At 37.9% G+C, this 144,179-nt stretch overlaps 1 pseudogene; it reads left to right on the plus strand.

Moving 5' to 3' along the window:
- The first annotated feature begins 72,441 nt into the window (after positions 1-72,441).
- Positions 72,442-75,538, plus strand: LOC150006277 (peptidyl-prolyl cis-trans isomerase D-like; annotated as a pseudogene).
- The last annotated feature ends 68,641 nt before the right edge of the window (positions 75,539-144,179 follow it).

Consider the following 144,179-nt stretch of genomic DNA (forward strand, 5'->3'; position numbering starts at 1 on the left):
TGCTCTAGAGAACTAGCTGTCACACACTTCTGTGATGGTACTTGTACTACTGCAGGGCAATGGACCATGATGTAAGGGACAGGGCATTGGATCCCTCACTTGGGTATTAGAAATGCTATAAATATGACATTTGAATCTAGCAAAAGAGTCAGTAGATCTGGCTTGAAAATAAGTTTTGTCACAGTGAAGATATTCTAGACTCTATTTGATGTCTCTTATAGTCAGTAATCATTGAATTTTCAAATATCTGAAGGCAGTTTTTACAATCAAACTCTTAGTTCCCTAAATGATATAGCTGTTATAGAAGTCCATTAGAAAGATAAACAGAAAAAAATAGGCCTAATTTCTGAGCAGAATCACAGAAGTAGTGATCTCAGTACCATTTACTCCCTTAGTAAAATAAATGAATAAATAAATAATAATGGGGTTTGAACTAACTAAGGGCTAAAAATGACTACAGAGCATTTTACTGGGCCAAAGTCATAATGTATGATAAGATGATACTGCATTTAATGAATCATGGTATGTTCTAGTTGAGGAGTTTAGAAACAAATAACACTTAGTACTACTATATTTACCTGCCCATGACACACATTGCTAATCTATTGTAATAGTATTACTTGCTAAGCTTAGAAACCTTAGCTTCAGAGACCTTTCAACATAGCAAGCTGAGCAGCCTGTATCAACCCATCAGAGCTGGTATTTGAGATGACATTCTTCTAATCTAGTTCAGCTCTCCTATTTTTCATTTAAGGTTACTGAATCTCAGAAGAGCAAAGTGAACTGAGAGGTCACATGACCATTTGGAAGAAGAACCAGGAATGTAACTGGGGTCTTTGATTCTTTAACCTAACAATCTAGTCTATCCTATTAGAATTCAAACTTGGGATGAATGCGTGGACTTTATAGTACAGAATTAATTTTGATGTGTATGTGTTACCCTATGACATAACTTTGATATGTATGTGTATATGTCACTGGGATAATTTTAAGGGTGTGTGCACACATGTATGCATGTTATCACTATGTGATATGCTGGTATGTGTGTGTTTGTATGTTATATCTATGGATCAGAAGTTCTCTCCCAGATGCCTAACCCCAGCCCCAGAAGATAAACTCCAATTTCTTCCATTTTGAAGTACGAATTGTGCTTTCATTCTAAAACAAACAACCAAAAACAAGAAAAAAAAACAAAAACAGGCTTGGAACACTCTTCTGAACCATGTCCTTATTGAGTCACTGTCTTGCTCCAACCTCCCTTCTCACCATGCTTCTTTGAACTGAATAAATTTACTTTCACTACTTTATTTTTCATTATTCTTTAATCTTCTGTAATTTGACTTTGGACCCCAATATTCTATTGATACAGCTATTGAACAGGTCACTGATGACCTTATAGCCTAAGCTAATGGACTTCTGCTATTTATATTTGGTTGGTCCCACATTTGATGATGTTAAGCACCCTTGGGTCTTGAAACCCTTCTTTCTTCCTTGTTGATGTTTTCTTAATTGTTCTTGTACCTCACCTTGTCCCTGGCACCTTTCTTCTCCTTCTCATCATTTAATTTTGGATCATAGCCTTCCTCTTCTGTGTACTATACTTGGGCAATATTATATACTCCCATGATTAAAATATCCATCTGTGTTGTGATGACTCTCAAATCCAGCATGACTTTTTTTCTCGACTTCTCTCATGTATCCAAGAATTTGCTGCATCATTGAACTTGGTTATTCTCTAGGCACTTGAAAACCATCATGTCCCAAAGTGAACTACTCCTCTTTCTCTCCAAGCCCAAGACCAAGAACACTAACTTTGGTGTGTGTCTGTGTGTTTGTGTGTGAGTGTGTGTACATCTCTTTTTATAGCATCATCGCCTATTTTATTTTACCTGAGAAAAAAAACAGAGAATCAGCCTGCATTGCTCTCCCTGTCCCTCTCCCTACTCTCAATCTCCAAGTCCTATTGACTTAATTTCTTAAAGGTTTTTTGAAGTTCTCCATGTTCAGATCTATATCATCTGTTGTCAGAGTGATGTAAGAAGTTGCTAACTGGTCCCGTCTTCAGTACTGCTGATCCTAAATCCTCTCCTCACTCCACTTCCTGGGTGGTCCCTGTCAAACCAATTCTTGCCTTGTTACTTTATGACATCAGCTCCCTTGGCCCTCAGAAAAAGTCCATGTACCTTAGTGTGACTTCTATGCCTTGGCATTACCTTTTTTCACTGTTCCCCACATCATTCTCTGCTTTCACTTTATATGCTTACTATACCACTAGCAGCCCATGTCCTGGCATGTGTACTTCCATTTTTCACATTAGTCTTCCTCCTATAGCCTTTCTCTCAAATGTAGTTCTTCGCCTATGATGCATTGAGTCCCAAATATGTTATATGTGATAACTTTAACATAAGTGCCTGCCTGGGACCCTGAGCGCTCTTTGTGGTGACAAGCCTACAGTCACCTAGGTTGCCTGGTGTTCCTTCACTGCAAGCTTCAGAACCCTCTTATTGATAGGAAAGCAGGTGAATTGCAAGATAACTATTTATATTGAGCCATTGGCTAACTAGACCCTGAGTGCCCCATTTTTTCCTCTCAGGGACCTTCAGAGTCAAGAGCGTGGGCCTGGAGGAAAGGGGGTAGGGTGTACTGAGAGGAGGCCCCGGACTTTGGGTGAAATTCTAGCTGTCCATGTCTCAGGCTCAATGTAATGGATCTCTGGGTAGCTACTTGGTAATGTCTTAGTAAATTATATGTCATGTGAATTCCCAAATCCACTTCCTCTGATTTGTTTCCTCCAGGCATCCATGGCAGGGCAGCAACTTTGGGGGGTAGGAAAATTTTAAAATGCAGTGTTAGTAGCTATGAAATGAGATCTTCCACAAGCACCTGGGAGATGGTGGAAGAGCCTTGGATGAGGCTTCTAATGGTCCAAATTCCTTCCCATTCTTCTTCACCTGGCCAACTATAGACAGATCTTTGAAATTTCTCTATTCAAATTGTAGTCTGCAAAGCCTTGAGATCTTGTAAGAAACACAGAATCTCAGGCACCATCCCAGACCCAAGTCACAATCAGCACATTAACAATATCCCCAGGTAATTGAGTATAATTGCTTTATAAACACAATACATCAGTTCCTCCAGCAGGCTTTGAACATCCAGGTTGCTGACACTGTCTATCATTTAACCTCCCTCTATCATCTTGTCCATAATTTTAAAATTATTATTTCTTAACTCATACTATTTGGAAATAGTTCATTTATAATCTTCCACTTTCCTTCAACAATCTCTGCTTAGTAGATATATAATGCAAGCCCCAAATGCAAATTAACTATGTAATTAAAATATTTTAACAGCCACATTTTAAAAAGTGAAAAGAAACAGATGAAACTAATTTTAATCATATATTTCACTTAACCCAATATATCCAAAATATTATGTCAAAATGTAGTCAATATAAAAAAATTATTGAGGCAATTTACATTCTTTTCTTATACTAAGTCTCCAAAATTTTGGGAGTATTTTACACTTACTGCACATCTTAGTTTTGACAGTCACTTTTGCAGGTGTTCAATAACCACATGTGAAAGTGTAGACAGTGTAGACCTAGATTCTAAGTCTTTTATCTGCAGAATTCTATTGTTGAACACAGTCCCTGGTATGTAACATGCACTCAATGAATTAATTCATTCAATCACATATTCATTAAACAAATACTGAGTGCTGACTATATGTCAGACTCAGTTCTAGGCACTGGGGATAAAACAATTCCTTTTCCTTGGGAACTTACTGTCCAGATTAAGAAAGGATATAGACACATACACAAATAAATACATTACATGTTGGGTAGCAGGCTACTTTGAGGAGGTAATGCTGGAACATGGATTTGGTTGCAACAAGGGGTGAGCATCAGGAACACCTGGGGAGGGGAAAGGAAGTATTCCTGGCAGAGTGCACAACCAAAGCAAAGGCCCTGGAAAAGGCACATGCTTGACAAATCTGAGGAAGACAAAAGAGGGTATTGGGCTGCAGTAAAATCAATAAGAGAGGATGGGCAGGAAATGAGGTAAACAAAGGACTCAGAATCCAGATTATGCTGGGATTTGCTGGCCATGGTGAGAATTTTGGGTTTTATACAATGTGCGATGGAAGCCACAGGGAGATTTTTGAGTATGGGTGTGACATAAATGGGTATTGGTTGCAAAAGAATCACTCTGGCTGCTAGGGGAGAATAGACTAACAGGACTGAAGCAAGAACACTTACTGAACCAAACCTGAGTCATCATGTATGAAGTCACTCTTTGTGCATGAAGCTTGTCTCTGGCTGCCCAGGGGAGTTGCTCTGGGTGGGTGAGGTGTATACCACTTCCTGGGACACCTTTCATATTACTCAACCCCACATCATGCCCTTTCATGGTACTGTGTCTGAGCTGTGTGCAGGCAGCCCTCGACAGGTGTTTACTTATTCCTCAAACTTCTTGTGCCCCATTGTTGTGCTTACTGACTGACATGCCACACTGTATAATTTATGTCTGGCTGAATCCTACTGCCATTCATTTTTCATCCTCTTAAAATTAAAAACAAGTGTATATACATACCCCCTATACTATTTTATGAGGCTTTCCTGCTCAGCAAAGTGTCTGTTTGACAGCCTCCACACTTTTCCCAGTACCAGAAACCTGCTTGGTGTTAGGAGGACCCCTTGGGGACTGATTAAAATCTCTACCTGGTGTCACCTGCCTGAAACAAAAGCCTAGTGCCTTCTGTAACCAGGCAAAGCACTTCCAGTGCTCAACATGAGGCACAGGGTTTCATTCTTTGGAATAAAATTTAAAACTGCATCAGGTGTAAGGTGTTTGAGATTTAGCTTAGTTGTCAAATTGGATCCAACTTCAGTTGTGGCAAAATTGTGAAGTCAGTAAAGTTAGTTTTTGGTGCCCTCAGATTACTTCTGCTATGACTGCTCCATACTCTATGATTACAATAATTACCATTGTTACCACCACCACAATAACAGTAGCTAATATTTACTTAGGCTAGGTGCTGTCTACACATGATCTCATTCAATCCTCTCAATTTTATGAGATGTACTGTTTTAATCCCCATTTTACAAAGGGAAAAATTGAGACTCAGAGAAATAATATGCCCAGGTAGCTGGAATACTTGAGATTCAAACTTAGGTTGGCTTTCCTGAGTCTCCATTTTCAACCACTATGCTATGTTGCATCCAAGACTTTTCCTGCTTTGCCCATTTACTCGCTTACTCATTCCACTATATCCTTAATTTTTTCATAGTCTTTCTGTTCTACAGGAAGTTATCCAAGGCCAAAAATGTTCTTACTGGTGATGATGCTAGAAGTCAGTGAAGAGTCTCTATTTATCAAGGGTCTACCCTGTTGTTTTCATAGAGCTTTTCTTGTATTATCCTTATAATTCTCATTTTGTAGATAAGGCAATTGAGGCTCCCTTAGAAGCAGATTCTGAGATGAAGATTCTGGTGGGAGGGATATTAGGAAATGTTCCTAGGTTGCGTGAGAAAATTGGGACAGAGAAGGGCAGGAGGTCAAATGAAGGTGCTCAGCTTGGTTCAAAAATACAGGAAGCTCTTAAATCCTGATTAGAATTCTCTGGGTCTTAATAAGAAGCTCAGGGTCTTAATTCGGAGATGTTTTCATGGAGGCAAAATAACTGTGATAGGCTGTTGAGAAGGAAGAACATTATAGGCCAGTCTGCAGGAAAATGGAAAGGGATCAGAGGGGAAATGGGTGGAGTCCTGACAGCATGTTTCAGAGGACTAATGAGAGGATGTGAGTTTCTCCAAAGTGTCAGAACTGCATTTAAAACCAGAGTCTAGCCCTGGCTGGGTTGGCTCAGTGAATTGTGTGCCAGCCTGTGAACCAAAGGTCACTGGTTCAATTCCCAGTCAGGGCACATGCCTGGGTTTTGGGCCGGGTTCCCAGTTGTGGATGTGGGAGAGGCAACCAATTGATGCTGTTTCTCTCCCGTTCTTTCTCCCTCCTTTTCTCCTCTTAAAAAAATAAAATAAAATAAAATCTTTTTAAAAATCTACTTAAAAAAGTCTCCTTAAAAAAATAAAAAATAAAACCAGGGTCTACTTCACTTCCAAACCTGGGTAATTCACTTCCAAATCTGGGTCTTTGACTTCTCATTACAGGTAATGCTCACTTGTCCTATGTGGGTGACATAGAGACTTTTCCAGGTCCCCCAAAGTCATAATCTCAGAAAGGTGATTTTATCTACTTGGAAAACCAGTTATGTCAATGAGACTGGGCAAAAATTCTGCTTTGGGGTTCCCAGGGGAGTTTATTAGTATTTTCTTTCCTTCTTCATTTTTTTTTTTTTAGTTTGTATATTTTGTTTTTAATGGCTTTATTGAAGTATAATTTATGTACCATGCAATTTAGCCACTTAAAGTATACAATTCAATGACTTTTAATATATTCACAGTTTTTAAAAACACAAACATTATTAAATTTTAGAATATTTTAATCATCCCTCAAAGAATCTTCCTACTTATTAGCAGTCACTCCCTATTTCTCTTCTCTCATCCCCTGGCAAACAATAATTTACTTTCTGTCAGTATATATGTGCCTATTCTGGACATTCCACATGAATGGAATATATAATAAGTGACTTTTTGTGTAAAGCTTGTTTTACTTAGCATAATATTTTTGAGGTTCATGCATATTTTAGCATGTATTACATTGTAAGGATATACTGAATTTTACTTATCCATTCATCAGTTGATGGACATTTGGGTCGTTCACACTTTCTGCTATTATGCTATGAACATTTGTGTGCAAGGTTTTGTGTGACATTGTTTTTATTTCTCTTGGACCTAGGGTGTAACTGCTGGGGCATATGCTAACCTTATATACAATTTCTGGAGAACTGCCAAACAGTTTCCAAAAGCAACTGCACCATTTTACATTCCAACCAGAAATATGTGAGGGTACTGATTTCTCTGCATCTTTGCTAACACTTGTTATTGTGTCTTTTGTATTATAGTGATACCTCGGCTAACGAGTGACCCTGCTAACAAACTTTTCAGCTAATGAAGATTTTTTTTGCTCTTTTTGGACTCAGCTAACGAATGTTTTAGTGGATGTGCGCGCTACCATAAAGTGGCAAACGTGAATGGTTGGGCCATTACTGGAGCTTATCTCTTCCATCTGTGTGTGTGTGACAAAGAAATGAGCTGACCACATCACATAGGGGAGACCCACAAAACCGACTGGGTTGTTTACGTTTGAGATAGTGAGAAATGAGACGCCTGATAACATAAACTACTTTGGATTTGGTGACGATGTACTGTAGTAGTGTAAAGATCGTCAGTTTTTCATTCTACTTTCCATTCTCCTTCATCCATTTGGGTAGCTGCTCATCTCAACCTTTGGTGCGGTGTTTGCTTTTTTATAGTGTGCTTTTTACTATTTTATAAAACTTATCTTTAAATAGTGGGCAGCATACAGAACTTATTAAATGATGTTCTTTAGAAACCTACAGGAAATCGCGTTTTGGCTAACGAAGATTTCGGCTAACGAATATGATCCCAGAGCAAATTATCTTCGTTAGCCGAGGTATCACGTATAGTTATCCTAGTAGGTGTGAAGTGGTAGCTCATTGTGGTTTTGATTTACATTTTCCATTAAGAATGGGATATTGAGCTTCTTTTCATGTGTTTATTGGACACTTTTGTAGTTTTTATATCTTTAGCCATTTTTAATTGGATTATTAGCTTTTGTGTCATTGAGTTGTAATAGTAATTCATTCTGGATACTAGAGCTTTATCAGATATATGATTGGCAAATGTTTTGTCCCATTGTGTGCATTGTCTTTTTGCTGTCTTGACTTTTTTCCTATGAAGCACAAAGTTTTTAATTTTCATGAAGTCCAATTAATCTACTTTTTTTTGTTTGCTTGTGCTTTGGATGTCATATCTAATAAACAAGTGCCTAATCCAGGGTCAAAAATTTATACTTAATGTTTTCTTCTAAGAGTTTTATAGGTTTAGTCCTACATCTAGGTGTTTGATACATTTAGTTTTTGCATATGGTGTAAGACAAGGGACCAGCATCATATTTTGCATGTGGATATCCAGTAGACAGTTCTACTTGCTTGTTCCAGGCACCGTTCCTCCCTTTCTCCTTCTTCCTGCCTGGATCACAGAGGTGATGACTGCTGATGCAGCAGCTGGCTTCTATGAGGGAGAAGCCCACAAAACTTTGGAAATTATGGCACTGAATGGTTGCCTGGACTTCTTATTATGCAAAAAATCCATCAGAACAAAAAACAGAGAACTCCCCCGCCACCCCGATCAAACCCCTACGCCATAATTATTTAAGGGTTTTCTGTTATTTTGTATCCTGAAGCACTACTCTCTGACTTATCACTTCTCCCTTCTCTTCTGAAGTGGGTATTTCATGTACTGGTTGATGTTCCTCCTCACAGTGACTTCACACTGACTGACAATTTTCTATTAACAGAAGAGGGTGCCATGTTCCTCATGGGTGGTTTGTAAGACCTGCTGCTGCTGGACAAATGTGAATGACCCAGGACTGGGCTCACCTAAGCTGGGCCAATTGGGTTCTTTCTCTTAGAAATACAGAAGGTTGAACTGAGACAACTTGTGAGAGAAGGTTTGTTGTTTTCTCTACCTCAGCTTTTGAAGCCATGGTGACTTCTGTCTTTCAAAGAGTCCTTACTTCCCTCCTTCCCTCCCTTCTTTCTTCCTTCCTTCCTTCTTTCTTTCCTTTCAGCCTCATGCTGTCATCTTCCTAAAGTATTTTATTTATTAAATCACTTAGAGTCCAGTGATTACCAGACATTGTATTAAGTGCTAGAGATATAACTAGAAATAAGAAAAACACTCTGTCTGCAAAGATTTCACTACTTCTACCTATCACGTAGTAGAGAACTTTCTGCTACACATTCTGCAGGAACTGTATCATCCAGTTATTCTTTTATTGGTCACTAATGCGTAGTTTTCTATATCTATGTATCTTTTCATGCATTGATGAAGTATGTAGTATTCATCCATCTATCATTTCATATCCATCCATCATCCACCCACCCACCCATTTATACAGTCGTCGTCGTCGTCGTCGGCAGCCGTCCGTCTCGAGAGACGATGGTGTAGCTTCTTAAGAGTCTATCTGCACCGCCGAGAATGGCTGTGCAGTCCGACTCGGGAGTGACATGGTATCTGTCTCCTCCCGTGTTGAATCGACATCTTGTGATGACGCTGAAGCTACAGAGCCTGGGCAGGGTAATATGGAGGGTCTGCTGTTGCCCATGCAGCAGACCCCCCCTCTCTTCGCAGCTGAAGGGTCCAAGGGAAAGACGGAGTCGATACAGCTTGGGTTCAGGTGCGCCGCAGGAGTTGCCGGTGTTGACTACAACGTCAAACCGCCTTAGGGACTCCGGCTCCGGATTTTCTGTCGGGGTTTACTCCCTTAGCCTTTCCCCTGAAGAGGTATGCCGCAAGGCAGCGGAGGTTTTTTGGAGTCAGAGTTTTCCTTCTCTGCATTTATACAGTAATGGCTAAGTTATGCCATTGTAACCAATAATTTTTACCATATCAATGACTTTGGCCAACAGAAATTAATTTTTTGATTAAAATAAACTGCAAAAGGGTTCCCCTTTCTTAACATCCTCACTAACACTCGTTGTTTGTTGATTTATTGATGCCAGCCGTTCTGACAGGTGTGAGATGACATCTCATTGTGGTTTTGTCATTTCTCTGATGATTAGTGACATTGAGCATCTTTAAATATGTCTCTGGGCCATCTGCATGTCCTCTTTGGAGAAGTGTTTATTCCGGTCCTTTGCCCATTTTTAAATTGTGTGGTTTGTTTTTTGGTGTTGAGTTTTGTAAGTTCTTTATAAATTTTGGATATTAACCCCTTATTAGACGTATTGGTGAATATGTTCTCCCATACTGTGGGTTGTCTTTGTATTTTGTTGATGTTTTCCTGTGTTGTACAAAAACATTTTATTTTGATGTAGTCCCATTTTTTAATTTTTAATTTTGTTTCCCTTGCCTGGGGAGATATATCTGATAAAATATTCCCAATACTAATCTGAAAGAACATAAGCACCCCTATGTTCATTGCACCATTATTTACAATTGCTGCAATATGGAAGCAGCCCAAGTGTCCATCAGTAGATGAGTAGATAAAACAACTATGAGGCATTTACATAATGGAATACTACTTGGCTGTAAAAAAAGAAGAAAAATTTCTCTTTGTGACAGTATGGATGTACCTGGAGAACATATGCTAAGTGAAACAAGACAGTCAGAGAAACATAAATACTGTATGATTTCACTCATATGTGGAATCTAATGAACAAATTGAACTGACAAGCAAAATAGAGGCAGACTCATAGATGGAGAGCAGGATGACAGCCAAGGCAGGGAGGGTAGGGGATGGCAGGGTTGAACAAAAAGGAAAGAGAACTCAGGAACATGGACAACAATGTGGTGACTGTGGGGAGTAGGGGTAGAGGGGGGGCATAAGAGGACTAAATGGTAATGGAAAACTACAATTAAAATATATATATATATGATGGCAGAAGGAGACTTTCGGCGGTGAACACACAATGTAAAATACAGATAATGTAGAACTGTAATAAAATAAAATAAAATATTTATATTAAAAAAAAATGTAGATTTTTGATGGAAGAGGGTTCTCTTTCATGTTGTTTTCAGCCAAAAATCTACCCAGATTGTTGGAGCCTCTGCAGCAGGTTGAAGGGCACAAGAATTTAAAAGCTCTGATATGGTTGTGATGCATGTCTCTTTTGCTTGCAAACCATTGCTAGACTATTCAAATCTAAATTTAAGGGGCAGGGAAGTACTTTCCTGTATACTGAAGGAGATAAACTTAACATTCTAGCAAACAGCACAAGTGCCTGTCATTCCACCTCTCTTTCTCTCAATCCCGTTTTTCTTTTCCTCTTCGTCCTCCTTGTCTCTCTTCTTTTTTCTTTTCCCTTATCTATCTTTGCTTATTTATCTTCTTAAACAGAATTTAATTTTCCATTTAATTTAATAAAGTTAAAAAATTATCTATTGTAAAATATCTGACAAGTAGATTGGAGATTTCTCCCTATTATTGTGTAGTTAAATATACAGGAAACCAAGTTCTTTTGTACTAACACCTTAAAGGTAAAGATAAAAACAGACAAGTGAAACCATATATCCCACCAGCAGTATAAAAACACAAAATTTGATAACAAGATGTATCAATTTTCTATGGCTATTGCAATGACTCAACTTGAATTTGGTGAATTATAACAGCTATTTATTCTCTTACAGTTTTGTAAATCAGAGTGAAATTAGCATCCAAGATGTGGAGGGACTTGGCTTTCTTGGAATGCTCAAGTGAAGAATCTATTTTTTTTTTGTCTTTCTCAGTTTTTTGAGCTGAATTCTTTGTGTTCTTTGATGCATGGACTTTTCCTCTGCTTCTAAAACCAGCAGTGTAGCATCTTCAGGTCTCTTTCTGCTTCTTTGTTACATCACTTACTCCTCCTCTGTCTGTTTAATCAAATCTCCCTTTGCTTCTTTGAAGGATACTTGTGATTACATTTAGCACCCACCTGGATGATCCAGGCTAATCTCCACATCAGAACCCTTAACTAAACTACATCTGCAATGTCACTTTTGCAATATAAGGTAACATTTACAAGTAACAGGTGTTTGGACCTGATATTAGTAGGGGTTATTACTCAGCTCATCATACTAGTTACATGAAAAATAGTGAAACTGCATCTCTAATGTTGGAGACAAAAATTAAGGATAATGTTTGTTGATTTATGTCTGTACCTAATATCCACAGTAGTTACCTGAGCAGAACTTACAAGAAAAGAAATGGGACCCAAAATAGTACAACAATTAATAATTGTAGATCATTTTCTAATGAAGCTGTTACATGTATTTTTAATGCTGCTTTGGAATTAGTTGCACCAGAGATTACATTTCATATTCAGAATCTAAATGCATTTTGTTTTATAGGTATAGTGACTAGATCTGTTTTATTTAGCAGAAAATTCTTTGCTTATATCTACAAAATGAAACCTGTTGAAAACATTTGTACATATGGGGCTATGAATTATGATTTTATTTTTACAAGGTATTTGCAAGTCAGAAAAGCAAAATCATTGCTTTCTCCCTTCCCCCATTCTTTTGGGAGGCGAGCAGTGAATCTCATTTTTTGGCAGGTCAGAAACTCTGTCTCATATTCAAGCAAACTGATGCAGACACCCAAAATTAAACTACATGCTCACAAATGTCACACACATCTAAAGAAGATGGAACCTAAATTGAATATTAATGAGTAATGTAAGTTGAAAACATAATTGCCTGTTGGAAATGTGCTCATGAGTTATGGGAACAACATCTAAGTCTTCTCTCCCACTTCATTTTGAAAAGAGTTCTCCTTGAGGTGGTTAAAAGAGCCCTGGGATCCTGATATATTTTCCCAGGATTATGGCAGACTCTCCAGCAAATAATTTGTTCCGTATAGCTGAATTCTTAAGAAATAAAGTTACTCACCTTAAAAGAAGCCTTTTCAGGGCTCCAGGGTAATTTCTGCCTGGTGGTTCAGTGCCTTTTACCCCCATCTCTTGGCTATTAGTGTCTTACAGGGCTAATGCAATAATTCCTTGACACTTTTCTCTTGCAGCTGCTGACAGGATGAACTTTTCTTGGGCCTGTGATGCCCTGCCATCAGGTGGCCTTAACTACTTTCACATTCATTACAGGAACCAACGCGAGGATACCTCAATGTCTCCTCTGGCTTCCACTGAATCTTTGAGATGATACGAACCTAATCTTATCAAAATTAATTACTTATAATCATTCATACTATTTAGTTTGCCTTTGTTTCAATTCCCTAGCTTCTGTTGTTGTTTCTTGTGATGCAGTTTTCATTTTAGATTTCATAGTTTTGATCCTCCTTTTTCTAAACCAGTCCCTTTAACATCTCATATAACAGTGGTTTGGATCTAATGAACTCTTTCAGTTTTATTTTGTCCTTGAAGCACTTTCTCTGCCCTTCTATTCTGAATGACAATTTTGCTAGATAGAGTATTTGTGGCTGTAGGTTTTTGATTTTCATTACTTTGAATATTTCTTGCCAGTCCCTTCTTGCCTGCAGGGTCTCCCTTGAAAAGTCAGCTGATAGTCTAATTGGGACCCCTTTGTACATGATTCTTTTCTTCTCTCTTGCTGCTTTTAAGATTCTCTCTTTATCTTTAATTTTTGACAATTTGATTATAATGTGTCTTGGAGTGGTTCTCCCTGGGTCCAGTTTTTCTGGAATTCTCTGTGCTTCCTGGACCTGTAAGTCTATTTCCTTCCCCAAGTTCGGAAAGTTCTGCTTTATTACTTTTTCACATAATTTTTCAATTTATATTTCTTCTTCTTCGCCCTCTGGCAGTCTTATAATCCGTGTGTTCGATCTCTTAGAGCTGTCCCAGAGGTGTCTGATCCTCTCCTCAATTTCCTTGCTTTCTGTTTCCTCTTTCCACACTGGTTGACTGTTTGTTTCTTCCCTTTGTTCTGGTTTGTTGATTTGATCTCTGGATTTCATTTCCTCACCACTTGTCTCATATGTGTTTTCGTTCTTTTCAGTATGAGTGGCTTTCAATCCTTTCTCATCTTGTTCCAAATCTTCTGTAAGCTACCGAATGACTATAGCTCTGAATTGACCCTCTGAAAGGTTTCTTATTTGTTCATCTGTCAAATTCTTTATCTGTTGTCTGGTGAGCTGCGTCACTGGGATTTCTATAGTTGTCGGCCACATTTCAACAGATTTGTGTTTTGCTCTGCTTCTTGGGCAGGCTATAGGGGGCGGATCCCGAGTACTCATCACAACCCAGTGACTGGCGGTGATCCGCAACCTTTTTCGAAGCGCTGTGGCACTTTGTGTGGAAGCGGGGGTCCTGCCGTTATTCTCTGCTGGAAGACCGGGATCCGTCCTCCTGCCCTCTGGGCCTCGCGGTCCGAGGCAATGCGGGGCTGCCTTTCCCAGCATTGGGATAGCGAGCTGCTGGGGCCCCACTGCAGCCGGGATTGCTCTCCCTGCCACTGTCTATGGTGCTATTGCAAACAGCACCACCCACTTTTGCTCTTCCTACCGGTCCTACAAGCACCGTTGGTTTATAACTTTGTATGTTGGGCTTCTGTGTAGTTTTATTTTCTGGAATTTCTAGTTATCTTTTGTTTTGAGGTAGTTGTATTCCTTTCTAGTTGTAGAGGGAGACCGAACGTGTCTCTCTTAGTCTCCATCTTGGCCGGAAGTCACTGTTTTCATTTTAATATTCATAGTTTTGATATCCTTTTTCTTCAATAAGTCCCTTTAACATTTCATATAATAATGGCTTGGTGATGATGAACTCCTTCAGCTTTACTTTGTCTGGGAAGCACTTTATCTGTCCTTCCATTCTGAATTATATGTTTACTGGATAGAGTAATCTTGGTTGTAGGGCCTTGCTTTTCATCACTTCGAATATTTCCTGCCAGTCCCTTCTTGCCTGCAAAGTAACTTTTGAGAAGTCAGCTGACAGTCTTATAGGTACTCCTTTGTAAGTAATTCTCCTCTTCTCTCTTGCTGCTTTTAAGATTCTCTCTTTATTCTTAACCTTTGGCATTTTGATTATGATGTGTCTTGGTGTGGTCCTCCCTGGGTATAGTTTGTTTGGGACTCTCTGTGCTTCCTGGACGCATATGATTATTTCCTTCCCAAAATTAGGGAAGTTTTTCTTCATTATTTTTTCACATAATTTTTCATTTTCTTGCTCACCCTCTTCTCCTTCTGGCAACACTATGATTTGTATTTTGGTGCATTTATAACTGCCCGAGATATTTCTAAGCCTCTCCCCATTTATTAAAATTCTCATTTCCTCCTTCTATATTGGTTGACTGTTTGTTTCATCATTATGTTCCAGTTTCTTGATTTGAACCCTGATTTCCTTTCCTTCACCACTTCTTTCATATGAATTTTCCTTCATTTCAGCCAGGATAGCCTTCATTCTTTCCCCGTCCTGCTTAATCTTTGTTGTTAGAGTTGTAAGCATCCTAATCACCACTGCCTTAAACTGTGCTTCTGTTATCTATCTCCTCATCTGTTAGCATGCTATCTGCTCATTGCTTAGTTATGCCACTGGGACCTTGACCTGCCCCACTTCTGGGTCATACTTCTCTGTCTCCTCAGCTTTCTGTGTTTGCTTCTGTGATTTGGGCAAGGGCTGTTGCACCTCTTACATGTTAGGGGGCAGAGCCTTAGGTATTCACCAGTACAGGGCGACCCGTTTCACCAAGTTGTGGTGCTGTATGTGGGGGACGGGACAGAGAGAAAACAATGCCGCTTGCTCAGCATTCGCCCCCTTTCCAGGCACTTCTCCCACTTCCCTATGGGACTGGTGCCTCTCTAGTTATTTCCCTGGCCATTGTTCCCAGAGTGGGTGGATCTGCGGATGTTCTAGGACCGTAGCGGCCCTTTAAACAAGCGGACTCTGCGGAGAAACTGGCAGTTTCTTCCTCAGCCCCAAACCCCCACTGGTTTGCACAGTCAGAAGCAATGAGGGTTGATTTTCCCTGGTGCTGGGACTGTGATTTGTGGGGTCTGGTCAGGAGCTGGGAACGGTCCCCAGGTGTCTCACCCAACTTACTAAAATGTGTAACTGCACTTTCCACTGGCCTGCCACTGCTGCCTCTGCTACCTTCACCACACTGCATCCTCTCTGCCATGGCTCTGCCCTTCCTACCTGTCTGAATGAGTATTTCTTCTTTATATCTTTGTTTGCTGGACTTCCATTCACCTTGATTTTCTGGAACTTCTGGTTGTCTCTAGTTTTAAGATAGTTGTATTCCTTTGTAGTTGTGAACAGAGACCCAGCGTGTCTGTCTAGGCCTCCATCTTGGCTGGAAGCTGCAAGACAGTCTTATTGGAAAGACATCCAGTTGCATGACATTTGACATTCTTCTTGCCTGTAAATTAAGCATCTTTGATGATGTCACAGACCTAGTTTAACTTTCAAATGAAAACAAACTTTAAATAAAAATAAATGGAAAAACAGTTAGCTGCACTAGTTTATAGTCTACCGCCAAGCATTGTGATTTTTCTTGAATCGCGATTTTTCTCCTTAAGATTACCCTTCTTGTCATTAAAGGGACCGCATTCAGTCCAGTTTTAATTTATCCTGTTCATTTGCATAAACACAGGAGCAGCAAATGATCACATATGATCTTTATGTCTGCTTTGCTGGAACTTAAACAAGTAATCTTTAGGGTGACCTTCAGTCTGCCCTTCAGGGCACAGGAGCTGAGCCACATATCTGGCATTCAGCCTTGCCTATAAACACCTGTCTTTTCCAAGTCCTTCTGATTTTCCATTGTGCCGTAAGGTCCCTTCTAGCCATCTTTCAGGAAAACAACCTTCATTCCTTCCCTGGAAAGACTGCAATGGACCGCACAACCAACCAAGGTACTAGGCCTTTTTTCTCATGGGCTTTTATTACCTTTGAAAGTCAATCCCAGTTTTTCAGGGCTTTTTCGTAACAACCAGAGACCAAGCATGTCTCCTTTAGGCATGACATTCCAGTCAAAGTCATAGTCAACTGGTCTTATTAGTTTTATGCAAAGAAACTTATGTCATTACTTACTTCTTCAGAATGCCAAATTCTGGAGGGATCAGGTAGGGGGAAAAATATACAGTGTGAAGAAAAATTCTTGTCCTTCTAATATTTACTAAAATTGCATTTCCATACTTTATATTTTCTTTTGTTTACTTTCCTATATGTAAGATTTTTTTGTGTGTGTGGGGGGAAGAGGATATGTGCTGGCTCATTTATTAATTTATTTTGCTTTCATTTTTTTTCCCCACTAAAAATTTTTGTTTGTTCGTTTTTCTATTACAGTTGTCCCACTTTTTCCCCTATTGCTTCCCCACACCCTGCCCACCCCTTCCTTCACAGTCAGTCCCCACCCAGTTATCCATGTCTGTGGGTCATTTATACATGTTCTTTGACTAGACCCTTCTCCTTCTTACCCCCTTCTCTCTGTGCCTCCTTCCCCATTCTCAATGTTAGTCTGCTCCTTGTTTACATACCTCTGGTTGAATTTTGCTCGTTTGTGTTGTTCATTAGTCTCCTGAATTAGGTGATATCATATGGTATTTTTCTTTCATTGCCTGGCTTATTTCACTAAGCATAATTATCTAGTTCCATCCATGTTGTTTCAAATGTTCCTTCTTTTTTTCTGCTACATAGTACTCCATTGTGTAAATGTACCACAGTTTTTTCATCTGCTCATCTACAGATGGGTACTTAGGTTGTTCCCAGCACTAGGCTATTGTAAATAGCGCTGCTATGAACATAGAGGTGCATAGGTTCTTTCGAACTGGTGTTTCAGAGTTCTTCAGATATAATCCTAGCAAAGGAATTGCTGGTTCAAAAAGACAGTTCCATTTTTAGTTTTTTGAGGAAATTTCATAATGTTTTCCACAGTGGCTACACCAGTCTGCATTCCCATCAGCAGTGCACTAGGGTTCCCTTTTCTCCACATTTTCGCCAGCACTTGTTGTTTGTTGATTTGTTGATGATGGCCATTCTGATTGATATGAGGTGGTATCTCATTGTGTCTTTTTTTTTTGCATCTCTCTGATGGCTAGTGATGTTGAGCATTTTTTCATATGCCTTTGGACCCTCTGTATGTCCTCTTTGGAGAAGTGTTAGTTCAGATCCTTTGCCATATTTTAATTGGGTTGTCTGTCTTCTTGGTGTTGAGTCATATAAGTATTTTATATATTTTGGAGATCAATCCCTTGTCTGAGGTATCATTGGGAAATATATTTCCCCATATGGTTGGTTCCCTTTTCATCTTGCCGATGTTTTCTTTTGCTGAGCAGACACTCTTCAGTTTGATGTAGTCCCATTTGTTCATTCTTTCCTTTATTTCCCTTACTTTAGGAGATGTATCAGTGAAAATATTGCTATATGGGATATCTGAAATTTTCCTACCTATGTTTTCCTCTAAGACTTTTATGGTGTCACAGCTTACCTTTAAGTCTTTGATTCATCTTGAGTTTATTCTGGTATATGGTGTAAGTTGGTGGTCTAGTTTCATTTTTTTTTGCACGTCCCTGTTCAGTTCTCCCAACATCATTTGTTGAAGAGGTTCTTCTCACTCCATTTTATGTTCCTTCCCCCTTTGTCAAATATTAGTTGGCCGTATAGACCTGGGTTTATTTCTGGGTTCTCTATTATGTTTCATTGATCTATATGTCTGTTTTTATGCCAGGACCAGATTTTTTTGATTTCTGTGGCCTTATAGTATAGTTTGATGTCAGGTATTCTGATTCTTCCTACTGTGTTCTTCTTCCTCAAGTTTGCTGTGGCTATTTGGGGTCTTTTTTGGTTCCATATAAATTTTTAGAGTATTTGTTCTAGGTCTGTGAAATATGTCATTGGTATTTTAATAGGGATTGCATTGAATCTATAAATTGCTTTGGGTAGTATGGATATTTTAATGATGTTGATTCTTCCCATACATGAGCATGGTATATGCTTCCATTTATTTGTATCTTCTTTAATTTCTTTCTTCAGTGTTATGTAGTTTTCTGAGTACAGGTCTTTTACCTCCTTGGTTAAGTTTATTCCTAGGTACTTAATTTTTCTTGTTGCTATGGTAAATGGGATTTTTCTTTCAGTTTCTATCTCTGAGATTTTATTGTTGGTGTACAGAAATGCCTTTTATTTTTGAATATTGACTTTGTACCCTGCTATTTTGCCGAATCACTTATTAGGTTGAATAGTTTTTTGGTGGAGTCTATAGGGTTTTCTACATACACTATCATGTCATCTGCAAATAGTGACAGTTTTACTTCCTCTTCTCCAATTTGGATGCCTTTTATTTCTCTTTCTTGTCTGATTGCTGCGGCTAGAACTTCCAAGACTATGTTGAATAGGAGTGGAAAGAGCGGAGATCCTTGTCTTGTTTCTGACCTCAGGAGGAATGCTCTCAGTTTTTGCCCATTTAATATGATGTTGGCTTCAAGGTTCTCGTATATGGCCTTTATTATGTTGAGGTATTCTCCCTCTATTCCCATTTTGCTGAGAGTTTTCATCATAAATGGGTGTTGTACTTCATCAAATGCTTTTTCTGCATCTATTGATATGATCATGTGATTTTTGCCTTTCATTTTATGTGGTGTATTACATTTCTTGATTTGCGAATATTAAGCCATTCTTGCATCCCTAAGATAAATCCCACTTGATCTTGGTGTATGATCTTTCTAATGTATTGCTGGATCTGGTTTGCCAATATTTTGTTGAGGATTTTAACATCTATGTTCATCAGCGATATTGGCCTGTAGTTTCCTTTTTTTATTGTGTCTTGACCTGGTTTTGGAATTAGGGTAATTCTGGCTTCATAGAAAGAGTCTTCCCTCTTCTTGGGTTTTTTGGAATAATCTGAGAGGGAGAAGACTTAGTTCTTTCCTAAATGCTTTGTAAAATTCACCTGTGAAGCTATTCGGTCCAGGCCTTTTGTGTGCTGGGATTTTTTTGATTACTGTTTCAATTTCACTAGTTGTTATTGGTCTGTTCAAGCTTTCTACTTCTTCTTGATTCAGTTTTGGAAGATTATACATTTTCAGAAATTTGTCAATTTCATCTAGGTTGTCAAATTTCTTGCCATACAGTTGTTCATAATCATTTCTTACATCCTTTGTATTTCTGTGGTATGGGTTGTGGTTTCTCCTCTTTATTTATTTGGGTCCTCTCTCTCTTTTTTCTTTTTTCTTTTTTTTGATGAATCTGATTAAAAGCTTATCATGTTTGTTTATCTTTTCAAAGAACCAGCTCCTACTTTTGATGATCTTTTGAATTGTTTCTTTAGTCTGTATGTCATTTAATTCTGCTCTGATATTGATCATTTCCTTTCTTCTACTCACTCTGGGCTTTGTTTGTTGTTGTTCCTATAGTTCTTGTAACTGTATTGTTAGATTTTTTATTAGATATTCTTCTATCCTTTTTATGTAGGCCTGTATTGCTACGAACTTTCCTCTCAGGACTGCTTTCACTGTATCCCATAGGTTTTGGGCTGTTGTGTGTTTATTATCATTAGTTTCCAGAAACTTTTTGATTTCTTCCTTGATGTCATTGTTAATCTATTTATTTTTTAATAGCATGTTATTCATTCTTCATGAGTTTGAATGTTTTTGAGTTTTTTCCTTTAGGTTGATTTCCAGTTTCAAGCCATTATGATTTGAGAAGATGCTTAATACAATTTCAATTTTCTTGAATTTGTTGAATTTTGTTCTGTGACCTACCATGTGGTCTATCTTTGAAAATGTTCCATATGCATTTGAAAAGAATGTATATTTTGCTTCTTTGGCTGAAAAGTTCCATATATATCAACTAGGTCCATTTGATCTAGAGTGTTGTTCAATGTCTGAATATCCTTGGTGTTTCTTTGCTTTGAAGATTTATCCATTGTTGACAATGGGGTGTTACCGTCCCGTACTATGAGTGTGTTGCTGTCTATATCCTTCCTAAAATCTTTAAAAATTTTTCTTACATTTTGGGTGCTCCAATGTTGGGCGCATATATGTTTACAAGGGTTATATCTTCTTGATGGATTTTTTTCATAAGTATTATGAAACGTCCTTCTTTGTCTCTTTTTATGGCCTTTTCTGTGAAATCTATTTTGTCTGATATGAGTATTGCTACCCCAGATTTTTTTTTTTTATGTCTATTTGCTTGAAAAATTTTTTCCATCCCTTCACTTTCAGTCTGTATAGATCTTTTGTTCTACGGTGTGTCTCTTGTAGACAGAATATATGTGGACCATGCTTTCTAATCTACCCAGCTACCCTGTGTCTTTTGATTGGTGCATTTAATTGATAGGTACTTATTCATTGTCATTTCCCCCTTTGCAACTGTGTTCCTCTTTGTCTCTTGCTGTTTTTTCATCTTCTTAAAGCAGACCCTTTAGCATCTCTTGCAATGCTGGTTTGGTGGAGATGTATTCTTTTAGCCTTCTTTTGTCTGGGAAACTCCTTATTTCATCTTCTATTTTGATTGAGAGGCTTGCTGGATAGAGTATTCTTGGTTGTAGGCCTCTGTTTTTCATTGCTTGGAATATTTTTTGCCATTCCCTTCTGGCTTGTAGTGTTTCTGTTGAGAAAGCTGATGGTAGCCTTATTGGAGCTTCCTTGTATATTATTAGCTGTTTCTCTCTTGCTACTTTTAGCATTTTCTTTGTCTTTCAATGTTACCAGTTTAATTGTGATGTGTCTTAAAGTGGGGTTGTTGGGGGTTCATCTTAATTGGGACCCTCTGCGCCTCCTGGACCTGCACTTTTTCTCTTATCAAGTTATGGAAGTTTTCTGTCATTAGTTTTTCAAACAGATTTTCTATCCCTTGCTCCTCTTCTTCTCCATCTGGTATTCCTATTATACAGATATTATTACACTTCATGTGTTCTTGCAGCTCTCTTAAAATCTCTTCATTCTTTTTCAGTCTTTTTCATTTTGTTGCACTGTTTGGGCATTTTTTCTATGTTGTCCTCCAGCTCGCTGATCCGATCTTCTGCTTCCTCTACACTTCTTTTAAATTCTTTCTACTGTGTTCTTCAATTCAGAGATCGTATTCTTCATTTTCTCCTGGCTCTTATTGATAGCTCCTATGTCTTTTTCATGTTGGTGTAATTCTCAGTAAGTTCCTTGTAGTTTCCCTGGAGTTCTTTGTAGTTTTCTTTGAGCTTGCTGAGCTCATTGAGCTTCTCTATAATCCATGTTTCAAATTCCATGTCTGATAGTTTGCTTCCCTCTATTTCATTTAGCACTCTTTATGGGGATTTCTCTTTTCTTTTTGATGGGGGGTTGTTTCTTTGTCTCCCAATTTTTGTGACTCTTCTTTTTGTTGCTGCTTCTTAGATTGATCTGAACTTCCTGGATCTGCCCCTGGTGGCATCAGATTGTGTACCAGTATGGGCCTAGGAAGCCTGTAGGATACTACCAGAGATCTACTGCCTTTGTATGTCTTCTTTACTTGTTAATCTATTCAATCTGTGATTTTCTGTCAGGCTTAAGGATTGAGGGTAGGGCATATTAATTCCTGCAGGTGGGGCTTTTGCCTCCCTTCAGTCTGATGCCACTTGAAGGGAAATGGTCTGCCTGCAGTGTGGAGAATAAGTCAGCACTCGGACCCGGTCAGTTGCTCCCTCAGTTCTCTCCTCAAAGCCACTGCCCCAAACTCTCCCCAAGCATCTCCAGTCCTCTCTGTCGTCCCTATGCTTGAGTGCAGGGTAAGTGGGTGCCAAGATATTTTCATATGTGCTTAAGAGCTCTTCCTCTCCAGCTGTTTCTTTCAGGTCAGCAAAAAACCCTGTGGCTTTTTACTTTTCATAGCTGGATGCTATTTTACTTTCCACTCTGTTGCTGTAGGCTGGGAAACTCAGCTGGGGGTTTAGACCCTGCCCTTCTCAGGGGGAACCCCTGGGTGCTGAGCTGTTTCTCAGTCCCTTTAGCTGCCACCCATTGGAGCCCAGCCAGCCCTTTTGCATCTCCACATTTCCTCAGTCACGTTGTGATGAAGCAGCCTTTTTTGTCTCTCTGTGGTTATAAGACTTCTTTCCAGCTAGTGTTCAGTTGGTTATTCTGGATGATTTGTCTACAATTAAGTTGTAAGTCCAGATTGGTCCTGGGAGGAGGTTAGTGTTGCTCCCTGCAAGAGGCTTCCAGCAAACTGATGCTGGCGATCTCGTGAGATGACTCCCTCCATCCTCGCCACTCTGCTCCACTGTGTGCATGACTTGGTGTGGGCTGGATTTGGCACTTTCAGGGGCGGGGGTAGTCAGGCTTCTGTGCATATTTCTCAACACTGCCTCTAAGGTTAAACCTAGAAGCTTTTTTGTTTTTGATTTATTTAGATGGAGTGGTGTTGGAGGGTCATTCTGAGGAATGAGGTAAGTGGTAAGGTTAAGAGTGAAAAAAGCCAGGGGAGACTCCTGTGAATGAAATAGCATGTGAAAGTAAAAAATGGCTTATTATGCCCAAGGAAGGTCATGAGAGTTCCTTGATCTGTAATCTGCAAGCCTGAGAATAGGAAAGCCAGTGGTATAATTCAGTCTGAGTCCAGGGGTTTGAGAATTGGGGGGCTGTTTGTGTAAATCATAAACTGAGTCTGAATGCCAGAGAATTAGGAGCTCCGATGTCTGAGGGCAGAAGTTGGGTGTCTCAGCTTACGTGTAGAGAGAGCTTACCTTTCCTCCATATTTTAATTCTATTTGGGCCTTCACTGGATTGTGGAGTGCCATCTACTTTATTCTGTTCACCAATTCAAATGCTGAGCTCTCCCAGAAGCACCCTCATAGACATATGCACAAATAATGTTTTACCAGCTATCTGGGTGTTCCTTAGTCCAGTCAAAGTAATACATAAAATTAATCATTACAGTTGCCAAATATTTAGTTGGACAAATGAGTCTGGAGCTCAGAGGAAAGGTTTGGAATGGAGAATAAATTTGGGAGTGGTTAACACATAGATGAAATTTGAAGCAGGAGATAGGAGAGAGGGTGTTGGGAGAAAAGTGCGGTAAAGGAGAAGGTATAGCAAGCAAGATGATAAGGAAGTTGCTCGAACAGTAGGAAGGAAATGAGAGCAAAGTGCCATGGAAGCTGAGAGGAAAGTATAAGCAAGGAAAATTGAGGGGTCAACTTCGTTGAGTGTGTTTAGATGTCAAATAAGGTAAGACCTTAAAGTGTCTAGTGGGTTTTACAATAGCAGTTCACCAGTGAGTTTGAAAAAATGTTTCAGCGAAATAGTGGGTGTGAAAGCCAGATTGGATTGAGCCCGGTGAGAAATGAGAGATTAAAAGGAGGAAACAGCATATGTGAACAGCTTTTTTCAAGAAGTTGTCCTGAAAGAAAGCAGAAAGTTTTGTATTAGCTGAAGGGAAACATTGCAAAGAGGTTCTTATAAAGATAATTTGAATGCTGATGGGATAATTCTTGTGGGACAACGTTTGGGAATATTCATTTTGAATTCCACAGATTGCATGGTAGGCTGTATAGCACAGAGTTGAGAAGCTTGGGCTGTGGAGCAGGCTTCCTGGGTTCAAATCCTGGCTCTTCCCCTCAGTGGCTATGTGAGAACATTGGGTTAGTTATTTAACCAGGCTGTGCCTTACTTTCCTTGCCCACAATATGGGGATAATGATGATAGTACCTGCCTCATGTGGTTAAATAGGTCAATATTTGCTAAGTCCTTGGAAAAGAACCTGGCAGATGGTACACGCTACATAAATGTTTGCTAAATATAGAAACATAACATGCTACCAAAAATCGTAAGTAGAATTTCTACTTAGCAGTACCAAATTGCTTTTCACAAACATAACCAGCTTGTATGTTCATGAGCACTGAATAAGAAGGCTAGTTCTAGATGTCTTTACCAACATTTTAAATTCATTGCATTTTTTGCAAGGCAAAAACACAAAGTTTTATTTTTTTAAAGTATATTTTATTCATTATGTTGTTACAGTAGTCCCAATTTTTTTCCATTTGCTTTCCTCCATCCAGCAACCCCCTTCCCTTCAGCAATCCCACCCCCCCTTAGTTTATGTCCATGGGCTGTGCATATAAGTTCTTTGGCTTCACCCTTTCCTATATTATTCTTAACTTCCCCCTGTCTATTTTGTACCAACCAATTATGCTTCTTAGTCCCTGTACAATCTCCCCATTTCTCTCCCTTCCCCCTCCCAGCTGATAACCCCCAAGTGATCCCCATACCTATGATTCTGTTCCTATTCTGGTTTGCTTAGTTGGATTTTGTTTTTATTTTTGAGATTCAGTTGTTGATAGTTGTGTTTGTTGTCATTTTAATGTTCATAATTTTGATCTTTTTCTTAAGTAAGTCCCTTTGGCATTTCATATAATAATGGCTTGGCGATGATGAACTTCTTTAGCTTTACCTTGTCTTGGAAGCACTTCATCTGCCCTTCCATTCTAAATGATAGCTTTGCTGAATAGACTAATCTTGGTTGTGGTCCTTGCTTTTCATCACATGGAATACTTCTTGCCAGTCCCTTCTTATCTGCAGAATTTCTTTTGAGAAATCAGCTGATAGTCTTATTGTTACAGAACCCCTGGGCTGTTCCACTTGAAAACAAACCCATGGGCTCTTTAGTTAGGGGTCCAATTGCCTGCCGCCAGAATTACAACTCTGAATATTATAGTTGAGTGGAAAAAATTGTTTATTTAACAGTTACACATATCCTTGCCTCCCCTCTACCAAACCTAGCCAGTTTCAGGGAGGTCAGAAACACTGTTTCCCTACTTCCTAGGCACAGTTCAGCTTTACCAGCAGCTTCCAATCACTCAATCTGATTGGGGAGGTCCTTTCTGTGCTGTGGTGCCCTCCAGCTCTCAATGCAGGACCACCTGGATTCTCTGCCTCCTTGCAAACCGACTTCTTTCTGTAAACCAAGTGGATCTCCTCTCCTCCTCCAGAGCACCTCTGCGAATACCCACCAGTGAGGGAGACAGCTCCAGAGCGTGCCCCCCCCTAAAGTGTTCGCAGCTGTCTATATATCCCTGACTGCGCCCTCTGACGCAGTGGGTGTTGCCAATAGTTCTGACCATTCACAGAACCCCACGTAGGCTCTGTGCGCTTTCCATACCATCACCTGGTTCAAGACTCCTCCCATCCACCTGGGGCCTTGGAAGCATCCAAGCAATTTTACATAATGAAAGACACCAGCCATCAGCCTCAGGCATGTGGAGGCATTCTGAAAGCTGCTTCCTTCTCCCCATCCCCCAGCCTCAAACTCCAGGGATTTTTGGACTCCTCTGTTTCTGTAACAGTTTAGGCATCCCTTTGTAGGCAACTCTCTGCTTTTCTCTAGCTGCTCTTAAGATTCTTTCTTTATCTTGAACCTTTGGCATTTTAATTATGATGTGTCCTGGTGTGGTCCTCCTTGAGTGTAGCTTGTTTGGGACTTTCTGTGTTTCATGGACCTGTATGTTCATTTCTTTTGCTGAATTTGGAAAGTTTTTCCTTATTATTTTTTTATATAGCTTTTGATTTCTTGCTCTTCTTCTCCTTCTGGCAGCCCTATGGTTCAGATGTGGGCATGTTTAAAATTGTCCCAGAGGTTCCTATGCTTCTCCTCATTTTTTTCAATTCTTGTTTCCCCATTCTGTACTGGTTGATTGGTTTTTTTCTTCCTTATGTCCCAAATCATTGATTTAAACCCTGGTTTCCTTCCCTTCACCATCAGTTTTGTGTGGATTTTTCTTCATTTCATTTAGCATAACCTTCACTTCTTCCCTTATGCGTTTGCCATACTTAAGCGTATCTGTCAAGTCTGTGAGCATCTTTATCACCAGTGTTTTGAACTCTGCATCTGTTAGGTTGGCTATCTCCTTGTCATGTAGTTCTCCCACTAGAACCTTGATCCCTTCCCTCTTTTGGGCCATACTTCTGTGTCTCCTCCTCTTGACAGGCCCCTGTGTTCATTTGCTCCTGTGTCTTAGGTAGAGCTGTCACACTTGTTATGTTATAAGTGGCGGAGCCTGAGGTATTTGTCAGTATAGGATGACCCATTTCACCACATTATGGAACTTTATGTGGGGGAGGGGTCTGAGAGGGAACAATGATGCTTGCTCAGCTTTCAGCCCTTTTCCAGCACTTCTCCCACTTCTGTATGGGACTGGTGCTTCTCTAGCTGTTGCCATGGCTGTCGTTCCCAGAGTGGGTGGGTCTGCAGATGTTCGGCAGATGTTCTAGGACTGTGGCGACCCTTTAGACAAGCAGACACTACTGAGACACTGGCAGTTCTTCCTCTGCCCCAACCCTCACTGGTTTGCTCAGTCAGAAGCAATGGGGCTTTATTTTCCTAGGTGCTGGAGCCATGAGCTGTGCACTCTGGTCTGGTGCTGGAGCACTCCCCAGGTGTCCCTTTCTAGTTTTGAAAATGTGAGACTGCACTTTATGCTGGCCTGCCGCTGCTGCCACTGCTGCCACCATCACACCACATTCCCTCCACCCCTGCTCCGCCCCTCCTACCTGTCTGGATGAGTATTTCTTCTTTATTTCTTTGTTTATTGGACTTCCATGCAGCTTGATTTTCTGGAACTTCTGGTTGTCTCTAGTTTTGGGGTGGTTGCATTTCTCCTTAGTTGTGGAGGGAGACACAGCATGTCTGTCTAGGCCCCCATCTTGTCCAGAAGTGTCAGGTTTATTGTTATTTAACTACATTAGATTGATTAGACTGAACATTTTTCAAAACATTGTTGGCAATTTTAGTTTTCTTTAAGATAAATTGCCTTCTTTTGTTAATTGTTTTTATTTAAAGAACTGTTAAAGCATCTCATAAAACTTACAGCCTTTTGTTGTTTGCCTGCAAAGTGGTAGTTTGGGGACCTAGGAGATCTTTATTTGTCATTAGACATTCATACTTTTCTGTATTTTTTCTCTTTTTCACTCAGAAATGAGATATTAATCTATTTTCTCTCTTGTATTTTTATAGTATGATTTTTCTGAATTATATTTATAATCTAGCTAGACTTTATTTTAGTGTGTAGTATAAAGTAGGCATACAATTTTATTTTTACGCAGATATTTAAACAGTTTTACCAACATCATTTAATGAATAATCCATTCTTCTCTTATGGATTAGGCATAAGTCCTGAATCATATGCAACCATTTATAAATATTTGGGTCTATTTCAACTCTTTCTAGTCTTTCCATTTTTTTTATGTTGTTTCACTGACCTGTTTTATTTAATCCTGTTTTTGTGTCACCCTCTCAGTTATAATGACTTTGAAATGGAAAATTTCACATCAATACAAACATAATATAATTTTGTATCAGATCTATTAAATCCATTAATTTTTTAAAATTGCATGTTTCTGACTTCTATGTGTTTTTTTAATTTGAAAATTAGTATCTTTTAAAGTTATACGTAACCATTTTGGTAGGATTGTGATAAAATTTGCATTATCCTAATGAAGTAATTTAGGGTTATTAAGGCTCCCATGGCATGATATCTCTGTTGGGCAGGGCTTTACATGTGAGCAGGACCAGGGAATGTTAAAAGATACTATTCTCATGATTAGGTTACTAACCAGTTGACTTTTGAGTTAATCAAAAGGGAGATTTTCCAGGTGGGCTGGACCTAACCTGATGAGCTCTTAATAGGGCTTGGGCCCTTTCTGAAAAAGATTTAAAGTTCAAGGGGTGGGGACAGTATTCCATATGAGGAAGATTCTCCATTGCTGACTTTGAAGACAGAAAGGGGTCATGTGGTAGGAATCAGGGAGTAGCCTCTTGGAGCTGACAGCACCCCCTGACCAATAACCAGCAAAGAATTACATTTTGCCATCAATCTAAATGAGCCTGGAAGAGGACTCTGAGAAGCAGATGAGAATACATCGCTCTGACATCTTGATTTTGGCCTTGTGAGATCTGGAATTGAGAATCCAGCCATGTTGCATCTGGACTTCTGACCTACAGAGGTCATTGAGCCAGTCAATGGGTATTAATTTAAACTGCTAACTTTGTGGTGACTTGTTACATAGCCAAGAGAAATCTCATGCAGTTTCCATTTATGAATGTTTTCATTTAAAAAAAACTCAGTAAAGTTTTATAGTATGGATTCTGTGGTAACTGTATTCCTGAGTGTATTGTTCAAGACTCTTACTTACAGACAACATAATCCTCCAGTAAGTGTCAGCAGAAAGAGGGTTGTTTATTTTAAAAAAGGCTGAATCATTTACAGAACCTCTGGAAAAGTTGGAGAAATAGGCTTAGATGCCAGATATGCAGGAACAAAGCAGCCAAGTGCATCCTGCTTGACCACAGCATGGAGCCATGCTAGCAGACGCATGCTGCTGATGTGCCAATGCCATCAGCACCTATGGCATATTCTGGATGCCTCAAACCCTGCCACAGATGCTCTGGAGGAATAAAATCCCTTAGTCATCAAGATTTCTAGATGATCTGATTTTCCTACCTGCAGCTGCTGCCTCATGTTGTTTACTTTCTCCCCTAGGTTTCACTTTGTGCTTCTGGTTAGTGGAAATCAGGCCATGTATCAAAGTTTATCTATAACGGAGGCTGGAACATGTAGTTTTAAGGATTCTAGCCTCAATAATACAAGGAAGGGTGTAGAAATGGGTGCTAACTAAGCAGGTTTATAATATCAGTCATTCTACACATTTCACGTTTTGCAGCTATTGTGAAATTGGTCATTTACTCTTAAATTTTAAAAGTAGTTTTTACAATATAAAATTTTATAACATTATCTTGTGACCTTGCATCTTGCTGAATTTCTAATAGCTGTAAATTTTCAATTTACTCTCATGATTTCAAATCATAGTATTAGCCAGTTACCAGTCCCCAAATAACACAGATCAAATTTCAGTGACCATGAAATATTAACTATAATTGCATCAAGTACAAATTTTCTGCTAGCTCTTTAGTCCACCAACTGCTACCTAATAATGGGTATACCTCATGACCAGTGGCCAATCACATCACTTCTTTCACAGTCTGTTGGTGATTTGTCACTGTACATATGTTAAGTCACGCAGAGACAGCAGAGTGTATAGTTATGCTGCTTCCTTGTCGTCCTGTGAAACACTCACGTGTCATTTTACAAGAATGAATAATTGAAAGAGGGAAGTGGTTCTCTTTCATTAACAAAGATGAAAGTGCAGCAAAGAAACAAAAAGTAATAACACTGGAAGTAAAACTTGAATTGAACATAAATGAAATTAGAGAAGAAATAACTGACCATGGAAATGTAGGCACTGCTGCTGTTCCAGCAATTCTGTCTGTGCAGCCAGACCAACTTAGGCCAACTTACTGACATAAACGAGGCAAGTGGTTGTCATGGGAAGGATGAAGATGTCCTGGAGGGGATGACACAGAAAAAAAACTTTACATTAAAAGAACCCTCAGAGATTTTTCATGACATTGAAAAAACAAAAGACAAAATGTTTGAAGATGGTTCTAATTCAGAAAAGAACATAATTTATCAAAAGAGAGAAGATGCTTGCTCTGTGCAGTAAATTATATCATGAGAAGGCACTGTTGAAACTTGATAAGTTTTTTACAAAGAAATAAGATATTTTAATTCTCAATGCTTCTAATGTTTTAAATTATAATTTATTAAATAAATATTAGTTTTTATTATTTTCTATTCCCATACAAATTTATAAATGACAGTAAGTGAGATTTTACTGTCTTGACAAAAAATTTTAAAGGTCATGGAACAAAGATTACTTTGTACAGTTTCATCTTGTATGGTTACTTTTATGGTTCTGCCTATATCAAATAAAACCTTATTTTATCAAATAAAACCTTCAGAACAAGGATAAATAATATTTGTGAGAGGGGGCCTCACTTAAAGATTGGATAGACTAGATATAGAATTTTGGGACAAACTAATGTATTCTAAAAAATTTGTACTGTTATATTCTGGAATTTAGTGTTGGTGAGGAGATATTCAAAGCTGTTCTTATGTTATTTCTTTTTATGGATTTTAATTCTTTAAGTCTATATTTAGATATGTTTGGTAGGAGTGTTTGTGAGTTTCAAGAGAATTGTTGTTAATTTTTGTTATAGCCTGTCCTTACCTTCAAGTTATTTTAACATATATTTAATTGATTGTGCTGTGACAGTCGTGCCAATTTTCCCCCTTTGCCTCCCTCTGCCCAGAAACTCTTTCCCCTCCAGCATTCCCCTCTTAGTTCATGTCCATGGGTCATGCGTGTAAGTTCTTTGGCTTCTCCCTTTCCTACACTATTCTTAACATCTCCCTGTCTATTTTGTTCTTACCAATCATGCTTCTTAATCCCTGTACCATTTCCCCATTTCTCCCCCTTCCCCCTCCAAGCTGATAACCTTCCAAATGATCTCCATACTTGTGATTCTATTCCTGTTCTTGTTTGTTTGTTTTTGTTTTTATTTTTTAGATTCAGTTGTTGATAGTTGTGTCTTTTTTTGTCATTTTAATGCTGATAGTTTTGATCTTTTTCTTTTTCTTAAATAAGTCCCTTTAACATTTTATATAATGATGGCTTGGGAATGATGAATTCCTTTAGCTTTATCTTGTATGGGAAGCACTTTATCTGCCCTTCCATTCTAAATGATAGCTTTGCTGGGTAGAGTAGTCTTGGCTGTAGGTCCTTGCTTTTCATCACTTGGACTACTTCTTGACAGCCCCTTTTTGCCTACAAAGTGTCTTTTGAGAAATTAGCTGAGAGTCTTATGGGAACTCCCTTGTAGGCAACTGTCTTCTTTTCTCTTGCTGCTTTTAAGATTCTCTCTTTATCTTGAAACTTTGGCATTTTAATTATGATGTGTCTTGGTGTGGTCTTCTTTGGGTCCAGCCTGTTTGTGACTCTGTGCTTCCTGGACTCTAATGTCTGTTTCCTTTGTCAAATTAAGAAACTTTTCTTTCATTATTTTTTCAAAGAAGTTTTCAATTTCTTGCTCTTCCTCTTCTCCTTTTAACATTCCTATGTTTCAGGTGTTGGCACTTTTGGAGATGTCCCAGAGTCTTATACTATCCTCACTTTGAAAAATTCTTGTTTACTTATTCTGTTTTAGTTGAATGTTTATCTCTTCCTTATGTTCTAAATTCTTGGTTTGAACCCCAGCTTTCTTCTCTTCTCTGTTGGTTTCCTGTGGATTGCTCTTTATTTCACATAGTGTAACCTTCATTTCTTCCTTTATTTTTTTTGCCATACCCAAGGAGTTCTCTGAGCATCCTTATCACCAGTGTTTTGAACTCTGCATCTGATTGGTTGACTAGCTCTATTTTGCTTGGTTCTTTTCGTGGGATTTTGTTCTGTTCTTTGATTTGGGCCATATTGCTTTGTCTCTTCAATTTGGCAGCCTCCCTGTGTTTGTTTCTGTGTATTAGGTAGAGCTGCTTTTAATCCCTGTCTTAGTAGTATGGCCTATGTAGTAACAGCACATGTAAGTTTTGTGGGGCAAAGCCTTAAGAAATTGCCAGGGTGGGACCACCTGCTTCACTGCTTTGTGCCTTTGTTTGTGGTGGGCGGTTCATAGAGGGGACAGTGCCACTGCCTGGCTTCTGGCAATTTGTCCAGCATTTGCCCCATTTCCAGCCACTTTACCCACTTTCTGTATGCGATTGACACCTTTCCAGTTGCTGCCCTGGGATCTGTGTACATTCTAAGACTATGTAGGCTCTTTAAGTAGCAACAATTCAGCAGTTTCTTCTGCCACTTCAACATTCACTGGTTTTTGTAGCCAGAGGTAATGGGGTTTCTCTTCCTGGCCTTGGAACCTTGGGCTGTGCAGTTTGGCCTAGGGCTAAGATTGCCCACCCCCAGGATATCCCTTTTGATTTTTATCCATCATACGTGAATGTGGAACCGTCCATTCTGCTGCCACTGCCATCACCTGTCAGAGCCACACCACCTCTCCTCCTTGTTTTTGCAACTCTCTTTCTCCTACCCATCTGGACAAATGTGGCTTCTTTAAATCCTTGGTTGTAGGACTTCCTTATAGCTTGATTTCTGATGGTTTTTGTTGTTATTTGTTTTTGAGATCTGGTTGTAATTCTTTCTATGGTTGTGCGAGGAGGCAAAGCATGTCTACACATACCTCCGTTTTGACTGGAAGTTCACCTCCAAGTTTTTGATCATTCAAGTTAAAGATGTTTGTGGTTGTGTGCTGCTAGAATTTTTTTCTGTCTTCCTGTGAAACATGGATGCTGAATAAGAAAGGACTGCATGAGTTTTTCTCAACTTAGATTGAGTCCAGTATAACAACACTGACTTAAAAATGTTTCAATAAAATATATATATTGTCCAGTTCAGTAAGCTTCTTAGAAGGAATCAGGGAAAAATTACTATGATTAAACTACCATTTTCTCCAGAAGTTCACAACTCATTCTTAAAATTTTTCTTTGTTCTACTGAAATGTTGAATCTTTAAAGCAAATATAGAAGGAGTCTTTTGTTTATAACATTTTAATTTAATATTATAGTGCATAATTTTACCATAGAAAGAAAGGGTTGAAATTAAAAAATTAATCATGTGATAGTATATGTAGGGGGATGAGTTATCTGTATAATTTCCTCAGTGGTGGACTTTGGTCTAGATTGTATCAGTATTGTCAAAAACAAACAGGAAAAAAATTGAAACAAAAGTGTGAGAAATTATATTTCATTTCAGTTGACTGTTTTTATTTAGCCTAGTATTTAAATTATTGTCATAAGTTATAGAAATCCCATAACCAGAGCATTCAAACATGATAAAAAATGGCTCATCAGTGCAATAATGGCTACTGAAAAATTAATAGTGCTGGCTTTGACTGGGAAAAAATAATTCCCTCTCAGCATAGATCACTGGATTCTTGCATTATTGAAACTGGCTAAACTAGCATACAGATCCTTAAAGTGTCTGATAAAGAGAGGGACTATGAATTGATTTGGACTTCTAACCCAGAGCAATACTTTACATAATTTGTATCCTGTTAAAAGATACTGAGTTTTATCAAATAATATTGACTTTTGGGTAAAGATCAAGTGAAAACCCACACTTTTTTACTTTAGTCTCCTTCTTCCTTGTTTCTCTCTACTGCTTGGTGCAATTTTTTATATTTATCTTCTTTCTGCCATTGTTTTATTTTAATATATTTTTCTCTCCAAAATGATTTGGATAAATTGCCTTTATGAAAATACAATTAAAACTACACTGTGATTTTTTTCTTGAGGAAACAATTTTAATTTGTGATATGAAGGTATTGGGTAGAAAATGCAACTCAGATAATTTCCACAATTGCTACCATAATTATATTCATCATGGGAACAGAATGGGCTACTTTGTCTCTTTCTTCATTTGGTCATGTCACTCAACATGGATTTATAGACATTTCAGTTCTATGGAGAAAGGATATCAAGAGACAAACTGTTAAAGAGATAGTACTCCAATATTTGAAATAATTTATGGCAGTCTCTTTTACTTTAAAAGCACATATTTTCCCTAGGAAATAAAGTCTTACAGGTAAACTGAATCTATATGAAAAGAGAAAAAGTCTCAATATATGAGGTATCCAGACAATATCCAGCCACATACTATGAAAAATAGAGACATTTATTGAAGAAGATGCAAGATACAAGAAACAGTGTACATAAGACAATGATGCCTCAGTCCCCTTCAAACTGGGCACCCCAGAAGCTCACACAGTTCTCCAAGCATCTCTTCCACTGTTCAAAACACTGCAAAATCCTTTGTTGAAATCACCATCAGCTGCCCCATCATATTTTCCTGAATCTCATTGATGATCTGAAATGTCTTCCCTTTCAAAGGTGATTTTTTGTTTTGGAAAATCCAGAACTTGCAGGGCACCAAAACCTGTGCTGTAAAGGGGCTGAATCATCTGGGTTATTTGATGTTTCACTAAAAATCTCTGCATGAGATATGATGCTTGAGCAGGCACATTGTTGTGATGAAGCTGCCAATCACCAGTTGTCCATAGCTGCGGCTGTTTTCATTTTATTGCATCTCTCAACCAATGAAGAACATTGAGGTAGTACTCTTTATGAATTGCTTGGCCTGCAGGAGTGTACTTGTGATGAACAACACCTTCCCAATCAAAAGACACATTTAACATGGTCCTGATCTTGCTGCGACTTTGCGGCTCCTTCTTCAGGCATGGAGAACCAGGCAACTTCCATTGGGACAACTAACTGGGCCTTTGTTTCCAGATCATAGCTGTAGACTCAAGATTCATCTCTGGTTATGACCTTATTGAGGAAATCTGGTTCGTTGGTAGTGGTTTGAATCAAGTAATTAGCAACTGCAGCATATATTTCCTTTTGCTCTAGTAGCAGAAACCACAGAAGGAATTTTGCCATGGCATGTTTCATGCCAAGGTCCTGAGTCAAAATCTTGGACATAGCATTTTTTAGAATCCCCAGACAATTTCTAGTTCTTTCATTGTTAGTCATTGATTTTTGTTGATTGCAGTGCATAAACATTCAACATTCTCAAGAGTTCTGCTTGTTGCAGGCCTTCCAGAATATGGATCACTTTCAACAGATACTTGACTATCTTTGAAGCATTTGTGACACACTTATTTACACTGAATTTATCACATCATTCCCAAAAGCCTTCTGAATCATCCAAATAATTTCTGCAGAGAAATGTTCAAGCTTAATGCAAAATTTGATGCAGATTTGTTGCTCTACTTGTTCAGTCATTTTGAATGCAATGGCCACACTGTACACATGTTCCCTGAATTGCGTCTACTGCCCCCATTGCCTAGTACAGTGAAGTCATTATTGTTCATGCATGTGCATTCCAGTCCATGCTCCTTGGCAGCCAGATTATATCAATGTCACACAAACTCTTCTTGTTATATTAACAATGGCTGAAATTTTCCAGACAGACCTTGGTATGCTAATTATGAAAAGTGTAACTCACTATGACATTAATTTTTATTTTTTAATTACATAAATAATGTAGTTAACTTTAGAAAAGTAAGAACATACAAAATAAAACAAACAAAAGCTTCTCATTCCTACATTATGTAACTATTTTTACTTTTTTGGAATCTACCAGATAAAGATGTTTCCTTTTCCTTACCAAAAGGGGTGAACATTAACTTTTATCTTTGTAAACTGCTTTTTTTGCTACACAATACAATAGAGACATCTATCCACAATAGTATATCTACTTTGCTACATTTTAATGATTTTATAACAATCTCATGAATAGATATATCATTTATATATTCATTCTGTTTTTGTTAGATGTGCATGTGGTTTCTTAATTTTGTATTATAATGAATCTGTGCTAAATATTATTATGTCTAAAACATTTTTACAGATCTGTATTCATTTCTTTAGTTTAAATAACTAAATGTAGCTTTTTATAGTTAAAGGATATAGAAAATTGCCATCTGTGCACTAGAGGAGCTGTACTCATTTGCCTTCCACTAGTAGAAATGAGAGTGTCAATGTCTCCAAATATTTGCCACAGAATTGTGTAATTTTATTTTAATACTTGGTAACTTGCTAGGCAAAAGAATGTTAAGTGGTTTTAATTTTTATTTTCTGTGCTTACCTGCAAAAGTGAACATTTTCCCATATGTTTTTATGTACTTCCTTTTGTATTTCTTATTTAGAAAATGTTCTGCTTGTGACCTTTTTGCCTTTATCTACCAGAAAAAAAGCATATTAGTAAAAAGAGACTTAAAAAATTGGGTGGATTAGATATCAAATACTACTCAAAACACTGAAAACAATCGAATTACATCCAGAGTATGGAGGGCATGGGGAAGGTTGTAAATTAAAGAATTATTACTGAATCAGGGTGACCTTTAAGTGGAAAGACTATAAGAAAGTCATTTCCAAATGGGGAGCAATGGGGGAAAATATTGGGAAAACTGTAATAGAACAACAGTTAAAAAAGAAAAAAGATAAAAAAGTCATTTTCATACACCAAAAAGGCCCAAAAAGGCTTAAAAATAGAATATCAATACTTCAAAAAATTAATCAAAATTTTAATTCCACTGAAAGATGGAGGAAAATGCATGGCTAACACTTAGTGTCTGGTATGTTTGAGCTATTAATTGTTTTACACATATTAACTCTTTAAGAGTCACAACCTCCTGGTAGGATTCATAAATAATTAATTAAAAGGAAACAATAAATTTATGCTCACAGAAGTATAGTAATAAGGGTTACCATAACAGTGTTTTATTTAATAAAAATGATATAAACAAACTAAATATTCAACAATAAGGGTCTTGGTATTATACAGATAATATAACAGGCATTATAAGTAATGACACCTGCCAGACAGTGTACTAATTATTTTACATGCATGAGGTAGGTACATTTATTACACAGATAGTGTAACTGAGGCTTAGAGAAGTTAATTTTTCAAGACCATGTAGCTAGGGCTCAAACTGAGGTCTGTCTGACTCTAGTGTCCTTATTCATATCCACTATGACCTACTCTAGATGCAAAGATACACAGATGGCTACATGGTTCTGTCATTATGGAAAGATTTTCTTCAATTAACACTTATCACTTTTGAATTTAGAAAAAATAATGAAAAATGAAGTAATTTTAAGAAAAATAAGTTTTTGAAATAAAGGAGTGAAGGTCCAGAAGAAGGACGTCTTGTCACAGTTGAAATAGACAATACTACTTTCTCACAGGTAAAGACCTGGAAGGTAAATAGCTTAAAGATCCTCTGGCACTTTCCACAATCTGAAACTCAAAACCCAAGAAAGATCAGATTGCCTGTGGAAAATAGGATGTGTAACTGTTAAAGTTATACGAAGAGGGCTGACAGGTTTCCAGAAGGTACAGTGGTGTCATAAAGTTTAATCAGGGCAACAGAAGCCTCTCTAGGTCTCTCAAAGACAGGGAATTTAATATAGAGAATTTATGTACATGGATTGGAGTAAATGGAAGAACAAAACAGAGGAAGAAAGGAACTGGAGCAGAAAACACAAATCAAGATGATATCCAGAGATCAAGAAGCTCCTAGCATTACTGACTGGAATCAATATGTCTGTATATACTACTTTAGTGTTAGAGACCCTGTAGCCATTGATTCCAAATTTGCTGTGAGTTTCTGGAAATCCTCTTTTCTTCTTAATCAGGGCTTAAACCTCCATCAATTCTGTCATCATTGCTGTAGATACTACTCCTGCTGCCAAAGACGTTGTTAATAATTGTAGACAAATTCACTTCTCCCCTCTTTCTCCTTTCATTGACATAATCTAATTGGAGTGCAGTTGACAAATGAGACAAGGATATGTAGTTTTCAAGCTTCCACAATTCCTATTATATGTAGCAGAGCAAAGAAGGGCTGGCATAGAGGCTGACAGCAAAGACACAAGTTACTAACACTGTCCACTTTCTGGTTATTCAGCATCCATTCTCACCCTACTACACATATTTAATTTCCATACAAGGTTCTGCTTCTATCTGATTTAAGGAACATTTATAATAGTGATGCAACTTCTTTCAATTAATTGAATAATTCTTCCAAAATGTTTCATATATTACAAGTTAAATTATAAAGTTACCTATCACAAATCCTCTTTGAATAAAGAAATAGGGGTGGAAGGAGAGAGTAAAATTGGTCAATATACTTAAGTACATAAGTATATGTACTTAAAAACAAGGAAGAAAAATAAAATATTTCTAGTTGCTATAGTTCTCATTTCTGTAACTTGTCACAGGGCGATGTTTGTTGACTTATAAATTTCTTCTTCCACTAACATTTCATTTTTTTTCTTTGCTGAGAGTCAGCCACTCTTTTGGTCAAAAGTCTAAACTTTTATTCTTCAAGTATCTGAATCACTAATAATTTTCTTTCCTGGGTTGCTATTGTCTTATTTCAGCCTTTATTGTTGAGATGTAAATCATAAGAGAAAGATTAGGAAATCTCAAACAGTCCAAAAACAGTCTTTCTTGTCCTAATCATGTGATGGCAGCACAATTTCCTCTTGATAACTAACTACTCTTTTTGCCATTTGATTTTGTGACATGAGAAGACTAAACTGTATGGATGGTAGTCTCAACTTTTCATTCAATTGAAATGTTTGTTGTAGCCCTCAGTGGAACTATTGCTCTCCTGGGAATGAATGCCTTTAAAATATCAGAGACCAATATTATGGGGGGATGACAAAAATTATGTAAGTGGGTTATTAGGGTTAACAGAGGAGCCACTAACAATTCCACCATTTGGTTCCATGATTCGTCTTTTATGGTCATGTCAAAGATAGCCAGCATCATATACAGGGTGGGGCAAATTTAGGTTTACTGTTGTTTGTAAGGAAAATAATACAATCATTAATAAATAATATAAGAATAAACTGTGTTTCACATACTCACAACTGTAAACTTACTTTGCCCTACCCTGTATTGGTGATCAGTTCAAAGCATATGCCACACCTTGAAGAACAATACCTTTCCCCAGCAAGTCATATAATTGAGTCATGAGAAGGCCAGTTTATGAGTTTTTAACACCAGCTGCTTCTGGATGCAGGGACACCATGGTAACAATAGGGGATTTTCTGGATGTGAGTCCATTGTTGCACTATTTTGATGTAAAATGAACTCCTTGGTGAGAAGCTATGTTGTGTGAGATATCGTGATGATAAGTAAGGTACTGTATTAATTTTATAAGACTGTTATAACAAAACCACACATGGGATGTTTTTAAACAACAAAAACTTATTCTCTTACAGTTCTGGAGGCTACAGGTGCCATCAGGGCCATGCTTTTTCCAAAGGCTCTAGGGAAAAATCCTCCTTTGCCTCTTCCAGCTTCTTATGGCCCTTGGCTTGTGGCAGCATAACTCTAATCTTCAAACTCAAATAAATCTTATCTTTACATTTCCATCTTTTTCCTATATCTATTTCCTCTTATAAGGACACCAGCTATTTAATTTAGGGCCTGCCCTAAATCCTGGATAATTTCATGGAGAGATTCTTAACTAATTTCAACTGTAAAGATCCTATGTCCAAATGAAGTAATATTATGAGTTTTCAGGTAAATATGAATTTTGGGGGATATTTTCAAACCATACACTATATAACCCCTTGTGAATGAGCCCTGATAAAGAGGATCTATTGTTATTAATCTGTCACTAGGTGTTTGGCTGATCCTATATTGAAGGATCCACATTGTTTTGTGCTGTTTTTTTAAATGTGAGTACACACATTTTAATTATTCTTAACAATATATTTATATTTAAAAAAACAGGACACATATACACATGAGTAAACAGCAGAGCTCACACTTGCAGACCTAGCCACACTGGGAAGTTTCTGAGAACCATTGAATGTTCTAACAGCAGTACTGCAGAGGTGGAGTAGGAATAAATAGTGCTTTTGAGAGAATCATAGTGATCAATAGAGTAGATAAATAAGGGGCCTCACTGTGTACACTACAGTGAAAACAAATCCCCAAGACTGACATGTACAAAGTTCTATATCTCCCCAACAACTTCCAAACCTGGCTGCTAGCTGCAGGGGGTAGAAAAACTCAGGCATAGTGGGCATAGGTATTGAGTGGGCTGGATACAGAAAAACTGAAGAACTAGAGTTTAGACAAGCATGTGTATTCATATCATGTGACATAACTATAGGTAGAGCATTCGTCAGTGGTAGTAACTTAAATAGCCTTGAGGGGAAGTCCATATCATTGAGCTTTCCTAGCTTATTACGGTGTTTATTTTGTGTATTGAATAAGCACTGTGATGGCTGGAAAAAGGGCTTGTTTCATCTAAAGACTGTATAATCTTGTCTTTCTGATTATTGAGAGCCTCCTCTGTAGTGGATGCCCTTTAGTGAGTATTAACATGAGACCTCGATTTTTCTTTCATTTTTACTTATTCTGAGTCATACATTTACATGTATGTTCCTAAGACCTTCTTATCACCAGTCAGGTTACCTTGCATCTTCCAAAACTCTGACAACCTGGTTAAATCAGAAGCGCTCATTATAAATAAGTGAAGATCTGAACATCAGACTTTTTCTCTGTCCATGTACAGTGGACAACGAGATAGAATTCTTGAAGCTCTAATCACTAAGATGACTTGCCTTTCACACTGACTTTCATGCTATAGCAGCCCATTTTCAGAATGTGCCAACATGTCATGTCACTCCACCTGTAAACAAGACCCAAGGTATTTCTTTATTAGTCAATTGGTTATATGGAACATCTATAAGGCAGTATCTGTGTGTTGAGAGAGAAGCAAAAATGAAGCAAGAGAAAGTCTTGAGAGAATTTTATTCTTGTTTCAGGACTTGTTCAGTTTCAGTTTAATTTCTGTTTGATAATGAAATATTGCTGTGCATGACCACTTCATGAATTTGTGGATAAGACAGCAATATATTTATTATGTATAGATTTGATACCAGATCATGTAGTATCTTTTGGTCAGACATTCATCTGTAACAGGGCTCACTAAAAGCTAGGAGCTGTTCTTTCAATGGGCAGTTATATACATAAAAAAACATGGCTTTACTCAAACCCTAGGGATTTATGCTCTAATTCTCCAACTGGGGACTTCCAGAGTCTTCATAGAGCATTCCTAATTTGCCACAGAACTTCAAGCATTGTTGAATCTGGTGGGTCATAAGGTCCTAGTGCAGGCAGAATAATTGTCTTCCAAAGATGTTTATATCCTAATCCCAAGGACCTGTGAAGATGTTGCCTTCCATGGCAAAAGGGAATTAAGGTAGCAGGTAGAATAAAGGTTACTAATTAGTTGATCTTAAGGGATTATGCTGGATCATCTGGGTAAGCCCAGTGTAATCATAAAGGTCTAAAAACGTATTAGAGAGAAGCAGGAAAGTCAGTATCAGAGAGATGTGAAAGAACCAACCATTGCTGGTATCTGTGGTGTTTTGTGGGATATCAAACTAAGTGTTGGATGATAGAAAGCTGTAAAATTAACACAACCTAGAAGTTCCTGTCATATACACCAAACTACTTATAATGGCCTTTGATAACTGATATAAATAATAAAGTATTACTGTATTGATTGGCTCTAGAAAATGAGAGCAAAAATTGACATCATCACTTTATTACATTTATGTCATTATCTAAGAGTCAACTAAGGAGTGAAGTAAGGTGATGATGGCAACTGTAAAACATAACCATTCAAATCTTTGATTGCACTTATTCCTGCAATTCCTCCATGGATATAGAATTCTTTTGGTTTACTATTCTGATAGGTATGCATAGATGCAAGGTTTACATTGGTTCTTCTTATAGCCATCATTATATTGACCAGGAAGCCAGAGGAGAAATTTTGTCATCTTTTCAATATGACTGTTGCAATTACACAACCAAGAACTAGGAAAATAAACTTAGGATGGTTTATAGACCAAATGAGCCCACAGTGAGTCCATCTTTTTATCACGTGACCTCTATAAACAGCTATTAGGTCAGGAAGACAATAGAAGGGTTTTGGGTATCCAGAAATCAATATCAACTCAGAGTCAGTATCTAGTTCCAGATGATCAGATGATTACCCTTTCTCCTCTGTACAGTCACCATAGTAAATAGCTAAAAAACTCTTCTGGTGAAATAACTTAGAAAAAAAGTTACTTATTTTGTAACATTGTAGCAGGGCAATTCCTCACCATGACCTTCCCTCAACTTTATTCAGGGAACTCTGGGTCTCTTCAGTTGGCTTAAGAGGCCATGACTCAAGGTTTTTACTCATCAGATCTAGGCTATATATGAGGGGGGAACAAAAAAACTCAGAATTTATTTATAAAAAATTGTGTGTTTATTCTTGTATATTTAAACTTCAGTCATCATCAACATACTCTCCATTTGCTGCATTACACCTGCTGAGACTTTTATTTCCACTGCTCAAAACAGTTTTAAACTTGTCAATTTTGATGACTTTAGTGCTTCTGCCATTTTTTGTTTCACTACCTCCACACTGGCAAAAAGATTTCCCTTCTTTCCAACTGGGGAGAAAAAAATCCACTTGGGGTGAGATCAGGTGAATAGGGATGGTGGGGCATGAGGATCATTGCCTTTTTTGGTCAAAAACTGCTGAACACGCAGCATAGTGTGGGCAAGTGTGCTTGTTAATCACCCATAATGAAATGGGCAAATGCATTAACAGAATCTTCAAAAAATATTCACTGACACCAAATGCAGCCTCTTACAACACCAGATAATACACTGAGACAGATGGGTTCCCAGAACACTCACCTAGTGGGGGGAAGCTTGTACTACAAGGGACCCACCCTCCAGAAGATAATTCCAGTTTCTTGGGGGGATTCCCCCTCATATTATATATATAATATTTAAATAGATTTGTTAATCTACTTTATTCCTGAAAATACAATTATCAATTAGCCATCCACAAAGATCCTTGTGTGATAAAGCACTCTGATCACCATTCTGTCCTTATTACTCATTAGGGTAATTATACCTGCCTTAGTTATATGCCAGTTAAGCACTCCTACCTTGCTCCATTGAAATCATGGTGTCCAGTATAATAACAGCATTATCCACTGTCATTCTACATATATCAATGATAGTTTTCACAGAAATTTTTTAAGATACTAGAGCTCCCCTCAAAAATGTAGAACTGTAGGTTACTAATGCATTGCTCATTGTCCTAGAGAAGGGAGTACCCTATTGACTTTGTTGGGTGACACAATGTGGAATCCTTTCTGTAAATTATGCCAGGAAAGATACAGCATTTCCAAAATATCAAATTTAGGTCATTGTTGAGGTCAGATTTTGGTCAATTTTCCAAGAAAATTTTTGGAACCACTACTGATACTACAAACAAGTTGTTGGATATACAGGTATTGGATGTATTGGAGGAACAGAAGGTCAATGACTGAGAGTAGAAAGAAGGAATAAAGAAAATCAGAGCAGCTACTATCACTGGGTAGAAGCTCAAGCTCCTGCTCCTGCTGCTGCCCTGCTTGAGACTCTGGCAGTTGGTTCAGAATCCACCTAAGAAGTGACTCATTGTCCAGGATGAAGTATGCCGCTAATATGATCACTGCTACTGCTAGATCATGCATAGATTGTGCCTTGGACAATCAGGGAAACCCTCACAAAGAGGTGATACTTGGGCTGGTTTGGGATGATGAATAAGTCCTTTCGGGTAATTTTTCAGGTAGTAGAACATTTGCAAGAGCCAATTTCCCTCCAGAGGTTATAAATAGCCTTAGGAAATGAGGGCAAAATGTTGAGGAGAATGTTTATCACATTATGGTCCACAGATCACTTGTTTCAGTGTTGCAGTATCCCAAAAGAGATAAAGTAAATTAGAATTTTCCCAATGGGACCTGGGAATCTTATCTGTTTTAACAAGTATGCTAGGTTATTCTTATATAAAATAAAGTTTGCATCAACTAAGATTTTAGGAACTTTAGCAATTATTCAGTCAACTAATTATGACTCAAGAGGAGTAGGAAACTCTTAGAAACTTTTCCCACCCACACATGCATTTGGCTTTGGCTTAATATATCTGTATATGTGTGTACATAATATGGCATTCAGCTGTAGAGGATACACAGTGAGCTTATTGTGTGTATTTGTTACTTGAGCATGCTTATGCATATGCAAGTATGTGGGCCATTTTCTGTTGAATTTTAAAAATAATGACAATGAAATGCTCTCTACGATTTCAGAATATAAAATCATCAAGGAGTTCTGTGAAATACAGAAATGGAGCTTCTTTAAAAACACCTCCACAGTTTTTTCTTTTTACTTTATTCTGTGTGTGAAGGGAAAATGTCCAGAATAAGAAACAAATGGTTCATCATTAAAGGGAAAGTACATCTAATTATATCATCTTCTGGAGCTTCTAAACCTCATTTCTGAGTTGAAGTAAAGAGAAATATGAATTGCTTGGTATTCTCATCAGAAGTTAGAAAATTTTTCTTTGAGGTTTCAGGACAAAAAGAAATGTAATTTCAGTAACATTATTATGTTTAAGATATTCAAAAAGAAATTGCAGAGAAAGAGAAACTTTGTACACAGGTGGTTTTAATCGACTAACAAAATTTAATACTGAATGAGAAAGCCCTAATGACAATCTGAAAATAGTAAAAAGGTGACACAAATCTAAAGTGTGTTTTCATTGGACTGAGTAAAATTAATTTATAATATATCTTAATCTTCCACATGACTCAGATAGAGGAATAAATTCTGCCTTTAAAAGGTCAAGCCTTCAGAAAGCAAAAGTTTGTACAATATTTTCATCTTATTTAGAGTGGTATTATTTTTTCTTTGACTATTTACTTAAATTTTTATTAAGCAGATGATTTTATCTATTTACTTATTAATATATTTTTATTGATTATGCTGTTACAGTTGTCCCATTTTTTCCCTTTGCTCCCCTCTGCCCAGTACTTCCCTTCCCTCCAGCAATCCAACCCACATTAGTTCATGTCCATGGGTTGTGCATGTAAGTTCTTTGACTTCACCCTTTCCTATATTATTCTTAACATCCCCCTGTCTATTTTTATATACCAATTATGCTTCTTAATCCCTGCAACCTTTCCCCATTTCTTCCCCTTCCCAAGCACACAATTTTAAGTGAATAATTTGTAGAAGGGTTTTTGGTTTAAGTATTAGTTCAAAGAATTTCCATTAGAGTGAAATATTTATCTTTAGGCCAGATATACTGAGTGTCTTGAATTAAGGCTTGGTGTTTAAGAGGAGGAGGGATTAAGTTGCCAAAAAAATTACTCAATTTGTTCCACCTGTTAAGTGCACTGATTTACTTAATCTCACTCTGTCGGTTTTAAAAGCATGATTATAAATTGCAAATTCTAGACCATTAGTTGGTCAAATGATGATATCATCATTAAAGATGAAAGGAGAGAAAACCTAAGACATTAAAAAAATAATCTATTTATTGTTCTGCCTCATTTTGCTTTCTTCAGAGATACTGGGAACTTGTGTACAGATCAAAGGAAATTAAAATACCTGCTGATAATATCAGAGAATGGAAAGTTTCAGAAAGAAAAAATATTGTAAATTACCCAAACAAGAGAATAAATTGAATTAAATTCAATATACCTGTTAAAAAGAGAAAGAGAGCAAAAGGTAACCTAGGAGATTTCACTTTTGATGGGAACCACCTAAGATGGATTTGCTAAGGTCAACCTTATTGATGAGGCACTAATTTAGCTGCTGGTTCTTAGGAGGCGTAACACCTTGACACTTTGAGGGCCTGGAGTTGGCTTCTTATGTTATATAAGAACATACCTTTTGTGTGGTGCTGGGTAAATTACTGAGAAGCATATCAAAATATGTACTTGGGGCTGACATTTTTGTTGAATTCATCAGTCAGATTTCTGTTATGCACCACAGAAAGAATCTTTTCACCTGTGACACCTTCTTTGTGGGAAGAAAAAATAAGGCTTTTTGACACATAGTTCCTGGTCAAATCTAGAAACTTTTTGGACTTTCTTAGATTTTGAGAAGGAGATCCCTTCTACTCTAAACCAGTTTATGGTAGAAGACTGGGGATTCAGTGAGAATTTTAAATATTTAAAAGAGCATTGGTCTCTTCCAATTTGTTGCCAACTGAGACAAAATAGTTAAAAAATTGACAAATATTATATATATATGTTGCCATGAGAATTAAATGACTTAATGCACATAAAGACACTAGACCCAAGCCTGGCAAATAGTAAGCACTTGTGATTATTGTTCAAATATACAATTAGGTAGATAGATTTGTATGGGTCTGAGAACCCAATCATGATGCATAATGTCAGTGAAGAAAATCTGAACAAATGGTTGTCAATATAGAACTTTGGTGTATTTAGGGCCACTGAATTAACTTTGAGGTATTATCATTTTTTATAATTCCTGGAGAAAAGCCTTCAGCATAGCATGCTTTGCCCTGTCTTTGGTATTAGATAGATATGAGTTAAAAAATCTCAGTTCTGCATGACTCTAAGTACACAGTAGGTGTTTAACCATGTGCATGTTCTCTGCTTCTCATTCTCTTGAAAAAATCTATTACTTAAGATATTTAGGGTTTGTGAAGGAAAACTTGCTTATTAGTTTATATATCAATGTAGATTAACCTGATGCTAAGGAGATAATTACTTTTCCAAGTACAGTTTCTTTTATATCCCCTGTTATCAATTCTCTTTTTGAGATCAGCCTTAACTGTTATTATGCTTTAGAATTCCTTAAAATCAGTCTTTGTTTAACAGTCATGGATTTGGGGTTTTGTCTGGTATAATTGGTTTTCAAAATGGAATTTTCTGTCACAGATAATAAATGATCAAATATAAAAACAATAAAACATTTTTGCCTTTGATTAAAAAGTTGAAAGAAAGACTAATTATTTTGTTTTAGTAAGGAAAGCAACGTATGTGTTTCTATGTTTCTGAATTTAGTAGACCTTCTGCTGAAAAAAATTCTTCTGATTCTCTATGATTTGAAAACTGCAGAGAGTGGTCTAGAGAGAAGTTGGCTCTCTTTCAACACTTTGAGAAATTTGGACAAGGATGCCATTAGACTGAGGTGGTTCTGATGTCTTTTTAAAAAAATATTTTATTTATTTTTAGAGAGAGGGGAAGGGAAGGAGAAGAGACGAAGAGAAAAATAAATGGTGGTCTCTCATGTGCCCCAAACTGGGGACCTGGCCTGCAAATCAGGCATGTACCCTGACTGGGAATCAAACCAGTGACCCTTTGGTTTTCAGGCTGGTGCTCAATCTACTGAGCCGCACCAGCCAGTGCTCTATTGTCTTTATAGATTATTTATGCAAACTAAAACCCAAGGCTATAAATGCCTTAAGGTTAAGAAATGAAAACCAACTTTCAGCCAAGATGGAGGCCTAGGCAGACACACTGTATCTCCCTCAACAACTAAGAAGGAATACAACTACCTCAAAACTAGAGACAACCAGAAGTTCCCCAAAATTGAGCTGCATGGAAGCCGAACAAAGATATAAAGAAGAAATACTCATCCAGACAGTTAAGAGGGGTGGAGTCAGGGTAGAGGGGACCCATTGTAGTGGTGGCAGCAGTGGCGGCAATGGCAGGCCAGCAGAAAGCGCAGTCACAAGTTTTATAAAGTCAGGAGGGACATCTGGGGAGTGTTCCCAACACCAGACCAGACCACACAGCTCACGGTTCCAGAACCGGAGAAAACAAAGCCTCATTGCTTCTGACTATGCAGGCCAGTGGGGGTTGGGACAGAGGAAAAAACTGCTGGTCTCTCAATAGAATCCGCTTGTTTGAAGGGCCCCCATGGTCCTGGAATGTCTGCAGACAGACCCTCTTTGGGAATGATGGCAAGGGCAATAGCTACAGAGGCTCCAGTTCCATATGGAAGTGGGAGAAGTGCCTGGAAAAGGGATGAGTGCTGAGCAGGTGGCATTGTTTTTTCTCAGACCCCTCCCCCACATACAGTGGCAGAACGTGGTGAAAAAGGTCACCTATACTGATGAATACCTAAGGCTCTGCCCCTTACAACATAACAGGTGCAATAGCTCTACCTAGGACACAGAGGCAAACAAACACAGGAGCCTGTCAAGATGAGGAGACACAGAAGTATGGCCCAAAAGAGGAAACACATCAAAGTTTCAGTGAGAGAACAAAGTGATGAGGAGATAGTCAATCTGACAGATGAGGAGATAGCCAACCTAACACTTGCAGAGTTCAAAATATTGGTGGTAAAGATGCTCACAGGAACCCTGGCTGCTGTGGCTCAGTGGATTGAGCGTCGGCCTGCGAGCCAAGTGTGGCTGGTTCGATTCCCAGTCAGGGCACATGACTAGGCTGCACATCAGGTCCCCAGTTAGGGGCGCGAGTGAGAGGCAACCACACAGTGATGTTTATCTCCCTCTCTTTCTCCTTTCCCCTCTCCTTTCCTCTCTAAAAATAAGTAAATAAACAAATAAATAAATTATTTTTAAAAAAGATGCTCACAGGTTTGACAGATATGCTTCGTCGTTGTCGTCGTCGTCGGCAGCCGTCCGTCTCGAGGGACGATGGCGTAGCTTCCTGAGAGTCTATCTGCACCGCCGAGAATGGCTGTGCAGTCCGATTCGGGAGTGACAATCCCTGCCGCACTTGGTACAGGTGAAGGCAGATGGCCGTTGTTGCTGCTGTTGACGCTGCTTCTGCCTCGATCTTTTCTGGACCGCCTCCTCGTTGCGCGCAGCCTCTGCCCGTGACATACCTTGCCTGACCGCGAGCCTCCAGGCTAGGCGGTCGTCTGCTTGAACTTCCCATGTGTTGAGATTGATGGAGCATTGTGTCATGTCCTTTTTGCAGATGTCTTTGAACCGCAGTTTTGGGCGCCCTGTCATCCTCTTGCCTTCTGCTAGCTCGCCGTAGAGGAGGTCTTTGGGGATACGGCCTGCATCCATTCTTTTGACATGGCCGAGCCACCTGAGGCGTCTCTCACTAAGAACTGCATGCAAACTGCTCATATTGGCTCGCTTCAGCACCTCGGTGTTGGGAACCTTATCCTGCCAGGCGACATGCAGGACGCGTCGCAGGCACCTCATGTGGAAGCTGTTGAGTTTCCTTTCGTGCCTTGCGTAGGTGGTCCACGTCTCGCTGCCATAGAGGAGAGTGCTGAGTACGCAGGCTTGGTAGATGCGCAGTCTGGTTTTCTCAGTGAGGCTGGAACTGTTCCACGCTCTCCGGTTCAGTCTGGCCATAACTCTGGCTGCCCTGGCAATTCTCCGGTTGATCTCCAAGTCGACTGACAGAGAGCTCGAGATGGTGGACCCGAGGTAAGTGAAGTCGTTGACAACCTCCAGGGTGTATCCGTCGATGGTGATGCATGGGGGAGTCCCCGTGCCTTGAGCCATAACATTCGTCTTCGTCAGGCTGATGGCTAGTCCGAACTCCTTGCATGCGTGGGAAAGGCAAGTGACTAGCTGCTGGAGTCCCTCTTCGGAGTGTGATGTCAAAGCTGCGTCGTCGGCGAAGAGCATCTCACGGATGAGCACCTCTTTGACTTTGGTCTTGGCTCGTAGACGGGCCAGGTTGTAGAGCTTGCCATCGGATCTGGTGTGAATGAAGACACCCTCGCTGCAGTCCTTAAAGGCGTATTGGAGGAGCATGGAGAAGAAGATTCCGAACAGCGTAGGCGCGAGGACGCAGCCCTGCTTTACTCCGCTGCTGACTGGGAAGGCCTCAGAGGTTGCGCCGTTGTAGGACACCGTGCTGTGCATGTTGTCGTGAAAGGACATGACCACAGCAAGCAGATGTGGTGGACAGCCAATCTTCCATAGCAAGCTGAAGAGTCCGCTTCGACTGACCAGATCAAACGCCATTGTGAGGTCAATAAAGGCGAGGTAGAGTGGTTTATGCTGCTCGTGACACTTCTTCTGCAGCTGGCGTAGGGAGAAGATCATGTCCACTGTTGATCGGCCAGCTCTGAAGCCACACTGGGACTCTGGGTAGACGCGGGAAGCAAGGGTCTGCAGGCGGGCAAGAGCGACCCGGGCGAATACTTTGCCGACGGCGCTGAGGAGAGAGATGCCCCGGTAGTTGTTGCAGTCGCTGCAGTCTCCTTTGTTCTTGTACATGGTGATAATGTTGGCGTCTCTCATATCCTGGGGGATGTAACCCTCCTTCCAGCAGAGACAGAGTAGATGGTGGAGCGGCTGTAGCAGGACTGGTTTCCCGCTCTTTAGGATTTCTGGAGGGATTCCGTCGCTTCCTGGTGCTTTCCCGCAAGCAAGGCGGTCGATGGCTTTGCCGAGCTCTGCCGCAGTAGGTGGGGTGTCTAGCTCCTCCATGACTGGTAGGTCTGGGATGGCTTTAAGAGCAGTGTCTGTTACGGTGTTCTTCGTTGCGTACAGCTCAAGGTAGTGCTCGGTCCACCGCCGCATTTGCTGTTCCTGGTCAGTGATGTCCTCACCTGTCTTGGACTTAAGGGGGGCGATCTTGGAGGGGATTGGGCCTGTTGCCTTCTTGATACCCTCATACATTCCTCGTGCGTTGCCTATATCGGCGGCTTCCTGAATGCTTCTGCACAGGTTTAGCCAATAGGTGTTGGCACAGTGGCGGGCGGTCTTCTGGACTTTGTTCCTGGCAGCCCGTAGAGCTTGAAGTGTACTGGGAGTGGGCGTGACCTTGTAAGCCAGTAGGGCCTTCCTCTTAGCCTCGATCACGGGTTCCATTTCTTCCCAGTGAGCCTCGTACCAGTCAGCGTTCTTCCGCTCTTTCTTCCCGTAAGCAATAATGGCGGAGTTGTATATGGCGTCGCGGAGACGTGGCCAATTGGATTCGATAATGTCATCTGCCGCCACTCCCTCGCCGAGTGCATCTTCCATCTTGTTGATGAATTGCTGGGTCTTAACTGGGTTGCTGGCACAACTGGTGTTGATGCGTGGGCGACCCTTCATCTTGGAGTGGTGCAACCTCTTCGGCGTTATGCGCACCTTGCTTACCACAAGGGCATGGTCTGTGTCGCAGTCTGCACTGTGGTAGCTGCGGGTGAGGAGGGTGCTGCCAATATCCGTTCTTCTGGTGATGACGAGGTCAAGCTGGTGCCAATGGCGGGAGCGGGGGTTCCTCCATGACACCTGGTGGATCTCTTTGCACTTGAAGAATGTGTTTGTCACGCACAGGCCATGGTGACACGAAAGCTCAAGCAGTCGCTGACCATTCTCATTGATCTTTCCTCTCCCAAAGTTTCCAAGGCAGGTGGGCCAGGCCATGTGGTCGGCTCCTACTCTTGCGTTGAAGTCTCCAAGGAGATAGAGAGCGTTACTTCTGGGGATCTTGGATAACGCTTCGTCCAGTGCATGGTAGAACTGTTCTTTCTCTTCGGTGGTGGCGCAGAGGGTTGGGGCATACGCGCTAAGAATGCTGACTGGGCCGAAAGTTGTTGACAATCGGAGGGTAAGTAATCTCTCTGTGCCTCCTGTGGGTGGCTCTATGGAGTTAACAAGCGTGTTCTTCACAGCGAACCCAACACCATGCTGTCTTGGTTGGTCCGGAGACTTCCCTTGCCAGTAGAAGGTGTAGTTGGTTTCTCTGATAGTTCCGTTGTCGGCCAACCGGGTCTCCTGTAGAGCCGCAATGTTGATGTTTAGTCATGCCAGTTCCCTATCGATGACAGCGGTTTTCCTGGCACCCTTGATCCACGGAAGGTCTGCAGTAAGTCCGGGGCACATGGTCCTGATGTTCCAGCTAGCGAGGCGAAGAGCCGGAGGCTTCTTTCTTGTTGTTTGCTTGGAATTAACTGGTGCAGGTGTTTTGTGGCCCACTTTTCGAGAGGCGCCTCTCTGATCCCCACGCACCCAGTGGGGCAGGCGAGCCATGGCGAGACGGTAGCTGTCCAGTGAGGTGCGATGACCTCTCCCACCGTCAGAGGAGACCCCTGGCGCTCGTTTCCTTCGCCAATCGGATGAGCTGATAACCGGTATCTGTCTCCTCCCGTGTTGAGTCGACATCTTGCGATGACGCTGGAGTGTCCTCTCAAGTGAAACTGAAGCTACAGAGCCTGGGCAGGGTGATATGGAGGGTCTGCTGTTGCCCATGCAGCAGACCCCCCCTCTCTTCGCAGCTGAAGGGTCCAAGGGAAAGACAAAGTCAATACAGCTTGGCTTCAGGTGCGCCGCAGGAGTTGCCGGTGTTGACTACAATGTCAAACCGCCTTAGGGACTCCGGCTCCGGATTTTCTGTCGGGGTTTACTCCCTTAGCCTTTCCCCTGAAGAGGTATGCCGCAAGGCAGCGGAGGTTTTTTGGAGTCAGAGTTTTCCTTCTCTGATTTTAGAGATGTCCTTTCTCTTTCCTCCTTTACAGTCTTGAGGGCAGCATTTACAGGCTAAAATAGAAAACTGGCAGTGTAACCTTCTAAGCAGATACTACCAATACCCTGCTTGGGTATACTCACCCAACAATAAACATCTCTTAAATGTCCTCCAAGTGCCATGCCTCGAATTAGTAAATGGCAGTGCAATGGCAGCCAAACATTTGGATCAGTTTCACTAAGTAAACCACCAACACAAGTAGGTTTTTAAAACAATAGAATAGTGTCTCATTTTATTAAAAATAATATCTATTTTTAAGCAACTTACCAGCAACACTGAATAAAAACCTGGCTGTGTTTCCCACTGTTTCAACTGCTCCTCAGCTGGCTTTAACACAGCAGTATCCTGACTGGTGGCCTGAGTTAAGACTTGAAGAACAACAGTGCTGGCACTATTGAGATCCATGGAAACCAATTGGCTCAGTCCGAATAGCCCGGCTCTCCAGCTTCCACTGTCCAACACGAAGTGGCGTCGGTTGGTCCCGCGCCCCACGCTTGCAAGTCCACGCGCCGCCGCCCACTGATGCCGAAAGCGGCTTCTAGGAACGCGCCATGTTCTGAGTCGCAGCTCTAAACGATGCGGACGCTAGAATATCGCGTCACAGACATCCACAGCAATAAAAAAGATCAAAATACTGATACACAAAACAACACAAATGAATCTCAAAAAGCATTATGCTAAGTGAAAGAAGCAAAGCATAAAAGTCTACATGAAGTTATAGAAAATGCAAAATTATAGAGACAGAAAGTAGATCACTGGTTGCCTTGGGCTATGGGGCTAGAGGAAAGGATGATACAACAAGACACAGGATAATTTTTAGGGAGATGGAAATGCTTTAATCTTGATTCAATAGTAGTTATGCTACCGAAAAGCAATTTGGGGTCCTGCTGCCTGCCGCCACCCTCTAGGCAAATATGACAGATATGCTTAAGCATGGCAAATGCATAAAGGAAGAAGTGAAGGCTATACTAAATTAAGTGAAGGAAAATCCACCCAAAATCAATGGTGAAGAGAAAGAAACCAGGGTTTAAATTAATGATTTGGAACATAAGGAAGAAAAAAACCAGTCAACCAGTACAGAATGAGGAAACAAGAATTGAAAAAAATGAGGAGAGTCTTAGGAACCTCTGGGACAACTTTAAATGTGCCAACATCCGAACCATAGGGGTGCCAGAAGGAGAAAAGGAAGAGCAAGAAATTGAAAGCTTATGTGAAAAAATAATGAAGTAAAACTTCCCATATTTGGTGAAAGAAATAGATATACAAGTCCAGGAAGCACAGAGTTTCAAACAAGCTAGACCCAAAGAGGACCACACCAGGACACATCATAATTAAAATGCCATAGTTTAAAGATAAAGAGAGAATCTTGAAAGCAGCAAGGGAAAAGCTGAGAGTTACCTACAAAGGGGTGCCTATAAGACTATCAGCTGATTTCTTTTTTTTTAAGTATATTTTATTGATTATATTGTTACAATAGTTCCAATTTTTACCCCTTTGCTCCCCTCCGCCCAGCACCCCCCTCCCCCAACAATACACCCCAAGTCCATGCCCATGGGTCGTACATACAAGCTCTCCTGCCTCACCCTTTCATATATTCTTCTTCTTTTTCCTAATTAATTAATTAATTAATTAACAATAAAAAATAACAATCCCTCCCTCTCAGACTTAAGACCCTTTATAATCTTATAAAAGACAATGGGCGAAGGTCTGGAGCTCCTCTAGCTGCTTCAAGCTGGACATGGTCGTCGTCCTACCTACCCTTGGGTCCAGAAATCCCTAATAAGAGTGGGGATGTGGATGGGAGGGGCCTTCCCACATAGGGAAGGATTGTGCAGACTCCAGGTTGGTTGGCTGTCCCCAGACAACGGCATGCTTGATTCAACAGGATGGCATCCTTGTTGTATTCTGGAGGCAACAGATTTGGCAATAGGGTTAAAGGACATCATTCAATCCATAACCACTAAATGACAAAAGACAGGTATTAATTTTTCAATGTCCCACATTAGGGAAAAGAAGGGCTTCTTTGGAGGAAGGTGTGCCAGGTACATCTCACCTGTCCAAAACCCTTTTGCCCATTATACTTAGTTTGGGCCGAGGAAAATATTTTAGGTTTCCCCCCTCTCAGGCCTCTGAGCTCTTTCTGTCCAAGCCTTTAGAACAGAAAAGAGAAACCAGTTTTAAAGTGAAGCCCACAGACCACCCCATTCTTCACCAACCCAGCCACTTAGTTCAACCAAACCGTTGAGTCTCAGGAGGCAGCAATGCAGACAGGATTAAGTGAGGCCTATATGTACAGACAATCACTCAGGTAATGAAATCGTAGGCTTATGCCCTTTGAAAACAGAAAACACATGTTAATTTATGTAACATAACCCACAAACAAGTCTCTAAATCTGTAGGAATGTCTTATTGGAAAGACATCCAGTTGCAAGGCATTTGAATTCTTCTTGCCTGTAAATTAAACATCTTTGATAATGCCACAGACATAGTTTAACTTTCAAATGAAAACAAATTTTAAATGAAAAGAAACTTTAAAGACAGTTAGCTGCACTACTTTATAGTCTATCACTGATCATTGTGATTTTCCTTGAATCATGATTTTTCTCCCTAAGATTACCCTCCTTGTCATTAAAGGGACTGCATTCAGTCCATTTTTAATTTATCCTGTTCATTTGCATAAACACAACAAGAGCAGCAAATGATCACTTATGATCTTTAGTTCTGCTTTGATGGAACTTATGCAAGGAAGATTTAGGGTGACCTTCAGTCTGCCCTTCAAGGCACAAAAGCAGAACCACATGCCTGGCATTCAGCCTTGCCTGTAAACACCTGTCTTTCCCAAGTCCTTCTGGTTTTCCATTGTGCCTTAAGGTCCCATCTAGCCATTTTTTAGGAAAACAACCTTCATTCCTTCTCTGGAAAGATTGCCATGGACCGCACATCCATCCAAGGTACCAGGCCTTTTATCTCATAGACTTTTATTACCTTTGAAAGTCAATCCCAGTTCCTCCAGGCTTTTTGGTAACAGCCAAAGCCCAAGCATGTCACCTTTAGGCATGACATTCCAGTCAAAGTCTTAGTTAAAAAAAAAAAAAAAAAAAAAAACCTCTATTAACAACTGGTCTTATTAGTTTTATGCAAAGAATCTTATGTCATTACTTACTTGTTTAGAATGCCAAACTCCGGAGGGATCAGATAGGGAGAAAAATATACAGTGTGAAGGAAAATCCTTATCCTTCCAATATTCAGTGAACTTGCATTTCCATTCTTTATATTTTTATATTTTCCCCCACTAAAAATTTTGTTTGTTTTTCCATTATAGTTGTCCCACTTTTTTCCCCCTCTTGCTTCCCTGCACCCTGCCCCCCCTTCTCCCACATTCAGTCCCCACCCAGTTGTCCATGTCCATGGGTCATTTATACATGTTCTTTGACTAGACCCTTCCCCTTCTTACCACTTTCTCTCCCTCCCATCTCCCCCTTTGTTACTGTTAGTTTATTCCTTGTTTACATACCTCTGGTTCAATTTTGCTCATTTGTTTGTGTTGTTCATTAGTTTCCCATAATAGGTGATAGCATAAGGTATTTTTCTTTTGTTGCCTGGCTTATTTCACTAAGCATAATTCTCTCTAGTTCCAACCATGTTGTTGCAAATGGTAGAAGTTTCTTCTTTCTTTCAGTACTTATTCATTGTCATTTTCCCCCTTTGTACTCATGTTCCTCTCTGTCCCTCTCTGTTTCTTCATCTTCTTAAAGCAGACCCTTTAGCATTTCTTACAATGCTGGTTTGGTGGAGATGTATTCTTTTAGCCTTCTTTTATCTTGGAAACTTTTTATTTCACCTTCCATTTTGAATGAGAGTCTTGCTGGGTAGAGTATTCTTGGTTGTAGTCCTTTGTTTTTCATTGCTTGGAATATTTTTTGCCATTTCCTTCTGGCTTTTAGTGTTTCTGCTGAGAAATCTGATGAAAGCCTTATTAGAGTTCCCTTGTATGTTATTAGTTGTTTCTCTCTTGCTGCCTTTAGGATTCTCTCTTTGTCTTTGAATGTTGCCATTTTAATTATGATGTGTCTTGAAGTGGGCCTGTTGGGGTTCATCTTCATTGGGACCCTCTGTGCTTCCTGGACTTGCGTGACTCTTTCTCTCCTCATGTTAGGGAAGTTTTCTGTCATTAGTTTTTCAAAGAGGTTTTCTATCCCTTGCTCTTCTCCTCCTTCTGGAATTCCTGTGATACGGATATTATTATATTTCATGTTGTCCTGCAGCTGTCTTAGAGCCTCTTCAGTCTTGTTCAATCTTTTTTCATTTTGTTGCACTGTCTGGGAGTTTTTGTCTACATTATCCTCCAGCTCACTGATCCAATCTTCTGCTTCCTCTAGCCTGCTTTTAATTCCTTCTACTGTGTTCTTCAATTCAGAGATCATATTCTTCATTTCCTCCTGGCCCTTGTTGATAGCTTCTATGTCCTTTTTCATGCTGGTGTAATTCTCAGTAAGTTCCTTGTAGTTTTTCTGGAGTTCCTTGTAGTTTCCACTGAGCTCATTGAGCTTCTCCATAATACATGCTTTCAATTCCATATCTGATAGTTGGCCCCTCTCTATTTCATTTAGCACTCTCTCTGGGGATTCTACCTTTCCTTTTGATGGGGGGTTATTTCTCTGTCTCTCCATTTTTGTGACTTCTATTGTTTGTTGCTGCTTCTTAGATTGATCTGCACTTCCTGGATCTGCCCCTGGTGGCATCAGATCCTGTACCAGTCTGGGACTAGGCAGCCTGTTGGAGACTTCCAGGGATCTACTGCCTTTGTTTGTCTTCTTTAGTTGTTAATCTATTCAATCTGTGATTAGCCATCAGGCTTAAGGACCGTGAGTGTGGGGGCTTAATTCCTGTAGGCAGGGCTTTTGCTTCCCCTCAGGCTGATGGCACTTGGAGGGGAATGGTCTGCCTGCAGTACTGGGGATGAGTCAGCACTGGGACCCTGTCGGCTGCTTCCCCAGCTCTCCCCTCAAAGCCACCACGCCAAACTCTCCCCAAGCGTCTCCAGTCCTCTCTGTCTTCCCTCTGCTTGAGCCCAGGGTAAGTGGGGGAAAAATATTTTCATATGTGATCTGCTTAAGAGCTCTTTTTCTCCAGCTGTTTCTCTCCAGCTAGCAAGAAACCCTGTGGCTTTTCACTTTTCTCGGCTGGGTACTATTTTACTTTCCACTCTGTTGCTGTAGGCTGGGAAGCTCAGCTGGGGGTCTAGACCCTGCCCTTCTCAGGGGGAACCCCCCACTGCTGAGCTGTTTCTCAGTCCCTTTAGTTGCCACCTGTGTGAGCCCAGCCAGCCCTTCTGTGTCTCCACATTCCCTACTGGTCACGTTGTAATGTAGCGGCCTTTTCTGTCTCTCCATGGTTATAAGACTTCTCTCCAGCTAGTGTTTGGTTGGTTATTCCAGATGATTTCTCCAAAATTAAGTTGTAAATCCAGACTAGTTCTGGGAGGAGGTTAGTGTAGCTTTCACTTACTCCTCCGCCATCTTGTTTCAGGACCCAGCTGATTTCTCAAAAGAAACTTGGCAGGCAAGAAAGGACTGGCAAGAAGTATTCAATGTGATGAAAAGCAAGGACCTACAACCAAGATTAGTCTATCCAGCAAAGCTATCATTTAGAATGGGAGTGCAGATAAAGTATTTCTCAGACAACGTAAAGCAAAGGAGTTCACCATCACCAAGCCATTATTATATGAAATGTTAAAGGGACTTACTTAAGAAAAAGAAGGTCAAAACTATGAACATTAAAATGACAACAAACTCATAACTATTAACAACTAAATCTCAAAAATAAAAACAAAATCCAACTAAGCAAACCAGAATAGAGACAGAATCATAAGTATGGGAATCATTTGGAGGGTTATCAGCTGGGAGTGGGAAGGAGGTGAAATGGGGAGATTGTGCAGGGACTAAGAAGCATAACTGGTTGGTACAAAATAGACAGGGGGATGTTAAGAATAATATAGGAAAGGATGAAGCTAAAGAACTTATATGCATGAACCATGGACATGAACTAAGGGGAGTGGGATTGCTGTTGGGAAGGGGGATAGTGGGCAGAAGGGAGCAAAAAGAAAAAATGGGACTAGTGTAACAATAAATAAAATATACTTAAAAATAAAATATAATCAATAAAATAAACTTAAAAAAAAAAAGAAATGAAAACCTAAGGACAACTAACCTCAAACAGCCAACCAGTCTTTCCCAAATAAGGCAACCACTTAAGCGATAGCCAATCAAATAATTTCCATGTCTTTTCTGTAATAGTCTTCCCTGTAGCTGCTGTGGGTAGAGTATTCCTAATCACTTTTGGTTTAAGGGTTGCCTGATTAGAATTGACTTTTTGCTCAAATAAACTTATAAATTTTAAGATGCCTCAGTTATTATTTAATACTTTTACATTCTATAGTGATAGTACGAACACTTTCAGGTTATATACCTTAGTAAAAAATTATGATCCTTAACCCTTTCGTGTATGCTTGTTTATACATTCTGTGTGGATATTAGCATGCATTCTACTACATATGATAAAATATGCCCTAAATAGCTATAAAAAAGTTTGAGATAAAAGTTAAGTAAATTAGGCTTTAAAGATATGTTGGTAAGCATAATAGTTTCAGGTTACTATAATTTTCTCATTTTACTGCACAATCTGCATATAGAGTGACTTTTATCAGAAGTGAATGAGGATGTAAATTTGTACTTCAGTCTTCTTGTGACTGTTGACTGATCTGAGCTACATGTTGTCAAACTTGTTTCGATTGCCATTGTTTTAGTTAGTATTGTACTTGAAGAAGGAGGTATAAGTTCTGTTATTTACTTGTTAGCCACTTGAGCTTGCATCTTTAGAATGCAGTTTGGTTTCTTTGCAGGAATCTTTTAATTAAAGTGACCTGTTTACTTTGTATGGGTTGATTTGGATAAATCATATGATTTTAAACACAATTATGTCACCATGGACTGGAAGTGAACGTGTAAGAAAGGATACTGAACTTATCCTCCCATGTATGAAACCTTAGGACACTTCATTCATCTTACATAAAAGCAACCAAGTGACCCATGGACAAGCAGGAGATAGCATGATCTTATTCGTGCATCAAATAATTATAAAATATAATTTCTTACTTGCTGGGAGAGAAAAGAAACATTTTATTTCACATTGTGATCAATCAGCTGGACTGGATTTGAGAGATCTGTCAACAGCAAAAATCACTAACCTTTTTTTGCGAAGCATCAGATAGCAAATATTTTCATCTTTTTATTGCAACTATTTAACTTTGTTATGGTAGTGTGAAAGCAGCAATATATAATACATAAATAAATGGGTACAGCTGTGTTCCAACAAAAGTTTATTTACAACATTCACAATGCATTTATAAATATTGGCATTTTGTCAGATTTGGCGAGACCATATTTTGCCACTCATGAGCTAGAGAATTGTGAGCATGCTCTACACCAATAAATCAATAAGTCCATGTTTATGAGGGAATTAAGTGGATGGCTTAGTTCAACTCCAGGGTCCTTTACAAATTACAGTGGACTATCAAATATTCATGTTGGTAATTGATGAGCTGATGTAACCTGTGTCTTTGATTTATTCTCTCTCACACATGTACCCCACACCCCCACACACAGTAATGAGGTAGCCACCATGGTTTGAAATTAATGAGAAGAAAGAAGATTCATGCCCTGACAGGTGTAGCTCAGTAGGTTGGGTATCATCCTGCAAAGCAAAAGGTCATAGGTTCAATTCCCAGTGGGGGCACATGGCTGAGTTGTGTGTTCAGTCCCTGCTGGGTTAGAGCATGTACAGGAGGCAACCAATTGATGTTTCTTTCTCTCACTGATGTTTCTTTCTCTCTCTGTCCCTCCCTTTCCTTCTCTTTAAAAATAAGTATGTCTTTTAAAAAAGATGTAAAATGAGACTCAGATGTGTTCTGATTGGTACAGTTATAGCTTTGGGGCATGTAGAATAAAAGAACTTTATCAAATTGTCAGGGCATCCTTTTCTTTTAGCAAATATCAAATACTTAAACACATTATGAGAGCTTCTAGGAAATATCAAGAATTGAACAAGTATAGTAAACACCTCTAGTAACAAATTTAAGAGTGTTTACAGAATTTTTTTTTTCACACAGTGATGTGGGGGTGATCTTTGTCCAATAGACTCTCCAGCATTTTGTTGACGCTCTCCATGTTTTTATCTCCACTCTGTAATGTCTCCTTTTACCCTTTGGGTGACTTTCTGACCCCCTTTATTAATTCCCTAGAGTCTTCAAGACATCCTGAACTCCCTACAAAGGGACACCACTTTGGCCAGTTTTGCCTCCAAATTGTCTCTTCTAACTGTCTTTTACCCATAATACAATAGTAATACAATAGATGACAGCAGCCATTTTCATTAGGGAGCTCCCATAATTTTAGCATGAAAGATGCAAGACTCAGCTAAAAAAAATATCAAGAGAAACCAGAGCTACAGAGATTTTAAATATATAAAGCAGAAGTTATTGCTTGCATAGTCTGTAACGTTCAATCAACTTTCCAATAGGGTTAGGTAAGCATGATAAAATGGGCAAAATCACCTCATCCTTTGGAATTCAGGCTCAATTGCAACTTTATATAAGTCTTTCTACTAACACCAAGAATACCTGTTCATTATAATAGAATAAGTTGTTTCATAGGAATGCACTTCCAGACAACTAAAGCTGACCCTTTTAAGGGAAATGAAGAATACTGCCTGCTAGGCATGGTGTTAGATGTATAATAAAATGATTTATTTATTCCAATAACCATAAAGTAAATATTAATATGCAAATTTAAAATTTTACAGAGAAGAAACTAGAGCTCTAAGAAGTTAAGTAACTTGTCTAAGAGCACAGGGGAGGAAGGGGTTGAATCTTCACCAGACCTAAGCCTGTCTCCATTGATGCAATACTTCCTAGTTTTTGTAATGTTTCATGTTCCTATTCATAAGCTCTTTTAATAAAGGATATTAAATGTTTTTCAAGCTGTTCTTAATAACCCAGTGATGTCAAATGAATCGCAGACCCTCAGGGACTTCTGATGTATAAAGGATATTTGTCCTGCAGCCCCATCTGTAGTGTTTTTTAAGCTCTTGTGTCTAATTTTTATCAGTTTTCCATTTCCACGATCATCAAGAGGCTTCCAGCAGTCACTTATTCTCTCTGTGACTGCCTCTCTCAAGCTAGCGACTGCTACCCATTTCCAATTTTCAAAGTCTAGTATCCTGATGACTAGGAAACTAGGCAACCAAACTTCCTAGAATCATGTCTAAAATAATTGTTTTTAGGATCAGTGTGAGAGCCCAAGGAGTATGTACAGTGAGGCAATTATTTCAGCCAGTCATGGACAGTTTTGCTTCTCATTTTCTTAATTATGTCCTTTAAAATTGAGGTCCATCAGTAAGTGAATTGCAGAAAACTGAGACCTTATCATGTTTATCTTAGTATATTTTTAGAAAAAAATATCTGAACTTTAATTTCTCCTTAATATTTTCTTTCATTCCAGTTTGCTAAACTTGTCTCCCTTTCTACTATTTTTGTTCATCTATTTTATAAACAAAGACTAAGGAGTTGAAAAAGTGGTATTTCTCAATCACCAAGAAATACAGAAAAATATAAGATGACTAAAGTGTTGACCTATATATGTATTAGAAATTATATATAATAATATATATAATGTTTACTGTATGCATGGTGTGATTTAGAAACATCACAGAAGGTCAAGAGAATGGTAAAATTTTATATGGAGAATGAAACTCTCTGTTATTGAGTGATTTCAAAGTTACTCCTATTATTTTCTCTGCTTTTTTCTTGAAGCCTTGCAAAGTTTTCAGATAGTATCTTTTTTATTAGATAACAAAAAAAAAGTCTTAGAACTTTCACAAACTCTATTGGATTAGACAAGTATAGCAGACATCACTAGTGTTCATTTTATTTCTTTTACTTTATTGCTAAAGCATCCCTAATATTATTTAAGGTAAAAATTGTTGCATTAAACATTCACTTTCCCTGCCCTTATACTAAGGATCCATTTTAACAGTTCTTAGCAATAAGACCAAGTAGAATTCTGCTGACTGTTCCTGGGTAAGCTTGTGCCTCTCTGACTGTTAAGGGCTTAATGTTTATGCCCCCTCCCCAAATTTATAATTATTGAGGTCCTAGTGTGATAGTATTTGGAGTAGGGACCTTTGGAAGATAATTAGGTTTAAATTGTGTCACAAGGGTGGGACCCTTATGGTAGAATTAGTGCCCTTATAAGAAGAGGGAGAGAGAAACCTTTCTCTTTTTCTTTCTCTCTTTTCTCCCAATGAGAACTCACCAAGGGGAGGCCATATGAACACACAGCAAGAAGGTGGCTGTCTACAGGTCAGGAAGAAAGCTCTCACCAGCCACCAAATCTGCTGGCATTTTGATCTTGGACTTTCCAGCCTCCAGAATTGTGAGAAATACATTCATTTGTTTAAGCCACTCTGTCTATTATATTTGGTCATGGCAACCTGAGCAGATTAAGGCACCAACAAGAGGATACATGAGGCTGTTGCCTCCCTCTTGCCTCCCGCCTCTTCTTTTCTGCTTTGATTGCATATGTGATGTCCAAAGCTAAAGCAGACATCTTGTAGTCATAGACTACACATGTAGAATAAAAGCCAAGATACTAAGGACAGAGGAGCAGAAGGACAGCAAGAACTTGGTTTCTTGATGACACCTTTGAGCAACTAATATATTGTAATTATCTAGTTTCAGATTTCTTGATACCTGCAGAAAGAAAACCTTTATTTATTTAAACTACTACAAGGTGAGTTTGCTGCCAGAAACATCTTAAAGCATTCATAGAAGTGAAAAATGGCTATGGTTCATTAATATTCAACATTCTGTATACACATAGATTATTTATTCTTGTTTCTTTGTAATTTCGCAAGGCAGCTGAATAAAATATCAAACAGGGTGTCTTCATTAAGTCAAACTTATCAACAAATATATTTTTAAAGGTGTAACTAGGTAGACTGTCTCTAAGGAGAAATTATTTAAACATCAAGTGTTCTTTAATAAATTTTCTAAGGAACTTGTATTATCTGGAGAAATCACTGAATTTGGTAACAACTTTTGCAGTAGCATTTACTTAGGTTTTTTGTTTCTCTGGCTACTCACTTGAAGATGATACCAGCATGAAAAATCTGCTTTGCTAAGCACCTGGGAGATATTATTTTCAGACAATCTTTAACTGCTATGAAGAGTCAGTCTCTGTAATGAACCAATAGGATTGGGTTGATTTTATTAGTTGCTTTGAAGGATCAGACTGTAAGCTTTCTGAAAATGTAATTCTAATACATAGATTTACTTTCAAATTATTTGCAGTAGTCATTGCAGGACACTGCAGGACTGCATTTAACCAACTTCTTGCCTGTGCCTTCACCAGTCTGTGCATTAATGACACTGATTGCCATCCTAAAGGTGACATTTGCATGACTGTCCTTTCATTTTCATAAACTGAAATGTTCTTGATAAATATTGTTCATTTTAAATATCACCAGAGTGTTTCCTCTGGTTTATCTCTAATCATCTCACCATCTAGTCCTGGGTGCACTGGGGCAAAGATTGGAGTAACTAAACTTGGAGCTAAGGAACAACTGTGCTCTTTGAGAATCAAGCTTTTCTCTCTTTTTACATTACACTGGAGGTAATTTTTTAAAGTCATGACTACTCAGATTCTTGAGCTATTTTATTTTATTTTATTTTTCATTCTCATGTGAGAATATGTTTATTGATTTTAGAAGGAGAGGAAAGGAGAGAGAGAGAAGAGAAGAGAAGAGAAGAGAAGAGAAGAGAAGAGAAGAGAAGAGAAGAGAAGAGAGGCATCAATATGAGAGAGAAACATCCATTGGTTGTCTCCTGTATGCGCCTGACCGGGGATCGAACCCACAACCTAGGTATGTGTCCTGACTGGGAATCAAACCCTTAACGTTTTGGTGCATGGGATGATGCTCCAACCAATTGAGCCACCTGGCCGAGATAAATTCTTCTTGAGCTTTTAGATCAGACATGCCAAATGCTATACTTAGTATAGAAGTATGGGCTGTAGAGAACCAACTAAGTAACAAATGCCAACCAAACAAACAAGTAAATAAAACTCTAGTTTACACAGAGAATTAGTCTAAGACTAATAATTTATAGCTATTGGGAGTACTAATGTACAGTATTAATAGACTTTCATACCTAGTGAAAGTACTTGGCAAATGAAGTACATTCTTGTTTCCTCACATATGTTTGTAAATGGATTTTCTTCTATCTCACCTAAAAAATGGTTGAATTTTCCTTAATGATTTCACACACCTCCTGACCACTGGGAGAAATAAAATTATTAAAACTATTTTTAAAGATGATATATTGAACCATAGACAGGTTAATTTACTCTCCTCATTTTTTTTCTATGTCACACAATGACTTTTTGGTATTGATAGAACTGAATTAACCTCATTTTCAATTTAACATGTTCCCTGTAAATTACTACAGATGTCATGGTTCTGTTTCTTTGCCATGACTAATATTTACTGTAAAAGAGTCAAGGTCAGATTTTCAATTCTATCAGTGAGCAATTGCATGGAAACCAGATGGACTAGCTAAAAAATGGACAATCAGATTCATCCCCAAAAAACCAGATTGACCAAGCAATGATTTCCTCTTAAAATGTGGTTAATCCATAGCATAACTTCTGATAAATGTAAATCAGCATTATTAAATAGTATCTGGAAAGAACACTGCTCCACCTTCTAAAAACCTCTTTTATTAGATTGATACCTAAACAACCATATGCCCTGACTAGTAAGACCACAAGAGAATTTGCTATAGATTTTGGTGTATAAATAGTGACCATTTAAATTCACATAACATACATACTTAAAAAATAAACAAACCTTTTTAAAGACTAAATTCCAGATAAAAATAAAATATAGTAGTTCCCCCTTACCTGCAGGGGATGCATTCCAAGACCCCCTGTGAATGCCTAAAACTGCAGATAGTACTGAACCCTATGTATACTATGTATTTTTCCTGTACTTACAAGCTATAATAAAGGTTAACTTATAAATTAGTCACCGTAAGAGATTAACAACAATAACTACTAATAAAATGGAACAATTATAACAGTATACATACCATAAACAAAGTTAAATGAATGTGGTCTCTTTTCTCACTCAAAATACCTATTTTATTGTACTCACCCTTCTGGTGATAAAGCAAGATAAATTATAACACAAAGTGAGGTAAATGAGACCTTATTAAATAAAATAGGCTTAAACACAAGCACAGTGATACCCTGATAGTCAATCTGATAACTGAGATGGCTACTAAGTGACTAATAGTGGAAAGTGTACATTGTGTGGATTTGGTGGACAAAGGGATGATTCATGTCCCAGGCAGGGTGGAGTGGGATGGTGTGAGACTTCATCACAATACACAGAATGTCATGTATTTTAAAACTTAAGAATTGCTTATTTCTAGACTTTTCCATTTAGTATTTTCATACCTTGGTTAACTATGGGTAACTGAAGCTGCAGAAATTGAAACTGTGAGTAAGAGGGGACTACAGTAATTCTAAATTATAGTCTCAGGAGAGCAGCAGGAGACTGGATGGGATGAGTAGGAGAGCCTTGTGAAATTGAGTAGGTGGCCCGATTCTAATGCTCTGATACAGATATTTCAACTTCTGTTGCACTAAAGAAGAAGAACAAATGTGACTATTTGTCATCACCTGGAGAAAACATTAAAGAAGTAATTGTGCAACATATAAAAGAATTTTCTAAGCGCCAGTCTGTCGAGGAAAAATTTCTCAATTTAAGAAAGACGAACATTAAGTGGACATGCAGAATTGCTTAGAAGGTTTTGAAAGATCCAATTGGTTAAACTTTTGCAATATATGAAACTTCATAGTTCCTCTTTTCAGAATGGTTTTCTTTTTGAGCTGGATTTATTAGGAAAATCAAGGCTATTATTAACAGTAGTATAATAAAATGCCTTAGAATGGCTGAATTATTCAATCGCAGAAGAAAACATCTGAGGATCTATATATTTAACTTTTACTCCCTACAACTGAGTAAATGGAGAAAACGTGTGTCCAAATTAGCACCATGCTGATCTCTGCTCTTTTCTGGTTAGAAGGTCCTGTAAAGGATCCATTTTAATCTTTGTTAAGGAGCAAGTGGTCTTTATCTTCTCTTCTTATTGCTGTAAAAAGTAGAAGATACTTTGATGAACATTTTAACTAAGCAGGATTTTTTCCTGTATTCTGGGTGCTGTTTGTCTTACACAATTGGGTTTGAGTATGTTATGTGTTTCCTGATTAGTACTTCTAATTAGGATATAGATTATAATCTGGAGTAAATGCTGCTGGATATTTTTGGACTTCACATAAATATACATGAATGTGGATGGCAGAAAAATAGTAAATATCAATGCAACACTGAGTGATTAGAGTCTAATATGCTATGTTGTCAGGGAAGAAATGTGAGTTTAATTTCCAGTTGTAGCCTCATATAACTCACCCAGTTCTTAGTGCAATAGGGACTGACCCTGTATAAATGTGTGTTTGGTATTTTGCTCCCAAAACAGAAAGAGTCAGATTTCTAATTCTGGAATTATTCTTCCCTTTCAAAGTTCATTTGTTTTTTGAAGTATGTGATGAATTACAGTGATGCATTTCTGTACAGTTGGATGTTTTTAAGTGTCTTTATAAGAAGAAAGGAAGGAAGATAGGAAAATAATACACAAATAAATGAAAGTATATTGTGTTCACCAGACTGAGACATTCATCATGTTGAACCTTTGAGAATGAGCAAACATTAAAAATTTTTCACTCCTTTTTTTCAGTCCATCTATATGCCAGGTAGAAACCACCTCCTGTGTACTCCTGACTGTTATTCTGTATGCTGGTGTTGCCTTTGCTGGCCTAACTGTTCATGTTAATGCACAGACTGCCCCTTGCACTCTCCGTCCATAGCCATTTCCCTGCAGGTGGCATCAGGGACTGGACTGTGCATTTCTCTGTTTACTTTATAAATGGTGAAACTCAGATCTAGAAATGAGGACATTGGGATTGAATAATGGCCTGACTCAATACCAAAGACAAGAACTCAGAACTTTCTAACTCCCAGTCCTGTGAAATACCAGCTTGTATTTTCTCTTCATCTCAGCTTCCTAGTCTATTCTCTAAATCAAGCCCAGCGGCCTTACCACAGCACTGGCTGCCAAGTGATTTCACCTAATACTGTAAATGGGGCTGTCAGGACTCGCAGGACAGGAGTCTAAAATAAATGATCTGAAGCCTGCTTCAAGAAGACACACTGATTCCATGATTTCAATTCCTGTTTCCCTCCCAGGTTCTACTGATATGGCAACAGGAATACAAAAACAAAACATGAAAGAATCTGTATGGGATAAAGTCAGAAAGAGTGCCCTCCACATGCCAGAGGAATCTGGTAAGATACACTGCAAGTGACAGCAGTGGGCTCTGACTAGACTGCGAGCCACTGTGCGGAAGGTAAAGCTGGCTTGTGGGGTAAGAAGATGCAGTCCTCAGTAGGGTACTGCAGTGAGGGCTGTGTAGGGTGAAGGCAGGAACCAGCCTTTGAGAAGTAATGGTGGTGAGCAAATCTCAGTTCTTCCAGAACCCATGAGGATGGGCAACTGCCAACAAAGAGTCGAGTCACCTGCATGCATTTTCAGCTAACATTTGATGCAGAAGGGAGGAGCTTTAGGGACCGCTAGCAGTGGGAATGTTTCCCTCTCAGGGCTAGATCAGGCACCTGAACCTTTAGCAGAATTGAGAGTGCAAGTTCTGGGTTTCAAAGTCAGAGCCTGTCTAACACATGTCACATACACTTGTATTTCTAACCAACTGCAATGCCTACACAATAGTAGGTCTTCTCCTTTTAGTCCTTAGCTTAAAGGTGGAGTCTTGACTGGCCTGAAGGTTCTTTGCCCCAGAGCTGCATGCTCCCGCAGTACTGGAAAGGAGATGAGAGTAATAACAGTAAAAAGAGTCCCAGTGGGCTGGCTGGGCTTCTCTTTCAACATTGTTCTGACTTTAAACTCTTTTCTTCAGGTCACAGAGGGAAGAGGTTTTGGCTGATGTTGAAATCTATTCATAGTCTTCCAGTGTTTAATACCAAAAGGCCTCTTTGCAAGTAAAGATCTACTTACCTGCCTGGTTGGATTCCATTTGATTTCAACAAACTTCAGCTTCCCTCTTGGTTCATAAAGAAGTCTTCAACATCTACAAACTTTCTAATCAAAGATATAGCATGCATGAGATTTACATATGCGATTTATTCTTTATTAGTACACCCACGCAGTTCTCTTACAGGAACTTTATTATATCTAGGAACAATAATTTTTTATGAAACATAAAACACATTACATAAAATAATTAAAAAATATTTTCTCATAAAGTATAAAAATTATTCCATGGATGGAGTCAAGGAGAATTTGTGCCTCCTTTTGGTATTTTCCTGATGATGTGTAATAAAGACTGAGCTATGTATAAGATGGTCCTGCCCATGTCTTGGATCTAATAGGAGAATTCATGTCTGTTAGAAAAAGAAAGCAATATTCTTGCTCATTTAGAGACTCAAGGACAAACTGAAAAGGAACTCTTTACCACAGCTGTAGAGATCCTGATCTGAGGCGACCTCTGCCCATACATACCTTCTGCCTTCACACAGACAATCCATGTCTGATCTGCAGAAACAGACACAGCAAAGCTGAAGGCTGCCTTCTTTCCCTTAGATGGATCACCAAGAATTTACAAAGAGAACAAGACAACCTTTTAAAGTCTTCTTTCCTAATTCTGGACAATAGACTATTCTTACCTCCTACCCAACCACCAACAGTCACCCACACTTTATGGACAAAAAAAGTAGAGAAAAATCAACAGCCATACAAAAAAAGTCTCAGCCCTTTGTCAGAAAAGGATTTAAAGAATCAGAACAAAAATCGCCCTGTGAAGCAAACTTACTACATGGAACTGGAGATGACTTCAGAAACTTAAAAAAAATAAAAGGCTGAAAAGAGTATTGCATCTATGAAAAGGGAGCACTTTAATAGATGATTAAAAAAACCAGCCTCATGCTTTATAGTATAAAAATACCACAATGACTTTTTCTACGCTTGTGAATTTTATCAAAATAAATAATGTCTCCTCACCAGCATGCAATACTGAACAGATAGAGCAGTTGTATGCTATAGCAGAAAGGTAAATGTGAACACTAGAACACAGAATGCATTAACAATAATATAGTGATAATTACCATGGATTAAAAGAGAATTATGATGAAGTTATTCAGGAGATTGAATATAATAGGAATTCCAGAAGGAGAAAGAGAGATGATACTTAAGAAACAATAAAGAAAAGAATTACAAAATTTCCTGAGGCTCAGGAGAGACTTGAATCTTTAGATTGTGAAAAATTAATTAAAATGACCCATATGCAGACTATCTTACTGAAATTTCTGTATCCAGGCAGAAAATTCTGGTGGCTGCCAATCAAACTTTTCCTTGGAAACACTCAATTTTGGAAGACAATGAAACAGCACGGTCAGATGTTTGTAGCAAAATTCATTGTGACCCAGGTATTATGTATTCAATCCAAAGATTATTCATGTGCAAGAGCAATAGAAAGGCATTCTGAGAGCTGGAAGGAATCAGAAAGAAAATTACCAATGTGCTGTTCCTGAAAACATAAATCAATATAAAATATTTGTAACTAAATGGGAAATGCAATGAAATGAAGAACTTATAAATGAGAAAGGAGAAAAACATAAATGGCAGTGAGAAAACCAATAAAACAGAGGCAAATCTAAGCAATTATTCTTACTATGATTGTAGGGTTTTGAAAAACAGAATTAGAATGAAATAGTAAATATTATATTTATTCCACATATTCCTACAAAAGCTAGGAGGTGAGGGTTGTATTGTAGAGATTGCTCATTGTCCACTGAAATTCATTCAGTTCTTTTGCAGAAATGGTGTTGAGGCTGGGTGTGTAATGATCTCCATGGCAGGCTATACATTCTTCACTGTTGTGAATGTGTGTGTCTGTTGATTATCTTCTTGTAAAAGAAAAGGAGCAGAAATGATGGATTTCACTCCCAGGTCTGGAACTTAAGACATTAGGCATGCTGTTTCAGATATGGAAGTGGCTCAGTTTTAACCATGAAGGTGGCAGCAATACCCAAGTGCAAGGGGGAAAATGAGGAACACGGCTCTTCTACTGACCTGGAGCATTCACATATAAACTGTTATGTAAGTGAGAATAAGCTTCTTCCTTAAGCCACTGTGTTATGGAGTCTTTTTGTTACAAAATATTAGCTTTATCCTGATTTTTATAAATATGTGAAAGGAAGAAAAAGTATGCATAAAGCAACGGAGAAAGCCACCCATGTGGATAAAAACTACAATCTAAACATATAATGTTTTACAGCAATCTGACCAATTGATAGATATTGTTATGCAATCTGATTTTTATGATAAACAATATTTTTGGGGTATTATTCTATACCAATATGTAAAGAGTTACACATTATTTGTAACTTTCAAATAGTATTCTATAGTATGGTAGTTCCATAATGTATATAATTCTACTTTTCTCTATTTGGGCATTGTATTTTGTCCTAATATTTGGCTATTACAAATAATTCTATAGTGAAATGTCTTATGCCCATGTGCAAAAATTTCTGTAGAACAGGTACTCTAGTAGTGGATTTTCTGGTTTAAGAGTATTCACACGAGATTGCAAAATTGAACTCTGGAGATAAGAGTCAGAGACAAGTGTTCTAAATACTCCTTTCTGAAGCCACTTGCTCTACTGATATTTATGGAGAGTTGGAGTTTATAGCTGGCATAACTCAAGATTTTTCTCTTGGCCTGGTTGGAGCCCAGCAGAGTTGCTGGTTGACTCAGCCCTAACTTCAGATCTCATTGGCTGGGTGAATGCTGAACCTTGCATCAGTCTGAGTAGATTGCCCCTCCACCTCTGTGGCATGCCAACTTAATTTTGCTATGGTGGCTTCCATGACAAGCCTGGTGATTATTAATGTCCACACCACCTGAGACCTGAGAATCAATGGAGAAAGCTAAGCCTGCTGCACCACCAGATTTTGTGCATGACATTTTGGGGAGGGATAGGCAGTAGCCAGGGAGGTTCTCTCTGGATTTCAGTGAAAGGTAATAGCTCATTAAACTTCATTATTACCCAAAATAAGATAACATACCTTCCCATGTATAAGTTAAAACCCAAAAGTGGCAAAGCAGGCCATTCATCTTTCCTTTTTTTAACCCACAACTTTCCCTCTCTCTCTCGTCCCAAAATGTTCTTGAATGGAGGGAACAAGTTTCCTTTCATTTTTTCTGGGTAACATTTCCCCCTCCCTGACTCCTGCTAAGCATTACCAGAGGTCAGGTACATGTCCTTTAGATTAGAAATGAAGTTTATTAACAAAGGTTTTCAATTTTGGTTGTTACTATACTAGAAGGAATCAGGGAAATAGTATGTAAAGAAGTATCTTGACTTGTCAATTTTCTGTTATATCCAGGTGTGGACAAAAGTAGGTTTACAGTTGTGAGTACTTGAAACACAGATTTTATTTTTGTATATTAATTGTTAATTATTGCATTGTTTTCCATATAAACAATGGTAAACCTACTTTTTCCCACCCCTGTTTTTATATTTTGACAAGCTTTACATTTTCTTAGTCTGTGTTTTTAACCAAGCAGAGTAGAGGGGAACAAAGGGGGAAAACTTGAGATGACTTTAATAGCATAAACAATAAAATATTAAAAAAATAAACAAATAAAATAAATAAATAAACATGAATGTTCTTCCAGGCAGATAGATGCTTAGGGAAGAAAAGGTAAGAGTCTTCTATTTTGGAAAGGCAAAGAGAAAAGCACATTAAAAATTATATGCATAAAGAAAAGAGCTGCTCTCAGGTCTCAGATACCAGGTGGCCACGCAGTGCTCCAAACCTGCTTCCAAATGTGTCTGCAAGTCAAAATGTTGTTCCCATCACCCCAAGGTAAGCCCTCCAGCCCCAGTAACCCTCGAATCTTTTTTGACATGGACATCTTAGAATTGTTTGCATATATTGTACTCAAAACTGCAGAGATTTTTTGTGCATTGTGTCCAGGAGAAAAAGGCATTGGACTCAGCATTGGGAAACCTCTCCATTTCAAAGGGTGCCCATTCCATAGAATTATTAAGAAATTTCTGATTCAGGGTGGAGATTTCTCAAATCAGAATGGGACAGGTGGAGAAAGTATTTATCGTGAAAAGTTTAAAGATAAAAACTTCTACTATAAGCAGGACTGGAAGGTTTATTGAGCATGGCAAATGCAGGCAGCAATACAAATGGTTCTCAGTTCTTTATCACAACAGTTCTGACTCCTCATTTGGATGGGAAACATATGGTATCTGGCCAAATAATGAAAGGAATGGGTGTGGCAAGAATTCTGGAGAATGTAGAAGTGAAAGGTGAAAAACCTGCCAAATTGTGCATTATTGCAGAATGTGGAGAATTGAAGGAAGGGGATTATTGGGGAATATTCCCAGAAGATGGTTTTGGTGACAGGCATCCAGTTTCCCCAAGGATGTAAATATAGATTTAAAAGACGTAGATAAAATATTATTATTATTATTATTTTAAAAGTATATTTTATTGATTATGTTGTTACAGTAGTTCTAATTTTTTTCCCTTGCTCCCCTCTTCCAAGTACCCCCCTTCCCTCCAGCAATCTCACCGCCCTTAGTTCATGTCCATGGGTCCTGCATGTAAGTTCTTTGGCTTCACCCTCTCCTACACTATTCTTAATTTCCCCCTGTCTATTTTGTACCAACCAATTATGCTTCTTAGTCCCTGCACCATTTCCCCATTTCTGCCCCTCCTGCCTCCCAGCTGATAACCCTCCAAGTGATCCCCATACCTATGATTCTGTTCCTATTCTGGTTTGCTTAGTTGGATTTTGTTTTTATTTTTTAGCTTCAGTTGTTGATAGTTGTGAGTTTGTTGTCATTTTAGTGTTCATAATTTTGATCTTCTTTTTCTTAAATAAGTCCCTTTGACATTTCATATCATAACAGCTCGGTGATGAAGAACTCCTTTAGCTTTACCTTGTCTGGAAAGCACTTCATCTGCCCTTCCATTCTAAATGATAGCTTTGCTGAATAGAGTAATCTTGGTTGTAGGTTGCTTTTCATCACATTGAATACTGCTTGCCAGTCCCTTCCTGCCTGCAAAGTGTCCTCTGAGAACTCAGCTGATAGTCCTATAGGCACCACTTTGTAGGCAACTCTCCAGCTCTCTCTTGCTGTCCTCAGAACTCTGTCTTTATCTTTCACCTTTGGCATCTCAATCATGATGCGTCCTGGTGTGGTTCCCTCTTGGTCCAGCTTGTATGAGACTCTCCGTGCTTCCCGGACCTGTATATCCATCTCCTTCACAAAATTTTGGAAGTTTTTCTCGTTTTTTTCAGTTCTTGCTTCCTCATTCTGCACTGGTTGACTGTTTTTTTTTTCTCTTATATTCCAAATCATTAATTTGAACCCCAGTTTTCCTCCCTGCACCACTGGTTTTGTGTGGACTTTCCTTCATTTTATTTAGCATAGCCTTCACTTCTTCTTTGATGCATTTTCTATACTCAAGCATATCTGTCAAGCCTATGAGCATCTTTATCACCAGTGTTTTGAATTCTGTGTCTGTTAGGTTGTCTATCTCCTAATCTGTGAGGTTGGCTATCTCCTTGTCACTTAATTCTCCCACTGGAACCTTGATCCATTTCCCCTTTTGGGCCATACTTCTCTGTCTCCTCATTCTGATAGGCTCCTGTGTTTGTTTGCCTCCACGCTCCAGGTAGAGCTGTCATTCCTCTTATGTTGTAAGGGGCAGAGCCTTAGGGATTCGTCAGTACAGGGTGACCTGTTTCACCACATTGTGGCGCTGTATGTGGGAGACAGGTTCGAGAGAGAACAATGACACCTGTCCAGCACTTGCCCCTCTTCCAGGCACCTCTCTCACTTCTGCATTGGACTGGCGCCCCTCTAGCTGCTGCCCTGGCCATCGTTCCCAGAGTGGATTGGTCAGCGGACATTTTAGGACCATGGGGGCCCTTTAAACAAGCGAAGTCTGCTGAGACCGGAAGTTATTGCCTTCACCCCATCCCCACTGGTCTGCATAGTCAGAGGCAATGAGGCTTGATTTTCCCTGGTGCTGGGACCATGGGCTTCAAGGTCCAACAAGGAGCTGGGAATGTTCCCTAGGTGTCCCTCCTGACTTTTTAAAATATGTGACTGCACTTTCCACCAGCCTGCTGCTGCTGCAGCTGCTCCCGCTGCCCCTGCTGCTGCAGCTGCTCCCACTGCCCCTGCTGCTGCCACCACACCGCATCCTCTCAGCCCCGGGTCCACCCCTCCTACCTGTCTGGATGAGTATTTATTTCTTCTTTATAGCTTTTTTTGCTGGACTTCCATGCAGTTAGGTTTTCTGGAACTTCTGGTTATTTCTACTTTTGAGGTAGTTGTATTCCTTCTTAGTTGTGGGGGGAGATGCAACATGTCCTCCATCTTGGCTGGAAGTCTCCTGGAAATAGATAAAATATTATTAATAACAGAAGACTTAAAAAACATTGGAAATACTTTTTTTTTAAATCCCAGAACTGGGAGATGCCATTAAAAAAATACTCAAAGGTTTTGAGATACATGGAAGGTTCAAAGGCTGTAACTGAGGAAGCAGATAGATTGAAGCTGCAACCTGTAGCTTTAAGCTGCATGCTAAATACTGGTGCTTGTAAACTGAAGATGTCAAATTGGCAGGGAGAAATTGACAGTTGTTTGGAGGCTCTTGAAATAGACCCATCAAATATCAAAGCATTGTACAAGTAGAGCTCAAGGATGGCAAGGGTTAAAAGAATACAACCAAGCATTGGCTGATCTTAAAAAGGCCCAGGAGATAACACCAGAAGATAAAGCTGTAGAGGCAGAACAGCTGAAAGTCAAATAAAAGACAAAGGCACAGAAATAAAAAGAGAAGGCAGTGTATGCAAAAATGTTTGCTTAATAAGGAATTCATTTATACTTAAATATCACACATTGATGTATAAAGGCAGTAAGAAAATTAAGGATTTTTGTCTATTACACATGATCCTTAATATTTCTCCCTTGATAATTCAGTTCCCCATTGTTTACATTTTAGGAATACTGATGTCTGTTCACGCAATAAAAATGTTATAAACTAAAAAGAAATTATGCTTATGTATGTGTGTGTATGTATGATTTCATTTGATAGGTCCTACCAGCATGCCCTAAATATGTTTTCCTACTTTAGACTCCCTTTAAGAGTATGTAAGTCTCCATGATATTGTCAGATCATAGATATTACTTTTTAAGAAAACCTTTTGTCATTCAAAGAAAACTAATTTGTTTTAGTTTTCCTATCACTAGAAAGATTGATATATTTTTATGTTTATTTGCCATTTATATTTTCTTCTTCTCTAAGTTGTATGTGAATATCCATCCTTAATTTCCTAGTAGGTTGTTTGATTCTTCTTTTTTTTTTTCAAACAATTTTTTATTTTAAGCCTGGGTAACTCTTCTTTTTTTCAAATTATTTATTTATTTGTTTGTTGTTTTGTTTATTTATTTTTAGAGAGAGGGGAAAGGAGAAAGGGAGAGAAACATCATTGTGTGGTTGCCTCTCACCTGCGCCCCCAACTGGGGACCTGATGTGCAACCAAGTCATGTGCCCTGACTGGGAATCGAACCAGCAACACTTGGCTCGCAGGCCGACACTCAATCCACTGAGCCACAGCAGCCAGGGTTGTGGGTAACTCTTCTTATTGATTTAAATTTCTTATTGATTATATGAAGATGTTAAACATGTTAAATACTCAGAGCAGTACTTAATACGTAGCAAGCACTCAGTATGGGTTGTGTTGGGAAAATATAATTACAAACAAAATCTCCTAAGTCAGGAAACTTCTCCACAACAGTAGGAGAGGAAAAAAAACGTTTTAATCCTGAGAAAGCATTAAACCTAAATGCGATGCATATCACAGACAATCCTTTAAGAGGTTGCAAAGACAGAAAGCAATCTCACCCTTTCACATAGCCAAGCGGATACAACGCATTCCATCCATGTTTTCAAGATAAACAATAACTAGTCCTTAAATAAGAGGAACAGACAACACCATATGCCACACATAATTTATTCTAGATTCACCTGGTAATTGTGGTGACTATCAGTGTTAGCTAACATATTTCATCCAGAGGAAAAACAAACATCAAATTCTTAAAACAAGAAGTAGTTTTGCAACTTGGAGCAAGGTGTCCATCAAAGTTAGGCTCTTGGCTTCCCAATAAAATTGGGAGGTTGGGGTGCTATCTCCCTTGATGATTATGCTTAAGAAAGGTGGCTCCCAGTTCCTGAAAAAAGTCCTGAATCAGAGGCCCTCTCTAGTTTTAAAAGTATTTATATACATTTCAAATATATAAAAAATACCTTACAATTATAAATATTTTAAAATAAATGCTCTAAGAAAAAGGAGTGAAGGAAAATCTCTTCCCTAATTTCCAACAGGGAGAGTTAATCTTTTTAGTTTTAATTTGTATTTTGTCCTTAAAGTTGTTAAAAATATTATTTGTGTGTGCTTTATATATTAGGAATATTACATTTTGGTTTGCTATATACTCATTAAAAACAAAGTAAAACAAAACTGAAACCAAATAAAAAAGTATTAACACTGACCTTGTAGACCTTTCTGAATATGGCCCCTGTTATCTCTCAGACAGCAGCAGGGATGACACTCCACATCCTCCCTTTCAGCTACAGTGGAACATGTGCCAGGACTCGGTTCTGGCTCTTGTCTCTGCCTGGACCACTATGCCACAGATGTGTGCACAGTTTTCTTCCTGACCTCTCACTGAAGGTTAGCTTGGCCACTCTGTTTAAAATGTTATACTACCACTGGCTCCACCACTCCCACATTGAACTCCCATTCCCTTCTTGTTTAATTTTATCTAAAGCAGTTAACACCTCTTAATAGATTCCATTCTGTACTATGTATTTTGTCTATCTCTTCTCTCATTAGAAGGCAGTGTCATGGATACATAAGAGTTTGTGTATTTTGTTCACTGCTATGTCTCCAGGGCTGAGTAAGGTCTCAATAGTATTTTTTGAATGAATGAATATATTAATAAATGTACATTGACATTTTAATTAGCTTTTCATTATGTGCACAACATTTTTAATACAGAAACTTTAAAATTATTATGTATCCAAATCCATTCATCTTTTCTTTATAATGTCTGAGTTTCATTTCTTCCTTAGAAAAGTTTTCCAACATCATAAGATTTCCCGTCCTGTGTAAGAAGAAGGTGAGTAGTGGAAAACCTTATAAAATCTGAATGAAGTTTGATAATTAGTTAATAGTAATGAATCGAGATTTTGATAATTAGATTTGACAAATGTTCCTTGGTAATAGGAGATATTAACAATAAGGGAAATTGAGTGAGAGGTGTACAGAAGTCTTCTGTATTATGTTTGCTACTTTTCTGTAATGTTAAAATTACTCTAAAATAAAACTTGTATTTAAACATTTATTTTTCTCTGATCATGTTTACATATTTGAATTTAGTTTTAGATATTAATGTCAAACCAGAATGACTCTATTGTTGTTATTGTATTACTTAAAGTAGAACACCCTTTTCTTTTTTCCTTAGGAACAGTTAGCTGTTCCAGTATGAAATGCGGCTCTATAATATAGTATATTCAGTAGGGGAAGTGAACTCTTTTTTTGCAAAGTGTTTCAACTCTTCTCATATATCCTTACAAATTAATATAATATCGGGTCAACAAGTTCCATAGAAATTCCTGTTGTGATTTTGATTGAGATCACATGTGTAAAGAATATATATTTTTGTAAAATTAAAAAAAAATAATTTATTGTTGTTCTATTACAGTTGTCCCACTTTTCCACCCTTGCTCTCCCCCACCCCACCTGCCCCTGCTCCCACAGTCTATCCCTACCCTGTTGTCCTTGTCCATGAGTCATTCATACTAGTTCCTTGATTAGACCCTTCTCCTTCTTTCCCACATCTCCCTCTCTGGTCACTGTCAGTCTGTTCCCTGTTTCCATGCCTCTGGTTCTATTTTGCTTGTTTGTTTGTTTTGTTCCTGTATTAGGTGAGATCATATGGTGTTTGTCTTTGCTGCTGGCTTATTTCATTAAACATAATACTTTCCAGTTCCATCTATGTTGTCACAAAAAATAGGAGTTCCTTCTTCCTTTCTGCAGTGTAGTATTCCATTGTGTTAATATACCACAGGTTTTTGATCCACTCATCTACAGATGGGCACTTTGGATGTTCCCAGCACTTGGCTATTGTAAATAGTGCTGCTCTGGACATAGGGGTGCATAGGTTCTTTTGAACGGATGGTTGTTTTTTTTGTTTTTTTTTTTAATATGCTTTATTGTTTATGCTATTATAGTTGTCCCAATTTCTTTTCCCTTTGTTCCTCTCCACCCAGTGACCCCCTCCCTCAGGTTGTCCCCTACCTTAGTCCATGTCCATTGGTTGTGCATATAGTTCTTCTCAACATCTTCCTAGCTACTCCACTTCCTCCTACTATGCTTCTTAATTCCTGTACCATCTCCCTCCCTTTCCCCCCTTCCCCCTACCCACTGGCCTCCCCCCCAAATGTTCTCCATACCTATAATTCTTTTCCCACTCTTGTTGCCTACTTAGCCTGCCTTTGTTTCAGTTCCCTAGCTTCTGTTGTTGGTTGTGATATAGGTTTCATTTTAATGTTCATAGTTTTGATCCTCCTTCTCCTAAACAAGTCCATTTAACATTTCATATAACAGAGGTTTGGATCTGACGAACTCCTTCAGTTTTACTTTGTCCTGGAAGCACTTTCTCTGCCCTTCTATTCTGAATGACATCCTCACTGGATAGAGTAATCGTGGTTGTAGGTTTTTGCTTTTCATTACTTTGAATATTTCTTGCCAGTCCCTTCTTGCCTGCAGAGTTTCTTTTGAGAAATCAGCTGACAGTCTTATTGGGACCCCTTTGTATGTAATTCTCTTCTCTTTTGCTACTTTTAAGATTCTCTGTTTAGCCTAATTTTTGACATTTTGATTATAATCTGTCTTGGTGTGGTTCTTCCTGGGTCCAGTTTTTTTGAACTCTGTGATTCCTGGACCTGTAAGTGTATTTCCTTCCCCAAGTTAGGGAAGTTCTGCTTCATTATCTTTTCACATAATATTTCAGTTTCTAGTTCTTCTTCTTTATCTTCTGGCAGCCCTATAATTCTTGGATATTGGCTCCCTTATAGTTGTCTGATAACTTTCTGAGCCTCTCCTCACTTTCTTGCTTTCTGTTTCCTCTTTCTGCACTGGTTGACTGTTTGTTCCTTCCCTATGTTCTGATTTATTGATGTGATTCCTGGTTTGCTTGCCCTCACCACTAGTTTCACATGTGTTTTTGTTCATTTCAGCAGGACTAGCCTTCATTCCTTCCCCATCTTGTTTAAGATCTGCTGTTAGGTCTGTATGCATTTTTATAAGCAAAGCTCTGAACTGAGACTCAGAAAGATTTCCTATCTGTTGCTTTGTTAGATTAGATATTTGCTGTCTGGTCAGCTGCATCACTGGGATCTCTAACATGATCTGTGCCATTCTGACCATTTTGTGCTTACCTTTGCTTCCTAGGTGGGGCTTTCATACCTCCTATGCTATAGTGGGCAGAGCCCCATGCACTCATCACAGCCAGGTGACCTGTCTCACCACTCTGTGGTGTTTTCTGCAGGGGTGGGGGTCCAAGATGTTTTCCTGCCATTCACTCTCTGCTGAGAGAGCGGGAGCCTCCTCCTCCATTCCCACCCACTTCAGGCCTCACAGTCCAAGGCAATGGAGGTCTGTGTTCCCCAGCTTTGAAATCGCAAGCTCACAGGTCTGGTCTGCAGTCAGGGCTGCTCCCCAGGCACTTCTTGCCTCCCCCTAAATATGGGTGTCTGTGTTTACCACTGTCCTGCCTCCATTCCTGCTGCTGCCATGGACAGCACAGTTGAACTCTTCTCCCCAGCTTTACCCCTCCTACCTCTCCAGATGAGTACCACTTCTTTATAACTTCATATGTTGAACTTCCATTTATTTTCTGTAACTTCTTGTTATTTTTGGTTTTGCAGTAGTTGTATTCCTTCTTAGTTGTGGAGGGAGATGGAGCTTGTCAGTGTAGGCCTCCATCTTGGCTGGAAGGCTCTTGTGTTTTTTTGCTTCCATGTCCCAGGGAGAGCTGATGCTCCTACTACATTGTAGGGGTAGAGCCTTACGTATTCATCAGTAACGGGCGACCTGTTTCACAACATTGTGGCACTGTATGCGGGGGTGGGGTCTGAAGAGGAACAATGCCTCTTGCCCAACACATGCCCCTTTTCCAGGCACTTCTTCCACTTCCGCACTGAACTGGCGCCCCTCTAACTGCTGCCCTGGCCGTTGTTCCCAGAGTGGGTGCATCTGCAGATGTTCTAGGTCCGCGGGGGCCCTTTAAACATGTGGACTCTGCTGAGAGTCAGTTTCTGCTTCCATCCCAATCCCCACTGGTTTTCACAGTCAAAAGCAATGAGGCTTGATTTTCTCTGGTGCTGGGACAGTGAGCTGTGCGGTCTGGTGAGGGGCTGGGAATGCTCCCCAGGTGTCCCTCCTGATTTCTAAAAATGTGTAACTGTGCTTTCCACTGGCCTGCTGCTGTTTCCACTGCTGCCACCACCACACCGAGTCCTTTCTGCCCCAGCTCCGCCCCTCCTACCTGTCTGGATGAGTATTTCTTCTTTATATCTTTGTTTGCTGTACTTCCATGTAGTTTATTTTATGGAACTTCTGATTGTATCTAGTTTTGAGGTGGTTGTATTCCTTCTTATTTGTGGAGGGAGATGCAGTATGTCTGTCTACACCTCCATCTTGGCTGGAAGTCCCTGAATGGGTGTTTCAGGAATCTTTGGGTTTAATACTGGGGAATGCAACTTTTGTTGATTTAGATCTGACACTTGTTTTTGACTGGCTTTTGGCATCTAAATAAAAAAGTGATGCCAGTTTTTCTCTATTACGTCAACTTTTTAAGGTACAAGATACCATCCCTTTGTCCCAAAATTCATACAAAATGTACATACAAAGAAAAATAAAGAAAAAAATTACCTAAATATATTGTTTATTTAGAGTTATTTTATTCATATAAAAGCTGTATATTGTTACTGTAAGTCAAATTGTGTACATGTAGTAAAGTTCTGCTATTAAACATACATATTAAGGTATTTTATCTTTTCAAACGACAGGCTAGGAAATGCCAAAATGAGATATTCGAAATAGTTCTTCTTCAGTTGGCAAAGCTTTAACAAACTGCTTCATGAGATCCAGTTGTATGTGCAGAGGTGGGAATATAATGTTCTTTCTGTCAACAAGTGGCTCATGTAGAATGTTTGAATCACCAGGTTTGAGGTCAGATCTTGGAGGCCAATTTGGCTCCACCCAATGCTTCTCACAAGCTCTGCCATCTCACATACACAGAAAACAGGGATACTTGGTGTATCCATACTGCTGACCAAGAAGGAAGCAGACCATTTTAAGGTCAACACAGATGATCCAATTGTGCTTGTGATATTGCAACAGATCAGTGACTCTTTATGTCTTCATAATCTTCACAAAAACAAGCTGAATGGCCAATTGGAAACTACACCAAATAAATTGCCATTGTGGAAGAGGACACACTCAAGCTCTGCTTTGAGCTACTGATGAACAGTCACCATTCAGTTGCATTCTAGATTGAAATTCCCAATTCCGCCATTAAACCAGGTATGTTATGGCAATACACAAAGCCACCATCACTTAAAAAGTACTGCAGAAATGCACTTTCTCTTGATCAAAAGTAGGATACCTTTGCTCCTTTTTCAAGCAAGTTTTTCTCATGCTGTATTGATCCTAGGAGTTGTTAAGATTTTTTGGATAGTCCCAGATCTCATGCCAAAGCATTCAACTCATGTTGATCAAATCCCTTATAAACTGAGTCATCTTCAATTTCAAAATATTCATAATTGCTGTCACTTAGTTCTTCACCATACTCCTGGTTTTTGAAAGAGGGTAGTTCAATGAAAACCGGCATTGGGATTTCAGCTGGATGAAGCACTGGGTGTACAGCTGATGGTAGACTAGGATACTCTATTTTACATTTATTTTTCTTGTTATATCCTGACGTTTTCACTATGTAAAAGTAACAGTCACTTGAATGGTCTCTGGGCTCTTGCCAAACCATAAGTATACCAAGTGGCAATTTATCACGTGTTCCCTTCATCCACATCGGTAAACTCTCAGCACACTGCTTGCACACCTTGTGAGGGGCCCAAGACTTATCTTGATCACCAAGTTCATTTTAAAATATGTAAAATAGTCTTGCCTGACAAATGCACTGATGTTTGTTCTTTGACTGGGAATGGTGAAACTGCTACAGATATAACAAACAAAGCAGGGTTGTTTAGGCACTTATGATGAGAGATAGCAGAGGAAGACATGATCTGAAGGAAAGAAAATAAGTTTATATGTAAATAAAAAAATAAATTCTGATAATTCGGACAAGAACTCGGACTACACTTTCGAATATGATTCACCATATAGAGGCACACAACCTTCTGACTACGCTGTCTCATGTGTAATTGAATAGCCTTGGACAAGTATGAACCTGTCACTGGTCTCCAAGGTCATCCCCCACCCCTCCCCACTCGAGAGAGGTTTGTTCTCAACCAGTAGGAGAGCACTAGTGCTTCTCTTGATCCAGGTTCAATGCAGCCTAGAATGGTCACATTAAGATAAGCTGTACTGAAAAAACTTGATGTGATAAAACAAAACTAACTACAGTTTTGAAATCAGCATGCCTATTTAAGTCTAAAACAGCTGAAAAATTGAACTCAACAGGAATGTGTTAAAAATTGTTCCCCTGTGTAATCTTAGCAGTGGGATCACTGGATCAAAAGGCAGTTTCATTTTCAGTTTTTTGAGGAAATTCCATATTGTTTTCCATGATGGCTGCATCGGTCTGAATTCCCACCAACAGTACACTAGTATTCCCTTTTCTCCACATCCTTGCCAACACTTGTTGTTTGTTGATTTGTTAATGATGGTCTTTCTGACTGGTGTGAGATGGTATATCATTGTGGTCTTGATCTGCATCTACTGATGGCTGGTGATGTTGAGTATTCTTTCATATGCTATGGGCCCTCTCTATGATCTCCTTGGAGAAGTGTCTGTTCAGGTGCTTTGTCCATTTTCTAATTGGATTTTTTGTCTTCCTGGTGTTGAATTATATGAATTCCTTATATATTTTGGAGATCAAACCCTTGTCCAAAGTATCATTGGCAAGTATTTTCCAATATGGTTGCTTTCCTTTTCATCTTGTAAATGTTTTCTTTTGCTGAGCAGAATCTCTTTAGTTTGATGTAGTCCCATTTGTTTATTCTTTCCTTTATTTCCCTTGCTTTAGAGGATATATCACTGAAAACACTGCTGTGTGGGATATCTGAAATTTTCCTACCTATGTTTTCCTCTAGGACTTTTATGGTGTCACAGCTCACATTTAAGTTTTTTATCCATATTGACTTTATTCTGGTGTATGATGTAGTTGGCGGTCTAGTTTCATTTGTTTAAATGTTCCTGTTGTTTTCCCAGCACTATTTGTTGAAGAGGCTATTTTTACTCCATTTTATGCTCTTGCCCCCTTTGTCAAATATTAGTTGACCATAGATATCTGGGTTTATTTCTAGGCTTTCTTCTTTTCCATTAATCCATGTTTCTGTTCTCATGCCAGTACCAGACTGTTTTGATTTCAGTGGCCTTCTAATATACTGTAGTTTTATATCTGGTATTGTGATCTTTGTTTTTTTTTCCCCTCAAGATTGCCAAGGCTATTTGGGGGTGTTTTTGGTTCCATATAAACTTTTGAAGTATTTCTTCTAGGTCTGTGAAATATGCCATTGGTATTTTAATAAGAATTGCATTGAATCTATAGATTGCTTTGAGTAGTACAGACATTTTAATAATGTTAATTCTTCCAATCCATGAACATGGTATATGCTTCCATTTATTTGTGTCTTCTTCAATTTCTTTCTTCAGTGTTCTGTAGTTTTCTGAGTACAGATCTTTTATGTCCTTATTTAACTTTATTCCTAGATACTTTATTTTCATATTGCTATAGTAAGTGGGATTTTTTTCTGGTTTCTCTTTCAGATATTTCATTGCTGGTGTACAAAAATTCGTTTGCTTTTTGAATGTTAACTTTGTATTCCACTATTTTGCCAAAGTCACTTATTAGGTCAAGTAGTTTTTTGGTGGAGCCTATAGGGTTTCTATGTACACTATCATGTTGTTTGCAAACAATGACAGTTTTACTTTCTTCTTTCCATTTTGGATGCTTTATATTTCTTTTTCTTTTCTGATTGCTGTGGCTATAACTTTTAATACTATGTTGAATAAAAGTGGTGAAAGTGAACACACTTGTCTTGTTCCTCATTTTAGGGGAAACAGTTTTTAGTTTTTGCCTATTGAGTATGATGTTCGCTGTAGGTTTCTCATATATGGCCTTTATTATGTTGAAGTACGCTCCCTCTATTTCTACTTTGCTGAGCATTTGTGTCAAAAATGGGTGCTATACTTTATGAAATGCTTTTTCAGCATCTATTGATAGACCATTTGATTTTTGTCTTTCATTTTGTTTATGTGGTGTATTACATGTATTGATTTGTGAATATTATACCATCCTTGCATCTCTGAGGTCAATCCCATTGATCATAGTGTATGATCTTTTTAATGTGTTGCTGGATCCAGTTTGCCAATATTTTGTTGAGGATTTTAGTATGTGTGTTCATCAGCAATATTCGTCTGTAGTTTTCTTTCTTTGTTGTGTCTTTGCCTTGTTTTGGAATTAGGATAATACTAACCTTATAGAAAGTGTTTGGGAGTCTTCCCTCTTCTTGTATTTTTGGAATAGTTTGAGAAGGATAGAAATTAGCTCTTCCCTAAATGTTTGGTAAAATTAGCCTGTGTAACCGTCTTGTCTGGGACTTTTGTGTGCCTGGAGTGTTTTGATTTCTGCTTCAATTTCACTAGTTCTTATCAGTTTATTCAGGATTTCTACTTATTCTTCGTTCTGTTATGGTAGATTATATGTTTCCAGAAATTTGTCCATTTCACCCAGGTTGTCAAATTTCTTGGCATATAGTTTCTTGTTGTAATTTCTTACAATTCTTTTTATTTCTGTGGTATCAATTGTGACTTCTCCTCTTTCATTTCTGATTTTATTTATTTGGGTTCTCTCTCTTTTTCTTAATGAGTCTGGTTAAATAAAGGCTTGTTGATTTTGTTTATCTTTTCAAAGAACCAGCTCCTGGATTTATTGGTCCTTTGAATTGTTCTTTTAGTCTCTATGTCATTTAATTCTGCTCTAATGTTATTTCCTTCTTTGTACTCACTCTGAGTTTTGTTTATTGTTGTTTCTCTAGTTCCTGTAGATGTAGGGTTAGCTTGCTTATTTGAGATTTTTCTATTTTTTTAGGTAAGCCTGTATTGCTATGAACTTTTCTCTCAGGACTGCCTGTGCTGTGTCCCATAGGTTTTGGGTTGTTGTGGGTTCATTTTTACTTATTTCCAGAAACTTTTTGATTTCTTCCTTGATGCCATTGTTAACCCATCTATTTTTAGTAGCATGCTCTTTAGTCTCCATGAATTTGAATTATTTTGACTTTTCCCCTTGGCGTTGGTTTCTAGTTTCAAGCCATTGTGATCTGAGAGAACGCTTGATATAATTTCAAATTTCTTGAATTTTTTGAGGCTTATTTTATGTCCTACCACGTGGTCTGTCTTTGAAAATGTCCCGTGTGCATTTGAAAAGAATGTATATTTTGCTTCTTTGGCGTGAAATGTCCTGTATTTATCAATTAAGTCCATTTGATCTAGAGTGTTGTTAATGCCACAATATCCTTCTTGTTTCTTTGCTTGGCAGATCTATCTATGGTCAATAATGAGGTGTTAAAATCCCCTTTTATATGTGTGTTGTTGTAGATATCTTTCTTGAAGTCCTCCAAGATTTTCCTTATGTATTTGGGTGCTCCTATTTTGGGTGCATATACGTTTACAAGGGATATATCTTCTTGATGGATTTTTCCCTTAAGTATTATGAAGTGTCCTTCTTTGTTTCCTTTTATGGCCTTTGTTTTGAAATTTATTTTTTCTGATACAAGTATTACTACCTCAGCTTCCTTTTTCATGTCTGTTTGCTTGAAATATTTTTTCCATCCCTTCATTTTCAGTCTGTGTAAATATTTCTTTCTGAGGCGGGTCTCTTGTAGACAGAATATATGCAGGTCATGTTTTCTTATTCACTCGGCTATCCTATCTTTTGATAGAGTATTTACTCCATTTACATTTAAGGTTATTATAAATAGGCACTTATTTATTGCCATTTTTTCCTTTTGTATCTCTGTTCCTCTCTCTCTCTTTCTCTTTCTTCATCATCTGAAAGCAGTCCCTTTAGCATTTAGCATGTCTTGCAATGCAATTTTGTGGAGATATAGTCTTTTAGTCTTCTTTTGTCTGGGAACCTCCTTATTTCTTTTTCCATTTTGATTGAGGGCCTTGCTGGGTAGAGTAGTCCTGGTTACAGGCCTTTGCTTTTCATTACTTGGAATATTTCTTTTCATCACCTTCTGGCTTTAGTGTTTCTGTTGAGTAATCAGCTATTAGCCTTATTGGAGTTCCCTTATATGTTACTAGATGTTTCTCCCTAGCTGCCTTTAAGATTCTCTCTTCGTCTTTGAATTTGTCATTTTGATTATGCTGTGTCTTGGACTAGTCATCTTTGGGTTCATCTTCACTTGGACCCTTTGTTCTTCTTGAACTTGTGTGCCTTCTTCTGTCATCCAATTAGGGAAGTTTTCTGTCATTACTTTCTGACACAGGTTTTCTATCCCTTACTCCTCTTCTTCTCCTTCTGGTATCTCTATGATATGGATGTTATATTTTATGTTGTCCTGGAGCTCCCTTAAGCCCTCTTTGTTCTCTTTCAGTCCTTTTGTTTGTTTGTTTTTTGTTGTTGTTGCTGTGTCTGGGAATTTTTTATACCTCATCCTCCAGCTTGCTGATTTGATCCTCTGATTTTTCTAGCCTTCTTTAATTCATTCTACTGTGTTCTTCATTTCAGAAATTTTATTCTTAATTTTCTTCTGGCTCTTATTGATAGTTTCTATGTTCTTTTTCATGCTGGTGTAATTCACAGTAAGTTCCTTGTAGCTTCCCTGGGTACTCTGTCATTCTCATAGAGCTCATTGGGCATCCTTATGACAAGTATTTTGAACTCAATGTCTGATAGCTTGCTTTTATCTATTTCATTTAGCACTCTTTCTGAGTATTCTTTCTTTCCTTTTGGTTGGGGATTGTTTCTTTGTCTCCCCATTTTAAGTGCATTTTCTTGTTTGTTTCTGCTTCTTAGAATGATCTCTTTTGACTCCCTGTCTTCATGGTTGACATCATGTGGTAGGAGACCTGTGGAGTTCAGTGGTGTAGTCTCCTTGATTTCCTGAACTTGATGCTCTTGGGATACCCTTCATGTCATTTATGGTGGCTCTCTGTTGTGATTGGGTTTTGGTGGTTGTTGGGTTATTCTTTAGTGGGTCCTTCCCTCCAGCTAATTGACTGAGAGTCACTCTGCCCACCATGTCTTGTGTGCTCTTGGACAGGTGCTGCCAAATAAAAACCAAAGAGTGAGGAGCAATAATAAGCATAGCAAATAGGGACAAGGTGATAAGAGAAAGATAAATTACACTATAAATGAAAAAGAGAGGGAAAGGGCAGCATGAAGTAAGAAAGGGAAGCATATAGTATTAAGTTTAAATAGTAATAAAAATATATATATAATATATACATATATTATATATATATAATATATTATATATAATATACACATATATTATATATATGTAGTGAGATAGAAAACAAAACAAAAGAAGAAAAATAAAAGAAAAAAATTGGAACCAAATTGGAGAAAAGATCCACCAAGCACTATTGACAACCAATGAGCAAAGATTAACATAGGTGGGATGGAAATGAGGGGAAAAAGAAATAAGGAAAAACTTAAGAGGTATCTAGAGGAAAGGGAAGTGATTTTGTGATGATAGAGCTAGAAGGAATACTAAGAATGAGTTATAAAAACCAACCTAAGATAGGGAAAAATTCAAATTTAAAATGAAAATGAGAAAGGGCAGGAGGAAGGTAAAATGTATCAGGAGATGAGAATGGTAAAATTTGAGATTTGAAACACAAAAATACTGATGATCTAGAAATAAAAATGAAGAAATACAATAATAACCACTATATCCACAACCAATGAGCAAAGATTGATCAAGGCGGAGAGAGAACAAAGGTATTTTAAGAACAGGAAAAGGAATGTGAGATGACTAATGACAAGAAAAATGGTTTTGAGAGGCTGGATGGGGGAGAAATAGTAAGAGTGCAGAATGGAAACAAGTCATAGCAAGAGAGAAAATAAAATTTTAAACAAAAATAAGAAAAGGAAATAAAAGGTAAAATGGAATAAGAGGAGGCAGGAGAAAAATATGAGGTTTGAAATAAACTATAATATAAGAACTTGTGACAATATACACAAACGAAGTACAAGAAGTGAATATTAAAAAGCTGTGTAGGAGAGAAAACAAATCTTGAAGAGGATTGTGGTGGAATTTGTCTCAGTAGTATCTTGTGTTTACCACTTTCTTCTCCTTCTGTATCTGCCCCTGATGATGTCAGATGGTATCCTAGTCTGGCCATAGGCAACCTATTCAAGACTACCAGAGATCCAGTCTGTGGCTGTCTCCTTCAGTTGTTAATCTAGTCATTCTGTAATCAGCAGTCATGTGTAAGCACCACAAGGTGGGGCAGAGTAAATCCTGTAGTTGGGCTATTGCTTCCCCTCAGGCTGATGCCACTTGAAGGGGAGTGGTCTTCCTGAGCAAGATAGTTCCTGCAGTATGGGGGACGAGTCAATATGGGAATCTCATCAGCTGCTCCCTCCATTCTCTCCCCAAAGCCACCATTCCCAAACTGTCCTCAAGCATCTCTAGTCCACTTTGCCCTCTCTCTGGTGGAGCCCAGGGTAAGTGGGTGCAAATGAAATTTCGTGCATTGGCCCTTTAGAAGATCTCTGTGACTCCAGCTGTCTCTTAATAGCAGGAAGAAACCCCACTGCTTTCTGCAGCTAGATGCTGTCTGGGCTCCTCTCCGGCTCTGATGCTGGAGGCTGGGAAGCCAAGCTTGGGGTTTGGACCCCACACTTCTCAGGAGGAACTCCCTGGCCACTGAAATATTTATCTGGATCTTCAGCTGCTGTCTTTGGGAGCCCAGCCAACCCTCTCGCATCTCCTCCACACTCCCTGACAGTCACATCATGATGAAGTAGTTTCTTCTGTCTGTCTGTGGTTATAAGGCTTCTATTCAGCTATTATTAAGTTGGTTATTCTGGATGTTTCCCCACAATTTAATTGTAATTACGTATTGGTCCTCAGAGGAGGTTAGTGTAGCTGCCATTTATTCCTCCACCATTTTTTATCTTCCCTCAAATTCTCAACATTTTGAGTACTCATTTATCAAGTGTATCTACTTGTAAAGATTCCTTAAAGGAAATAATCATGCAAAATATAAAATGTAAAAATTTTCCACAGTGTTGCCTTATGATAGTGTAAGTAAACTAATTTTGCATTAAGGCATGTTTGACTAAAATTTGTTTTATATGTAGGGCGGAATATATTCCATGATAAGCTAACCATAATACACTTAGTTGGAGTGCCAATGAGTTTACTCATATATGAGGGAGAAATATCAAATATAGATATTTTATTGACTAAAATCAGGACAGGTTTAAAAGGCAACTTTGCCTATGTCTCTGGAACAGAATCTTTCATTCCCCCTCTTTGTAATTTGAACAACTGAAAGTCATCAAGGAGGGCTTTTTGTTCTTAAGCAAATTGAGAGAGTTTCAGGAAAGGCAATTGTGATTATTTGTGGCTTTCCTATGAAACCTTGTGATACACCTATGGAGCATAAATGGTGGGTTTGTATCTGTTGGCTGCAGATGTCCTTCCATTAACACCATCACCTCAGTTAATTCAGCCATCTCTACACCACTGTCTGTGTTGTGATTTCTCAGTCTCTGCCTCTAGTCAACACTTTCTCCCTGTGATACTGAGTTGGCTATAAGAACTTCAGCCCCTTTTCAATGTATCATTATCAGGGGAAAATTGCTTTTAGATAATAACTATTTAGTAACATTTAAGTACTTAGATAAGAAAGTAGATAAGCAAGAAGTACAGAGACGACAACATAAATGTTAGAACCCACTTGATATCTAGGATTCTAGTTGGACTAGAACTAGCCAGAGATCAGGTTCCATGGGATAGTTTTGCCAAACTTAGGTAATGAGATAGTTTATCCTTTTAGTTTATGGATTAAATTCCTTCCCTTGAAGTGTTCACCCAGGCACAATAACATATGTTATTAATTGCACAGACTCTGAATTGACTGGCCAATAGGTAGTCAAGCACACATCTATTCTAGGACTTCTTTAATCAGTGAGTTTATGCTGGTTTTACTTCTGAAATCTGCACCATTTCATTTGTTATCTGGGTGGTAATTAGGGAAATACTTGAGCTTATACAGTTTTGCATGTGAGTTTTTATTCATAGTAGAAGTCCTTTTGTAATCTGGGGAAATTCAAAATCTCAGACCTCTTGTATTGAATCAATATATTGGGCTCTTAAAGAAAGATGAGCAACAGGGTTAGGTGATAGGTGAGTAGTAATGGTAATTCAATTGTGTATGCTAAGTTTGGAAGGGTCAATTGAGTACACAGAAGGATATTCCTGGGCATACACTTTGAGGGGATATAAATGTATTGTTTATGTAACAGGTTAGTGCCAATCAGTCTCTGTACTTAATTAGTGTCATTGTGGAGAACAAACACCAGAAATGAAATTAAATAGATTCTTGTACTTATTTATAAATAGCTTCTTGATAAAATAACTGGACTATAACCATTCTTATCCATGATGTTTCTTAAGTTTCTTTGAGGCTCTGGGAGATATCAATACCAGCAGCTAATTGTAGGGGACTAAAGTCCAATTAAGATGTGTCAAGGTTAATAACATTTCTATGCTCAATATGTAAGGGAATGTGTTGATTATTTTTGGGGTGAAGTGCAGTGCCATTTGGACTTCTGGGTGTAGCTATAAGTTTCTTACTAGAAAGATATGGGGCTGGATGACAAATCTGACAGTTGGAAAAGTTGATAGCCACTCAGTTTTTATAAGAACAAAGATAATGAATAGAGCTATAGAAAACATGGGAGGAGGGGAACTGTAATCATCTATTTTGAACCAACAGAAAGGAAAAGGACAGTAAAAGAAGAAAACAAAGTCCTTTACTTAAACATTCATTTTGATTTAAAGTTGACTGGTAAAACTGTTTTTAATCCATTCTGTGGGAGCTCTCTGTTTTTTCCTTCTCTTCCTCCTCTTCCATCTACTCCTCCTCTTCCTCCTCCTCCACCTCCTCCTCTTCCTCTTTTATTTTTAATGAGCCATAAAGTTTGCCATCCAGAGGAAACAGATAACCAGGTTATAGGATACAGGGCATTGTTTACATCAGGAATACAAGAATCCACACTTGTATGACCTGTAGTTTAAGATCTGTAGTTTAAGAGCGGAATTTGTGATTAAAAGTACTTGAAGTGGTCCCTTTGAGGCAGATTTTAATGCCTGTAGTTTAAGAGCAGGATTTATGGTTAAAAGTACTTGAAGTGGTCCCTTTAAGGAAGATTTTTATATCTTATTCAATATATGCTTCTTTCTTATTTAGTATCATACAGAAGTATGTCTGGGGATACTGGGAAGGCAGCTTACACCTCTTGGGCATATGACAGTAATATTAATATTGTTAGAATCACAAAAAGTCAGAATTCAGCAAGGTAAAATCTGTCAGAGGTTGAGTCAATCTGGGTTTCACAGTTTTTTTTTTTTGTAATAATTATGTAAGGTGAGAGTCTAAGGGAATTTTATGGTATAAATCAGTTTCTTTAGGATAGGGTTAGAAACTTAGGCCAAAAAAAGATTAAATTATTGAAAAATTTGACATTTTATTTTATACAAAAAATTATGACACAGCAAACTTGACTTATTTTATTGTGGTGTATTGTTCTAGGAATTTAAATATATACATATAGATTCATACAACCACCACCACAATCAGAATGCAGAACAAACCACCACTCAAAAAAAATGCCTTGAATGCTTTCTCTTTTAGTCACATTCTTGACCCACCTCACCCCTGGAAACCATTATAGTTCTGTCTTTTTTGAAAATATATGAATTGAATCATACCACATAAATATTTAAAATTGCCTTGTTAGGTTAACATATGCCTTTGAGATTAATCAAAGTTGTGTGTATTAATAGTTCATTCCTTTTTATTGTTGAGTAGAATTCCATGATGAATGTCTCAAAGTTTGTTTACCCATTCACCTGTTAAAGGACATTTGGATTCTGTCCATCTTTGGGCAATTATGTGTGGAGTTGCTATAAAATTTATGAACAGTTTTTTGTGTTATTGAAAACTGTATGAAATGTGATTATTATTATAAAGTGACAAAGAACTTGGTTGATTTGTGTTCTTGTGTTTTGCAAAGAATAGAAATTGCAAATGATGAACTTGGATATTTAGTGTTGATGATATAGACTAGTTTTTCCTTCTGCTATGGTAAAAGAGGAGAGAGATAAATTGAAGAAGAAATTGTTAAACAAAAAGCAACCAGAACTTTAAGATTTGGAAAATAATCAGCTTATCCATATTTTAAAATGTAAGAAAACATGTTCTAGGGGCAAACATCAGGGGTATGTTGGACATCCATGTGGTAGAGATTATACGTGTGACTCATGGATGCAGTCAGCCATCTCATCAGAAGCCATGAATAGATTTGGTTACCAAGAAAAGATCTGTGGAGTGCCCTCCGTATGGATCGCTTGGATCTACATTAATTGCATTGGAGATTAACAAGGGTTTTGACAATTTCATAGTAGCAAAAATGTTGCCAGTTTAGACTATACGGGACAGAGACAAGATTAAATGAAGATAAGCTACTGGATTTTGGGGATTCTACAGGATAGGTCAATAGAGCTGGTTGCCTGTGACTTGCATTATCCTTCTAGAAAAGGGAAGAATAATCCTCAAGGTGGTTTAGAGATCAGTAGGGTGGCTACTGCCACCATGGGTACACAGGACATAGGTTTGGGAGGTGAGGCTGTCTCCTTCTTGGTTTCAGAGGGCAGGGTTACCTCCTAGGTTTCAGAGAATTGGGACATCTCTTTGGTTTAAGTAGACCAAGTAGTCACTGCTCAGGGCTGAAGAAGCAGGACTGCCATGCTTATGTTCTGGGAAGTCAGGGCCACCCCCAGTGGGCCTAAAGACAGAGCACTGGATCAAAGAGAATTTTTCTCAAGCCTTAAAAGCAAACGAGAATTGCCCTTCTAGGTTTTGGACTTGCTTGGGACCTGTGATCCCTTTCTTTCCTCTGATTTTTCCCTTTCAGAATGAGAATGTCTGTCCCATGCTTGTCCCATCATTGTCTGTTAGAAACAGATCATTTGTTTTCTGGATTCACAGGTTAATAGCTGGAGAATAATTTTGTCTCAGAATGAATTGTACCTCAAGTCTTGTGCACACTTTATTTAGATAAGATTTTTGACTTATAGTTGATGCTAGAATAAGTTAAGAATTTTGGGGTTCTTAGAATAAAGTGCATGCATTTTTCATGTGAGAAAGACATGGATTTTGGCAGGGGGGGGCAAAAGATGAAATGTTATTGGCTGAATTATGTCTTCCCAATTTATATATTGAAGTCCTCACCTGCAGTACTTCAGAATGTGACTGTGTTCGAAGATAGTATCTTTAAAGAGGTAATAATGAATTATTAGGGTGGACTCTAATCCCATATGACTTGTATTCTTTTAATAGCAGGAAATATGGGCATAGGCAGCTATAGTGGGAAGACCATGTGAAGACACAGGAAGAAAATGGTCATCTGCAAGCCATGAAAAGAAGTTTTTGAAGAAACCAACTTTGCTGACACTTTGATCTCATACCTTTAACCTCCAAACAGTGAGAAAATAAATTTTTTGTTTTAAGCCACCCAGTCTGCTGTGTTTCATCATGGCAATCCTAGAAAACTAATACAGTAGGTTGTCATCACCCTAGGGTAAATACGTATGAATGAGATTGGTGGATTATAAATTAAGATTATATTTTACTTTTTAAAGAAACTGCCAGAGTGTTTATTCCATTTTGACCTCCTAACAACATTATGTGAGAGTTCCAGTTGCTCTATTTTCTTGCTAGCATTTGGCATTGTCAGTATTTTAAAAAATTCAGCCATTCTAGTAGATGTGTTATAGTGCTTATCATGATTTTAATTTGTATTTCACTAATGGCTAATGATGTTAAACAACTTTCAGTGCATTTATCCTTAGATCTTTATTGGTAAAATGCCCAGTTTCTTCACTAAGTTTTCAAATTGAATTATTTTTTTATACTGTTGTGTTTCAAGAATCATTCATGTATTCAGAATACAAACCCTTTGTCAGATACATGATTTGGAAAAATTTTATCCCAGTCTAGCTTGTTTTCATCCTATTAACAGGTCTTTTGAAGCACAAAAGTTTTTATTTTTTATAAAGTCCAACTTGCCAATTTTGTCTTTTATGGATTATGCTCTTGGTGCTATGGAAGTACACTTTGCCTAACTCTAGGTCACAAAGATTTTTCCCTATGTTTTCTCCTACAAGTTTTATAGTTTGCTATTTCATTTTAGATCTATAACCCATTTTGAGCCAATTTTTATATAATAAGTGAGCATATACCGATCTTTTCCTACTTATTCAATAAAAGCTAATATAGGTGTAGATGTAAAAAGATTTTGCAGATGTAATTAAACATAATAAACTGACTTTTAGTTAATAAAAAGGGAGAATATTTTGAGTGGGCTTGATTTAATCAACTGTAAACCTTTTAAAGAGGGACTCTAAGTCCCTTCACAGGAGATTCAGGGACTCCAGAATGCAGAGGGGGAAGAAAACTGTAGAATCTTTCTGTATCCTGAGATCCTCACAACCACCTTGCACTGCTGATCTGTTAATTTACCTTATTGGTGAGAAGCAGTAGCTGGTTCTGCAATTGCTGTCCCTCCTTCCTGGCTTTCTTAAGTCCCTTTGACTCCTGGGCCAGATGTGTATGTTCAGCTTCATGATGAAGAGCTCTGGTTTTTACAGGGTACTTTCATCACCAAGATCACAGATGACAAGAATGAACACTGGTTTCATGTCATGCTAGTAGGGTTCCTATTTATGCTCATGGTGTTCTGGACTGCATGTAATCTTTCCTTCCTATCTGCCTACGGAATTCAGGGTTGCTTATTCAGCCCCCACAATTACATAAAACAATTCCTTGTTCTGGTTCTGCTTCTCTGCATGAACTCTGACTAATATATTTATCTTTTTTCTATTAAATGGGTTTTGTATTTTGGTTGAAAATTAGAATCACAGTTGATCTGTGGGACAAAACTCTTTTTCCTCTTGGGTAAAATTGTTAGCAGGAGAAACCTGGTTCTTCATGATGACACAGTAAAGAATTACAGATCAGCAAGTCTACTAGTGTTCAAGCAGGGTTTATTAGTGATACATTCTCATGGAAGAGAATGGGCCTTGCCAAGGTGGGATAAAAAAATGTATCCACAATTTTAATGACTATGAAGTTTGTATTTATTAGCATATAGATACCTTTCAATGTTCACAATAAACTACATAAATATACTTTTTTACACTTACTCCCTGTTTTTCAAACTGATGACCATTCTGATCTAGACATTGTTGGCAATGCAAAGCAACAGAATCACAAACATCAAGAATTATTTCATTTGGTATTTGGGCACATTCTATTTCAATGGCTACTTGTAATTCATCAATAGTTTCAAGTTTTTAGCATAAACGTTGTTCTTGAGAAATCCCCAAAGGAAAAAGTGTAGTGGTGTGAGGTCTGGTGAACACAGAGGGTGATCTACAGGACCTCTTTGCCTGATCCATCTGTTTGACAGGTTCTCATTAAGATAGGCTGTAACATCACAATGGTAATGTGGAGGCGCTCCATCTTGTTGGAAATAAAAGTCCTCATCATGAAAATCTTTGTGAATATGTGGCATGGCTGACTCCTGCAGTAAATTCAAGTAAGTGGCACCAGTTACAGTACCTGCAAGAAAGAAAGGGCCAATTAATCGAGGTAGGGATAAGCGACATACCACCATCAGTCTTGCCTTTGCACTTCTACCATGTTTTCATACTTCCAGTAGCACTTCAGAATAAACTTTCTTTGTCTGAAACTTAATCTGGTTTCAGCCATTATTTCTCAATGGTTAAATCTAAAATAGAAAAAATTCAGCAAGTTACCAGCTATTAAAGTGTGGATATGTTTTTTTGCAATACCCTGTAGTTGGCAGGATGGGGGTAAGGGAGTTACACATTAATTGGTGGGTAAAGTTGGTGCTGGCTTTACCTGGGGGGATGTTACTACCCAATTGTAGGTTTGTGTGTGGGTTCTTTCCCAGATAGTGGAAATGGTACATAGAATTTCAAGGACTTCCCTCCCACCTTCTAGGCCTTAGGAATTCAGGACATCCAGCAATCTTAGTAAGATTGCTACAGAAATTTTCAGAAGCCCAATCTCGATGACTCTCCTCTCTTCCAGTACTATCTTTGCTTGTGTTGCTCAGAATGCCTGGAAATCTTATCAAGCCAGGCTCAGGGCTGCTGGGTCAACCAGTTAGACACGTCTCCCTTCTCCTCCCTGCCTTGGTTTACTCTCTATCTTACCTAAGTGCTAAAAGGCCTTGCCTTGCAACCAGGATGATAGACACGGTCCAGCAACAGCAGAACAGTCTCAGAGTTCTTCCTGTGCTATTTCCTGCCTCACAATGAGTGGCTTAAAACCATCAAGGAGGGCAGTTTGCCCTTGAGCAGACTACAGAGTGATCGTGGAAGGCAATTTTAGTTACTGATGGGTTTTCTAAGAAACCTTATTATTTCACCTTGACAGAGTAAATGATGTGCTCAAATCTTTGTAATGGCTACTGATTTCCTTCCATTAGCACCTTCACCTTAGGCCATGTCTCTACTGTTTCACTTGTTGAATTTTCTTAATATTATTACATGAAATAAGCATTTGGGAAACATTATCTTCAATATAATACTATCAAAAATGTTTTTACATGTGTGTAGGTTAAAAAGAAATCTGAAAGTAAATACACCAAGAAGTTGATAGTGGGCATCACTGGGTAATAAGATTATGATTAAGAGTTTTTATCCTTTTGCTTATTGGGATCTATTAAATTTTCTTCAATGAACATGGTATTTGTGTTTCCCCAGATTTATATGTTGAAGCCTTAATCCCCAATGTGACTGTATTTGGTGATAGGGCCTCTAAAGAAGTAATTAGGGTTATATAAGGTTATAAAGGTAGAGCCCTGACCTGATAGGATTCGTATTCTGGTAAGGAGGTACACCAGGGAGCTTGTTTTCCTCTTTCTAACCTGTGAAGACAGAATAAGAGGGTGGCTGTCTGCAAGGCAGCAGAGAACCCTAACCAGAAACTGAACGCCAGGGACCTTGATCCTAGACTTTCCAGCCTGCTGAACTGTAACAAAATAAATTCCTGTCGTTTAATATATCCAGTCTATAGTTTTGTTATGGCAGCTCAGGCACACAAGGACACATGGTTATTTTTGTAATAAGTATATAAAACAATAATACTATCATTATTTTAAGGGGAAAAAGCCTGGCTTAAAAGGCACTAAAAACAAAAGTACAAGAGCTTTTGATAATTATGTAAGTTGTCAGGCATTGCTAATTATATCTTGAATCCCTCAAAAGAAACATAAGATGAATATTAAGTAGAGTTGCTATAAAATATGTTATTTGGAAAGAGCTTGTGTTTCTTGGAGAGAGCTGTTACAATTTCTTTTTATCGGAGTTAGCAAGCAGTAAAATTTAGGTAGGTAATTTTACATTTGGCTAGAGAGTCCAGCTACAAAAGTTTTGCATGACCACATAGCCTCTGTCTTCTTCCTCTCTCTCTTTCTATTTCTCTTTCTTTCCTTCTCCCCGCACCCCACACACTCACACTCACACAGCTTTAAACTTCTACACCAGCTTGGTGCTACAACATAACATATTGTAAAACTACAACTCTGTCTTCTTGATAACCTATGTCAAATTACAATCTAATTTAATCAATAACATCACAGATTTTCCGTCTATTGGGCTTTATGTCTGATTACTTTCCAAATTACTTCTTGGATAACAGATGATGTCAACTGGGTGCCCTTCTCTTTCCTCAGCTGCTAGAATCTTTTCTGTTTTCCAATACTGGTGCTCATTTGATTCTGAGGGAGAAAAGTCCTAAAAGCATTCCCACATACCCTAAACCAAAGCAGATGGTTAGTGGCATGCTTATGAAAGGTGTGTGCTCTCATTTCATCTTCCTTGTATAATTTTTTCCTTTATGTCTCTGAATGTGTTTCTGTGGATCTCCATTTCAATATGCTTCACAAGTGGCAAAGACTCTTTCTAAAATGAATTATATTCTTATTCTATCTCTCTTTCTCTTGCTATTCTTGCTTCTCCCCCATTAAGCTCATTTAGATATTATGGTGAGCAACGACCAATTTATCTTTTTTTGAGAGAAAATTTAGTAATTAACATGAGCTGAAATCACAATTTTGATCCAAAGTACTGTTCATTATATAGGAAACATTTTCTAGGAGGTATATTAAAACAATTACTTATGTCACTTGTGTAGCATGTAGATATTCACCATGTTATTTAAACAGTTTATGCTGTTCTACCTAGGAAACACTCTAGAGTTTGCTATGTTTATTATGGTGATTGGACTAGAGGCTATTATTGAGAGGCTATTATTGAGATCAAATGTTGCTGAATTTCTTTAATAGATGAAGGATGGTGAACAAACTTCTTAGTATAGGTAACCATATAATTAATTCAATTAGGTAGCATAGTAACAAAGTTGAGATTTGAGTCTTAACCCATTTGTGAATCAAAAAAGAGTGTCATTCTCCTGCCATACAACCACCCCTCTCACAAATGATCTTCAGAAAAAGGTATTTCCCTAACTTAAGTGCTCACAGGAATCTTAGGGTGTAATTATCTGGATTTTTACAGATTTACCTATCCTACCTCCTTATCATAGCTCATTTCATGGATAACAAAGAGATGCCAAACACCTGGAGGTACACAATACTTCTTGACCAGAGCTATGCAGCTTGTTTTGTTTGACTTGGGAGTAGAAATCAGGATCTCTGCTTGCTGGTTCTCTTATCCGTAGGGTGAGTTGTACCCTGGCACTATGATAATTTTTTAAAAATGCCTTATTTTCAATAGTTGAACAAATTCAACTCTAAAAGAGACTAAACTCTGTTGGATAAAGAAGACAAATTTAAATTTATCAAATTATGTTATTTTGATTCTTCTGATTTAGCTTTTTAAAGTAATTCTAACTTCTCTCAGGTAAATATTCAACCTTTCAGATTTCTTCCTACTCTCCTTGCCTCTCACTAGTAAAGCATCTGGATTTTAAGGAGGGTGGAGAAGGGACTTACATGAGCTTAAGTAGCTGGGTCAGGGAGCCTCTGAGTTGGATGCAGAAGCCCTTCGGTTGCCACTTTCACAGCAGAGGCAGGTCTGTCCTTCTTCCTCTTTTAAGGTCATCCTGAGTTCCACTGTTACCATCTGGCCTTTGTGGGTATTACTGGGACACCAGCTACTGAATGAAGTTTATGGTTCTCAGTTATTTGCTTATTACAGAACCATCTTTGCCCAACTCTCACTGCCCTCTTAGCACATTTTTGTTCCTACACTGAGGCTTATGGGAACTTCTGGATCCATTGTAGGCCATGGGGAGCCAGAACATTATTTCAGTGATCTAAATTGGCTCCATTCTCTACCTATGCATCAGAATGGGCAACAAACCACATTCAGTGCTTCCTCTCAAGGCTCGAAGCTATTTCAAACTATACGCAGAGAAGTGGGCCATTGTTCCTGATTTTTCCACACTTATTTCAGTACTCTATCATAACCTTCTCTACCCCCTTAAGGATAAACCCGATCAGAGTTTGTACTTGATTACAATTCCTCTGTTGTTTCCCTTTCTCCCTTCTGTATGTCCTGGTTTGGAAGCTGGGCTAGCACCCTTTCATTATAGCAAATGCTTTCCCTTGCAGCATGTCCTGAGTTTTAAAATAATCCTATTCTATATGTCAAAAATTGAAACCTAGATTTTTCCCTTCAGATTCCTGCTGTGATAATCACCTCTCTGGGTCCTCTGGCAAAATAAGGGGGATGTTACTGACCAGGAAAAGTCAAAGGAAATCAACTTAATATATTTATAAAAAAATTATTTCTACTTCATTAATTTAGTCAGTTATTCCACTAATATTTATTGATTTCTTACCATATGTCAGATATTAGGAATGCAGAAAAAAATGCAGTATTTAACAAAATGGAAGAGCAAATAAATCACGACAATACTCTATATTTATTGCCAAAATGGGATCTTATGAAAAGGACACTGACTATAGACAACTGACTCAGCCCTCCACAGTGGGTTAACACTAGCTCTTTCTTCCATGCCTAGGAGTGCCTTCAGACCTGCCTAGACTTCATGAAGTACCAGTCCAAGAGAGCAACAAGACACTTATGAAAGGAATAAAAATTTCATTTCCTTTCACCCCAAATATGCTTTACAGATTTTGGTTTTCTGTTCCAGACTATATCTCTTCCTAGAGTCATTTATATTCATTGAAGGGAACTCCCCAAATACCTGTGGAAGTGTTGTCTTATACGGTTTCAAAGAAAAATCATATGAAAATCACAGCAGTTCAACTTTTTCATGAGATACAAAGAGTGGTAAGAGGGATAACAGAATCTACTAGTAACCATGTCTGAAAAATGTTGCAGAAATTCAATTAATTTTTATCTTATTTCTTAGAGCTAGGATACAATTGATATACCATAAACCTACATTTTTTAAGTGTATAATTCAGTGTTTTTAGATTGTTCAAATCATTGTCCAGTCAACACTGCTATAGAATTTTATGTTTTCTTCAACTCAAAAGAAAGTTTATACCCACTAGCAGTCATTCTCCATTTCCCACTCTGCCAAACCCTGTCAACCATTAGCTTACTTTCTGTTTCCATGAATTTATCTACCCTGCACATTTCAGATAAGTAGATGTTGGAGAAGGTCATCAAGAGGGTGTGACTGCTGGCTGACATGCCAGCTGGATCCAGGCAATCCAAGGTTCCTCACTCCCTCCCCTGCCATTGGATATGTGTTGTTCTTGTGTCTCCTCTCTAGAAGCAGCCCTGAGGACAGAGCTTTGAGATAGTAATGTGTTGTTGAGACCATCTCTAGTGTATACATGTATGGACTCAATTAAATCTTCTTTTGAGATTCTGGCAGGTGGATATGGAGATCTACTCATCTTCTAGCACCCAAGATACACCTTGTAAGTAAGTTCCTTTATTAAACCTGCCACCTACCAATCTGGAGTAGTTGGCCTCTTTTTTCAGTCTCTCTTTGTCTACTGTGTTTTGGGGTCATTTTCAGATTTCACCTGGGAAACTCTGGAGGTTGTAAACCAACAATGGAATCATTTAATGTGTCCTTTCGTGTCAGACTTCTTTCACTTAACATGTTTTCAAGTTTTATTCATGATGTAGTATGTTCTGGTGAGGTTTTTAAAAGTATATTTTATTGATTATATTGTTACAATAGTTCCAATTTTCCCCCCTTTTCTCCCCTCCACCCAGCACCGCACTCCCCCAGCAATCTCCCCCACCCCAAGTCCATGCCCATGGGTTGTACATACAAGCTCTCCCACTTCACCCTTTCATATATTCTTCGTTTTTAAAAAATAAATAAATGATTAATTAATTATTTAAAAAATAAAAAATATCAATCCCTCCCTCTTAGATTTAAGACTCTTTATAATCTTATAAAGGACAATGGGCAAAAGTCTTAGGATCCTCTAGCTCCTTCAAGCTGGACATGGTCATCATCTTACCTACCCTTGGGTCCAGAAATCCCTAATAAGAGTGGGGGTGTAGAGGGGAGGTTGGCCTTCCCACATGGGGAGTGATCATGCAGACTCCAGGTTATTAGGCTGTCTCCAAACAACAGCGTGCTTGGTTTAACAGGCTGGCATCCTTGTTTTATTCTGGGGGCAACAGATTTGGCAACAGGGTTAAAAGGCATCATTCAATCCATAACCACTAGATAACAAAAGGCAGGGATTAATTTTTCAATGCCCCCATTAGGGAAAAAAGGGGCTTCTTTGGAGGAAGGTGTGCCAGGCACATCTCACCTGTCCAAAACCCTTTTGCCAATTATACTTAGTTTGGGCAGAGGGAAATATTTTAGCTTTCCCCCCTCTCAGACCTCTGGGCCCTTTCTGTCCAAGCCATTAGGACAGAAAAGAGAAACCAGTTTTAAAGTAAAGCCCACAAACCACCCCATATGTCACCAACCCAGCTACTTATTTCAGCCAAACTGTTGAGTCTCAGGAGGCAGCAATGCAGACAGGATTAAGTGAGGCCTATATGTACAGACAGTCACTCAGGTAATGAGATCATAGGCTTATGTCCTTTGAAAACAAAAAATACATGTTAATTTATGTAACATAACCCACAAACAAGTCTCTAAATCTGTAAGACTGTCTTTTTTTGGAAAGACATTCAGTTGCAAGGCATTTGAATTCTTCTTGCCTGTAAATTAAACATCTTTAATGATACCACAGACATAGTTTAACTTTCAATTGAAAATATATTTTAAATGAAAAGAAGCTTTAAAGATGATTAGCTGCTACTTTATAGTCTACCACTGATCATTGTGATTTCCCTTGAATAACAATTTTTTTCCCTGAGATTACCCTCCTTGTCATTAAAGGGACTGCATTCAGTCCATTTTTAATTTATCCTGTTCACTTGCATAAACACAACAGGAGCAGAAAATGATCACTTATGATCTTTAGTTCTGCTTTGCTGGAACTTACGCAAGGAACATTTAGGGTGACCTTCAGTCTGCCCTTCAGGGCACAGAAGCTGAGCCACATACCTGGCATTCAGCCTTGCCTGTATGCACCTGTCTTTTTCAAGTCCTTCTGGTTTTCCAGTGTGCCTTAAGGTCCCTTCTAGCCATCTTTTAGGAAAACAACCTTCATTCCTTCCCTGGAAAGATTGCTGTGGACCGCACAACCAACCACGGTACCAGACCTTTTATCTCATGGGCTTTTACTACCTTTGAAAGTCATTCCCAGTTCCTCAGGGCTTTTTGGTAAGAACCAGAGCCCAAGCATGTCTCCTTTAGGCATGGCATTCCAGTCAACGTCTTGGTCAAAAAAAACCTCTATTAACAACTGGTCTTATTAGTTTTATGCTAAGAAACTTATGTCATTACTTACTTCTCTAGAATGCCAAACTCTGGAGGGATCAGATAGGGAGAAAAATATACAGTGTGAAGGAAAATCCTTGTCCTTCTAATATTCACTGAACTGGCATTTCCATTCTTCATATTTTCATTTTTCCCCCACTAAAATTTTTTTTTGTTTTTTCATTACAGTTGTCCCACTTTTTTTCCTCCTCTTGCTTCCCTGCACCCTGTCCCCCCCTTTCTCCCACATTCAGTCCCCACTCAGTTGTCCATGTCCGTGGGTCATTTATACATGTTCTTTGACTAGACCCTTCCCCTTCTTACCCCCTTCTCTCCCTCCCCCCTCCCCCTCCCCCCTTATTACTGTTAGTCTACTTCCTGTTTACATAGCTCTGGTTCAATTTTGCTCATTTGTTTGTGTTGTTCATTAGTTTCCTGTAATAGGTGACAGCATAAGGTATTTTTCTTTCATCGCCTGGTTTATTTCATTAAGCATAATTCTCTCTAGTTCCGTCTATGTTGTTGCAAATGGTAGAAGTTCCTTCTTTTTTTCTGCTACATAGTACTTCATTGTGTAAATGTACCACAGTTTTTTGATCCATTCATCTACAGATGGGCACTTAGGCTGTTTCTAGCACTTGGCTATTGTAAACAGTGTTGCTATAAACACAAGGGTGCACAGGTTCTTTTGAATTGGTGTTTCAGGATTTTTTGGATATAATCCTAGCAATGGAATTGCTGGTTCAAAAGGCAGTTCCAATTTTTAGTTTTTTGAGGAAATTCCAAACTGTTTTCCATAGTGGCTGCACCAGTCTGCATTCCCACCAGCAATGCACCAGGGTTCGAGTCTCTCCGCATTTTCTCCAGCACAAGTTGTTTGTTGATTTTTTAAAAATTTAATTCAATTTTATTTTTTGGTTTTTTAATTACAGTTGTCCCATTTTTCCCTCATTTCTCTCCCTCACCCAGTCTACCCCCTCTCCCACAGTGATATTCCTCCCTGTTGTCCATGTCCGTGACTCATTCATACACTTTCCTTGAGTAAACCCTTCCCTTACTTATCCCCCTTCTCTTCCTCCCTCCTCCCCGCTATTGACTGCTATTCTGCTCCTTGTTCTATTTAGTTCATTTGTTTATGTTGTTCTTTAGTTTCCTGTATTAGGTGATATCATATGGCATTTTTCTTTCTCTGCCTGGCTCATTTCACTAAGCATAATTCTCTCTAGTTCCATCCATGTTGTTGCAAATGGCAGTAGTTCCTTCTTTCTCTCTGCTACATAGTATTCCATTGTGTAAATGTACCACAGTTTTTTGATCCCCTCATCTACAGGTGGGCACTTAGGTTGTTTCCAGCACTTGGCTATTGTGAATAGTGCTGCTATGAACATAGGGATGCATAGGTTCTTTTGAATTGGTGTTTCAGGATTTTTTGGATATAATCCTAGCAATGGAATTGCTGGTTCAAAAGGCAGTTCCATTTTTAGTTTTCTGAGGAAATTCCAAACTGTTTTCCATAGTGGTTTCACCAGTCCACGTTCCCACCAGCAGTGCACCAGGGGTCCCATTTCTCTGTATTCTCGCCAGCACAAGTCGTTTGTTGATTTGTTCATGATGGCCATTATGACTGGTGTGAGGTAGTATCTCATTGTTGTTTCTATTGGCATCTCTCTAATGGCTAGTGATGTTGAGCATTCTTTCATATGTCTATGGACCCTCCGTATGTCCTCTTTAGAGAAATATTTGTTCAGGTCCCTTGCCCATTTTTGAATTGGGTTGTCTGTCTTCTTGGTGTTGAGTCATATGAGTTCTTTATATATTTTGAAGATCAATCCCTTGTCTGAGATATCATTTGCAAATATATTTTCCCATATGGTTGGTTTCCTTTTCATCTTGCTGATGTTTTCTTTAGTTGAGCAGAAACATTTTAGTTTGATGTAGTCCTATTTGTTTATTCTTTTCTTTATTTCCCTTGACTTAGGAGATATATCGGTGAAAATGTTACTACATGGGATATTTGAAATTTTCCTGCCTATTTTTTCCTCTAAAACTTTTATGGTTCACGGCTTACATTTAAGTCTTTGATTCATTTGAGTTTATTCTGGTGTATGGTGTAAGTTGGTGGTATAGTTTCATTTTTTTTGCACGTCCCTGTTCAGTTCTCCCAACACCATTTGTTGAAGAGGCTCTTTTCACTCCATCTGATGTTCCTTCACCCTTTGTCAAATATTAGTTGACCATATAGATCTGGGTTTATTTCTGGGCTCTCTATTCTGTTGCACTGATCTATATTTCTGTTCTTATGCCAGTACCAGACTCTTTTGATTACCTTGGCCTTGTAGTATAGTTTGATATCAGGTATTGTGATTCCTTCTACTGTGTTCTTCTCTCTCAAAATTGCTGTGGCTATTCGGGCTCTTTTTTGGTTCCATATAAATTTTTGAAGTATTTGTTCTAGGGTTGTGAATTACGTTGTTGATATTTTAATGGGGATTGCATTGAATCTACAAATTGCTTTGGGTAGTATGGACATTTTAATGATGTTGATTCTTCCCATCCATGAGCATGGTATATGCTTCCATTTATTTGTATCTTCCTTAATTTCTTTCTTCAGTGTTATGTAGTTTTCTGAGTACAGGTCTTTTACCTCCTTGGTTAAGTTTATTCCTAGGTACTTTATTTTTCTTGTTGCTATGGTAGATGGAATTTTTATTTCAGTTTCTATCTCTGAGATTTTATTATAGGTGTACAGAAATGCTTTTGATTTCTGAATATTGATTTTGTGCCCTGCTATTTTTCCGAATTCACTTATTAGGTCGAGTAGTTTTTTTGTGGAGTCTATATGATATATACTATCATGTCATCTACAAATAATGACAGTTTTACTTCCTCTTCTCCAATTTGGATGCATTTTATTTCTCTTTCTTGTCTGATTGATGTGGCTAGAACTTCCAAGACTATGTTGAATAGGAGTGGAGAGAGTGGACATCCTTCTCTTGTTCTTGACCTCAGGGGGAATGCTCTCAGTTTTTGCCCATTGAGTATGATGTTGGCTTCAGGTTTCTCGTATATGGCCTTTATTTTGTTGAGGTATGCTCCATCTATTCCTGTGTTGCTGAGAGTTTTTATCCTGAATGGGTGTTGTACTTTATCTAATGCTTTTTTTGCATTTATTGATATGATCATGCAATTTTTGTCTTTCATTTTGTTAATGTGGTGTATTATGTTTATTGATTTGCGACTATTAAACCATCATTGCATCCCTGGGATGAATCCCACTTGATCGTGGTATATGATCTTTCTAATGTGTTGCTGGTTCTGGTTTGCCAATATTTTGTTGAGGATTTTAGCATTTATGTACATCAGTGATATTGGCCTGTAGTTTTGTTTCTTTTTTGTGTCTTGACCTGGTTTTGGAATTAGGGTAATACTGGCTTCATAGGACGAGTCTGGGAGTCTTCCCTCTTCTTGGATCTTTTGGGATAATTTGAGGAGGACAGGAGTTAGTTGTTTCCTTAATGTTTTTTAGAATTCACCTGTGAAGTTATCTGGTCCAGGGCTTTTGTGTGCTGGGAGTTTTTTGATTTCTGCTTCAATTCACTAGTTGTTATTTGTCTACTCAGGCTTTCTGCTTCTTCTTGATTCAGTTTTGGAAGACTATATGTTTCCAGAAAGTTGTTCATTTCCTCTAGGTTTTCAAATTTCTTGCCATACAGTTGTTCGTAATAATTTTTTATACTCCTTTGTATTTCTGTGGTATGGGTTGTGATTTCTCCTCTTTTATTTCTGATTTTATTTATTTGGGTCCTCTCTCTTTTTTTACTTGATGAGCCCGGTTAAAGGCTTGTCAATTTTGTTTATCTTTTCAAAGAATCAGCTCCTACTTATGTTGATCTTTTGAATTGTTAGTTTAGTCTCTATGTCATTTAATTCTGCTCTGATCTTGATTATTTTCTTCCTTCTACTTGATCTGGGCTTTGCTTGTTGTTCTTCCTCTAGATCTTGTAGCTGTAGGGTTAAATTTTTTATTAGAAATTCTTCTAGCTTTTTTAGGTAGGCCTGTATTACTATGAACTTTCCTCTCAGGACTGCTTTTGCTCTATCCCAAAGGTTTTGGGTTGTTGTATGATTATTATCATTAGTTTCCAGAATCTTTTTGATTTCTTCCTTGATGTCATTGTTAACCCATTCATTATTTAATAGCATGTTATTCATTCTCCATGAGTTTGAATGTTTTTGAGTTTTTTCTTTGAGGTTGATTTCCGATTTTAAGCCATTGTAATCTGAGAAGATGGTTGATATATTTTCAATTTTCTTGAATTTGTCTAGGCTAGTTTTGTGTTCTACCATGTGATCTAGCTTTGAAAATGTTCCATGTGCATTTGATAAGAATGTACATTTTGGTTCTTTGTGGTGAAAAGTTCTATATATATCGACTGAGTCCACTTTATCTAGAGTGTTGTTCAGTGCCTCAATATCTTTGGTGTTTTTTGCTTCAAAGATCTGTCCATTGTTGACAATGAGGTGTTAAAATTCCTTACTACGAGTGTGTTGCTCTCTCTCTATTTCTTGGAGTCTTTCAAAATTTTCCTTACATATTTGGGTGCTCCTAAGTTGGATGCATATATATTTATAAGGATTATATCTTCCTGATGCATTTTCTCTTAAGTATTATGAAATGTTCTTCTTTGTCTCTTTTTATGGCCTTTGCTGTGAAATCTGTGTTGTCTGATATAAGTATTGCTACCCCAGTTTTTTTAAAAAATGTCTATTTGCTTGAAATACTTTTTTCCATCCCTTCACTTTCAGTCTGTGTAGATCTTTTGTTCTAAGGTGGGTCTCTTGTAGACAGCATATATGTGAGTCATGCTTTATAATCCATTCAGCTACCCTAAGTCTTTTTGTTGGAGCATTTAATTTATTTACATTTAAGATTATTACTGATAGGTACTTATTCATTGTCATTTTCCCCCTTTGTACTCGTGTTCCTCTCTGTCTCTCTCTGTTTCTTCATCTTCTTAAAGCAGACCCTTTAGCATCTCTTGCAGTGCTGGTTTGGTGGAGATGTATTCTTTTAGCCTTTTTTCGTCTTGGAAACTTCTTATTTCACCTTCCACTTTGAGTGAGAGCCTTGCTGGGTAGAGTATTCTTGGTTGTAGGCCTTTGTTTTTCATTACTTGGAATATATTTTTTGCCATTCCCTTCTGGCTTGTAGTGTTTCTGCTGAGAAATTTGAGGATAGCCTTATTGGAGCTCCCTTGTATGTTATTAGTTGTTTCTCTGTTGCTGCTTTTAGGATTCTCTCTTTGTCTTTGAATGTTACCAGTTTAATTGTGATGTGTCTTGAAGTGGGCCTGTTCGGGTTCACCTTCATTGGGACCCTCTGTGCTTCCTGGACTTGCGTGACTCTTTCTCTCCTCATGTTAGGGAAGTTTTCTGTCATTAGTTTTTCAAAGAGGTTTTCTATCCCTTGCTCTTCTTCTTCTCCTTCTGGAATTCCTACGATATGAATATTATTATGTTTCATGTTGTCCAGCAGCTTTCTTAGAACCCCTTCAGCCTTGTTCAGTCTTTTTTCATTTTGTTGCACTGTCTGGCAGTTTTTGTCTACATTGTCCTCCAGCTCGCTGATCTGATCTTCTGCTTCCTCTAGCCTGCTTTTAATTCCTTCTACTGTGTTCTTCAATTTAGAGATCGTATTCTTCATTTTTTCCTGGCTCTTATTGATAGCTTCTATGTCCTTTTTTATACTGGTGTAATTCTCAGTAATTTCCTTGTAGTTTTTCTGGAGTTCCTTGTAGTTTCCCTGGAGTCCTTTATAGTTTCCACTGAGCTCATTGAGCTTCTTTATAATCCATGTTTTGAATTCCATATATGGTAGTTTGCTCCCCTCTATTTCATTTAGCACTCTTTCTGGGGATTCTACCTTTCCTTTTGATGAGGGATTGTTTCTCTATCTCTCCATTTTTGTGACTCTTATTGTTTGTTGCTGCTTCTTAGATTGATCTGCACTTCTTGGATCTGCTTCTGTTGCAATCAGATCATGTACTAGTCTTGCCCTAGGCAGCCTGTTGGAGACTTCCAGGGATCTACTGCCTTTGTCTGTCTTCTTTAGTTGTTAATCTATTCAATCAGTGATTAGCCATCAGGCTTAAAGACCATGGGTGTGGCAGCTTAATTCCTGTAGGCAGGGCTTTTGCTTCCCCTCAGGCTGAAGCCACTAGGAGGGGAATGGTCTGCCTGCAGTACTGGGGGTGAGTCAGCACTGGGACCTGGTCAGCTGCTCCCCCTGTTCTCCCTTCAAAGCCACCACGTCAAACTCTCCCCAAGTGTCTGTAGTCCTCTCTGCCTTCCCTTTGCTTGAGCCCAGGGTAAGTGGGGGCCGAAATATTTTTGTATGTGATCCACTTAAGAGCTCTTTTTCTCCCACTGTTTTTCTCTGACTAGCAAAAAACCCTGTGGTATTTTGCTTTTCACAGCTGAATACTATTTTACTTTTCAGTCTGTTGCTGTAGGCTGGGAAGCCCATCTGGGAGTTTAGACCCTTCCCTTCTCAGAGGGAACCCCTGGCTGCTGAGCTGTTTCTCTGTCCCTTCAGCTGCCCTCGTGGGTTTTTTTAATGGCTGAATAATATTGCATTTATTTTTGAAAATTCACTCATCAACTGATTGACATTTGGGTTATTTACTTGTTTGCTCTTGTGCAAGTTTTTGTGGGCACATTTGTTTTCAATTCTCTTGGTTACATATCTATACCTATGAGTGGAAGTCCTGGGTCAATGCTAACTTTATGTTCAACTTTTTAAGAAATTGCCAAACTGTTTTCCAAAATAGGTGTACATTTTGCAATCCTGCTAGCGCTGTGTGAGGGTTCCAATTTCTTCACATTCTGCTATCACTTGCTATTGTCCATTTATTGATTATAGCATATTATTGGGTATAAATGGTATCTTGTGATGGTTTTGTTTTGCATTTTTTATTAGAAATGAGATGTTGAGCTTTTCATGTGCTTATGGTCCATTTTATATCTTCATTGGAGAAATATCTACTCAGAGCCTTTACCAATTTTTAAATTGTATTATTTGTCTTTAAATTGTTGAGTTTTAATACTTCTTTATATATTCTGATTACTAGAAACTTATCAGGTATATTATTTACAATGTTTCTCTCCTTCTCTGTATTGTCTTTTCAATTTCTAGATAGTTAGTGTCCTTTCCAGCACCAAAAAAATCTTCATTTTGATAAAGTTACATTTACCTATTTTTTTCATTACTTCTGTTTTAGGTGTCTTATGTAAGAAATCATTATCTAATCTTAGTCAAAAAGACTTACATTTATATTTTGTCCTAAGAGTTTTCAAAAAATAAGGAGTAGTTCATTGGACAAAGAAAGTGAAGAAAAAATTTCCAAACAGTAGGAGTGGCAGATGAAAAGTCACAGCATTGCAAGAAGATTAGCTTATTTTTATAAAACACAGGTAGCTAGGGCATAGCATACAATTTTCTCATGTAGTGTTTCATTTTTATACAAATTGGCAAAATGTGTATGGTTTATTTTATAATATATTTTAAGAGGCCTGGATGGATTGCTTTTTCTGAACACAAAGTGTTATATATTAGCTTAAGGTTGCCTGCATGCTGGCTAGTTCCACCACATATATTGCCAGCAATAACGAGGGAAAAAAAAACCCTAAAGGAAGAGTTCATTTAATTTTTATTGATCATCTGATATCTTAAGAATTTCATCAAGTAAAGTAACAACATACATAAAATCTGTGCTGAAAGCCTTAGCTGAGTGAACAAGAATGAATCAGCATAGTAAATAACACATTGTTTTTCTTTTCTTGGCCTGCTACATCGAGGTCATCATTAAAAAACACAAATACTTCAGAGTACTGGTTGTTAAACCTGGCTGCATATAGAAAGCATATAGAAAGATTTTAAAATATATAGATCCTTAGGCCCCATTACAGACCTAGTAAATCAGAATGTCATCTATTTATTTATACCTATATCTATATCTATTTCATCTCTATCTCTATCTATCTATGTCTATATCTATCTATTCTATCTATCTAGCTCTACATATCTATACGGTTATATGTCTATATAACTAAATATCTATATATGCTTAATTTGACAGATCCAGTGATTGTCATACCTAGCCAGGTTTGGGGACCAGCGTCCTAGAGGATATCACCTTACTTCACAGCTGTCCCACTATATTGATGATTTCAGTTGAGTTAATCGATACAGATAAGAAGAAATGCATATTATTCTCTAGAAAGATACTATATTATTTTGGTGTCAGAGATATTTTCTTACTCTATTAGCAAAGGTACAGGAGAAGTGAATTTAGAGAATTAATGAAGTGGGTGCATTTTATTCACTTGACTGGAAAGAAAAAGCCACGACCACAATACTGTCTACAGAAATCAGTCCCTAAAGTCCATAATTTTATGGTGATCAGTTAATTGTGATAACTCAATAATGAAATCAGCCATAACACTGAGACTATTAACAAGATTAACAAAACATGCATTTGTTTTGACTCTGAGCAACCATTTTATTGAAAATGCTGAAGTCAGTGGAGAAATAATCAGGAATTAGTTTTACTTTTTTTCCATCACTGCCTTCAGACATTCTCTGATAAATTTCCCTTTTCTACTCCTGGTCAAAATCTCTAGTAGAAGTCTTAGCTTTTTGTTCACTGTTAAGGGCATGAAAAGTCCAATTCACATCCAGTTCAAAGATTCTCTCTTTTCAGCTTGACTCGACCTGGGACCTTGGGGACTTGAGGTGGTGGTGGTGGTGGTCGTGGGGAGGCAGGAAGAAAAGTTTGGTCAGTTGTACCCTTAATAGTTGTCTGTTCTTCTACCTTCTACAAGTTAGGGATGGGGGGTGTGGTCAAGAAACTCCAGGCAAATTGGCAATATTGTAATGTTTTAGCCATTTATTATATAATAAAAAAAGCATGAAGAAAATTACAATATTTATGTTTCAATTACCCATCTTAAGAAATATATCATTGCCCATATAAACCCACAAGCTCTTATTTGAAACCCATCATGTTTTTAAATTTCAGAACAGTTCAAATTTTGAAAAGCCTAATATTGTGTATATTCCTCCTATTATGTAACACTTCCAGTCAGGTCTGAGGCCATAACTAGTTAAGTACATTACTATTTCTGCAACCTAAATGTTTGACTATTTAGCCTAAATGAGATAACTTTAGACTATAACTTTTCATATCAGGTCAGATCAGGTCAAATTTTCTTTTCCTCCTAATGAGTTTTGTAATTTTGCAATTGCAATAGGGATGGATCTATATAACAAAAGCAGCCTGTGAATCTTGTCCTGATCACCATTTTCATTAATGCTACCAAAGATATCTGTTTCTCAGAATTAGGAGTTCATAATACTCAGGCATTCCTTTACAACTTTACTATATGCCTTTATTTTCTATATATTGTTTTGTGTTTTACTAATTTGAGAGGCAAATTTTCACATGACAAATGTTATTGGAATCTGGAAATTGATTTTCTCTAACATATTCGGTGTCCAAATGCAGCCTGTTTACTATGTTTGTTTTGACCCTCCCCCCCACCAGTTTTATTGAAATATAATTGGTATATAACACTGTGTTAGTTTTAGGTGTAATTTTTTTTTTTGTGATGAGAACTATTAAGATTTAATTTCTTAGAAACTTTCAAATATACTATTATTAACTATTGTCACCATGTTATATATTAGATCCCTATGAGTTATTTTTCTTGTAACTAGAAGTTTGTTTCCTTTGATCACCTTTACTCATTTTCCCCACTCCAGCCCTCACCTCTGATAACACAAATCTGTTTTCATGAGTTTTTTTTCTCTGATTTATTTCACATGCCTTAAAGATTTTTTAGTTTTTATGAGGCATGTTTGTGGGAATTCTTCAGATAATCTCCATAAGAAACTTGGCAATGCATTCTTTTTTTCAAGAGAGATACCTTCTCTGACCTCATTCGTTCACACATTCTTACCCCGTTCTGCATCATTTTACATATGTAATGTGGTTTTCTTATTTTTAATGATTTCCAGGGGTTAAAATGGCAACGTTCTTATGCAGCTAATACTGGAAGTGGCTTATTTATTCAATAATATTTATTGAGTCTGACATGTCAATTTTTTCTGATACTTGGCTAAAGTTAAAATTATTCAGATAATATTTAAAACACCTCCTTTCCTCATAATTATTATATCACACTTATTGAGGTAGTTTACATAAAATGAAACAACTTTTTAAAGATGTATAGTTCTACAAATCTTGGTGGACATAGCGTTCATTTGCCAAGATTTGTAGAACTATCGTCGTCGGCAGCCGTCCGTCTCGAGAGACGATGGTGTAGCTTCTTAAGAGTCTATCTGCACCGCCGAGAATGGCTGTGCAGTCCGACTCGGGAGTGACACGGTATCTGTCTCCTCCCGTGTTGAATCGACATCTTGCGATGACGCTGAAGCTACAGAGCCTGGGCAGGGTGATATGGAGGGTCTGCTGTTGCCCATGCAGCAGACCCCCCCTCTCTTCGCAGCTGAAGGGTCCAAGGGAAAGACGGAGTCAATACAGCTTGGCTTCAGGTGCGCCGCAGGAGTTGCCGGTGTTGACTACAACGTCAAACCGCCTTAGGGACTCCGGCTCCGGATTTTCTGTCAGGGTTTACTCCCTTAGCCTTTCCCCTGAAGAGGTATGCCGCAAGGCAGCGGAGGTTTTTTGGAGTCAGAGTTTTCCTTCTCTGATGTACCCTGACTGGAAGATCGAACCAGCGACACTTAGCTCGCAGGCCGACGCTCAATCCACTGAGCTAAACCAGCCAGGTCTGTAGAACTATACATCTTTAAAAAGTTAGTTTCATTTTCTTGAGTAGTTCTTAGTAGTAGAATTTGCTTCACCTCTTCATCTGTACTTGGTATTGTGAATTTAAAACATTTTGCCTTTCTTGTAGATTTTAAGTGCTATTTCATTGAGGCTTTAATGTGCACTTATCTAATGACTAATGATGTCAAAAATATTCTTTGTTGAAATGTCTGTTAAAACCTTTTTTGCATTTTTAAAAATTTGAGGTTGTTATTTTGATATATTTGATGGCCACCTCTTTTTTGACCATCTTCTGCCAAGTGAAACTGTTATTTATTGCCTCTGTCCCAGGAAAGACCTTTTGATATTTAATTTACCTGGTTGCCTTACAATGTCAGCTTTCTAATAGGCCCCAGAAGAGTTATGACTTGGAGGACCGTCTGGATTTTTCTCCTTGTGAGAGTAGTAATTATGTACTATTGTGGTTTTCTACATCTAAAGTACAAGTGGCACCCTATCATATAATATTTATTTTTAATAATCAGGTTGGTTTTAAAACCTAACATTATATTAAGATACTTCATAATGTATAAAAGATATGTATTTTTTAATTTAGCAGGTGTCTTTAAACTGGTGGTCAATGTGTTATTACAATAAAAAATGGTACCTATGACACAATGCTTACAAAAGTAATCGTTGATCATTTCAACTAGAAAGTTTAAACATACCTTCATGTCAAATTCTCTTTTAAAGTAAGCTTTCAGAACCATAAGCTCAAACATCATCAACATAAATAAATAAAATAAGCAAGCTGTAAAAGGTTAGAGAGTAGTGAAAAGCATGTCAGATTATAGAGTTCATGCTTCAAGTAAAAGTATTTAAATTATTTTATGTATACATTGTAGGAAAACAAAACATGCATATTTGTCAAATGTGGCCTAATGGCCATCAGTTTTCTCATGAAATAGACATGCTCAGGAGTAGAAAGAGAATGTTTTCTATTTTGCCTGAACTATCAAGATAGTTCTCCAATTTCCTCAAGAGAAGTTCCGCAACAGCTTTTCCATATCAAATATTTTTCTACTGTTATAGTTTAATTTCTAATCTTTAGTATTGTAGAGAGCAGATGCTCAACACGCATTAAATGACTTCATAAATGGATAACAGAGATTGCTTCTCATTAGTAGAATCTGGAAACACATCATGCTGTATTAATAAAATAAAACAAAAAATAAATGACTCAATGATTTGAAAGAAGCAAAAGTATTTTGAATTTTCTTAAAAATGTCTAGTTTTCAGCAACCTCACAGACTCATAACACACACACACACACACACACACAGGCACATGTACACTCACATCCATGAGAGATTTACTGCAGACAAAGGATACAAAGCAGCAGGGACCAGAAGGCATACATTTATATTAAAACAGTCCAGAATATCCATATAAAGATTCAGAATCCTTTCTCAGTCTCAATGTTGTACTTTATCTCCAGTTCACAAATGATAAGTTTTCTGTCATTTTTTTCAAATAAGTTTTCAATTTCTTGCTCTCGCTCTCTTTTTCCTGGCATCCCCATGATGTTGAAGTTGTCCCAGAGCTCCTTACACTATCCTAATTTTTAAAAATTCCTTTTACTCTTTGGTGTTCTGATTGGGTGTTTTTTGCTTACTTATATTTCAAATTGCTGGTTTGATTCTCAGTTTTATCTAATCTACTGTTGATTCCCTATAAATTATTCATCATTTCAGTTAGTGTATTCTTTATTTCTGACTGGCTCTTTTTTATGGTTTCCATGTCATTTTTTTATGCCATTGAAGTTCTCACTAAGGCCATTGAACATTCTTATAACCAAAGTTTTGAACTCTGCATCTACTAGGTTGCTTATTTCCATTTTATTGAGTTCTTTTTCTAGAGGTTTTTTCTGTTTTTCCTTTGGGTTATGTTTCTTTGTGTCTTCATTTCAGCAGTCTCTCTGTGTTTGTTTCTATGTATAAGGTAGAGCTGTTGTGACTCCCAGGCTTGGTAGAGTGCCTTTATGTAGTAGATGTCCTATAGGGTCCAGTGACACAGCCTCTCTGATCATTGGAGCTGGGCACTCCAAAAACCCTCTTGTAGTTGAGCCTTGATTGCTGTTAGCATGTCAATGAGAGGAATTTACCCCTGGGCTGATTAGCTGCAAGGACTGGCTGTGACCACCAACTACCCCACAGATCAGTACTTACTTGGGTGGGGCTCTAGTGCCCACTGACTTTGTCTCTCAAGTGTGTTGCCTGTGGATATGATTGGGTAGTGCTGTGATGCAGTCTGAAGCTGTCCAGCTGGTGCACTTACTTGCTGAAGCTTTCTGGGACATACATTCTAAGATCAGCTACCACCTGTGTTTTGCCTGAGTCTACCTGGCTTGAGCTCCAAAGTAATCTGCAGATGGCTGCTACTTATGCTGGGTTTGGAGGTGCCCAGGTGAGGCCAAGTTGGAAACCAAAGCCAGCTGCTGCTGATGCTGGGCCTGGGGACAGTTAGTAAGAGGTATGGGGCACACTGAGGTCAGATGCTGCTTGTTTGAGAGATTTTAGGAAGTTGTGAAGCATGAGCCAAGACATCATTCATATGGAAAAGTCACTGGAAGCAGCTTGGGTGGGCTCACAATTTGCATGGGGGAGTCTCAGGGAATCACCAGGGTGGGGCAAACAGTGTGAGCCAGTTGATGGAAATGGCACCTATCTGATCTCAGAAAAGAAACAATAGCCTCTCCCAGAACTTTTGTTTGGGAGAAAGCTACCTCTCCAGTTATTGACCTAATATCAGATAATTCAGTTCCTCCCTGTATGTCCTTGATTCCTTTCAAGCTGCTGCCCCATTGCTGGAGTTCAGAGGAAGCGAGTCTAAGTCTGTGCAGGTCCTTTGAGAGAAACTTCCTGGGACTTCAGAAGCCTTCTGCCTCACTCAGCCATCATGTCTGCTGGTTTTTACAGCTAGAAGTTATGGGGACTTCTCTTCTTGGAATTGGAAGCCTGGGCTGGGGGGCCTAGTTTGGGGCTGGGACCCAGTTCTCCTCAGAGGGAACCTCCACAGCTGAGATATCCCTCCTAATTTTTATTGCTGCACATGGCTTTGGGAGCAGCCTATTCCATGTCTATGCCCCTCCTACCAGTCTCAATGTGGCTTCTTCTTTAAATTCCTAGTTGTAGGACTTTCATTCAGCTAGATTTCAGGTAATCCTGAATGATGGTTGTTCTGTAGTTTAGTTGTAATTTTGATGTTGTTGTGGGAGGATTTGAGTACTTCTTTACTTATGCTGCAATCTTGACTGCGCAAAACTTTAAAATATATTATCTAGATTTTTTCAACAGGAACGTAAGTTTGCTTCTTGGAACTCCATCACAGTCAGAAGCAGAAATAAATTTAATGCTTTCTCATTTACCAGCAAGAGGTTGAAATTTGGGTGGAAGAAATAAGAAAAGTGCTAGGCTAAATAGAGACTAAACAAAATAAGTCCATTTTTTCCTTGCCTCAAAATTGCAGTATTATTTGCCCTAGACAGGAGGCTCAGTTGATTGAAGCATTGTCCCATACACCAAAAAGTTTGTGGGTTCAATCCCCAGTCAGGGCACATACCTAGGTTGTGGGTTTGATCCCTGGTTGGGGTGTGTATGGGAAGAAACTGATTGATGTTTTTCTTTCACATTGATGTTTCTCTCTGTCTCTCCCTTTTTCTCTCTTTAAAATCAATAAACTTATCTTCTGGTGAAGATTTTTAAAAAGTTGCAGTGTTATTTGACTTTATGTTGTACTAAACATAATTGTTATAATGTAGTATGTGCAGTTTTCATAATAAGATGCTGCATACTATGTAAAAATTGAATAACATAAAAATTTTTAAGAAAAAAAAAGTCACAGTGCATCCTTACCAGAGATATCTAATGTTAACATGTTAGTATATATACCTATATTCTTTTGGCTTTGCATTGTTGCAATTATACCCTTTATACTTCTTTAAAGCATGCTTGATACAAATTAATAGTTTTCAATGGGAAAGGATATGAAAAATGGCAGGATAAATGTTATTGGTCATTTTCCAGCTAAAAATATCCACAATGAATTGGACACTCATTAATGACCTGTAAATAGATGGAAATGTATATTTAAATACTTTTATTATTAAAATAGCCATTATTCTGCATCTCTTATTCTATGGAAAAAGAAGAAAAAACCCAACAACTTTTTATTTAGTAGTTGCTTAAGTTCTCTGGCCCAATGAACACTATTTCAATGAGTGTTAGCAAGTCCTCAGTGAATAAGCATTGTCCAGAGAGTGAGCCTGAACTGCAGAGTGATGGCTGTGGCAAAAGAAAATTATTGTTAAATCTATAGAATGGAGAAAAATGTAACTACCTGAAAGAGCAATGGAACCACACTGTAGCCTTGATTAAACATTAAGTAAATAAACATATGTTAAAGAATTACTGAAATGAAGCCTTAGAAGTAAATAGTATTTAGATTTAGTTTAGAATTAAATATGGATATAATAAATAATTTCTAAATTAATGGAGAAAATGCAAGCAAATTTAATTTAATAAAAGATAGAAAATAACAAGGAAGTATTAAAGATGTCAGAGGTGGGAACAAATGTAATATAACAATAAGTAAAAAAAATAGGAAACACTCATCTATTAAAAGATAAAATCTCTGCTCAAAAAACAAAATCTAACTATTTTTTCTCACAAAGTAGAATATATTTTAAAAAACAACACAGATTATTTATAATAAGTGCTTGCCAAGGACAAGTTTGATAACTGCAAGCAAAATAATTCAAACTTGTAAGGTAAAGTTTGCAAAAAAAAATGTTAAACAGGATAGTGAATATTATTTTATAATGAGAAGTAAAGTTTATATTAAGGGAAGCATCATGAATCTTTATTCCCCAAATCAGGTCACACTGAAACAGAGAAAGCAAAAAAATGTGCATCTAAGTATAATTGGACAGAAATGTGATAAATGGGGATACTCTAAAACTTCTCTCTGAGTCATTACCAAATAAAGTAGACAAAACTAAATCTACATGTAGAGTATATAAATAATGTTGGATGCTAGAATACAATGGAGCAATGCCTTCAAATTATTTCTAATATATAATTGCCTAGTCAGCCAAACTACCAATCAAATGGCAAAATAAGGTCATTTTCAGATATTCAAACACTCAAAATATTTTCTTTTCAGGCTTTGTTTTCTTTCCTCAAGAAATTACTAATGTACATGTTCCTGCAAAATGACAGGAAAATCCAACAGAATTGCGTAAGTACATCTAACTGTGGACTCTACAAAGAGAGGATGTATTTTTTGAGCTTCTATGGCATATTTAGGGGAAAAACAAACAAACAATTTTGAGGTTACAAAGAAAGTCTTAACAATATTCCCAAATCAGAAATCTGAAAATCCGTATTTCCAGACTATAACATAATTAAATTGAAAGTAATTAAGGAAATGCTAACTAAAGGATTTATCAACAAAAACATAACTTTTCATAAATAAGTCTGAAGTCAAAGAAAAAAGTCAAAATTTACTTATAGACTACATATTTAGAAATAAATGACAAATAATACATGTAGCCTTTGTCCTTTTCTTATTAAATCTGAGAGAATAAAAATAAAAAGCCAGGCATTTTACTAAAAAAGTTTAAAAAAACAGCAATAAAATAACCTTAGGAAATACAAGAAAAATAAATTGTTTTAAGCTAAGTATAACTACAAAATGAAAAAAAGACAAAAATAAATATTTATATGTATTTAATATAGACATTCAATTAAAATATAGACTGAAAGAGCTAATTAAGAATGGGAGATAAATATATGCTAGGAGTATAAAACAACTGTAATATACAAGAATAGTAAAACTTTAAAAACTAACACAAGGCTATATACAGTGCTATAATAAGATTCAAAATCATTGAAGGAATGGACAACTTTCTAAACAAATATTAATGAACAAAACTGAATCAAAAGCATAAAATCTAAATATATAAATAGAATAGAGTGAAAAAATTGTCAATGTATGTAGCCCCATGAAGACATGGGTCTAATGCTATAATGGACAATTCCTGGCAAACATTCAAAGAAAAGTTATTTCTTATAGTATTTAAAAATGTTCTAGGAGATTTCAGATAAACTAAGTAGTTTAACACAACCATTTGTGTCTTCCTTTTTTTCCAAATTCCAACAAAAATATTAAGAAATAATAATAAAAATAAAAAGGATAGGAAACCTATGAGGATAAAGAGAATTGAGGAAAAGACAGTAGCTGAATGGAAGAGAAATTTCAACTTGTATTTAGAAGATGAAACATGGCTACAGAGGTGAAACTGTACAGAGCAGAGAGAAGCTGAAATATTAAGACTTGGTATGAGGAAAATGAAGAGATGCTCAGTGATTCACCCGGAAAAACTCAGGAAAGACTCAGCATCCTGCAAGACATAGAAAATTTAGTTCTGAATACTCATTGATTGGCTGAAAGTCCAAAGAGTAACTAGAATGGTTTCATGCCCATGTAATAGCCTGTAGCCACTCACTTACTACCTGATTACTACCTCAAGACAATAAATCTTGTCCTAAGGAGAAATAGAACCAGAGACCTTCTGTACTCAAGAACACTGTGAATAGTGAAGAATGAAAGATGTTATACTAAAAACAGAACAGATATGCATTGGTGAGTTCTGCTACATCTTCTTTCTCTGCTTCCTACCCTTCCCTCTCACCCCCTGTCTTCAGAATATACACAGTAAGGATCAAAGCCCCTGTGCTCCTCATGCAGGAGAGTTGAAGATTATCCTTTGGAGAAACTGAACAGCCCCAGAGAAAAGGCCTGAGAGTCTATCAATAAAGAATATGGGATGCTGCCTCATTTCATTGTAGTGATCACCACTCGATAAGACTGCATGTACCTACCAAATTTCCAAAAACTTTATTGATTCATCCATAGATGAAGAGGTAGCCAGATATTTAAATGCTTTTAAAATTAAAGATGGAGAACAAAACAAAACAAAGCAAAACAAACCAAAAAAAAAACAAAAACAAAAAAAGACAAACAAAAGGAAATTAGGGAAAATGACGCTGGGAAAAATTAAAAGCAATCAAGAACAGAAGAAAATTATGCTGCCCTCTCAGAATATAAAACAGTTACTAATATGCTCAGAGAGATAGGAAAAAAAAGGTATATCATAAAACATTGCATTCATGAGCAAATAGATGATCTTTCACAAAAAGGACATAAGGAAATCTTAAAAATTTCAAAATAGAGCAACCATATTAATTGACTGGTTGAAAGACAAAATGAAGAACTCTTAGAAATGAGAGCACAAAGAAGTTCACACACACGAAAAAGTTCACAGAAAGGTTGAAAATATAAAATTTGTGAATCAATGCCTAAAGTCCAACATCCAAATAATACAGTTTAAAAAGATCTGAAAAAACAGAGAAAAAATTAATATGAAGAAAAATATCAAAAGTAGAGGATCCAAGTCTTCAGACGAGATCGGGCGCGTTCAGGGTGGTATGGCCGTAGACGAGGATCCAAGTCTTCAGATAGTAAGGACCCCTGTGTCCAGTTCAATGGATGAAAAATGCTCACCCTATGCCATATCTTCATAGCATTTTAGAAGAGTGTAAAGAGCAAAATCTTAGACTTCTTCTGAAAAGAAAGAATCACCCATGAATAAATGATAATCATTAGGTAGTACTGGAATTTTCAAAAATATAACTGGATACTAGAAAACTGTTGAGCAAAACCTTAATGTTTGAGTAAAAATTATTTTTAGTGGCTAATTGCATATACTCAGACAACCTACTAATCCCATGGTAAATTATGAGAGCACTAAAAATGTTTATCTCTCATGTACTCTTTTTCAGGAACTATTGAATTGCTTTTTAGCAAAATGATGGACTAAAACAAGACAAAGACACAACATAACAAACAGGGCATTTATCACAAAGGAGTAATGAAGTGTACAGATGATCAACTGTGCACCAGGCCTATAAAAAAGTGAGTCATGGGTCTGTATTTAAGCATTTGGAAACATTATTGATAGAACAATGGATATATTTTTTAAAATTAGTGAAAACTATATAAATAAAAAAACAGTTACTGATACCAGAGAAAATTCTTTTAGGAGATAAGCACGATCATAGACCACTTTGTCTCTGAGGTAAATAACATACAACAATAAACTATTTATTTAAACATCTAATATTAATAAAATTATGTTGAGAGTTTTGGGGAAGGGAAAATTAGAGGGTATGTACAAGATAATTCCCATAACTGCAAGTTTATAAATAATGTCTACATTTTGGTAAATCAAGAAACAACAATATAAATGATTGAAAAATAATAGCTAAAAGTTGGAATGGAACTAAGCAAAGTGTTGGTCAAAAGAGTGCTTTATTTCAATAGTAAACTTTTAGTAACTTTTTTCTATATTTTAATTACACACATGCATTATTTGATGAATATAAAGAGGAACATGAATAAAACATGTTCAGAGCATTGAAGAAGAAAGAAACTTCCTAAATCATTTTATGAGGGTAACATTTCAGTTAAAAAGTTAAAGATGATATTGCAAAATAGAAAACTGCCCATAAATCTCACCTATAAATGTGAAAGTCCTAGTAAAATATTAACAAATAAAATTCATAAAGTAATAATAAACAATGTCAAAGCTGACTTTAGTTAAGAAGTAAGAAAGGATTAACATTATGAAAAAAGACAAAGTATAGAGGTTTTTCTTACTAGATACTGGATACAATTAAATATCATTGTTGATTAAAAGGAAAATATTGGTGTACCAGAAAAATAATATTTTATTGATGTGACAAGAATGTCTGAAATAATCATGCAACATCATCCTTAACAATGACACACTAGAATAAGTACCTGAAATTAGGTGAAAATAACTATACTTATCTTTATTTTTCTGGACACTTTGAGCAAAACAATAAGGCAAAGCAAGACATAAAAGGTATAAATATTGGGAAGAAAACAAATAATTTTATCTGCAAATGATATGTTTGTCTACCTGAAAAGCACATGAAAATAAATTGAAAAGCTATTAGAATTTCTAATAGAGTTCATAAAGATAATTTGTTATAAAATAAATATACAAAAGCTAATATTTTTATACTAATAAAACTAATTAGAAATTATAATGAAAGTAAAATATTCTAATTACAATAGCAAAATAAAAACAATTTTTAAGAATAAACTTAAACGTGGAAGAATTGTTTAAAGAGATCTACCAACTTTTTCTGCATGGGTGCGTCTGGTTGTATATGACAACAAAAACAAAACAAAATAACAGTAACTTAAAGTGGCAGTTCTCAAGCTTTGGCTTCAGTACCATTTTGCCAGATGTCCTACAAGGATTCTGAAATAAAGGTGAAGCATACTGTCTTATTTTTCTAGGGCTACTCTAACAAATTACCACACACCAGGCACTCAAGACATCCAATATTTATTTTCTCACATTTCTGAAGGCCTGAGGTCCAACATCAGGATTTCTGTAGGGCCACACCTCCTCTGAGGGCTGAAGGGGAAATTTTGTTAATTTTCTCTTAGTGTCTGCTGGCTCTAGATGTCATTTGATTGGTGGCCTCATCCTTCCAGTCTCTGCCTTTGTGGTCGCATTTCCTTCTTTCTCTGTGTGGCTGGTTTGGCTCAGTGGATTGAGCGTTGGCCTGCGAGCTAAGTGTCGCTGGTTCGATCTTCCAGTCAGGGCACATCAGAGAAGGAAAACTCTGACTCCAAAAAACCTCCGCTGCCTTGCGGCATACCTCTTCAGGGGAAAGGCTAAGGGAGTAAACCCTGACAGAAAATCCGGAGCCGGAGTCCCTAAGGCGGTTTGACGTTGTAGTCAACACCGGCAACTCCTGCGGCACACCTGAAGCCAAGCTGTATTGACTCCGTCTTTCCCTTGGATCCTTCAGCTGCGAAGAGAGGGGGGGTCTGCTGCATGGGCAACAGCAGACCCTCCATATCACCCTGCCCAGGCTCTGTAGCTTCAGCTCCACTGGAGAGGACACTCCAGCATCATCGCAAGATGTCGATTCAACACGGGAGGAGACAGATACCGTGTCACTCCCGAGTCGGACTGCACAACCATTCTCGGCGGTGCAGATAGACTCTTAAGAAGCTACACCATCGTCTCTGGAGACGGACGGCTGCCGACGATGTAGAACCCACTTAGATTATTAAAGATAATCTTCTCATCCAAAGAATTTTAACCTAATTACATCTGCAAAAATCTGCTTTCCAAATAAGTAACATATACAGATTTGGGGATATGGACTTGATACCTTTGGATGGTAATTACCCACAAACACACCATACAACCTACTGCACAAATGTACTGAGGACAAACTGGGAAATACACAAAATTTTAAAGAAACTATAATTCCAGAACATACTGTAACTTAGATATCCACAAATGTGTGTATCTACATATCTTTATATAGATACACATATTTGCTTTGTACTTTTCTTCACCTAGTTGAATACTTGAATACATAGAAAATGTTAAAAATTTTGTACTATTCTAATTTTATGTGGTCAAAATTAGAATAGCAATGATATATTTTTTGGGAAGGAACTTGAGAATTTTTTTCTAAATTTAATCTAAAAAAATTAAACAAATATAAATAGCCAAAGCAATATAAAAAGATTATTAGAGGGTACTTTCTGTACTAGATATTAAAATATATCCTAATTTCAAAATAATTAACAAAATATTAGACTGGTACAGGAATGGATGCGTCAATCTTAATAGAACCAAATAGGAAATCCAGAAACAGATTACACACACCACACACATACTTCTACACCTACATTCACAGATGTATTAGTTTCCTGTTGTTGCTCTAACAAACTATCAGGACTTTCAAACACATTTGGTGGCTTAAAACAATACAAATTTATTATCTTATGATTCTGGAGGCTACAACTTTGAGATGGGTCAGGAGAGCTATATTCCTTCTGCAGAATCTAGGAGAGAATCTCTTTCCTAGCCTTTTCCACATCTTAGAGACCCCCTGAATTCCTTCACTCAAGATTCCTCCTTCCATTTTCACAGCCAACAGCATATCATCCTTGAATCTCTTTCTTTCTCTGACCTCTGCTTCTATTTTTACATTCTCTTGTCTAACTCTGCTTCTGTCATCAATCATCTTCTCTGACTCTTTGTCAGAGAAGAATCTTTGTGATTACATTGTGCCCTCCATATTGTCATAGTTAGTTTTATGCATCAATTTGGCTAGGCTATAGTTTCCAGTTACTCAAACACTAATCTAGGTGTTGTTCTGTAGGCATTTTGTAGATGTGGTTAAAGTCCAAAATGAGTTGATCTTAAGTAAGGGAGATTATCCTAAATAATCTGAATGGGCCAGATTCAATCAATTGAAAGGTCTTGAAGGCAGAACTGGGGCTTCTCTGGTGATGCAAAGTTACATACACCCTTGGACAAAAGCTCCAACCTGTGTGCAGTTTCAGTCTCATCTTCCTGATGGCTTTCCTGCCTTATGTGTTTCGGGCATTTTTCCAGCTCTCACTATGGCATAAATCAATTTCTTACAATTAATCTTCGATACATATCACCTATTGCTTCTGTTTTTTACTAAACCCTGATGAAGGCATAGTTATGGATAATCTCCCTATGTCAAAATCCTGCAAAACAGGGAGTGAGTGGGCTTTCACCAAAGATCAGGTTTTCCAGCACCTTGATCATGAACTTCCCTGCTTTCAGAATTGGGGGAAATAGAATGTTTGTTGTGTAAGCTACCCAGTGTATGGTATATTTGTTATAGCAGCCCAAACCGACTAATCCAGACATCTGATAGGCACTTCACACTTCACTTGTCCCAACTCTACTTCTAACTTCTCATTTCCTAAATCCGCTCTACTTTCAGTTTTGTCCAACTTAGCACATGGCAACTCCAGTTTTCAAGAGAAAGATAATGGAGTTGTTCTTCACTCCTTTATCTTTTTTTCATTTTCTATCCTATCTGTCAGAAGTCTTTTTGGTTGTACATTCCTTACATAAAAAAATCTTATCCATTCTCATCTTCTCCAGCTGATTCAGTCATCATCATTCCTAGCAAGGCTAATGTAATAGCCTTCTGATGGGTTTGGCTTTCGTCTTCTCCCCTTCCTCTATTCTCGGCCCAACAAACAGAGTGATCTCAGGAAACAGGATATCAGTCTTTTTTTCAAAATGGCTTCCTATTTAACAACAACAACAACAAAATCAAAGACCTTATAATGGCTTTAAGAAAGGCAATTCTATAACTTATCCTCCCAACTGAAACATTTTTAAGGATGAAAGTGGAACATTATCAATAATCATGCCAGGAAAGCAAGTGAAAACTGACCCTTCACCCTGTTACCCCTCTGACTTCATCTCCTGCTAGCACCAGCCTTTCTGGCCCTCTCAACCTGCCAGGCATGTTGTGCCTTAGGGCCTCTGCCCTTGCAGTTGATTCTTTCTACAATGATCTTTCCTTAAATATTCACAGATTGTTCTTACTTCCTTCAGGCCTTTTAAAAATGTTATAATAGCCAAGATATGGAACCAACCCAGGTGCTCATAAATAGATGAGAAGAGAAAAAAAAGCTGTGGTGCATATATACAGTGGAATATTACTTGGCCATAAAAAGAATGAAATCTTACCACTTGGAACAGAGTGGATGGAGTTAGAGGGTATTATGCTAAGCAAAATAAGCCTGACAGAGGAAAAACAAATACCATATGATTTTACTTATATTGGAATCTAAAGAAAAGAAATAAATAAACAAACAAAATTGAAACAGACTTAAAGGTACAGAGAACAGACTAATTGTTGCCAGATGGGAGGGAAGTTTGGGAATGGGTAAAAAAGGTGAGGAGATTAAGAAGTACTAATTGGTTATAAAATAGTCATGGGGATGTAAAATACAGCATAGAGAATATAGTCAATAGTATTGTAATGACTATGTTTGGTGCCACGTGGGTACTTGAATTATTGAGGGGAAATTTGTAAAGTATGTGATTGTCTGCTATGGTGTACATTAGAAACTAATGCAAAATAACATTGAATTCAAGCTATAATTGAAACATAAAATTTTAAAAAATGTTGCTTTCTCAATGAGACCTTTTCTAACCTCCCTTTTCTACTTGTTTATTTCTTCCCTCACTTTCTTTCCTCTTTTTTTGTTTTTCTTATCACCAGAGAATGAACATATATTTTATTCATTTATCTTATTAGTCTGTCCTTTTCACTGGAACCTCAAGGACAGGTGTCTTTAATCTTGTATCCCTGATTTACTCACTGTAGTATCTTTATCACCAAGAATAAACAAATATTTGTTGAATATATAAATGTATGAGTGAAAGAAGTACAATATTTTATTTAAGTGTGAAAAATTAGAATATACCTACATGTATAATATTAAAAGGTTAATTAGTTAAATCATGGTGCATTTATATAATGGATTATCATACCAGTAAAAATTATATCTTAAATTTACATTCATTTACAGGGAATAATGTGTGAATAAAGGGAATTACAAAGCAATATGTGTAGTCTGTTATTTTTTGCATAGAGAGATGAGCAATATGCATAGTGATAATTGTGGTTACCACTGGGCTATGAAATTATAGTTAATTTGCATTTCCTCACTTTTGCATGTCAGAATATTCCATTTTGACCCCAATGTCTAGGTAAGATTTGCCTAATGAAAAAAGAAAAGGAAATTATGCAAATTAATATCATTGTTGGTTAAATTTAGAGTTTTCTATTTATTTTTGTATGTCACTTTGGATGTGATCTTTCATTTTTTGTGCCGTGATTTTAATGGAAAAATAGTAGTTTTTAAAACTATGATGTTATATGTGGATTTGTCATAAATGGCCTTTCTTATATTAACATATATTCTCTCTACATACACTTGTTGAGTTTGTATCATAAATAAATGTTGAATTTTGTCAAATGCTATCACTGCATTTATCAAGATGATCATATGTTTTTTGTCCTTCATTTTTTAAAAGTATATTTTATTGATTATGTGGTTACAATAGTCCCATTTTTTTTCCTTTGCTCTCCTCCACCCAGTACCTGCCTTTCCTCCAGCAATCCCACCCCACTTAGTTCATGTCCATGGGTCGTGCATATATGTTCTTTGGCTTCACCCTTTTCTACACTATTCTTAATTTCCCCTGTCTATTTTGTACCAACCAATTATTCTTCTTAGTCCCTGCACCATTTCCCCATTTCTCCCCCTTCCACCTCCCAGCTGATAACCTTCCAAATGATCCCCATACCTATGATTCTGTTCCTATTCTGGTTTGCTTAGTTGGATTTTGTTTTTATTTTTTAGCTTCAATTGTTGATAGTTGTGAGTTTGTTGTCATTTTAGTGTTCATAGTTTTAGTCTTCTTTTTCTTAAATAAGTCCCTTTAACATTTCATATAATAATGGCTTGGTGATAATGAACTCTTTTAGCTTTACCTTGTCTGGGAAGCACTTCATTTGTCCTTCCATTTTAAATGATAGCTTTGATGGATAGACTAATCTTGGTTGTAGGTCCTTATTTTTCATCATATTGAGTACTTCTTGCCAGTCCCCCCTTTTTAAAATTGTTTTTCAATTACAATTGTCCCATTTTTTCACCCATTGCTCCCCCCCACCTAGCCCACCCCTTCTCCCACAGTCATATCTCCCACCCCGTTGTCCATGTCCATGAGTCATTTATACATGTTCTTTCACTAAACCCTTCCCTTACTTATCATCCTTCTCTCCCTCCCCTCTCCCCCCTGATAACTGTTATTCTGTCCCTTGTTCAATTTAGTTAATTTGTTTGTGTTGTTCCTTAGTCTCCTGTATTAGGTGATATCATATAGTGCCAGCCCCTTCTTGTCTGAAAAGTTTCTTTTGAGAAATCAGCTGATAGTCTTATAGGCACCATTTTGTAGGTAACTGTTTTTCTCTTGCTGCTTTTAAGATTCTCTCTTCATCTTTCATCTTTGGCATTTTAATTATGATGTGTCTTGGTGTGGTCCTCTTTGGATCTAGCTTGTTTGGGACTCTCTGTGCTTCCTGGACTTGTATGTCTATTTCATTCACCAAATTTGGGGAGTTTTCCTTCATTATTTTCTCACATAAGTTTTCAATTTCTTGATCTTCCTCTTCTGGCACCCCTATGATTTGGATGTTGTCACATTTAAAGTCATCCCAGAGGTCCCTAAGCCTCTCCTCACTTTTTAAAATTCTTGTTTGCTCATTCTATACTGGTTGACTGTTTATTTCTTTCTTATGTTCCCAATCATTGACTTGAACCACAGTTTCCTTCCCTTCACCATTGGTTTTCTGTGAATTTTTTTTGTTTCACTTAGCATAGCCTTCGCTTTTTCCCTTATGCATCTGCTGTTCTCAAGTATATCTGCCAAGCCTGTGAGCATCTTTATCACCAGTGTTTTGAATTCTGTGTCTGTTAGGTTGGCTATGTCCTCATCACTTAGTTCTCCCACTGGAACCTTGATCCATTCACCCTTTTGGGTCATATTTGTCTGTCTCCTCATCTTGACAGGCTCCTGTGTTTGTTTGTGTATGTTAGGTAGAACTGTCACTCCTGTTATGTTTTAAGGGGTGGAGCCTTAGGTATTTGTCAGTACAGGGTGACCTGTTTCAGCACGTGTGGAGCTGTGCATTGGGGAGGGACCAGAAAGGGAACAATGCTGCTTGCTCAGCACTTTCCCCCTTTTCAGGCATTCCTCCCAATTTCATATGGGCCTGGTGCCTCACTAGCTATTGCCCTGGCCATCGTTCCCAGAGTGGGTGGGTCTGCGGATGTTCTAGGACTGTGGGGGCCCTTTAAACAAGTGGACTCTGCTAAGAGGTTACTGGGGCTTCTGAACTAGTTTTTGGATATGCATGTAAGTTTCATATTATTTCCTGTATCACGTCTCAGCGTCAACATTCTCCCCTCTTTGACTTCCATGCTGACTGTTCAGCTGCCTGATTCTTGAAGCCACTCGATTTTGGCACGAGTGTGGCACTCCCTCCCTGAACCCACTTCCCTTCCAAGAAATACAAATAACACTGCAGTGCTAGGGCTGCCACCAGCTCACCATATCCCAAGGAAGTGCCTGTCTGTGATGTTGCATTCATTTATGAACACTGGCAATGTATTTCCAAATTCCCAAAATGCACAAACACTTGATGAATAACAATGAAACCAGAAGCATTTATTCTGTGTTGGGCAGTTTTAGCTACATTTATTTTAATACCTCTTTGCCAAAAGTGGCTTAGGTTTCAAGACACGTTTGACCCTTAGTCAATTATAAAAGTCACTCAGTGAACAAAGGAGAGATTGTATGTTCTTGGTGATCACAGTTGAAGCTGGAAAAGCAGTCTTTTTCAAAGAAAATGAGGTAGTAAGTGGATAATTAAGGCAACAGAATTATATAGAGTAGGGCTCAGCAACAAGGGATGCTGGCTGTTTTTTTTCTTTACATAAACACAATAACACACAGAGATAAGCCTATCAGATGATAGTGACCCAGGTGCTGTATAAACAGATTTTCAACAGGCAGTTGGAACCCCTTGGTATCTTCAGTGTCTCCCACTCCCTGCTAGTTTATCCTTTGTCAGATTCAATACAGCCTTCAAGGGCACTGGAAGCAAACTAAAGAGAAAAATGTCAGGGGAAGAGGAGAGGGGAGGGAAGAAAACAATTTCTTTTCCTAGCCTTTGTTAAAGAATATAAAGCACAAAAGTAAAAATCCAACAGTGCCAGCATGTTTGACACTCGTTTGCTGAGAGCTTTTAGAGAAACTGTGTTGACATTTATTCACATAAGGGTTTTAAATTAGATAATGCTTCTTTGAGATGTGCTGTTGGATATGATCTGAATAGTCAAGCTTGGAGAAAAAAATGGTACACAGCCAACTCTTAAATGTTCATATGAATACCAAAATGCAAAGGAAAGATGAAGTGGTAAGAATAAAAAATATATGTTTGTTCTCAGAAAGCAACATAATGCACCTATGTCAAAAAGAAAAGTAAGGAGATCCAAGATGGCGGAGGAGTAAGTGGAAGCTACACTAACCTCCTCCCAGGACCAGTCTGGATTTACAACTTAATTTTGGAGAAATCATCTGGAATAACCAACGGAACACTAGCTGGAAAGAAGTCTTATAACCACGGAGAGACAGAAAAGGCCGCTACATCACAACGTGACCGGTAGGGAGTGCGGAGACGCGGAAGGGCTGGCTGGGCTCACACGGGTGGCTGCTGAAGGGACTGAGAAACAGCTCAGCAGCCGGGGATTCCCCATGAGAAGGGCAGGGTCTAAACCCCCAGCTGGGCTTCCCAGCCTACAGCGACAGAGTGGAAAGTAAAATAGTATCAGCTGTGAAAAGCGAAAAGCCACAGGCTTTCTTGCTAGCCGGAGAGAAACAGCAGGAGAAAAAGAGCTCTTAAGTGGATCACATACGAAAATATTTTGGCCACCACTTACCCTGGGCTCAAGCAGAGGGAAGGCAGAGAGGACTGGAGACACTTGGGGAGAATTTGGCACGGTGGCTTTGAGGGGAGAACTGGAGGAGCAGCTGACTGGGTCCCAGTGCTGACTCATCCCCAGTACTGCGGGTAGACCATTCCCCTCCAAGTGGCGTCAGCCTGAGGGGAAGCAAAAGCCCTGCCTACAGGAATTAAGCTGCCACACCCACAGTTCTTAAGCCTGACAGCTAATCACAGATTGAATAGATTAACAATCAAAGAAGACAGACAACAGCAGTAGATCCCTGGAAGTCTCCAACAGGCTGCCTAGGGCCAGACTGGTACATGATCTGACGCCACCAGAGGCAGATCCAGGAAGTGCAGATCATTCCAAGAAGCACCAACAAACAATAGGAGTCAAAAAAATGGGGAGACAGAGAAACAACCTCCCATCAAAAGGAAAGGTAGAATCCCCAGAAAGAGTGCTAAATGAAATAGAGGGGAGCGAACTATCAGATATGGAATTCAAAACATGGATTATGGAGAAGCTGAATGAGCCCAGCGGAAACTTCAAAGAACTCCAGAAAAACTACAAGGAACTCACAGAAAATTACGTGAGCATGAAAAAGGACATAGAAGCTATCAATAAGAGCCAGGAGGAAATGAAAAATACGATCTCTGAATTGAAGAACACAGTAGAAGGAATTAAAAGCAGGCTAGAGGAAGCAGAAGATCGGATCAGCGAGCTGGAGGACAACCTACACAAAAACTCCCAGACAATGCAACAAAATGAAAAAAGACTGAACAAGACTGAAGAGGTTCTAAGACAGCTGCAGGACAACATGAAACGTAATAATATCCGTATCATAGGAATTCCAGAAGGAGAAGAAGAAGACCAAGGGATAGAAAACCTCTTTGAAAAACTAATGACAGAAAACTTTCCTAACATGACGAGAGAAAGAGTCACGCAAGTCCAGGAAGCACAGAGGGTCCCAATGAAGATGAACCCCAACAGGCCCACCTCAAGACACATCATAATTAAAATGGCAACATTCAAAGACAAAGAGAGGATCCTAAAAGCAGCAAGAGAAAAACAACTAATAACATACAAGGGTACTCCAATAAGGCTATCATCAGATTTCTCAGCAGAAACACTACAAGCCAGAAGGGAATGGCAAAAAGTATTCCAAGCAATGAAAAACAAAGGCCTACAACCTAGAATACTATACCCAGCAAAGCTCTCATTCAAAATGGAGGGTGAAATAAGGAGTTTCCAAGACAAAAGAAGGCTAAAAGAATACATCTCCACCAAACCAGCAATGCAAGAGATGCTAAAAGGTCTGCTCTAAGAAGATAAAGAAACAGAGAGAGACAGAGAAGAACACGAGTACAAAGGGGAAAAATGACAATGAATAAGTACTTATCGGTAATAACCTTAAATGTAAATGGATTAAATGCTCCAATTAAAAGACATAGGGTAGCTGAATGGATTAGAAAGAATGACCCACATATATGCTGTCTACAAAAGACCCACCTTAGAACAAAAGATCTACACAGACTGAAAGTAAAGGGATGGAAAAATGTATTCCAAGCAAATGGACATGAAAAAAAAGCCGGGGTAGCAATACTTATATCAGACAAAACAGATTTCACAGCAAAGTCCATAAAAAGAGACAAAGAAGGGCATTTCATAATACTTAAGGGAAAAATCCATCAAGAAGATATAACCCTTATAAATATATATGCACCAAACTTAGGAGCACCCAAATATGTAAGGAAACTTTTAAAGACTCCAAGAAAGATATAGACAACAACACACTCATAGTAGGGGACTTTAACACCCCATTGTCAACAATGGACAGATCTTCGAAGCAAAGAAACACCAAAGATATGGAGGCACTGAACAACACTCTAGATCAAATGGACTTAGTCGATATATATAGAAGTTTTCACCCCAAAGAAGCAAAATATACATACTTCTCAAGTGCACATGGAACATTTTCAAAGATAGACCACATGGTAGGACACAAAACAAGCCTCAATAAATTCAAGAAAATTGAAATTATATCAAGCATCTTCTCAGATCACAATGGCTTAAAATTGGAAATCAACCTCAAGGAAAAAACTCAAAAACATTCAAACTCATGGAGAATGGATAACATGCTATTAAATAATGAATGGGTTAACAATGACATCAAGGAAGAAATCAAAAAGTTTCTGGAAACTAATGATAATGAACACACAACAACCCAAAACCTATGGGATACAGCGAAAGCAGTCCTAAGAGGAAAGTTCATAGCAATACAGGCCTACCTAAAAAAGCTAGAGGAATATCTAATAAAAAATTTAACCCTACAGCTACAAGATCTAGAGGAAGAACAACAAGCAAAGCCCAGATCAAGTAGAAGGAAGGAAATCATCAAGATCAGAGCAGAATTAAATGACATAGAGTCTAAACTAACAATTCAAAAGATCAACAAAAGTAGGAGCTGGTTCTTTGCCAGTATAACCCTAATTCCAAAACCAGGTCAAGACACAACAAAGAAAGAAAACTACAGGCCAATATCGCTGATGAACATAGATGCTAAAATCCTCAACAAAATATTGGCAAACCGGATCCAGCAACACATTAGAAAGATCATACACCACGATCAAGTAGGATTCATCCCAGGGATGCAAGGATGGTTTAACATTCGTAAATCAATAAACGTAATACACCACATAAACAAAATGAAAGACAAAAACCACATGATAATATCAATAGATGCAGAAAAAGCATTTGATAAAGTACAACACCCATTTATGATAAAAACTCTCAGCAAAATGGGAATAGAGGGAGCATACCTCAACATAATAAAGGCCATATATGAGAAACCTGAAGCCAACATCATACTCAATGGGCAAAAACTGAGAGCATTCCCCCTGAGATCAGGAACAAGACAAGGATGTCCGCTTTCCCCACTGCTATTCAACATAGTCTTGGAAGTTCTAGCCACCGCAATCAGACAAGAAAGAGAAATAAAAGGCATCCAAATTGGAAAAGAGGAAGTAAAACTGTCATTATTTGCAGATGACATGATAGTGTACATAGAAAACCCTATAGACTCCACAAAAAAACTACTCGACCTAATAAGTGAATTCGGCAAAATAGCAGGATACAAAGTCAATATTAAGAAATCAAAGGCATTTTTATACACCAACAATAAAAACTCAGAGATAGAAACTGAAAGAAAAATTCAATTTACCATAGCAACAAGAAAAATAAAATACCTAGGAATAAACTTAACCAAGGAGGTAAAAGACCTGTACTCAGAAAACTACATAACATTGAAGAAAGAAATTAAAGAAGATACAAATAAATGGAAGCATATACCATGCTCATGGATGGGAAGAATCAACATCATTAAAATGTCCATACTACCCAAAGCAATTTATAGATTCAATGCAATCCCTATTAAAATACCAGCAACATATTTCACAGACCTAGAACAAATACTTCAAAAATTTATATGGAACCAAAAAAGAGCCCGAATAGCCACAGCAATTTTGAGGAAGAAGAACACAGTAGGAGGAATCACAATACCTGATATCAAACTATACTACAAGGCCACGGTAATCAAAACAGTCTGGTACTGGCATAAAAACAGACATATAGATCAATGGAACAGAATAGAGAGCCCAGAAATAAACCCAGGTTCATATGGTCAACTAATATTTGACAAAGGGGGAAAGAACATCAAATGGAGTGAAAAGAGCCTCTTCAACAAATGGTGTTGGGAGAACTGGACAGGGACATGCAAAAAAATGAAACTAGACCACCAACTTACACCATACACCAGAATAAACTCAAAATGGATCAAAGACTTAAATGTAAGCCGTGATACCATAAAAGTCCTAGAGGAAAAAATAGGCAGGAAAATTTCAGATATCCCATGTAGCAACATTTTCACTGATATATCTCCTAAGGCAAGGGAAATAAAGGAAAGAATAAACAAATGGGACTACATCAAACTAAATGTTTCTGCTCAGCTAAAGAAAACATCAGCAAGATGAAAAGGAAACCAACCATATGGGAAAATATATTCGCCAATGACATCTCAGACAAGGGATTGATCTCCAAAATATATAAAGAACTCATACGACTCAACACCAAGAAGACAGACAACCCAATTAAAAAATGGGCAAAGGACCTGAACAAACACTTCTCCAAAGAAGACATACAGAGGGCCCATAGACATATGAAAATATGCTCAACATCACTAGCCATCAGAGAGATGCAAATAAAAACCACAATGAGATACCACCTCACACCAGTCAGAATGGCCATAATCAACAAATCAACAAACAACTTGTGCTGGAGAGGATGCGGAGAAACGGGAACCCTGGTGCATTGCTGGTGGGAATGCAGACTGGTGCAGCCACTATGGAAAACAGTTTGGAATTTCCTCAAAAAACTAAAAATGGAACTGCCTTTTGAACCAGCAATTCCATTACTGGGATTATATCCGAAAAATCCTGAAACACCAATTCAAAAGAACCTATGCACTCCAATGTTCATAGCAGCACTATTTACAATAGCCAAGTGCTGGAAACAACCTAAATGCCCATCTGTAGATGAGTGGATCCAAAAACTGTGGTACATTTACACAATGGAGTTCTATGTAGCAGAAAGAAAGAAGGAACTTCTACCATTTGCAACAACATGGATGGAACTAGAGAGAATTATGCTTAGCGAAATAAGCCAGGCAACGAAAGAAAAATACGTTATGCTGTCACCTATTACAGGAAACTAATGAACAACACAAACAAATGAGCAAAATTGAACCAGAGGTATGTAAACAAGGAGTAGACTAACAGTAACAAGGGGGGAGGGGGGAGGGAGAAAAGGGGGTAAGAAGGGGAAGTGTAAAATCAAAGAACATGTATAAATGACCCACAGATATGGGCAACTGAGTGGGGACTGAATGTGGGGGAAGGGAGGGGCAGGATACAGGGAAGCAAGAGGGGAAAAAAAAAAAAAGAGAGAGACAACTGTAATGGAAAAACAAACAAAAAAATTTTTTTTAGTGGGGGAAAATGAAAATATGAAGAATGGAAATGCCAGTTCAGTGAATATTAGGACAAAGATTTTCCTTCACGTTGTATATTTTTCTCCCTATTTGATCTCTCCAGAGTTTGGCATTCTAAACAAGTAAGTAATGACTTAAGTTTCTTTGCATAGACCTAATAAGACCAGTTGTTAATAGAGGTTCCTTTTTCTGAACAAGCCTTTGACTGGAATGTCAAGCCTAAAGGAGACATGCTTGGGCTCATGTTGTTACCAAAAAGCCCTAAGGAACTGGGAATGACTTTCAAAGGTAATAAAAGCCCGCGAAATAAAAGGCCTGCTGCCATGGTTGGTTGTGCGGTCCACAGCAATCTCTCCAGGGAAGGAACGAAGGTTGTTTTCCTGAAAGATGGCTAGAAGGGACCTTAAGGCACAATGGAAAACCAGAAAGACTTGGAAAGGACAGGTGTGTACAGGCAAGGATGAATGCCAGGTATGTGGCCCAGCTTCTGTGCACTGAAGAGCAGACTGAGGGCCACCCTAAATGTTCCTTGGGTAAGTTCCAGCAAAACAGAACTAAAGATCATAAGTGATCATTTGCTGCTCTTGTTATGCTTATGCAAATGAACAGGGTAAATTAAAAATTGACTTAATGTAGTCCCTTTAAAGACAAGGAGAGTAATCTTAGGGAGAAAAATCAGTATTCAAGGAAAATCACAATGATCAGTGGCAGACTGTAAAGTAGGGCAGCTAACCGTCTTAAAAGTTTCTTCTCATTTAAAAAATGGTTTCACTTGAAAATTAAACCATATCTGTGATATCACCAAAGAGATTCAAGTTGCAGGCAAGTAGAATGTCAAGTGCCTTGCAACTGTATGTCTTCCCAATAAGACAGTCTTACAGATTTAGAGACTTTTTTGTTGGTTATGTTACATAAATTAACATGTGTTTTCTGTTTTCAAAGGGCATAAGCCTATGACCGCATTACCTGAGTGATTGTCTGTACGCATAAGCCTCACTTAATCCTCTCTGCAGCGCTGCCTCCGGAGACTCAACAGTTTGGCTGAACTAAATGGCTGAGTTGGTGAAGAATGGGGTGGTCTGTGGGCTTCACTTTAAAACTGAATTCTCTTTTCTATCCTAATGGCTTGGACAGAAAGGGCCCAGAGGTCTGAAAGGGGGGAAACATAAACTATTTCCCTCAGCCCAAACTAAATAAAATGGGCAAAAGGGTTTTGGACAGGAGAGATGTGCCTAGCACACCTTCCTCCAAAGAAGCCCTTTTTTTTTTTTTCTCCTAATGTGGAACATTGAAAAATTAATCCCTGCCTTTTGCCACCTAGTAGTTATGGATTGAATGATGCTTTTTAACCCTTTTTGCCAAATCTGTTGCCCCCAGAACACAACAAGGATGGCAGCCTGCTAAACCAAGCACGCCGTTGTCCGGAGACAGCCAACTGACCTGGAGTCTGCATGATCCTTCCCCATGTGGGAAGGCCACCCTCCCCTCCACACCCCCACTGTTATTAGGGATTTCTGGACCCAAGGGTAGGTAGGACGACGACCATGTCCAGCTTGAAGCAGCTAGAGGAGCTTGAGACCTTCGCCCATTGTCCTTTACAAGATTACAAAGGGTCTTAATATCTGAGAGGGAGGGATAGTTATTTTTTACGAACCATGGGTATGGACTTGGGGGGGGATGCTGGGGGAGGGAGATACTGGGTGGAGGGGAGTAAAGGGGAAAAAAATTGGAACTACTGTAACAGCATAATCAATAAAATATATTAAAAAAAAAAAAAAAAGAAAAGTAAAAGGTACACTTTAAAAAAGACACATAAACGTCTAACTTTCCCCCCTATCCTTAAGCTAAGGTAAGTAGGATCTGGCTATAATAACCAAAATATGGCTGGATACTAGAAATTCTATCCTTCTACAGGTGATATATTCTGAAATATTATTTTCTCATATATGTTTTTAATTAACAAATACATATATGCATTGCAGTGAGTTATAAAATATAGATAAATGAAAAAAATACAAACATATTTAGCCCAATTCCTTAGAATTAAGGATGGTACCATTTTTAAAATATTTTATTCTATGCATACACGTATGCATAATGCACATATACAAATACCACAATATGAAAAGAATTATTCTATTTATGCTGCTTCACAATCTGTTTTGTGAAATATGTTGTAAACTCATTTTTATGTCACGCATATCCTACATCCCTTTTAATGGGTGAATAGTATTTTGTCATATGACTGTATCAAAATATGAATAAGAAATACTCTTTTTGGATGCTTAATTGGTTTTTAATTTTTGTCATTGTTATCACTATAACACATACTCTTATTTTATATGATAAATTCCTAAAAGTGAATTGCTGGGTGAAAAAATTAATATCTAATTGCTCTTTACCTAAATATTTATAAGATTTTAAAAATTGCCTATTTTTCTGATATATATACATATATACACATATGTATTTGTATCTATGTCTATCTATCTATCATCTATCTATTTTATCTATCTACCTATCTGCAATCATCTATCTGCATATTTATAGATATATACATTTTTCAGTGCATTTATATCTGTTCTTCTGTCTCTATTTCTAACTTTACCTCCAATGGAATAAAAAGAATAACCAAGGTACAAGAAAGATATATTCTGACAAAAATTAAATTTCAAAGATATATTGAGAAACCCTACAAATGTAGGTCATCAGTGATCAAATATGATTAAATTAAGAAGAAAACCTCTCATAGGCAAGAAAATAGTGTGGTGATTACCAGAAGCCAAGAGGGGTAGGGAAAGGTAGAAGAAGGTAAAGGAGGGATAAATGGAGAAGGAAGGAAACTTGACTTGGGTGATGAACACACAATACAATATACAGATGATGTTTTATAGAATTGTACACCTGAAACCTATAGAATTTTAATTAAACAATGTCACCCCAATAGATTTAATTAATTTTTAAAAAAATGAAAAAAATAACTCATAAATTCAGTCATAAAACAAATTTCAATACATTCCAAAGTATGGAAATTATATATTTGTTACAATTTGTAACAAATCATATTTGTTAACCTCAATGCAATAAAACACAAATCACAAAGAAATCAAATAAAAACATTAGATAGAGTACAGCACTCTAATAAAGAACAATACACTCTGATCAAAGAGGTTCACTTTCAGAAGTATGAGTGGTTCAATATGATAAACACTATCAATATAATTCATTGTTTTAATAAGTCAAAAGGAAAGATTCAACATTCTCTTCTGATTTTTTATAGCTTTAGACAACTACAATTTGAAAAATACATTTGTGATCTGCTGAATAATATCAATATTTTAAAAATAAACATATTTAAAGGGAAAACTCATTACTTTTTCCATTGAAGTTCAAAATTAACAAAAAGTTGAACTAAATACAACAGTATTCTTCAACTGCTCTAGAACTTAAGATAAAAATTAGTAGGCATGTATATTGACAAAAAGAAAAAAGTATTATTTGCAAACATGACTTTGAATATTTAAGAATCACTAGACAAATATTAAAGCCAATAGTATATTCAGGGTGGTATATACAGGGTGGGGCAAAAGTATGTTTGCAGTTGTTCATATGGAAAATAATACAATAACGAATAAATAAAAATACAAAAATAAACTCTGTGTTTCATGAACTCACAACTGTAAACCTAACTTTTCCCCACCCTGTATTTATAAAATAAAGATAAAAATTAATTGTAATATGTTACATTAATTACATTATTGTCAATATTAATTATTAACAATAATGTGATACATGTAAAATTGCAGATTCTTTTATTTTCTAACCAGAGTGATTCCAATAAATTCACCATCAAACCAATTTCAACACTAGAGAGGCAAAATATCCATTGTTTACAATTTCCAATTTGCTGGTATGAAAAAGAAATAAAAAAATAAGAGAGATGTACTTTTATGTTTCCAGACTGTGCAATGGTGGATCAAAATGTAAAACCATGTCTAAGATGTATTTTTAATGGCATCTCATATTATTTAGAATGAACCTCATATTATTTAGAATGAATCTCTTCTTGTTGAAATCCCACTCCTAAAGATGACAGAAGAAACAAGTTTGGTAAATTAAGAAGTTTGCTTTTTTCTTGTCTACTTTATATACTTATTCTAAATAAGTCACTTCTGAGAAATTATTTGATTCAAAATTAATCTTTCTATCAGGGCTGTTTGTCTTCAAGAAAGTTTCTTCCCTGTATCTTCTTCCCAAGAAGATATATGGACATGTGGGAAAGTTTACAGAGCCTCACAGTTTAGAGAGGAGCATTGACACAGTTTACTCACCTGTGGGTCCCCACTGACCCATGCACTGTGATGGACTGGTCCTCAATAGTCTAGCACCAGCACCTTTAAGTGCAGCTGGTCCCTTTTCATTCATTCTCTCTCTCCCTCCCTCCATCCATCCCCCCCATCCCACCTCCCTCTTCCTCATCTCTGTTTTTCTGTCTCCATTCTTCACCAGACATGCTTCCCCTTCTTTCTGCCTGTTATATACTCCAGAGACACATGAGCACATCTCTACTTCAACTTTTATATTTTTTTCCACACCACATAGAGAATAGTTTGTAATGCTATAAACTGATATACTAACCCCCTCCGAAAGAAATCTAAACTTGGATTTAGCTAAATTTTGCCACTGTAAGGAGAAATTTGTGTGTCAGTGGAAAACTGTGTTGTGTAGACTCCGGTTTCTCTGATTCTGATTCTATAAAAGCTAACTTATACTTCTGCAAATTCAGAATAAATGATAACAAGGTAAATTAATTCTTATAAATATGCATGTAAGTTCTGTCCTGTCTGCTGACACTGACTCAGATGGGCATCCTTTTTATATGCTAAATCTTCTCCACTATTTAATTTGTTCATCTTTATGACACTCTCCAACAAAAAATCCAATTTTACCTGCCTCTATTTACACATTCATTTCAATATTTCAGATCAATTAATTTGTCTGTTCTTTGGATCCTTTTTTGAACCAGTTTTAGCATCTACCTGATTTCTTTATTATAAGTTTAATATATATTTTTTCATTTTTATTTATTTATCTATTTATTTATATATTTAAGTATATTTTATTGATTATATTGTTGCAATAGTTCCAGTTTTTTCCCCTTTGCTCCCCTCTGCCCAGCACCACCCCTCCCTCAGCAATCCCACCCCTCCCAATTCATGCCCATGGGTCCTACATACAAGTTCTCTGGCTTCACACTTTCTTATTATAATTCTTTAAAAAAACATTAATAAATTAATTTTTTATAACAATAAAAAATAACAGTCCCCCCCTCTTAGACTTAAGACCCTTTATAATCTTATAAAGGATGATGGGCGAAGGTCTTGAGCTCCTCTAGCTGCTTCAAGCTGGGCATGGTCATTGTCCTACCTACCCTTGGGTCCAGAAATCCCTAGTAAGAGTGGGGGTGTGGAGGGGAGGGTGGCCTTCCCACATGGTGAAGGATCTTGAAGACTCCAGATCAGTTGGCTGTCCCTGGACAATGGCATGCTTGGTTTAATAGGCTCGCATACTTGTTGTATTCTGGGGGCAACATATTTGGCAACAGGGTGAAAAGGCATCATTCAATCCATAACCACTAGATGACAAAAGGCAGGGATTAATTTTTGTGTAAATATACCACAGTTTTTTTGATCCACTCATCTACAGATGGGCATTTAGGTTGTTTCCAGCACTTGGCTATTGTAAACAGTGCTGCTATGAAAATAGGGGTACATAGGTTCTTTTGAATTGGTGTTTCAGGATTCTTTGGATATAATCCTAGCAATGAATTGCTGGTTCAAAAGGCAGTTCCATTTTTAGTTTTTTGAGGAAATTTCATACTGTTTTTTATAGTGGCTGCACCAGTCTGCATTCAAAATAGCAGTGCACCAGGGTTCCATTTTCTCTGCATCCTCGCCATCACATGTTTGTTGATTTGTTGATGATGGCCATTGTGGTTGGTGTGCCATGGTCTCTTACTGTGGTTTTTATTTGCATCTCTCTGAAGGCTAATGATGTTGAGTATTTTTTAATATGCCTTTGGACCCTCTGTATGTCCTCTTTGGAGAAGTATTTGTTCAGGTCCTTTGCCCATATTTTAATTGGGTTGTCTATCTTCTTGGTTTTGAGTGGTATATGTTCTTTATATATTCTGGAGATCAATCCCTTGTCCGAGATATCATTGGCAAATATATTTCCCCATATGGTTGGTTCCTTTTTCATCTTGCTGATGTTTTCTTTTGCTGAGCAGAAACTCTTCAGTTTAATTTAGTCCCATTTATTTACTTTTTCCTTTATTTCCCTTGCCTTAGGAGATATATCAGTGAAAATGTTGCTATGAGGGATATCCAAAATTTTTCTGCCTATTTTTTCCTCTAGGACTTTTATGGTGCCATGGCTTATATTTAAGTATTTAATTCATTTTGAGTTTATTCTGGTGTATGGTGTAAATTGGTGGTCTAGTTTTATTTTTTGCATGTCCCTGTTCAGTTCTCCCAACACCATTTGTTGAAGAGGCTCTTTTTACTGCATTTGATGTTCTTTTCCCCTTTGTCAAATATTAGTTGACTGTATAGACCTGGGTTTATTTCTGGGCTCTCTATTCTGTTCCATTGATCTATATGTCTGTTCTTATGCCAGTACCAGACTCTTTTGATTACCTTG

The sequence above is a fragment of the Furipterus horrens genome, unplaced genomic scaffold (assembly GCF_987537825.1).
Source record: "Furipterus horrens unplaced genomic scaffold, mFurHor1.1.pri manual_scaffold_6, whole genome shotgun sequence".
Classification (NCBI taxonomy): Eukaryota; Metazoa; Chordata; class Mammalia; order Chiroptera; family Furipteridae; genus Furipterus; species Furipterus horrens.